This window comes from Silene latifolia, chromosome 6 (assembly GCF_048544455.1).
Source record: "Silene latifolia isolate original U9 population chromosome 6, ASM4854445v1, whole genome shotgun sequence".
In the NCBI taxonomy this organism is placed as follows: Eukaryota; Viridiplantae; Streptophyta; class Magnoliopsida; order Caryophyllales; family Caryophyllaceae; genus Silene; species Silene latifolia.
The window spans coordinates 31,384,416-31,528,594 of NC_133531.1; the positions used below are offsets into that span (position 1 = coordinate 31,384,416).

A 144,179-nucleotide genomic window follows, 5' to 3' on the forward strand; every position below is an offset into this window, starting at 1 on the left:
CGGAACATGCCATAGCACCTTTATAGGTAGTGGGTTCATTACTCTCTAGGAGTAAAACGTCATTCTCCTCGACCATACCAATGTATCTGTCAGGAGGATGAGAGACTCTACCCGACCTCCTAGGTTCCTCAGGAATATTAACCGTGTCATCAGTTGGAGGAACAACTTCCTCCATCCGTTCCTCGGTTGTTGGTTCTGGAATCTCCGACAGCTCGAAGGTTCTATTACTTGTCTTGTTCTCGAGAAATTCTTTCTCTAAGAACGTCGTACTAGCCGCAACAAAAACTCCATGTTCGGTAGGTGAATAGAAGTAATGACCAAATGTTCCTTTTGGATAACCTATAAAGTATGTCTTGACCGATCGCGGGCCGAGCTTATCCTCGTGTCTCCACTTGACATAAGCCTTGCAGCCCCAAACCCGAATAAAGGACAAGTAAGGGACCGTTCCCTTCCACATTTCATATGGAGTCTTGTCGACAGCTTTAGTCGGACTTCGGTTAAGTATAAGAGCAGCTGACAAAAGAGCAAAACCCCATAATGAATCAGGCACTACCGTGTGACTCATCATGGATCGAACCATATCAAGTAAGGTTCGATTTCTCCGTTCGAACACACCATTTAATTGAGGTGTTCCAGGTGGAGTTAACTGCAAAACGATTCCACAGTCTTTAAGGTGTTGATCAAACTCATTTGAAAGATATTCGCCACCCCAATCTGAACGGAGTGCTTTAACCTTTCTACCCAGTTGGTTCTCAACCCTATTCTGGTATTCCTTGAATTTCTCAAAGGACTCACTTTTATGCTTCATCAAGTAGACATATCCGTATCTACTCAAATCGTCCGTGAACGTGATAAAATATCTATAGCCATCTCTAGCGGTAATTGACATAGGTCCACAAACATCAGTATGTATGAGTCCTAATAGGTCACTAGCGCGCATTCCAACACCTTTGAAGGAAATTTGAGTCGTTTTGCCAATGAGACATGATTCACACGTGCCATATGTAGAAAAATCGAATGCGGGAATAGTCCCATTATCGACGAGTTTCTTTACACGTTTCTCATTTATGTGTCCCATTCGACAATGCCATAGATAGATTTGATCTTTGTCACCAACCTTTAATTTCTTATTATTCACGTGTAACACTTCTGTGGTTTGATCTAAGATGTAAATTCCATTCATGGAAACTGCTTTGCCATAAATCATTTCATTTAAAGAGAAAATACAACTATTATCCTTTATTAAAAATGAAAAACCGTCCTTATCAAGTACGGAAACTGAAATAATGTTCTTAGACAAACTGGGTACATAGTAACAGTTATTTAAAAATAACTCAAAACCACTAAGGAGTTGGATTACATATGTTCCCTTCGAGACTGCAGCAACTCTAGCTCCATTCCCGACTCGCAGGTCCACATCACCCTTTCCGAGAGGTGTGATGTTTCTTAGGCCCTGCAAATTATTACACAGATGAGAACCACAACCAGTATCAAGTACCCAAGTTCCGAAACTTGCATGGTTAATCTCAATCATATGAATATAAGATGACATACCAACAGGAACTACGCGGCCTGCTTTAATGTCCTCACGGTACACGGGACAGTTCCTCCTCCAATGTCCAGTCTTGTGACAATGGTGGCACTCAATGTCACCGCCCGTACTCTTTGCCTTTCCCTGTGAGCCACTAGTCTCACCAGGCCCACTCTTATCGTTTCCTGGCTTCTTGAATTTTGGCTTACCTACAGTTAGGTTGCCTGGAGCTTTGCCCTTACCTTTACCCTTGTTGGAAATCGTGAGAATATCCTGCTTCATGCTCCCACTCAATTTCATATCCTTCTCGGTCTGTACGAGAAGTGAGTGTAGCTCATGAGGACTTTTCTTTAAGTTATTCATGTAGTAGTTCGCCCTGAAAAGGGCAAAACCATCATGAAGAGAATGAAGCATTCGGTCAATGACAATGCTCTCACTGATTTTGCAATCAAGTGCCTCCAATTTCTCGACATTCTCAATCATGTTAAGAATGTGTGGGCTAACCGGTTGGCCCTTTTGGAGTTTCGCATCAAAGAAGCGACAAGTATGCTCATAAGTAACGATTCTAGGTGCTTTTGAGAACTCGTTAGTGAGCGTGGTGAAAATCTTGTTTGCACCCTGGGCAATGAAGCGTCTCTGCAAATTGGTTTTCATTGCAAAGATGAGTACGTTCTTTATCGCACCCGTTTCCATAACGAAATCACTATAAGCAAGTGACTCGTTAACTCCCGCATTGGGGCCTGGGTTTACCGGTATTGGCTCAGTTAAATACTTGAGCTTACACAAGAATGGCAAAGATTCCGTAGTCTTTGCCTCCGAGTCCGCAAAGTTGGACCCATCATTCTTCAGTCGCGTGTACTGATTCATGTTGTCCATAAAAACTTTCAGCCAGGACTCGCGTCCAAGTGTGGCACTTGGCATTGGGATTTCGTTATTTCCAACCATTTGTTGTAACAGTAATATAAACGTGTTCTACACTGCGAAAAAAAGAATAAATAATAAGCATGTGCATCGATTTTAATTTAAGTCTAATGCAATACCGTTATAACGCCGAAGACTCATGCATTTATACAATTGACCTTCCTCAAGAATTATATAAATGATCCCAAGACTCAATTATCTGTAAATTGATAAGCCAACCTTTTGGCTAATTCTACTGTTAGAATTCTTGGTCGATAAATTTCTGTAAATTCTATCTTTAGTCCATCATAATCACGAGAAACTCTTCGGACTATAATGTTGAGATAAACTAAGTCAACACAAACTACTTACCCAACGTAGAAGGGGTCATATTATGCCTACCGACGAAGAAGGGATTCATAGTTGTTTGCCCTTGTAAAGACTAGTCTCAATTTCCGTTTTAGAGGAAGATCCCATCAACTTTATTTTAATTCATTTTAAGTGAACTAATATCTAGCATGCGTGAATGAATAAACTAAGGTTATGGCTTAAACTGTGTGACATCTGTATGTCTATGAAAACTAACATACAATCTTATATGAGTCAATTTTCATGCATATTAGTAGGTGGTTTGGTTTTAGGCGGAAAATGATGCATTAACTAACATGTGAATGAAAAGCAATAAGAACGGTAAAACGTAAAACAAAATAAAGTCCTAGTGTGGCCTATCCTATCAAAATGAACATAAAATACAATTTTGGAATCCATCCTTGGACCCGAGAAGCTTGTCTTGATGTTCCATCTTGATCCATGTAGCAGGAGTGAGCTCCAATCTCCATCTTTAGTCTTCTTTGAAAATTACAATAAATAAATTTACATAATAAACCTATTTATTAAATTCTAATTTCAAAACCCAAAAACTAAAGAAAAATAAAGGAGATTCGAGATCTCAAATTACATAAAAATTATGTTTCCTTCATTACGAAAACATAATTGACTAAGGCCACACTAGGTATTAAAATTTACAACCGATTGCAAACATACGTAAATAAAACTATTCAACGATTCATTCAACTAAAATAAAATGCATCAACTAAAAAAAATAAAAATAAACATGCAAGACATAATTCTTTAATTATGTAGATTAATTTTATCCAAACCACCTATTTAATTTATCAAATTAAGTGATAATTCCTCAATTAATCACATTAATTCCAATCTTAATTCATATTAAACTTGTAATATGAGTTTAATCCATCAATATTTTAAATTGTTTTAAAATAATTAGGTATCCAAAAATTGTGAACTTCTTCACAACAATTAATCATACATTTTCAATTTAATGTATAATCAATATTGGCCAAAAACAAAACAAACAAAACAAAAATGCCTTTTTTTTATTTATATGTTCTTGGCAAATAAAAAAAACAAGAATTTTTTTTTTTATTCTCCACCTCTCGGCATAGCTGCAAAAAAAAAACGAAATTTTTTTTCTTTTTGTTGCTTACGGCTGAACAGCCCAAAACCAAAAAAAAAAACAGAAAACCTTTTTTTTTCTTGGTCACGGCAAACCCTAAAAAAAACGGAAAATCCCTTTTTTTTTTCTTTTCGGCTGGAACAAAAAACAGTAGCAGCCCCCCCCCCCCTTTTTTTCTTTCACGGCATTTAAGAAAAAAACGAAACCAATTTTTTTTTTCTTAATGCATTCGGCTAAAAAGAAAACAGCCCTAAAATAAAAAACTTGAGATGGACAAAAATCGTTTATAGTTGCTATTAGAACAAGATTAGCATATGAATTAATGAAACATGATTAACCGTATATGCCAAAAAACTATATAGCAAAAACAAATTTTATATCATCAACATGACGATTTCCATTTACATTATAATTTAATCTTCATTAAATCAAACATCTACCAATCCTTCATAAAATCATTTTAACTGATTAAAACAACAATATGAAAAATCAAAATGGAAATTTAACATCAAAACAAGAAGAAAAAAAACCCGGCTAAAAAAAATCAATTCGGCAAAAAAATTTCCAGCCGTGAGTTTTAAATTTTTTTTTTTCTTTCGATTCAACAATTTTGTTCAAATTCAATTTATGAAAATCATCAAAATAAAATTCGTGGCCTTGGCTCTGATACCACTTGTGGGATTTATCTGTATGCATCCCTTTAACTTTAAGGATTATAACGAATTATAATGACGAATGCGAGTCATAAATGAATTACATAAACAAAAGGTAGAGAATTAAGGAATAACCTTCGGTCCTAGCTAATAAGGCCTATGAACAATATCGCAATGATATTCTCCTATCAGTTGCACCCAAGATGATATGAGATATGCCCTTGTTCTTTTGCTAGAATCGATCCCCCAAATTAACTGATTAACTTTAGGTTTTGTGTGTGTTTTTCTTTGATGAGAGGAGGCTAGGTCAAAAGAGAATTAGGTTTAGAAATGACTCCTTTCTCCCCTTATAAAACCCGAAAATAAGAGAAGAGAAAAGGGGAATATTTCTTTCCCTCTTACTCGGTTTGACCGAGTAGTACCAACCTCAAATAAGGAGAAAAATCTCCTTATTTTAAGTTGTTATCTAAAATGTATATTAATGTGTATTATTATAAATTGCCATTTATTTTGTTCCGTATTAATAAGTCTACATACAACAGCTTGCAGTCGATATATTAATGTCGGTCTGTAATAATTTATAATGACAATATTGTATAATATATTTATTAACTATAAATATCGCATATTTATAATTTGCTTATTAAATATAACCGTTTATGTTTAATTACGAATTAACATCTTAATTCGTTTAAGCTAACATTATATACAATAATTAAATATAACATATTATATTCAATTTACGAATTGACAGTTAATTCGTCTCAGCTAATATCATTTAATCGGCATTAAATAATCGTCTCATCAACACATTGACTAACTGTTTAGTCATATAAGGCATCAATGTGATTACATTTCCATAACCACATCTCTCAAACATATCCTTTAGGTGTGACTTTTAGGGACCAGTTGATCACCTCCATCAGTATGATAATAACGTCAAACTTTCTAGCAAGCCAACCGTTATTAGGTAATCGTTAATCAACTGATAAAATACGAAGTATACCCTTGTGAACCTGTAAGAGATTTACAAATGTTATCACACTAATTTGTGGAGGACACAAGCTCCAACATCGCCTAGATGACTACCATAGTTGGCTCCCCACGGTCCCGCGAGGTAGCCAAACTCGGTCTCTTCCACTGGTCTCCAAAAGCTGGGATCAACTCCGTAACTATGGAAGACCCCAGTGTCATTCCCGGGTCCTGTCCACCAAACCTCTATGCCAACCCTGTCCCTATACCCTGGTTGTAGGCCATCTCATGCATGTTTCGAAGCACCAAGGTAGTGGACAACCGCTCAGTTAGGTCACTCACCTGCATCCTAAGGTCGTGGACGGTGGGGTAGGGCGAGTACTGTGGTGGGTAAAAGCTCGGGGTAGAAAAAGAAGGCTCAGTCTCGGCCTCGGCCACCCTAGATGCTCTCCCTCTACGGCGCTCACGAGGCGGGGGAGCGATCGATTACTTCTCCGTAACGGAGATAGGCTCAGGTAGGTCTAGGAGGATGGTGGGGTCGATCAATTAAAACTGAGGCTCAGGTATAAGCTCACCACTCCCCTGGTCATACTCTGACAGATGGACAACTACGGGAAGATGCTCGGGATCGGGGAGCACCATCCACATAGACCCCTTCACCCGCCAAGCAAAAGATCCATCATCCAACTTCCTAAGCCACCAGTTATAACACCAGTACTTCTCATCCATCGTGGGGACAGACTCAAATAACCCAGTACCCGACGCAGGTGGAGCCTCAAAGTCAGTAAACCTCTGAGCCAAGCGGATCACTATAGCCCAACAAGAAAGGTGACGGTTCGGAGACCGTGCCATAAGGTCCAAGCTAGAGCATACGACCCAGGGAGCACTATATTAAAACGACTTCCCTCGACGAAGGTTAAGATAAGACATCAATAACATGACCTCATGGGTGTTCAACTTGCTAACATCCTCCCTCCCATACAGTAGACAAGTTATCATTCTAAGGAACATACGGAGTGACACGTGTTGGACATCATTAATCAACATGGCACTCGTACTCAGAATGGGTCTCTCGGTCAGGTAAGGTAGGTAGTGGGGTGCCCCACTATTCTTGACCACGTCACTCAAGTACCCCTTTTTCTCAGTCTCTAGCCCAAGATGGTTAGCAAACTCATCGAGTGTCAAGCTATGATCATCATTCATGAGGCGGAAAGAAATGTTTTTTCCCTCTATATCATACTTAAAGGAGCTCATAAACTCCAAGGTCAGATATGGGTAGGATTTGTTACGAAGATGGTAGAGTCCCTCCATCCCCAAGATCTTAAAGATGTTAATGATATCCCTTTGAACCCCCAAGGTTTCAAAAATGTCAGGGTCTACACAACGAGTCGGCCTCATGATCCGACCCATTAAGACCACAAAAGTATCCCGCCGCGTGAAGTCATAAAAGATTACCGACGGGTATTCATCCACCGGAGTAACGACGGGTTCATGGCTAGATTGACCCGTTTCCAAGTGAACATTGGCGCGAGTCCGCTTCTTTGCTAGGACCTTTGTTTTCGGCATGCTGCAAAAAGATAAATTTAACAAAGAGTTTTCCGAAATTTTGCCATAGTAAGGACTGTTTTTCGAATTATACACTTTTAAGACGAAGTTTTAAGGCGGATTTTTCTCACAAAATACATGTCATACTAACCAAGAAAAGCATTACTATCAACAATTAACTCCCAAGGGACATCCTAAAGCGCACTAGGTGACCAAAATCAAAACTTGAAGCAAACCCTAGAAAATTTTGTAACAAAAGATGGATGATTTCAAGCATAAAACTGTTTGTGGGCATAAATAGGCGATGTTTAAGAACAACTATAACCAAGAGATCAAAGTAGAAACATAAAAACTTGGACTTCAAGAGTTGGATTCGAAATTTTGGGGCAAACTTTACCATAGATTGAATGAAAAGTTGAGAAAATTGATTAGATACTTTACCTTGATTGGAGATTTGGACAAGCAAGAGGAAGTCTAAGAGCAACCACAACCAAGAACCACCCAAGTATTTTGAGAGAGAAAGAAAGTTTGAAGAATTTTGAGTAGAATGAATGTTAATGAGGCGGAAATAAGATAGGGAGGGGAGTTATAGGGTTTTCAGAATTAACCGAGCTGGACCGCGATAAAAGGGTACTCGGTCTAGTATTGGGTTTACTCGGCCGAGTATGGCTTACTCGATCGAGTATTTGGTCTACTCGGTCGAGTATTCAGAGATCAGTAGCATGTGTAATCTGCTATTCTGAATACTCGGTCGAGTGCCTCTTTACTCGGCCGAGTATAAACTCTACTCGGCCGAGTTCAACAGAACAGGGATGGAATTTTAAGATACCAAGAGTTTTTCCCTGCAAAACAACAAACCTCGTTCGGAGTTCCACTCAATTGGGCTCGTCATCGTTAGACCCTAATTCTATCACAACAAGGCACATCATAAGTCATAAAATTCATTACGATATTTTTAAGCGACACATGTTATTATGCTCATAACCGGTAGTAAAACAATTCATGCCACACCACGTATTCACAATTATCTTAACCATATAGCAGGTAAGATTCGACATATATTTCTAAGTCTATTTACGAGCATATGTCCCCACCATCGTTACAAGTACACATACACATATCGTTAATCACCCATTTACATCCTCATCCTTCCCATCATGTTACAACACTACATCATTCGTTACCTCTTCTGGCATATACCACCATGCATAAGGCTTTAGACTCATCAGTCAATTCATCATACGACACGTACACCTAACCTTACTAACACTTAATTGAGAACACCGCTTACGTGCATGCAAAACTTCACATATTCTATACCCATCACATTACCACATAGACTACTATAAGTATACAGACTTGACACACACATTGGCACAAAGACACCTAAACATCTACCCTTCCACGGTGGCTGGCTTAAGCATGATTGGGGTCGGGATTCTGAGATGAGGGCGTCTTCTCACCAAAAACCGACATAAGGGGCTCCCAACACGCATACACCAGGTTCATTTTAACTTGACACCCTATATTCATTTGGTTCATTGGTTCACGTTCCAAAATCGTCGCTTTGATACCACTTTGTAACACCCCCATACACCAAGGTGCCTTACCAAGAACCACCCCAATGTATGAAGGTGCTACCTTCTCGGTTTCCCGAGGTAAGTAGATCAAATAAACAATGGTATAACATTTATTAAATAGCTTAATACTTTACAACGTGGAATAGCGTGACAAAAGTACAACGTGAACAACTACAAAGACTACTAGCGTGAGTGACATCGACATCTATTTCGGTAGTGTGATAACTCGATTCCCTTCCATGTCCCACAAGCATCACAACTAGTTGTACCTGCTAAACCAACTGCACACCATCCCCCGAATGGATCACCACAGTTTTGAAAACACAACACGGGGTCAGTTCACTGAACAATCAAGATAAGATAAAGTACAATATCCAAACAGCTGTTCACAATCCACCGTCAACTCCCAATCACATCTCGTAACTGGCTACACACTAAAGTGTGTAGTCCTGCAAGTGGAGGACCGCAGTCTTGCCCACCTAAGCCCCCGTTCATCAACGAGCGATAACCCTGTTCATTAATGTGCACATCTCCTCCTATGGCGGGTTCCACAGAGTGTGAATCTAGGGCGTGAAGCCACTCCCGCAAGTGACTCCACTCAGCCGAGGACGCACCTCGCGAACATCATCAACACCAACATCATACTACAATCCACCAACAACAATCAATCACAATATCAATCTTCCAAACAATTACAACACATATCTTAAATCAATTAAACAGTAAACCGAGTAGGGAAATCCTACCTTATCACTAATCCATGAAAGTGCATCCAACAACTAGCCAGGCAAGACTCCGAGGCGAATCCGATAAGTAGTAACCACATCCTATTACTAGACTACCCCAAAAACCTACTGAAAGACAACAACGAAACAACGACTTACCTTGAGACGCGGACCGAAGTCGGCAACGATGATATCCCGACCCGACGACTCCAAGCATGAACCATTTCCCCTTCTTGGTTTAGTGTCTAGGCTAAGTGAAAGAGTAGGAATGTGGGTGATAGGTAGGAGAAAGAGAGATTAAGGTTAGAAAGATAAGGGAACATCGAAAAATAAAATAAGGTTTACGATCTCGCGTTTTATAATAACGCGCTGATAAAAGCAATACTCGGTCGAGTATCTTCATACTCGGCCGAGTAAGCCATACTCGGTCGAGTGTTACCACTACTCGACCGAGTAACCCCTACTAGGTTGAGTAAACAAACACGTAGGTTTCCTATCCTCTCTCATACCCATTGTTACGGGTCTCCTTTGGTCAAAAGGTCAGTCAACGGGTCCTCAAACAGGGCGGGTATTACACTAGGTTAATTAAGGAGGTGGATATAGTATTTGTGAGCACAATCTTATGAGAGTCTATTTGGGAGCTTCCATCCGGGAGGAAGCTTCAGTTTGTTTCGAGCTCAAGTAGATTGGCGTTCGTTTGAATTTGGAGATCGAAGGAGTCTGTTCGGATCTTGGTGGCCACAAGATCGTTTGTCCTTCATCTCGTTTGGGTAGTCTCTTTTGTCCCTTTGAGATTACTATTTTGTTGGTAGAATACGGTATACTTTTGGATCTTAGTAGCGCGTGCGTACCGATCTACTGTTGTACTATTATCTCCACAATGGTAAAATTGCTCTCCTTCAGGGTGGACGTAGCCAGTTATTTGACTGATGAACCATGTATATCTGTGTGTCACTTTATTTGTTATTCGCTATTATTTGTTCTTATCATCCTAATCAACTAAATATTGGGTAACGGGACGCCTCCGTAACAATAATTGGTATTAGAGCTCAGGTTCTGGTTTGGGATCTGCTTCCGCTGTAATTGTCTTTTAGGCGTTAATTTGGGTTTGTTGACATATGGGTGGAAAGATTTTGGGAGCGAATATTTTGAAAGTTGACATACTTTTGAGTTTGGTGAGTTTGTGTAAGGATGGTAGTGTTGGCGGTAAGGTGGAGTTTGCTATTATACAGGTCAAGCTAATGGATCCTTCAAGACAAACTTACAGCCGTTTTTTGCGTCTCAGTGAGGCAATTTGAGTTCCAGATGGAGCTATTTGGGTTCTTGAAAAAGAACTGTTTGCATCTCGTAAGGGGTCATCTGAAACTTCGACGAGAGTTTGTTCTGTGGAGCTTTTGTGTTGGACGTGTTAGTCTAAAAATTTGCATCTTTGATGGAGGTGATTTGTGCTCGCATAGAATGCTGTTTTGGTTTCGACTTGGGTATATGTTGCCTTGGTGTAGGCATGTTGGTAGTGTTCGCGACACTCTCTTTTGTACCAGGTGAGACATCTGTTTTGTTCATGGCGTTTGTGTCCTTTTATGGGGCAATTTGGTTTGACGGTACATTTGGCCATGAAGTTTGGAGGAGATTTTGTTTTGGAATCTAGTGTGTGTTTATTTCTGGTACACCGTTCCGTCATTAGTGACGATTGTTATCTCATATATTTGTGTTGGCGTTTGGTGGCTTTTGTTCTCTTCGGAGTTTTGCTACATTTGGCCTTCCTGTTGGTATGACGATATATTGTAGTACGTTTGGTAGTCGCAGCTTGTTACAGTTGGTACTTTGTACATTCTGGTCATGTTTGTGCACACTTGGTTCATTTGTCCATTTTGTGAGTTGTGTTTAAAGTCAAAGTGGAGGCTATCGGGACAGGTAGTGACTTGATGATCGACTCAATTGAAACTGATTTGGGTTTAGTTCATGTTTGGATAATTCAAGTCAATGTGGAGATTGTTAGAATTTATGCCTTGAATTTGTGTCGAAGAAGGACTAAGACTAGAAGAAGCATCGAAGATAGCAAAAGTATACACGAGTTGTGAGTATGCGAATAACACGCATCCCTGAAGACCTAAAGTCAACGCGGGAAATTCACTAATGTGCAAAGCTACCTGGATTTACATGATTGACAATGATTGTCTGCAAGTGGGTTCCTTGTGTGTGTTTAGTCTTTTGTTTATTTAGGAAATTATTAATAATTTTCTAATTGCCTTAGATTCGGAAACTTGGTAAGTTTTAAAATTGTATCTTTGGTTTTCCTAATTAGTTTAGATCTTTTATTAAGAGTGGAATAAATCTATATAAAAGACCCTTGTATTAGTCTAGGTTAATTAAGGAAGTGGAGATAGTATTTGTGAGCACAATCTTATGAGAGTCGATTTGTGAGGTTCCCTCCGGGAGGAAGCTTCAGTTTGTTCCGGGCTCAAGTAGATTGGCGTTCGTCTGAAATTGGAGATCGAAGGAGTCTGTTTGGATCTTGGTGGCCACAAGATCGTTTGTCCTTCATCTCGTTTGGGTAGTCTCTTTTGTCCCTTTGAGATTACTATTTTGTTGGTAGAATAGGGTATAATTTTGGCTCTTAGTAGCGCGTGCGTACCGATCTACTGTTGTACTATTATCTCCACAATAGTAAAATTGCTTTCCTTCAGGGTGGACGTAGGCAGTTATTTGACTGGTGAACTACGTATATCTGTGTGTCACTTTTTTTGTTATTCGCTATTATTTGTTTTTATCATCCTAATCAACTAACTATTGGGTAACGGGACGCCTCCGTTACAACAGTTTGATCTCTCAATAAAAGTTGCGTATAATAATAATAATAATAATAATAATAATAATAATAATAATAATAATAATAATAATAATAATAATAAATAAATAATAATAATAATAGTAATAATAATAAATAATAGTAATAATAATAATAATAAATATAATTATAAAAATTAAAAATATAAAATATAAAATATAATAATAGTAATAATAGTAATAATCTAATCTAATATAATAATAATAGTAATAATATTAATATTAATAACTAATAATAATATTAATACCAATCCACTATCAACTAAAAGAATAGATGGATCTAAAATTTTTCCCTCCAAAAAGCATCTTCTTAAATAAGAAAGATAATTACAATTAAGTCTATTTACTAAATAAGAAAACTAATCATTAAATTTTATTTCATTAAATTATATTTTCGTTAATATTAATCTTTTCATCAAATTATATTATTTTCACTAAATTCTAAACTATATTCTCTTAATTAAAATATAAATAAAATTAATATAAAACTTTAAATTGCTATATATTTTATTGATGCCATTATTTGAGAATTCTTGACCCATATTGTGTATAAAACAGACTGTAAATCGCTATTTGTACTTTTGTGACAAAAAAAAATTAATTAAGAGAATTTTAAAATTAAAATCATTAGTTTTGTGGTATAAAAAATACTCCATTTTGTTTAAAATACATTTCAGCACATTACTCAACGCTCTTGATTAATTGTCAGTTACAATATTTTTCTCTCAAAGCAAAATACAATGACGAGAAATATGAACAATTAATGAAATAACACTATTATATAAGTAATTTATTAAAAATTTTAAAAAAAAACTCTATATACCTTGACGAGAAATATGAATAAGTAATGAGATACCACTATTATATAAGTAATTTACTAAAAATAAAAAAAAAACTCTAAATACTGTGCATTTATTGCACGGGGTCTTAACTAATAATTATACTAATTTAAGTGATTAGCTAGGTAGTGAAGGAAATGTAGATCTTTATACATAAACATATATGATTTAATTTAATTTGTCATAAAATTAAATATGGATTTTATGCATGCAAACAATAATGAAATTAGAGAAGAAATCGTATTCTCACCATTTAAATTTCGGTTCAAATGGGCACAAGAGAGACCACCTTTCTCTCTTGTTCTTGAGCTTATAATGATGGATGATATTCCAAGATCCCAAGTATAGAAATCCTCCTTAGATTGCACCCAAGACATACCCTTAAACTAGTATACTAATTAACTAGATTAATATACAAGTATCCTTAAAATGATTCTAATATTGTTATTACTACTACACTAGTAATGATATTTTGATATTAGAAATGATGAACAATAACATTTGTATCTCCAAAACTTGTTGGAGAATAGTAGAGAGAAGGAGGAGCAAAAGCTCTTGCATGTTCTAATAGAATGAATAACCAAGTAAAATAAGAGACCAAAAACTCTATATCTAGAGTTGGGAAAACGGATGGAAGAGCCAAGGGGAACCAAAACAAAACATTTGGAATCTCCTTTTTTACTTTTGCTCTTATCAAAACTTGGGTGTATGTGTTCAAGAAAGGTAGGTACAAATTTTCATATAAATGTTATCACATAACATAAAATAATTACCATCCATTAGCACACACACATTTCGGTCCATACATAATAAAAATGGACTATCATTTTATTTTGTCAATTTGTCATTTGTCACACAATATGTCACATGTAGTATTTTACATGTTATTAATTAATTTAATGCATATTTATCCCATAAATATCATTTTACGAATTAATTAAATTACATACAATAAATTGACTAGTGATACTTGATCACATAAATAAAATGGGTCATAAAATTATAATTCACAACATCTTATAATTAAAATTAACCATTCATTCTTATCTCGATTGTTTCTCAAACAATATGCTATTTTAGTAATAAAGCATTTTATTGCTAAAATGAATCTTATTTAATCCCATTATAATAAGATATTAATTTTCTCTCTCACAAGTAAATTGTTCACTTTTAAGGAATTGATTACCTCGTATCGTCATACAATTAATCAATTTATCCATTAAGGGAATTGTCCTTTAGGTGTGACCTTAAGGGATCAATCGACCACCACCACCGTCACACGACAGTAATGTCAAACTCTAGTCAGCCAATCATTACCGATTAATTACGGTCAGTCGACTTTATAAATAATCATCCCTCACGTATTCTTAGTATGAGATTTAATTATGATATTAAATCATGTGATCGCACTATTGTTGAGGACACATTTCCCAACAATCTCCCACTTGTCCTCGACAAGTGTGCGTCACCAATTCTCTTGTCCTATTACTATCTCCCACTCAATGCAAGGTGTCTTTCGGTCGTACTTGCAAGTGATCATATCGAGAGTGGTTTCCTCGATCTGGAGAATAACTGATTGACCGGATTTATCTACAATGGATACATTCCGAGCGTGGCCACGCATTTCCAGTTCATTACTCCTCGAGTGGCCCTGAGATATTGTTTTAACCCTGACAAGGGGGTGGACAATTCCTATCGCACTTATTCCCTTCGACTAGCCACAGCCATCATAACCCAAAATATGCCCATTTGACCCCATTTACGAAGGTTGTAGTAACACAAATCAAAGTTAATCTGAAACTATGCCATCTTAGGCGAATAGTCTTTAGTCAAAAGAATCGAGTCATAAGAATACTATAGTAGCTCTTGCCACGACCAGGCTTTATGAATTACCAGAACTCTATAAGCGGTCATCGCCGACATTGTCCCATACAGTCTGCCTATGTGATCGACTAGTCATCCCATATGACTCTATGGCACTTGAACTTGCCATCAATCGCATCACACTCTAGTCACTTCGAGACGTCACCTCATACAAGTAGACTATGGGCGAATACAATGCTAATCCGTGTTCACTTTAACGGGGTTCAATGTTGTCTCTACAACCCGTTTGGATGTAACAAAGTATAATAAAAGAGTTTTTAAAATAAAACTCGAACGACAAATGCGATTATCACATATGAATAGTCAATGCCTGATTACTATTCCATGTTCTATAATCTAATTTGATCTTTTATGTAGTTGTTCATTTCAATTCAATTGAGATGACATGACTCATCATGTTTAGCCTTTGAGAAGGGTTTGGTTAGTAGGTTTTATCAACTTCTTGTACCTTACTCAACCTTACTACATACTCGTTTTCCTTTGCAATGTACACATTTGCATTACAAAACTTTCTGAGTACGTGTCGAGATCCAATCTAGACATAGGCCCTCTAGCCTAAGAATAGCTCCCACTTGTTTTCACAAAGTGTGGGACTCATCCTTCTTGCACATCTCATGATTGCAAGTGTACTCAATTTCCGTTATAAAAATTTCTCATTGTTCTTTATTGCCTAGAACGATTCTAGAAAATCTACTTCTTAATTAACATAGCCACAATGGTATCTTAACCATACTTATGTGTTTTGATTATGGTTTTGTCGGAAACCATGCGCAATCTCAATTGTCAATTGTCACTTGTGTAACACCCTTACACAAAATTGCATCATAAACACTTTGCTTTACTTCCTTAATGCTTCTGCAAGCACTTAAGGGTAATCTTTATGGCTTACTTGATAAAGATTACTTAAATTCGATTTTGAAAACAATTCATCATACTCAAAGTATATGAAGTGTTATACATTATTTCCTATTTAATTGATCCGGCAAATAAAAGCAAATGAAACCAATCAAATATGTTCAATTTAATTGAACTGGTCATGAATCTTATCAACATAAGACTTCTTATTGACGCTAATATCACGTGGATTTATCTTCATAAATCCGTATATTAAAGATGTATTATAATACTCCAAAAGTCTTAAATCATTCGCAATGATCAATATGTCATCCACATAACGGACTAATTAAAATTTCCGTAACTCCCACTAAACTTCATGTATAAACACAACTTCTCGACTTATCGAGAAATGTTTTGCCACATGATCAAAATGTTGATTCTAACTCATTGATGTCCTACTTAAGATCCTCTCTTAAGTTTTACATTATCTTAGGATTGCAAGAATCTATAAAACTCATGACATGTATTGAATACATTCCTTCTATTGAAGAAGTGGGTTTTAGATTCACTTGTTGTATGCATATCCTCATAATGAAACACAATCCCTAAGAATATCCAAATAGACTTAATTATTTCAATTAGTGCAAAACTCTTTGCAACCAATATTGCTTTGAAATATCTCTTTATTAGTGCAAAACCCTTTGTCACTAATCAAGCCCTTTTGTTTCGGATTTTCTTGGCTCTAAGCCTTGTATTGAGTTGTGACTTAAACACTCTTATGTAAATCATATGTTCATTACTTTCTAGAAGTAATCAACTTGAATCAAACAATTTCTTTTGTAAGTTATAAGCTCTTTACTTTCTTAAAAGTAGCATGAATTCATCATTTTTAACAAGTGACGAATTTAACCTCCTAGGTTTTGAAGAAATAATGTCTTACACAAAACATCTCATGTAGCCAAGAAAGACCAGTTTCTTGCGACATAACATTCTCTGTGGCTCTTGAATAATTTCTCCCACTCTGTCTTCTAGAAATAAACTTGTATTTTAGAAAGACAGCTTCATGAGCCGCAAACCCGTCGTGCTCGTGATAATTGCAAGGGAAAAATGAGCATTTGTTTCTTGTGAAAACTTACAACCATGGTACCCTTACCATTTCATATCTCATATGATTCGATTTAGTGGAAAAATAATTTAGACAAAAATGATAAAATCCCCAAAAGGATCAAGTAACTCAAAGTAACTTGATTGAAATCCAAACCATATCGAATAGCGTTTGATTTCTTATCTAATCACACATTATTCCATAATGCGTGCTAAGAGAGATTAACTTGTGATACTATATCACATTTCCTTTGGCTTATATCAAAGTCTTCACTTTGATAATCCCATCACGACTAAATCGTGATTCCTTGAACTCTTTGAAATTCTTCAAAGATTTCTCCTTTTACCTTATTAAGTGAACATATTAGCGTCAACTTATATCGTTGGTAAAAGAAAATGATCAACCTATTTTGGATCGATGATATACAACCTCGATCTCCTTTTCAACCAAAAGGCACGAGACATCTTGCTTTGAATACAAGATACGCATATACCATTAACAATCTAATGGTTTCAAGAGTACTCGATAACTCTTTGCGTTCATCATTCCAAAATTTAAGGTTTAATCTTGGGTTACCAATTTGAGTCTTACATCATCTACATGATATATATTATACTAGTTTGGTTTAGAATATAATCACCTTGATAATGGGCTAGCCATACATCAAATCGTGGTGTATAGGGTCACAAAAGTGAAAACCTCTTTTTGTATCTTAACAAGTTTATATCCTTATTTAGAGTTTATGCACTTAATAGTCATAATTAAGTACAACTTTAAATCCAAAAACTAGATTGAGTACATAATTACTCTATCTCTCGACATTATTGTTGCTAGTCGTCATATTCTTATCATCCCATGTATCAAACATAATGATGAAAACCACCACCGGTTTCTAATATTGACGAAGTAGTACTAGCAAAATTTATGTCAATCATATAAACATTTATAGAAGAAGATCCCATTAGATGTCCCACAACTAACTTGTTGATTCTTCAATATTTTGGGGTAGTTTCCTTTCTCGTGTCCAACATTTAAGACAATGGAAACTTTATCGGTCGGGATTGATAGGTTTAGTATCGTCATTCTCAACAACTTTACCTTTAACATAACCTTGTATCAATTCCATACTAATTTTACTTCTTTAACCTCGTCCTCATCTTAACGGTTTAAGAGAATGCTCCCACTCATTTCAATGAGTCTTTACTTAGAGAAGCAAAGGTGAATCTTATAAAGATTACTCTTCAATTCAATCGTTTTAGTCTAAAAACTTTCATTGAAGTGGTTGCGTTATTTTGGTCAATTACGAATTCTGACAAAACTAATTACCAAAACAATTTATCGCTTCAAGGTACTTAATTCAATTAAGTATATGAATAACAATCCATTGTAAGTAGATGTGTTAGTCAAGAATCAAAAACCTGTTTGATAATGAATAACTTTAATCTATACTCTTTACAAGAGATCCTTAGCAATGGTTCATATGAGGTTTTAGAAGCAAATTCATATTTGTCTTTAGTTACGATGTTTTAATGGAGTTTTGAATCAAAAACGAAATGATATCGTATATGAATTGTGGTAAAGAAATAGAACAATATAACAACGGAATAGTGGGAAAAACTTAACATTTATCGTTTTATTAATACTTGTAAACAACAAGTAAAGCATTTACATAGTGACCTCTACCTAACTATGATAAATGATTCCAAGACCCAAATTCATATCGACTTAGGCACGGTATGGCCGATGAAACCCTTATCAATATAACTCGGTGGATTAACGCTTTAATCGATTCTACTTTTAGAACTCTTGGTCGATAAAATTACTCTAATATTTATCTATAGCCCAGAACACATGCAACTACGGTCACGAATACTTCCGTTGAGCTCAATCCAAATTTCGAATAAATGTGTCCATGATCCAAATCCACATCAACTTGGGCACGGTATGGCCGATGAAACCCTCATCAACATGAATTCGGTGGATTTGACATTTATCACCCACTTCCCCTACGTAACAAGGTTTGTACCCCGGTAGGGCCGAGTGCACTCCCTCACGAAATAGGTTTTCATGGTTTCTACTATTTGGTAAGGCTATGTCTCAATTAATTGTTTTAGCGAGAGGTCATGTCAATTTATTATCTATCACGTTTAAGTGAACTAAAGCGGTGAACTACGACAATTCGAATTGACACGGTCGATAAACTCGATAAAATGACAATGCATGTTTTAGTTATGGCGATTTAGCGATGCATGTGACATATAAATAAAATGCAAAGCATAAAATAAATAAATCCTAGTATGGCCTTTCCTAAAATAGAAAAAACTATTTAACTATTACATATTCGGAAACCAACTCCATTGGTCCCTTGAACTTCGGTTGTGGCACGCATCTCGAGGTAACACCGTCTTTATGTATCGCCGTTCCTGAAGAAATCCGTCTTTGGGAACTCCGAGATAAATAAAATTACATAATAAATTACATAATTTCCTATTATACATTTGTAACTAAAATAAAATAAATCTATTAAATTACAAAACGGTGATACGAGATCACAATAAAATTACAACCGAATCGATATTCCCATACATTTCGGGAAATACCAATTAAAATCTAAGGCCATACTAAGTAAAATTACATAATTCAAAATTACATAAATTAAAATTATGACAATCATAAAGGAAAAATGCAGCATTATAATATTTATGAACATGCTCAATTTTATGCTAAATCGCCTTTAATTAGCCAATATCGTATATTACTCGGTTTTTACGGATTTGCGTGATTTCAACATTTTACAATCACAAAAATTACAAAAATTCTTATTTATGCATAAGTTAATTACCCTAACCTCTTAGGACTCAAAATTTAGTCTTCACTAATAATTTGACCATAATTAACCCATATTTTATAAAATTGTTCATAAATGGACCAAAAATTACAAAAATAAGCTATAAACTTCAAATAAATCACAAAATTTCAAATAAATTCAAAATTTGAAATTTAAACTTATGAACATTCTGGAAAAATACCATGACACTCATAATGTTCAAAAACTTAGGTTAAAAATTTCGAAATTTTTCCGGAAAAACAATGTTGCGGTTTATCGATTTTAACTAAAAAAATCATAAAAACATGGGAAAATTATATTCATTAACTTTTCAATTTTAGATCTGAAAAAGATAATAAAAGGCAACATTAGACGTTTTTCCTAAGTCATAGATTATGTTTTATTAATTTTTCACTAATAATGTCACTATTTATGCTATTTTTCTTCAAAAATCCATAAATCATGCAAAAGACTTCTTTATAGCCAATTATTTTACACACATCTTGTAAAATTGCATGTGACAACATATTAATTTTCTATAACCAGATTCAAAATTTAACTCATATTAACCCATTTTTCACCTAAATCCGAATTTAATAATGAAAAATCCATTTTTCGAGCATAACAAGTCCAAAAATTATGAAAATTTACAGGTTATCTCAAAATAATATATGTGACAACATAACCAAAAATCACTGGAAAATTCGAAGTATAGCTAATTTTAGACCGAAAATGACATTTTTACTCATAAAATCATATTTAAATGCCATTAATGTATAATATGAACAATAAAAATCCGTAAAATTAACCAAAATATCCTAAAACATTTTAGGACCATAAATATTAACATGCATAGATTAATTTCGTGATATATCATAATAGCACAAATTTTACAAGTTTTATATGTTATTCTTATAACTCGGAAAAACTTTTAACCGATTTGCATGCAAACAACCATGGCTCATGATACCGATTGAAGGAAATGTAGATCTTTATACATAAACATATATGATTTAATTTAATTTGTCATAAAATTAAATATGGATTTTATGCATGCAAACAATAATGAAATTAGAGAAGAAATCGTATTCTCACCATTTAAATTTCGGTTCAAATGGGCACAAGAGAGATCACCTTTCTCTCTTGTTCTTGAGCTTATAATGATGGATGATATTCCAAGATCCCAAGTATAGAAATCCTCCTTAGATTGCACCCAAGACATACCCTTAAACTAGTATACTAATTAACTAGATTAATATACAAGTATCCTTAAAATGATTCTAATATTGTTATTACTACTACACTAGTAATGATATTTTGATATTAGAAATGATGAACAATAACATTTGTATCTCCAAAACTTGTTGGAGAATAGTAGAGAGAAGGAGGAGCAAAAGCTCTTGCATGTTCTAATAGAATGAATAACCAAGTAAAATAAGAGACCAAAAACTCTATATCTAGAGTTGGGAAAACGGATGGAAGAGCCAAGGGGAACCAAAACAAAACATTTGGAATCTCCTTTTTTACTTTTGCTCTTATCAAAACTTGGGTGTATGTGTTCAAGAAAGGTAGGTACAAATTTTCATATAAATGTTATCACATAACATAAAATAATTACCATCCATTAGCACACACACATTTCGGTCCATACATAATAAAAATGGACTATCATTTTATTTTGTCAATTTGTCATTTGTCACACAATATGTCACATGTAGTATTTTACATGTTATTAATTAATTTAATGCATATTTATCCCATAAATATCATTTTACGAATTAATTAAATTACATACAATAAATTGACTAGTGATACTTGATCACATAAATAAAATGGGTCATAAAATTATAATTCACAACATCTTATAATTACAATTAACCATTCATTCTTATCTCGATTGTTTCTCAAACAATATGCTATTTTAGTAATAAAGCATTTTATTACTAAAATGAATCTTATTTAATCCCATTATAATAAGATATTAATTTTCTCTCTCACAAGTAAATTGTTCACTTTTAAGGAATTGATTACCTCGTATCGTCATACAATTAATCAATTTATCCATTAAGGGAATTGTCCTTTAGGTGTGACCTTAAGGGATCAACTGACCACCACCGTCACACGACAGTAATGTCAAACTCTAGTCAGCCAATCATTACCGATTAATTACGGTCAGTCGACTTTATAAATAATCATCCCTCACGTATTCTTAGTATGAGATGTAATTATGATATTAAATCATGTGATCGCACTATTGTTGAGGACACATTTCCCAACAGGTAGCCACCGCGAACTACAAATCATCATCAATCCTAATTACATGCAGCCTAACTCGTGTATCATCCTAATGTAAGTGATTACGTCACCACGAACCACCATCAATCTTGATTTAATTAATTAAATAAATAAAAATCAATAAACCCTAATTTCATCTATCTTTAACAAACAAATAAAATTTGATTGATCATTAAAATCAACAAATAATATTAATAGTTGATAAACAAGTAATTTACTTTATAAATTGGTAAATTAGATCCCATATTTTAAGTCATTTGAGCAATTAAATTAAGTTTTAGGAGCAATGTTGATTTAAGAGTTCATTTGGTTCGGTTTTGGGTGAAAAGGGTACAAAATGGAACTGATGGGGCATATTCTGCACCCGCTGACCGAGTCAACATATTGAGCAAGGTCAAAGATATCCAAAGCAAGTCAACACCTTGGAGCAGTTATTTGTTACCACTCGTGGCTTGTAGAATGACGTCTTTGATTGAATCCTCCTTTCGGTCTCCTGAAACAATGAACAAACTGAGGGCTCGACTTTGTACCGAGCGAACTCACTCCGACGCTCAAGTCAGTAAACTTAAAGGGATTAAGTTGTGTGTTACTTGGCGAAGTATATATTGTAGAGAGATAAGGAAGATATTACCAGATTATGAGGTGTTTAGGTTATATTTCGGATCCTTTCCTCAATGAGGGTTGAGGAGTATTTATAGACTTTCAGTTACCTCGGCCACGGTCAGTGCCGTGATCATCAGAGAAGAAGACAAACAGCAACACCCAATCTACTTTGTCAGCCATACGTTGTTGCCCGCCGAAAGAAATTACCCACTGATTGAAAAGCGACCTTTCTTTGTCGTCGTTGCCGCAAGGAAACTGAAACCTTACTTCGACGCACATCCCGTGACGGTCTTAACCGACCAACCATTGGAAAAAGCATTGGAAATATTTGAGCAATCCGGCAGGCTCATCAAATGGGGAGTAGAGCTATCCGGCTTTGGCATTCAATACAAGCCGAGACCCTCGATAAAGGGACGGGCACTTGCAGACTTCCTGGCCGAGTGCGCATATCAAGAAGAGCCAAACCCCGGAGTATGGGAAGTATACACCGACGGGTCCTCCACGGCGAACAGCTCAGGAGCCGGCATACTTATCATCAGCCCAAACGGGGACGAGTTTGAGTACGCCTTGAAATTTACCTTCTCGGCCTCAAACAACGAATCCGAATACGAGGCGGTGGTAACTGGAGTCGAGCTAGCTAGGGCTGCCGGGGCGGAACACATCATTTTGAAAACAGATTCACTTTTAGTGGCTAATCAAATCAGAGGAGAGTACGAGACTCGAGATGACGGGATGGTAAGATACCTGGAAAGAGTAGAAGCTGACACTTCAAATTGAAATCTTTTGAGATACAATGCATCCCCAGGTCTGAGAACAACCGGGCCGACGCTCTCTCAAAGCTCGCCAGTTCAACCATCAAGAATGTCAGCCGAACCGTGCTAGTGGATATCAGGAATGCTAAAAGCATCACTGACACACTCTGCATGGTGGGCGACATAGAGGCCGAGACGACGTGGATGACTCCGATAATGAAGTATAAACTGACAAGTGAGTTACTGGGAGGATCGCATCTCTCGCAGAAGATAAAGAGGATCGCAGCAAGGTACTTGGTGTTTGAAGGGGAATTGTACCGGAGGTCCGTGATAAGGCCACTCTTGAAATGTGTCGGCCCGGTACGACGCGAGCTATCTTGTGAAAATTCACGAAGGCATCTGCGGTCATCACATGGGGGCAAGAACACTAGCCCACAAAGCTCTCCGAGCCGGCTACTTTTGGCCCACCATGCTTGAGGATTCCGAGCCAAAACCAAAAAGTGCAACAAACTGTCAAATGCATGCTCCGTGATACATGCACCTTCCCGAGACTGCGGCCGGTACTTAGTCCCCTTCCTTTTGCACAGTGGGGGATGGATCTACTAGGGCCATTTCCAACGGCATCCGGAGGAAGAAAGTACTTGATTGTCGCCATTGACTACTTCACCAAATGGATTGAAGGCGTAGCGGTACTGCGAAGACGTCGGCGGCGTAAGAAAAAGGTAATCTGGGAAAATGTCATAACTCGTTTTGGGTTACCCCAAGTCATGGTATTTGACCACGGCCGAGAGTTTTGGAGTGACAGAATAATGAACTGGTTGGAAGAACTTGGTATCAAATTTGCATACTCCTCCGTCAAATGCCACCCACAGAGCAACGGACAAAGGAGGCGACCAATAAAACAATCCTCAACGGTTTGAAGAAGAAAGTTGAAGACCTAAAGGGAAGATGGGCCGATGAACTACCCGGCGTCCTGTGGTCCCCTTCGAACCACGGAGAAAGAAGCAACGGGTGATCCATTTCACTTAGTCTACGGGTCTGAAGCAGTCCTGCCAATTGAAGCAGCGGTGCCGACATTCAGAACGGCCACCTTTAACCCGGTTGAAAATGAGGAAGGTCTGAGAACCTCCCTAGACCTGGTCGAAGAAAGCCGAGATACAGAACGCCTCAACTTGGCAGTATATCAAAACTGAATGAGAAGAGCCTACAACCGAAGAGTCCACAAAAGGGACTTAAAAGTAGGAGATCTAGTCCTAAGAAAGTCGGCCGCCACCAACAAAGGAAACATTCATGGTAAATTGACGGCCAACTGGGAGGGTCCCTACAAAGTGGTTGAAGAAATGAGGCCGGGTACATACCGGCTGACAGACATGGAGGGTGTGCCTTTGATGAGCCATTGGAACACTGACAATCTCAGGAAATACTTTGTATAGCGGCGGAGGTGTCCATAATAGTTGTTGGCACCCCAACGCGTGTTTATATCTAATGAAAAATCATCCAAGTTTTCCATCAAAGTGTTTATCCCCTCCGTAGTCATATCGAGGTAGACGCCACGGCCCAAGCCGGGCAGTCACCCCAAGAAGTAGACGCCGCGGCAGTCACTACCAGCGCAGTTGATACTCGCAAAAGCGACCAACATGCCTTAGGAACGTATAAGTACAGTTGAGACGCAATTCTAGCCGCCTCGGCCAACCGAAGGCCTGGCAGAGGAAGCGATCAATATGTCTACAGATACGAACGCTGTCGCGCTGTAACCCCTAGCCGCCTCGGCCAACCGAAGGCCCGGCAGGGGACACAACGGTCGATACGCTAACATGTTCACAGCGGCGGTTGGGAAGCGCAAATAGGACGCCTCGGCCAGACTGAGAGTGAAAGAGGAAGCGACCAACATGCCAACATGTTTAAAAAAAAAACGTTAAACACAGTTGAGATACGCATTCTAACTGCCTCGGCCAGGCCGAAGGTAAAAACGAAAAAAGCGCTCAATTAATAACGTAAGAAGACAAGTGAAGGATTATGATCAAAGCCCCGGCCAAGCCGAGGACCAATAAACAAGCTTTATTGAAAATGATTACAAAGTAAGGAGAATACAGACGACGCCCGTCCCCATAGGGATAAGCCAAAACACAACCTACCAAAGTTTTACAAAAAACAAGGAAAAGAAGAACAAAAGGTTACAGACATATCATTTGAAGCGCCAAAAGATGGCAGGGAGGAAAGGCTTAATAATTGGCCCCCGAACAGCTGAAACTATCCGAGATGCCGAGTGAACCTGGTGACGACCGCCCGTCTCCCTATGCCTGTTGCTGCTCGCCATCGTCGACGTCAGCAGCATCATCTTTGGTAGGCGACCCGAAACGTCGGGTAGCCCGGCCTCAGCGACCTCGGCCGCCCTCGCCCTCTCAGCTTCCTCCTTGGCCGCCTTCGCCTTCTCAGCAAGGGCCGCCTTCTCCGCGGCCTCCTCTTCCTCCTTCTTCACCCTTGCCTCCTCCGCAGCCTTCTCCTCTGCGGCCTTCTCCTTAGCTTCGAGCTCATTATCCAACAGCTCGTCAAATTTTTGCCACGGAAAGGAGCCATCAAGAAAGAGCTCCCCTATCACTTCCCTGGCAGCTTCTTCGGCCAGGTCCCGGTATTGGGCGCACATGTTAGGAAGAATGACGCTTTGGAGCTTCTCAATGTCCAGCTCCCTCTGGGCGATGATAGCCTTCATATTCCGAAGCACCTTCCCCTGGGCCTGGAACATGGATTTCCATTCGTCCCTCTTCCCAGCAGTGAAGTCGACGACAGCCTGAAGCTTCTCACGCTCCTCCAGCAGCTTAGCAGCTTCAGCCCCCGCAGCCTCAACCTTGGCTCTCTCGGCAAGGACCGCCTTTTCAGCGTCCTCCCCTAAGTTTTCGCTCAGCAAGGACCGCTTTTTCAGCCTCAGCCTTGGCCCTCTCGGCTTCCTTCTTCGCAGCAGCGACCTCAAGCCTGAGCCGCTCAAGCTGTGGGGCAACTTCAGCCATGACCTTTTCCTGCTCCATAATATGAGCACCGGCCACATCAGCCCACTTCGCCAGCATCCTGGCCAAACTTATGCCCTCCGACCTAATCTGGGCGGGGGTAGGCTTCGGGAAGAAAGAGACGGCGGTAGCATCTTTACCACCCGTCTGCGCAGGTCGCTTCTCAGCACGCCGTTCAGTAGGACCGGTAGACGGCGACGGTTGATCTACAAAAAATTCAATCAAGGCATCTGTGTCAACATTCATGGACATACCAGAGAGCCTGACATCAGGAACGCCTAATGAACCGGCTAAGTCTGAGCCACAGGATAGATCTGTACCAGGCTTGGCCTTCTTGGCCGGAGGACCCATTTCTTTGCCGGCCTCGGTAAGAGTAGCAGCAGCAGCAGTCTCTTCTCTCTTGCGTAAGAGAGGAGATTCCACTGCCACGGTGATTTCCTCCTCAGCGGTAATATCGACGATCTCCACAGTCTCCTTTTGGACTGCGGGGATTGGAGGTGGAATTGAAGTTGACGCCGCCGCCACCGAAGACATTGCTTTTAAGCTTCGGCGCGAATGTTACCGCAACCTTCGCACAGGCCGCCGTCGTATCAAGCCCTTCAGCCGATCCATGAGATCATTTGGCGCCGGTCTGCGATCACGGGCCTGGGCCTTAGGATGCAAATTAACAACTGTCTTGTCCTTGGCAAGCCCCATTCTCTCGAGGATATCCTCAGACAGGTCCGGGCCAAAAAGGTCTGCAAAGGAAACGAAGCAAGAGTTAAGTGAAAGAAATAAATCAAAGTTCAAGAAACAGAAACATTAAAAGCAGAGATGGGCCCCACACCGACCCCACTCACCCCGTTCGAGGGCCGGTATAAGGCCGACGTGGCGAGCGACTCATCCTCGAAGAATGATCTCGTCGGGGCATCAATCCCTTCGGCATCCCATTCTTCTCGACCTCAAATAGCCTCATCGCCCGCTTCTCATCCGCATTAAGAGGGACCTGCCGCGTCCATCTTAAGCTTACTCCGAGAGACCCATTTGTCATGCTCCCCTTACTCTCGCATCGCAAATTGACGCATCTTTGGAAGGACCGGGGCAGTGGATAATCCTTCGGAACCTCAACGTACACCCACCGCGCCTTCCAGTCCTTGCAGGAAGAAAGCTTATCAACGGAGACGTACCCCGGCTCCGTCTGCATGCTGTACCACCCAACGCGACCAGGGGCTGACGGCCGAAGGTGATGAAGCCGGCGGAATAAGTTAACCGTTGGGACCTCCCCTTGAAAAGGCAGAGCCACACAAAGCCGACTATAGTCCTAATGGCCAACGGGTGCAGTTGGGCCACGGCGACGTTCATGGCTTTAATTATGGCCATAACGTATTCATTCAGAGGAAACCGGAGCCCATACTCCAGGTGTCTGATGTATACGCCGATGCGACCCTTGGGAGGGCAACAGCATCCCGACCTTCCCTCAGAATAACAATCCTATACTCCCTGCCGAAGGAGAAGTGATGTTCGAAAAAGTCAGGACCAGAACAACTGGCGAACTTATTGGTCCAAGCACGATCAGGGCCAATCTTACAGGCGTCGCCGTGGTCCAAGAGATACGGCCTCTCCTCATTAGGATGAGTCCCTTCAACATCATCACCGTCATCATCAACATCATCATCCTCATCCTCCCATTCCTCCAAAACTTTTGGATCAACCTCAGGAGAAGGAGACCTAGGACCCCCGGACCTTAGCGGGATGGTGGCTAGTGCCTCCTCTTCATCAAGACGCGACGGGGAACCTCCCGGCGCAGGGTTACTAGGTCCGGCATCAGCAGAAGACATGTTCACAACAAAAACTTAACAATTAAAAGATTGAAGAATTTGTTTGATTACCTTGGAAAAGTGTTACGCCGAGTAACGCTTTGAAGACTAGAGAGAAGTTTCGTCAAAGAGGGCTAGAAAGAAGAAATTTTTTGAGAGAATAAGATTTTGGTGGCCAAAATCCCAGGCTAACTGCTCTATTTATAGAGCAAAGCCCACGAAACGGACCAATCAGGGCAAAGCCCATGAAGCGTCAATCAATCAACGCTGAGCCACGTGTCAAGCATGCAGCCATGGAATGTCAATCGACAAACAGTTACAAAACTTCTTCAACACGCTCCTTGACAGAATACCAATCGACGTATCTTCTTCAACACGCCCCTTGGTATCTACTTGCCAAACGACCCGCTGATTCAACCAAGCTTGGCAGCACCAACTGGGGGCAATCAAAAGCACACGGCGCTCACAACCCCGGTCCCGGCCAGCGCCACTTACTTTTCCACATCCATGTCCTTTACACATCCATGTGGAGGGGGGATACGGTACGGCCTAAGCAGAACCAAGCCGAGGTAGAAGAAGCCGAGGCAGAAATTTGAACTTGCGCAGAATACGCTCAACACTCATCGAAGGTCCATACCACGGCATAGACTACGCTGGGGGCAAATTGATGGGGCATATTCTGCACCCGCTGACCGAGTCAACATATTGAGCAAGGTCAAAGATATCCAAAGCAAGTCAACACCTTGGACAGCCTAGCCGACGCAGCCTGTCGGCCTGTCACTTGGGTCTCGGCTGGGACAACTAGCCAACCGGGGCACATATCCGCGTACTCATATCCAAGACCCCTCGGCATGGAGTCAACAGGGCCCGCCGGCCTGCCATGGGTCCCTCGGCCGAGAGTAGATCAGTCTTTCCACCTGCTAGCCACTTGGCCACTTGGCCACTACGTGACAAAAGGTGAAAGTCTATAAATACTCCTCAACCCTCATTGAGAAAAGGATCCGAAATATAACCTAAACACCTCATAATCTGGTAATATCTTCCTTATCTCTCTACAATATATACTTCGCCAAGTAACACACAACTTAATCCCTTTAAGTTTACTGACTTGAGCGTCGGAGTGAGTTCGCTCGGTACAAAGCCGAGCCCTCAGTTTGTTCATTGTTTCAGGAGACCGAAAGGAGGATTCAATCAAAGACGTCATTCTACAAGCCACGAGTGGTAACAAATAACTGCTTCGGAATTACACCCGGAACAGGAACATTTATGAAAAAAAATGTATGTTAAAGAGTAAAGTTCGTATATGAAAAAATAATTAAGTACTAATAATAAAATAATAATATTAACAATAGTAATATTATTCACAATAGTAATATAAAAATATTTAAATTAATAGTAACAATAGTATTAACAATAATAATATTATTAATTAACTTTAATATTAATATAATATAATAGTAGTATTAATATTAATATTAATAATAGTATTAATTATATTAATATCAATGTTACTGATTTTAATAATCATAATATTCATTTTAATAACAATAATGAGGATGATTAATTATTAATAATTCAAATATTAATAATATTAATATAATAATAATAATAAATAAATATATAAATAAATAAATACATAAATAATATTAATAAAACTATTAAGTTTAAGATGAGTAGAACTCAAGTGGGCTGAACTTAGAGGTGATAATCATTGACACGACCCAAAAACCCGATACGAACCCGACACGAAGTTAGCGGGTTAGGGTTAAGACTTTGTGACCCATTTAAGTAATTGGGTTGACACGGACACGACACGAAACTTAAATATGTCGGGTTAGGGTTGAGCTCTTTTGACACGAACCCGACACGAATAACCCATTTATTTAAAATCATCATAATATATTTGGATTTAATCAATAATCCAACCAAACAATTCAAAAAAAAACATTTTCATTTACCATTTTTGGGATATTAGGCTATATATTTTATTAGTTTATTAGGTTAAATGAGTTAAAAATGACTTTCTAAAAGATAAATGGGTTAAACAGGTCGGGTTGGGTTATAGAAAAATTAAATGGGTTGGGTTAGGGTTGAGACAAATGACCCGTTTATGTAATTGGGTCGGGATAGGGTTGGGGTAGTGATGACCCGTTTAAAGTTGACATGGACACGAACACGACACGACCTGATCTGTTTGCCAGGTCTAGCTGAACTGAATTGAATGAGGCTAAGCTAAACTCAACTGAATAGTGCTGAGTTGAACTGAAATGAGCTGAAAATTAGCCCAAAAAAAACAGAGACTTAGTCATAAAATAAAAAGAGATAATGGGTCATTTTGTCACCCAGTTAGAGCTAAAAGTAGCTCCCATTTGAAACCACATCAACCGTGATCACACACACAATTCATATCACAAAATCAAGAGCATTTTAAATCCATGTCTAATTAGACAACAGACATACATACTTTCACAAGAAGGAATTGACAATGCCGAATAATATAAGTGCAAGAAAACCTCCACATATCCCAAAGTAATCGAACCCAAAACCGCCTTCTTTGTTGCTCTAGTTGGAGGACCCTTTTCACCAAGCCATCAATTCCGAAATTAAAAGAAGAATTGTTTAATAATGTTTATCATGGTGAATTATACGAGTAATTGTGATATACATAGACACGAAAAATATGGATTAGTAAGAGAGGAAACTTGTTCATAAAACTAGAACACAAATGCAAAACACAAATGCGAAAGGTATAACAAAAAAAATAAGGAGCACATTGTTCAAAACAATTGACTAGTGTATTAGGTAGATAGTAACCGATTTAAATATTAGAACTTGAACATAATATTTATAGGTATAGTAATGACTCCCGTGAAATGATTAAACACAAACAATTCAGAACCCTTACCTTGAGCACTATTACATCTAGATATTAACCCATCAACCTTACGACACTGCCTAAATTTAACAATATCAATCACCGAAGTTGTAACTTTATTATCCTAGACACATAGTGGTTCATCATGAAAAAGGTTTGGGCTTAGAAAGCTTAACGGGGAAGGTATGCAATTACTTCTCAATACACATCTATACTTACATTGATACATGTTTGCCAATAAAAAACGCAAATTATACTATGAAACTATCGTCTGATACGACCACATAAAAAGCGGAGTAACCAATTACAAATAGTAAGAGGAAGAAGACCTCAACACACCGAGAGTCAATATATTGTGGATCGTCCTCATGTTTCTTTTGAGAAGGGGAGACATTTATGTTTAACTTATTGCACTGAAATCGTCAAATTGAGTGCCTCCGTCAATGGCATGTATTTGGGTGCAGAAAAATAAAGTACAATACATACGTAATATGCTAATACATAGTAGAAATTATACTCGGTTAATAAACATTAATGTTTACTGTATAGCCACTATACCTCGTCTGAAGTATTAAAGGCTAGCCATTATACCTCGTCTGAAGTATTAAAGGCAGAATCATGTTCAAGTTGGTCTTCCTTTATTTTCATAGAGGTATCCTTCCATCGAGCAATTATATTCTGATCATCGGTCATGTTGACTACTGTGTAAGAGGTACTATTGCTGTCGAGGTTCCATTTCGTGATACCTCCAACTTGAAAACAAAATACCGGCCCATGAAGACTCTAAGCTCTTAAGGTACGTCGTCACCCTAAAGGTTTAAAATACACAAATCAAATTAAAAGTTAAGTGGAATAGATTGATTTCCTAGATTTTACATCGGATGCGAAACTTGGAGAGTTAATAAAACGCGATCTTGTCGATCGAGTATCTCACCAACAACCATCTTAATCTCCTTAGAGATATGAATTTCAAACATTGTGACTTTAGCAAAAGAACCAATGAAGTCTGTTATTATGAACTTGGTTTGAAACCTACAATTATCAACAAAATACATGTGTATGCAAAAATTAATGATATTGTGAAGTTAGCTATGATCCGACATTCATAAATATACCCGGGTATGATTTTGGTAGTCTTATTTCCCAAGCATTTCTCTTTACATTGTTGCTCATCTTTGCCCTTCATAACTCCCTTAAAACAATTCTTGCACGAAAGATAATACCAATTTTCCTCTAGGTCGAGCTTTGTTATGGTAGCCAATGTCACACAATATCCAGCCTGAAAATTCCAAAAATGGCGGATGAGTGGATAATATTGAATTGATACTAAATGTCATAGTTTCAATATAGCATTAAACTTTCAATTAAAAATGATTACATGAAGGTTGTTTAATACCTTGATAGATTTAACTATTTCTGAAATAGTCTTGATCAGATTTGGCCTTATTAAATCAAAAGACTCATTTGATAGCTCGGTTATTCTTGAGTCAGATGAAACTGGCAAATCACGGTTCCTGATAAAATTATATTAAAATATAAAGGTATAGTCAAAAGCTAATAGTCTTTAGAAATCATTAGAGTAATTACCAATATAATAGTCGAAGCTTCGGCAAGATTTTTAGCATATAGTATGGACAGTGACCTTGCGCGCTATTCTTCAACTTAAAATCTCTCTTTAAAAATCGTGTTGCATATCCAGTACTAGTTATTCTAACCTCACCTGCCATTTTAACTTTAATTTACTTTTGTTTCAATTTTAATATGTAAACCACATTATGTAAGTTGTACGCTGAACATTTTACATGATGCATATCATTGGCTCGGAGCAGTTCCTATCTTCGACAAATGAAAATTCATCAGTATAGTATACTCCCCAGACATAGCATTTCAACACAGTTTTGTTATATAAAAGATAAATATTATTAGATAATAATAATAATATAACATGCATTATTAAAGTTATCATACAGGGAGATCTATGTAGTTACTTGAGATTAGTTAATTCAACTATCATCAGCTTTTCATCTTTGTTTTTGGGACAAATTGACCTTTGTATACCCGGTTAGCCGTCCACTCACGCGTGTCATATTTCAGCTAAATGTAAGTTGGTTAAAAGTACTCGATAAATGAGAATTAATTGATATAAATATTAATGAGTAGATGATTATAGTAAATACCTAGGTAGTGTCGATCAGATAGTTTTTTTGTCCAAGATATCTTAGAAGTTCCTAAATAAAAAATCATGATCTAATATGATCACAGTATGCTGTTTGTCAAATACGTGTTGTAAAGCTGAAGTATAAACGATGTTTGTGGTATACAGACACCCTCCAAAACCTCCAAATTGGTGAAATATTATTCACCCCCTTCTTCAATGGATTTCTAAAACCTTCCGATAGATGAGGTTATTTTGAGAAGATCAATAATAATTTCGGAAATGCCTTGAAGGTTTCGGAAATCCATTGAAGAAGGCAGTGAATACAATTTCACCAATATGGAGGTTTTGGAGGGTGTTTGTATACTGCAAACATCTTTTATACTTCAGCTTCACAACACGTGTTGACAAACCGCGTATTGCAACCATATTAGATCATAGTTTTCGATTTAGGAACTTCCAAGACATCTTGGACAAAAATGTACCCGATCGACACTAATTTGGTATTTACTACGTACATCTACTCATTCATATTAATATTAATTAATTCTCATTTATCGCGTACTTCTAACCAACTTATATTTAACTGAAATATGACAGATTTAATTGGAGAGCTAACCGGGTATAAAAAGGTCAACGTGTCCAAAAACAAAGGTGAAAAGCTGAGGATAGTTGAATTAACTGATATCAAGTAAGTACATAGACCTCCCTTATGATAACTTTAATTATGCATATTATATTATTGTTATATCTAATAACATTTCATCGTTTGTACAACAAAACCGTGTTGAAATGCTCCGTGTGGGTATAGGAGACTATACTGATGAATTTTCATTTGTCGAAGAGTGGAACTGCTCTGAACCAATGATATGCATCATGCAAAATGTTCAGCGGAAAACTTATAATGGTACCAGTTTACATATTGAAATTGAAACAAAATTAAATTAAAATTAAAATGGTTGGTGCGGTTAGAATAACTACTACTAGATACACAACACGTATCAGTTTTAACATAGAGACTCCAGAAGAAAATACCGCGCAAGGTCAGTGTCTATACTATGTGCTAAAAAGCTTGCCGAATCTTGGACTATTATATTGGTTACTCAAATGATTTCTAAAGACTCTAAAGACTATTATTTTTCGACTACACCTTTATATTTGAATTCTATCAACCGCGATTTGTCCGTTTCATTAGACTCAAGAATAATCTAGCTGTCACATAAGTCTTTCATTTAATAAGGCCATATCTGATAAAACTATTTCAGAAATAGTTAAATCTAGCAAGGTATTAAACAAACTTCATGTAATGGTTTTCAATTGAAAGTAGATGGTGAAAGTTTAATGCTACATTGAAACTATGACATTTAGTAGCAATTCAATATTATCCACTCATCCGTTGTTTTGGAATTTTCGGGCTGATATTGTGTGACATTGACTACCATAACAAACTTCGACCAAGAGGGAAATTTGTATTATCTTTCGTGCAAAAATTGTTTAAGGGAGCCATGAAGGGCGAAGATGGTAAGCAACAATGTAAGGAGAAATGCTCGGAAAATAAGCCGAACAAAATCAGACCCAGGTATATTTAAGAATGGCGGATCATAGCTAACTTCACAATATCATTCATTTTTTTGCTTACACATGTATTTTGCTGATAATTATAGGTTTCAAACCAAGTTAATGGTGACAGATCGGCTTCAGTGGTTTTTTTCCTAGTCACAATGTTTGAAAGTCATATCTCTAAAGAGATTATGATGACTCCCAGTGAAATACTACATCGACAAGATTGAGTAGCATTAACACTCCAAATTTCGCATCCCATATAAAATCTAGGAAATCAATTTTTGCCACTTAACTTTTAATTTGGTTTGTGTTTTTTAGATCTTTAGAGTGACGATGTACCTGAAGAGCTCGAAGTCTTCATTGGCCGGGAGTTGGTTTTCAAGTTGGAGGTATCACGTAAATGGAACCTCGCCGGCAACAGTACTTTCTACATAGTAGTCAACATGACCAATGATCAGAATATAATTTCTCAATGGAAGGATATCTATACGAAAATGAAGGAAGACCAACTTGAACATGTTGGGTGTTATATTACCATAATAAAAAATAAAAAGGCAATGCTCAAAATAAATGCATTTGTTAGAAAAACGTTGAGTAAAATAGATAATGATCTATCACTTATTTTATATTTATTTATTTCTTCTTCATTTGCTCATTACTCATTGTTGACTTCATGTCTCCCTCGGGAGTCAGGACTCGTCTTGTATTTTAGATGAAATAAATACTCCATCCCATCCACTCCAAAGGTAACATGGACCCGCTTTTTGTGAGGAGAAAAGTGGGTCCATGTTACCTTTGGAGTGGATGGGAGAGAGTATAAAATATGACTCCCGATCTCCCGCTCCCTATTATGTTTTTGTTATTAAAAAAAGATATGTCTACTGAAATCAAATTTTATATTGGCTGGTTTGAAGTAAAGTGGTTCAAAGCCAAAAAAAAAAAAAAAAAAAAAAAAAAAAGAACCTAAAACTACCATTTTTTAAAACAATTTTAGAAAAAGTCTTTTAAAAACTGAAAATTAATCCAGCTAAATTTAACCCATTTTAAGTGGGAACCCAATATCCCAAACTCCCAATGCAAGAGGTACTTGAAATTTCAATAACGGTAATATGGTAACAACTAAGTAATTAGCTGTACATTGACTGGATTAACTCTAATTTTGTTTCCTAAATCTATCAAATTTTGGAAAGTTTATGTAGAAAAAACACCGTTACTAATAAAATACACCGTAGCCACCAAGGCAAATTAGCAAACCGCCTCTTTGTTGTATTTAAACACTAACACAAACCAACAATCTCACATAAACAAAATTATTATTATTATTATTATTATTATTATTATTATTATTATTATTATTATTATTATTATTATTATTATTATTATTATTATTATTCCCATAAATAAAACTCTACAAATTATACAAAGCCATTCTAATTAACTTGTGAATTTGTTACAATCCTTAATGATGGCTTGCAGTTCGTTTTTTGAGTTTGTTCAAGAAGATGTGTTTGATAATTTTAATATATTGGATCATGGTTTTGATGATGATAGTTGCTTAAGAAGTTTCGAAGTCGAAAAAGAGCATAATCACGGTTGCTCTAGTGTTTTTACTGATGGGGTTCAGATAGAGGAGATTAATTACATTCATGACCATGAGGAGGAATTTGAGGAAGGTGGAAGTGATGGTAGGTCGTCTGATTATACGAATGAGTTTAGTTCTTCTGGGTTTTTCGTTGGTCAAATTCGTAAGAGGCGTAGATTCGAACAAGTTTACACTGAGTCTAATTCAGATGAGTATACCAACGAGTTTAGTCCTTATGGGTTCTTTATTGGTCAAATTCGTAAGAGGCGTAGATTTGAACAAGCTAAGAACGTTTCATCTGTCGGGTTTTATGGTCATGATGATGATGATGATGCCTCTGATTTTAATGAAGTACAAAGTAATTATAAGGTTGTTGAGTATGATAGAGATACAAACAGTGTTTAATTAGTTGGGTTTTATGATGATGATAGCTATGTTGCAGTAACAGATGGAAAATTTCAGGAAAATCGTCATCATACTGTCACGTGATGGTTTTCACTCTGAATGTACATCAAAACAGAAATCGGTGTCGAAGCGTAAAAGGAAGGGTGTGAAGGAAGTTAATGAAAGTTGCGAAGGGGATGCTGAAAGTGAAAAAAGACAGGTAGTTTCAGCTTTGATGGCGCCTCGAACTTGCCCTTGGAGAGACAGTAAAGGAAAGCTGAAGAAGAGATGTGTATTCAAGCAGTAGTTTTGTTAATATCTTCATTCATTCTGATATTCATTCATATCTATATCTATATATATTTATAAAAGAGGCTTTTTTCGATCGATTCTAAGTTGTCCACATCATCAAAAATCAATTTAGGAAAGTTTCATAAATAATAATTTTTGATGTAAAGAATAAAGTGGATAACCTTTTAATTATTATAATATAGTATATAGTATATAGTATATAGTATATAGTATATAGTATATAGTATATAGTATATAGTATATAGTATATAGTATATATATTTCCTAATTTATATTCAAGTCATGTTTCTATTTTTTACATGAAAACTCTTACATTTCATTTGACAAAAAACCATTATTAATAAAATTATGAAAATAATATAATTAGATTCGTAGTAAAAAAAATGCTATCATTAGAGTATAAATTCCATATAATTTGCAAATGTTAAGTGTATTTCATAGTATGTTATATGTCCCACATTGAAAAATAATGTTGGTGAGGTAAATATACTACGTATAAATAATAGAATTGTCCCACATCGAAAGATTACCATAAAGTGGGGTGATCTTATGATTATAAATAGGAGCCATCCTCGGAACATAGGTATTAACCCAAAATCTTTTAAGTCTCTTAAGTATTGTCTTAGAGAGATCTTAAAAGTTTGTATCATCATATCCAAAATATGATATATATTTTCTATATTATATTTAAGTGAAGTTTATAATTTTTATATAAAAACTCATACCATTGACAGAAAAACATCGTAAAAAAAAGGTATGAAAATTATATAATTAAATTCGTGGTAAAAGAAATGTTATCATTAGAGTATTGGTTTCATATCATTTGCACACATTTTAATTATGATAAAAAAAAATAGAAAAAAAAACGTACGAATATTAGTAGATAGTATACTATTTGCTTATTATTAAATCGGGTTAGATGTCAAAGTAGGTTCGAAAAATATGGTTATTTCTAAGTATATTATTTGTTCCACATTGAAAAATAATAGAAGTGTTATGAATATACTACATAAAAATAGTTGAATTGTCCTACATTAGAAAATTATCATAAGGTGAGGTGATCTTATGATTATAAATAGGATTCATCATTTAAACTTACTTATCAACCCAAAATATTTTGGGTCTCTCAAGTGTTATTTTAGAGAGCTCTTATATATTTTAAGTCTCTCAAGTATTGTCTTAGATATCTCTTATAAGAGTTTGTATTAACGACATGCCTCAGTTACAATAATAACATACAAATATTAATCACGTAAACAATTATAAAGACGATTACATATTAGTGATATTATAATATGATTATTTTAAGACAATTGATAGTATAAATAACTTCATTTATTTCAAAATCATAACTTAAAATAAAATGGTGCTAAATATACGTAAATTGGTTAATTATTAATTTGTCATTAATAATGATAATCTCTACACTAAGATAGAAAATTTATAAAATACTCCGTATAATAAAATCAGGTGTTATATAAAAAGATCGTGAGTACACAAACAAATCAATAATTAGCTTTTTACTTTGATAAATAGTAGAACAAAATCTTTTTAACTCTCAAATATAGGTAATTATTATGCCTCATAACATTTGAGTAAGAATAAAACACAACGTTATTTTTAACCAATTTTCGAAATCGCACCAGAAAAAAAAAACATTTTACATTTATTTATACATTTTATTGATTCTTCCATTTCATATTAAAATTCGTGTTAGGAAAAAAAATTAAAAATATGTGATTTAAACAATTAGATTAGTGAAAATACTTATTCTATATTCCCAAAGATCAATAATTGTATAAGCTAGGTGGGTGATCCTATGATATAGTTAAAAAAAATTATGAAAATAATATAATTAAATTTATGGTAAAAAAATGTTATCATTAAAGTATAGGTTTCGTATTATTTGCACATATTATTTCAATACATTATACTTCGTATGTAGTGTTAAGTTTAACAACGGGCCTGGGCCGCACCCAAACGGAGGAGAAAGAGTCCACAACGTAGGCCCAAGAGGGTTCCACTCTAAAACCAATTGGCTATAGAGGGAGTAGCCCCTTGCCTTATAAAGAGGTAATTCTTCTCCTCTTTTATCAATGTGGGACAGCCCTCACATGTGGAACTTTGGGTTTCTTCACACTCCCCCGCACATGTGAGGCCCACTTTTCACACAGACTGGACAAATTCATTCAACTGAGCAACTTTGCTCGTCCAGGTGCAAACATGGCTCAGTATTAACTCAGACCGGACAAATTCAACTGAGCAATTTTGCTCGTCCGACTGCAAACTTTGGCCCATGAAAACCCAGGTCTTTAGCCATGGGCTCTGATACCATGATAAATTATTGAAGAAGGCAGTGAATTGATTGTGAAACCTTTGAACTGCCGTATTATTGAATGCCTCAACTCGATGTACAGGGGACTCTATTTATACAAACTAATTAGCACTAATTCTATCAACCCTAGTCAACATAACAATCCTACAAGTAAGGAAACTAAATAACCACCTAAGATATTAGAATTAGTATAATATTTACACACTAATATTATGGGAAATATATATTATGGAATATATATTTCCATACTCCCCCTTAAGTTGGAGCGGTCGGAAGACGAATGCCCAACTTACGTTGAAGGTAATCGAATGCTTCATTACCAAGAGCCTTAGTGAAAAGATCCGCTATTTGTTCTTTGCTCCGGACATGGCTTGCAACGATGTTCTTTGACACCAAGTGTTGACGAACGAAATGGCAATCGATTTCAATGTGTTTCGTTCTGTCATGAAAAACTGTATTCTTCGCGATATGGAGTGCAGCTTGATTATCGCATAGGACACGCATGGGCTGCTCATGTTTTATACCAAGCGAATTGAGCAGCGACTTAAGCCAAATTAACTCACGCGTGACAGCAGCTAGAGCTCGGTATTGTGCCTCGGCAGTGGACAAGGCCACTGTGTGTTGCTTCTTTACTTTCCATGAGAGAGGAGTGTGGCCCAAAGATACGAAATAACCCGTCAATGATCTCCTAGTCAGCGGACATCGAGCATGATCAGAATCGCAATATCCATAGAGCTGAATTGGGGCGTTTCGACTCATCACTATCCCCTTTCAGGGCTTCCCTTCAAATATCGTATCACTCTAAGTGCAGCATCCCAATGCCCCTTGCGAGGCTCGTTGACAAATTGAGAGAGCGTGTGCACAACATAGGTGAGGTCTGGCCGTGTTATAGTCAGGTACACTAGTCGGCCGACGAGAAGACGATACATCATAGGGTCTTTTAAAACGTAACCAGAAGCAAGGGCGAGTTGATGATTTTGCATAATGGGGGTACCAATCGGTTTAGCTCCTTCCATTTTTGCTTCTTTAATTATTTCCATGGCGTATTTTCTTTGACATAAAAATAATCCTTGTTCGCCATGGGCAATTTCAATACCCAAGAAATATTTGAGCTTTCCGAGATCCTTGATGCCAAATTTGGAGTTGAGGAAATATTTTAATATTTTACAGGCTTCGCTATTATCACTGACAATAATCATGTCATCGACGTAAACTAAGACGCCAATAAAAAAATCACTCGTTTGCATAGTGAATAAAGAGTAGTCGGCCATGGATTGAGTGAAACCGTACCCTTGCAATGCTTCAGTGAGTTTAGCAAACCATTGTCTCGACGCTTGTTTTAAGCCGTACAAGGATTTTAATAATCGACATACCTTATTTCCTCCGTTTGCTTCAAAGCCTTGTGGTAACCGCATGTACACTTCCTCACTCAAATCTCCATGAAGAAATGAATTATTCACATCTAATTGAGCAATAATCCAATTCTTTGAAACGGCAACTGCTAGCAAAGTTCTTACACTCGTCATCTTTGCAACGGGCGCGAAAGTTTCGTGGTAATCTACCCCTTCAATTTGTATAAAATCTTGAGCCACTAGCCTTGCTTTGTATCGCTCAATTGTGCCATCGGCTTTGAGTTTAATTTTGTAAATCCATTTACACCCAATTGGTTTTTTGCCTTTGGGTAGGTCAACAATCTCCCATGTACGATTATTTTCAAGTGCGTCAATTTCTTTCCTCATTGCTACCTTCCATTCATCGTGCTTAATGGCTTCACGATAATTCTTTGGCTCTTTGATGGCATCTATGGCCGCAATGAAATTCCTGTGACAAACTGAAAAACAATTGTTTGTGATATAATTGACTATTGGATAACGAGTACCTTTCGATGAGGACGGAGTGGACTGAGCTTGGGGCGGCTGCACCTTGCTTATGACATGAGTGGATTTGCAAATATAATCCTTTCTCCAGGCAGGTTCGAATTTCTGCCTTTCACCTTTTCCCTTTCGAACTTCCTCTGTATTTACTCCGTTCTCCCCCTCAACGCTGGCCACATTCTCACCATTCTCCCCCTCAATACCAGCCACTTCATCAGTTGCATTAATCTCCACTGTACCGTGCAAATCAGTCTCAATGGTATCTGTATTTACCTCGGTGTTGGGATCGATAGCTGCTGTTTCTGTAGGAGCCGAATGGTCCAGGTATAGATCATCATTCGCACCAAAATTGCATTCATTATTGTCACTGGTTTGGGTAGTAACGGGTTGGTTTGTGTCGGCATAGGGAAAAACGTGTTCATAAAAAATGACATCCCGTGATACAATAAATTTCCGGGTTTTTAAATCGAATAATATCCAGCCTTTTTGGCTTTTCGGGTAACCCATGAAAACGCACCTCGTCCCTCTCTCCTTGAATTTATCTTTTGGCCTTTGTTTATTGTGTGCATATGCTAAACATCCAAGCACTCTTAAATTTTCGAGACTCGGAGGGCGACCGTGAACAAGTTCATAAGGTGTACGCCCTTGTAACAATTGGGTTGGGGTTCAATTAATCAAGTATGCCGATGCCAATATACATTCCCCCCAAAATTCAATGGGTAAATTGGCTTGAAAAAGTAATGCCCGTGCCTTTTCTAAAATGTGTCGGTGTTTGCGCTCAGCCCTTCCATTTTGTTGTGGGGTGTCGATGGTACTTGTTTGGTAAATTATGCCACTGTCATTGTAAAATTGTTTTAACGATCCCGAAAGAAATTCGGTGCCGTTATCGCTTTGGATGATTTTTACTTGTTGGCCAAATTGTACGTGTACCATTTTGACAAAATTTTTAATCAAATCCCCAACTTCTCCCTTATCTTTCATTAAGGTAACCCAAACACTACGACTATGATCATCAACGACGGTAAGAAAATAATGAGCACCGGACAAATTTGTGGCCTGATATGGACCCCAGATATCACAATGTATCAAACCAAAAAGACTAGCATGACGCTTATTATTAATCTTAAAAACTGACCGCGTTTGTTTGGCATGACAACACGGGTCACAAACAATAGAATTGTCACAAGATAAAATTGTTCCAATTAAATTACTCAAATGAGGTAAAATATTCTTAGACGGGTGTCCGAGTCGACGATGCCATACCCGTTCTTTATTCACCATGGTTGCTCCCACCGTGGCTGTCACTCGTGTCATATAATAAACTCCATCTTTAAGCACACCCCGTCCAATCTCCGTCTTCGTAGATTGGTCCTGTATTATACAATAATCGGGATTAAAAATCACAATACAATTATTTTCACGAATGAGTTGCTGTATCGATATAAGGTGACAAGTCAATGTTGGGACAAATAATACGTCATTGAGAACAAAGGATTTATTTAACACAATTTTTCCATGTTCCTTGGCAGTGATGGTCGAACCATCTGGAAGTCCCACAACGGATGGATCATCTTCCCAAGTATCAGTGAGCAACTCTTTACAACCTGTCATGTGGTGCGAGCAACCACTATCGAGCATCCATTCATGTAATTTAAGATGATGCGTACCTTTCAATTTTTCGTTACCTTCGGTTTTGTTTACAAGCAGAGACCGAAGTTGTTCTATTTCATCAACAGTCAGATATTTCTTTGTTGTCTCAGTCTCGGTGGTGGTGGCATTAACAGTGTGTGCGGAAGCGGGAGCGTTAGGCTGTCTTCCACCACGATTTCCACCGCGACCCCCTCTCCGTCCTCTGCCGCGTCCACGTCCAGTAATGCCCAATTTCTCTCAGCAGTTCTCTTCAAGGTGGTACCATTTTCTACAATGATTGCAGCGCGGCGGTTCGTACTCCTTTTGGTCATCAGTGGCAGAGGTAGCGTGTCCACGCCCTCCACCAGTCCTCAGTGGTGTCCTCCTTGCTCCGAGTAACTGCCTTGTGTCTTTCTTCTCTGAGAACTAAGGAATAAGCACGGCTGAGTGACGTTAGGGTATCCTCCATCAATAGATTTTGATCGAACATGATCATAAAGCGATGTATTAAGTCCCATGATGAACTGGTGAACTTTTTCATCCTCTTTTTCTTTGAGTAAAGCAGCTGCGGCGCCACAGGTACATTCGGGAAGAGTACTGTAATTCGCCAATTCGTCCCAAAGCGATTTAAGATGGGTGTAATAATCCACCACGGATCGCGTACCTTGCTTGCAATCGGCTAACTCACTTTTGAGTTGATGAATACGTCCTGCCGAGTACCGCTCCTTAAGTTCTTTCCAGATTTCATGAACTGTTCCTGAAAAAGAAATACTTGGAAGCAGTTTTTCATCGATCACACTGCGTAACCAAGCCTTGACCATAGCATTGCATTGACGCCTTGCTACAACTTCGGCTGAATCGTCCGTACCGGTGGGTTTTGTAACAGTACCATCAATAAAGCCAATCTTGTTTTTGGCGTCTAGTCCGTTACGCACCGCATCGGCCCATAGGTCGTAATTTTCACCATTAACATTTGTGTGAGTCAATTTTAGACTCGGATTTTCAGAAGGATGGAGAAACAATGGTGACGATGATGTGATTATCATTTCTTTTTTGTTATCACTCTCGCCTTTTTGGTTGAAAAGTTGAGTCTCCAATTTTTATTAAAAGGAAAAAAAAATTGTAAACAGAAACGAGGATCAAAACCCGCTCTGAGCAATTTTGCTCGTCCGACTGCAAACTTTGGCCCATGAAAACCCAGGTCTTTAGCCATGTTAAGTTTAACAACGGGCCTGGGTCGCACCCAACGGAGGAGAAAGAGTCCACAACATAGGCCCAAGAGAGTTCCACTCTAAAACCAATTGGCTATAGAGGGAGTAGCCCCTTGCCTTATAAAGTGGTAATTCTTCTCCTCTTTTATCAATGTGGGACAGCCTTCACATGTGGAACTTTGGGTTTCTTCACATGTAGGAGTGTACTCCGTATCAATCATTTCTATTACTGAATCATTTATTTAGATTGATGTGTGAATAAAGTTTTATCAGTCTACTGAATCTACTCTACAAGTCTACATCTCATTTTTATAACTGATTAGACCACTCCCAAGCAAGGTCATGACCTAGGTCATGAAGGGAGTGAGTCATGCTAATCAAAAATTAAGCAAGGGATTAAGATGACCCAAGGTGTGCAGAGGTCATCCCATGACCTCTTTTGAGCTTCCTTGACCCATTTGGTGACCTAGTACGTGGCACTATCTAATTGGTGGTTGGAGGGAAATATGATGAAAAAAAAGGACGAAGACTGAGACTTGAAAGCCTGCAATCTTGCACATCACCATGCCACTTTCTACTTTTCTACCAAAAAAATAAGATAATTTAAATAAGAAGTAAATCTATAGTTATTTACCCGATCGAGATTAAATAAAATCTGAGTATTTTTTTTTTGAGTCAGTTTTTAAATTATCTATAAAATGAACTCCATTTTGACATATTTTGAATCTTTTTTTTTTTATATATATATATAAATAAATATATTTGACAAAAAAAAAACCGTAAATTATACTAGTAACTAGATTCAAACATGAATGCTACGATTAAAAATTAATTTACCCGAGTTCATAGTGTAAGGTAGACATAAGAGATGAAGGTTGGGGTAGATGGAAGGGGATAAATGACAATAGTTCATCATTTAACTACGGTGAAGGGGATGAAAGGGGAAGATCTGGGTAAATAGATGGGAGGGGATGGATTAATTTAATTTGGGAAAAATTATTTGGGTTGAAGATTGATCTGGGTAAAAGGATAGAATGGGAAATTGCTTTGGGGTAATGTTTTGGAAAGAGATGGGAAGGTAATCTAGGGAAATTAGATAGATATGGTGAGATTTACTTTTTTTTTATTAGTTTTTGTTATGAATTTTTTTCCTTTTTCTAATTTCCGCCCCATTATTCTTAACATTATTCGTATCATCTAATTATTATTTTGCAATGAGCATACTTAATTAATTTATAAAATAAAAGTTTAAAATAAGAGTATATAAATTGTTGATAATTGAAAGAGTAGGAGAGAGAGTTTTGGTGGGGTAGAAAATGTGAAAAATGATTGAAAAATTGAAAAGTAGAAAATGATTGGGTTGATGACCTAGGTCGTGACTCGGGTCGTGACTTTCTGCTTGGGAGGGTGAAAGTGGGTCGAGATTAATAAGGTGAGATTAAGAGTAAAAATGAGTCGCGACCTAATTAGCGAGACTCTTGCTTGGGGATGGTCTTACTGATTCAGGCAGTTTAGTGTTCAGGAGTTTGACTAATGTTTTTCTTACGGATAATTCACGTGGTACCCATGAACTTTGTCAATTTGCACATGGTATCCAATATTTTAAGTTTATGTACATAATATCCTTTATGTTTTATTTTCATGCTTAACATACCCTTTTTGTCGCTATAAAAAAATTCAATTGAGCATAACTCATTGACCGGAATTCAGAATCAACCAATTTTTTTTTCTAAAATGATTAACTCGTCATACTCTATCAATTGAGGGGGGAAAAAAATTTGACTAACGTTTTGTCGGTTTTTTTTTGTACGAAAACCTCAAATGAACCATAACTTCGATCTTAAATTTATGAATAACCATTTTCGTTTTGTCAAATTATAGATCTCGAAAAGTTAATCAATTTGAAAAAAAAGAACTACCAAAATTCGATTTCTGGTCTATGATTTATGCTCAATTGAAAATTTTAAGAACAATAAAAAGGGCATGTCATGCTTGAAAATCAAACCTCAAGAGTATTTTATGCACAAACTTAAAAAGTTGGGTACCACGTACAAAATGACATAGTTCATGGGTACCACGTGAATTTTCCGTTTTTCATATCCTAGGAACTGTGATATAAATAGAACGCTTTACAGTTAAATCTTCCGGGTTCTTTAATTCGTGTGCAGGCTGTATTAACAGTTGAATGATCAAGTTTTCGTCACTGCCATCATAGTCGTGACATCCTGACTGGATTTTGAGATGTAATCCAAATTAATAGCAAATTTTCTTAGTCCTCCGGTCTATTTATTGAGGCACTATTAGCAATTTTCCGGTTTCACCTACAATTGCCTTCTTGGCCGTCCTAGTCGAATCTTGGGAGGGAAGGAAATATTGCTTCCAAATGCAGCTAAATTTTCGAAACCTTTACAATATGTTTGTGTCCAAAGTCAGAATTTTCTATGCATTTTTTTGTTATTCTATGGTATCGACTTTTATTTATTCCTCCATTTTATATTATACTCATATATGTGTGTTTAAATCTCATTTTAATTTATCAGTTAGTTTTTCTCAAGACCGTCTTTCATAGCGAGTCTTTTTTAAGACCGTCTTTCTTAATGAGTTTGTATATTATTTATTGTATACACCAATCACTTACCAAGTTACCAGACATCATACTCATCACTATAAAAGCCCCTCCATCTTATCTCATTCATAACAGAAACATAAATTCCAAACAAACAATAATAACTGAAAATAACTAACTTCCAAGAAACCTTCAAACGAACTCCTCCCATGGCTTCCACCACTACCACCACCTTCCTTACCTTCTCTCTCCTCTTCCTCTTCACCACCACCACTGCTGCCATCGCACCAACACCGATAGCCCCACACCACCACACCCAAGAAAACACCATAATCGACGCCATAATTGGCGCAACTGACTTCAGCAACTGGGCTAACCTCCTAGCCTCCGGCGACACCTCCGCCACCACCGTCCCTCTCTCCGCCACCCTCTTCCTCCCCGACAACCTCAACAACAACAACCTTCCTCTGGCGAGCCACGTCATCCCTCGCCGTCTCACCTTCTCTGATCTCCAGCTCTTCCCCACCGGGGCCCACCTCCCTACTCTCATCCCTGGGACCACCCTCCGTATCACCAACAACTCTGCTGTTAACTTCACCATTAACGCTTCTAAGCTTACCAAACCCGACATTTACCAAAACGCTGTCGTTTCTGTCCATGGTGTCGACGGGTTTCTTGACGGGTCAAGTCGTGGTGGCGGGCTTAATGTTTCTGGTGTTCGGTCAAGGAGGCGTCCGAGGCAGTCAAGATTGCCTAGACCCCCGACCGTCGAGATGAGGCCTCTGCCGCCAGCAGCAGTGTCGGCCGCGGTGAAGGGGACGAGTTCGTGTTCGTGGGGACACGTGGCGGTGCTTGTGTTGTTGGTTCTTAATGTTCTTGGAGTTCTAAGTTTGCAGATTGAATGTGGTTTTGGTCATCGTCCTCCTCGGCATTCGGAAGGATTTTCCGAGTATTTTGCCAGGTGTACTTGGAGTTTCTTGACGTAAAGAGTGATTTCATTAATGGCGTTATGCATTTCTTTGTTAGTATAATGTTGGTAGTTAGTGATTAATCTAGGATTCGTTACAAGGTATATTCGGTATTTTACTATGGAGTAATCATGTGTGTTTCTTTGATAGAATAATGTTTAATTTTTTTTTTTTTTTTGAGGAACCCAAATCGGGTTTAATTCATTATCGATAAGTCACATTCGGCTAAAGCCATAATGTAATCAGGAACATCAGCCATCCACGCACGCCTACCCAATAGCCAAGGGTTATGATGCGCGAGCGCATGAGCTACACTATTAAGTTTATGACTAACAAAAACAAACAAACAAGAATCGAAAAAATTACAAATAGAAAAAATATCGCTATAAACCAAATAAATATTGTTTCGTCCCTGCTTCCGTGCCTTCAACTCTTCAACCACGTTCAAGCAATCGCTCTCAATAATAACCTCCTTCACACCCATTCGTCTCGCCTCCTGAACTCCATGGTAAACAGCTAACGCCTCCGCCATCTTAGGATCGAGGTCTCCTTCTTCTTGAATTGTGGCTGCCCAGTCGATGGTCCCGGAACTTCCTCGACATACCACACCCCACCCCACACTCCTCCCTGCGATCAAACCCGCATCAACGTTCACCTTACAAGCTCCTACCCTCGGTCTAGCCCACCTCGCCCCATCTCCCTCTGCTGACCTGCTCGTGTCCCTACTCTGCCGCGCTCCTCTTCTAAATGTCCCCCCCATTCTTCCCCTGTGCATCCCCCATCTCACCCACACTCCGCATCTCCATTAATATATCCTTCACACGCCTAATAACCCAGTCCGCTCTCCACTCCCCATCGTCAAACACCGCTTTGTTCCGTCTTTCCCATATAGCCCAGCAACCCACCATAAATTCCATCTTCTTAACCACATCAATCTCCTTGAACATAGCTTCTACCCACTCTTTCACCCCTCCACCTCCCTCCTCCGTCCTTACCTCAATCTCCAACCCGTCCCACACCCCCCAACCCATCCACAATTCCGGATTGAGTGAAGGTTCGTCTCCACACAATCACGGCACCGCGGGCAAAAGATGTCCGTCAATTCCGATCGGGCTGCGATATTCTTTTTGTTCACTAGGGAGTCGTTACATAGCTGCCAAAAGAATATTTTAATTCGAGGTAACACAGGTACATTCCAAACGAAATTCCACAAAGCTTTGTCCCGCTCCCATGACGACTGTCCCACCTCGTTCAACTCCTCACCCGCCATAATATGGTATGCGGACTTGACCGAATCATCGCCCTCTTTATCTGGGTCCCAACACCATTCATCCCTCGGTCTCGAGTCACTAATACGGATTTGCAAAATTCTATCCGCTTCGAAAGGGAGAAAAAGAGAGCGCACTTTGTTATGGTCCCAGCCACGCCCATTTCCATCAAACAAATTAGCTACCTACAAGTTTTCATCCTCTCGGCCCCTAGGCGACACAACCCGTCTTGTCTGCGTGTTCGGAATCCACCTATCCTTCCATACATTCGTGGACAGCCCATCACCAATTCGCCTTCTAATCCCCTTCTCTAGCACACTCCTAGCCTCCCAAATACCCCTTCATGTATAGCTAGGGCAGCTCCCAAGCTCAGCTTCCATAAACGATGTCCCCAGAAAATACCTTCCTTTTAACATTCGAACCATCAAGCATTTCGTATTAGTGTCCATCCTCCAAGCTTGCTTACCTAACAAGGCACTGTTGAACTTATTAAAGTCTCTAAAACCCAACCCCCCACGACACTTAGGGCGACACATTTTGGCCCAAGCCACCCAAGGAATTTTCCTCTTACCATTCTCACCACCCCACCAAAATCGAGAGACAAGCGATCGCAGTTCGTCATAAAAATTAGCTGGTAGTCTAAAGACGCTCATGACATAGGTAGGAATAGATTGGCCAACTGCCTTTATTAACACTTCCTTACCTCCTTTAGAGAGTGTGGACAAGGCCCTCGGGAACTGCGTCCGAGGGATCCACACCCGGCATAATCGACTCGAGGTTCTTTCGAATCGAATTAAGACCAATTAGAGTCGCCACCAAGTTTTTTGGGAACTTGGAACCGTTCAAGTCAACTTTACACCTTTCATCGAAAAGCATAAAGCCAATCGACTACGAGTGATTAAAGATAAAGACTTGTACCCTATATCACTCGATTTGAATGACTCTCGTAATCCAATGGTATTTAGACGGATCCACAAACCATAGATCTTGAGTAAGGGGTGAGGGTACGTGTTGGGAAGCCCATAAGGACACCCAACCCCGCCCGTCAATAACGGCCTCTACTAAGTCAAGTGTCGGAGTTCAAACAAGGTCATAGCTACGTACGATGTATGATATGCAAACGTTGTTTTAACCCTATCATGTGACAACAATTTCTATGTCGTTTTAGATGCAACTAAACTAACTTTGTCAAAGTTGTAATTTAGCATGTGGGTTGATTGAGCTAACAACATGTAAAGCAAACAAACAAGGCTTAAGGGGGAATGGGGGAGCCGTTGGGATCTACCTATTACAAACCAGGCATTTCATGCCGACACAACGATAAATAAATTACAACTCGATCTAATTACAATTGCTACATACAACTCAAAACACGACACAAAACACACGGCCATTGGGCCTTGAAGACCGTGCACATGAGGGTGGCCCACGGCTCACATGACCCACGGTCCTTGGGTCACTCCTCGTAATGCGTGCTCGCGCTTAATCTCATCGAATTAGACATAGGGCTACGCACCAAAGCATGCATTAGCATAAACCGGGCCATGTTGCTTTAGACAACATGCGGTTTACTACGCTTCTACAAACATTGGGGAACAACCGTCTAACCAAACAAGACTAAGGTTTTTAGAAATCATTTGACTCGATAAAAGAAAACAAACTTGAAAGATTACAACTCGATAAACCAACGATAAATTACAAGCTACAAAATAAACAAAGAACGAAAGACAAACAAGGAAAGAGAAACGAAATAGGAAAGACAAAACACACGGCCAACTCACGGCCCAAACCCACGGCAACCTCACGGCCAAGACAAGGCCAACCTAGTTCCTAAGTTAGATTCATTGATTAGATCGAGTGATTGCGAAAAGGGATAAGAAACAAGTTAGAAAACGAGTAAAAAAACGATGTTGATTGATTGTCGCACGAGGGTGCATTCACACGGCCTAAAGGATCTAATTAGGTCAAATTCGCTAATTAATTTAACTCATCGAGTGTCAATAAGAAGGTGCTAATCACGCACTCTTATACTAGCGAGAAATTAGGTGAAAGAGAGAGATGCATTCAATTATTTACAGAATCGTCGATTGATTTTATAACTCACGTCGAAGCCACCTATCGTGTCTAATCAGGTTATTAAATTAAATTAAAGTCATCTAAATACGTCATAGGTTAACAATCAGAGGTTAAACTAACATGCAACGGGTCCTAGGGTCTATCGATTTGGCCGAAACAAAAGGGGGTCGAAAACGAAGAACAAAGTTAGATGATTGTTTTATTCATGCCCTACTTTGAACACGAGGATATGTAAATGAGACGGGGGTGTACGACCGACAGATGTAGCGGTTTCTTTTCCCATCTCAAGTCAACGCGGGTGTTCATAGTGGTATTTTAACTCATACTTGGACTAACTAGTTTCATAGTTAATTTAAAACAATCGATAAACAAGCGAAAAAACAAACAAAAAAAGACAATAAAAAAGGCATAAAAAAAACGAAATAAAAAGAGAAAAGAGAAGGGGATTTGATGCACCCTCAACCTACATGTATCGTTGACACCGTCTTGGGTCGTAATCGATGGTAGATTTTATCTCGAGAGGCCGTCGTCGACGAAGAACAAAGCAAACACGGGTTTTGGAAAGTTTCTGGACAGCGATTTTAAAACAGTGATATCTCCCTCGTTTCACGACGAAAATTCGATCCGAAAGATGTTTTGGAAACTAGAAAGAGAGGAGAACAAGGATCTTAAAGCAACCCCTGCTCGTTTTGGGTTATTGGGCACGAAAAACGAGCACAAACAGAACTGGACAGACAAGAGTAAACCGCGAAAACAGAGTGTTATTTCACTCTGTTTTTCGAGGGATCTCGTGTACTCTCAAGGGCAATTTGGCTCGTAAATCTTTGTCTAATGTGTAGATGGATGTTATGTGGTTAATTAGGAATAAGAAACTCGAATTTTTATGGAGTTTTGATGGAGGAACGAATGGGTTTTCGAAGAGGACACACAAACAGTTTCAGTTTGTGTGTCGGTTTTGTTTAGGGTTTTTGGAGGATGTTTAGGGTTTGTTTCTGAGGTTTAAAGCTTGTATGTGATGCTTGGATGTATGTAGGACTTAGAGGAATGAATGTATGGAGGAGGGGTGGTATTTATAGGGAGTTAAAGTAGGTTAAAAGAGAGGAGGAGGCAGTCGGGCTCAATCCCGTATGGCTGCTGTCCATCGGTTTTTGTGAGGGTTTGAGGGGGGTTTTCTTGGTGATTAAGCTAGGATAATATGGGTAGGATACTAGGGTATGGGTTAGGGTTAATGGGTACGGGTCTTGGTAGTGTTTGGAGCGGGTTTGGGCTCGCGAATTGACACGCAAAAACAGGGGACTGCATTGGTGTTTTGCGGGCTGCTTGTGGCCTGTTTGGGATGAGAATTTGGGCCGCTTGTGAGGGGGTTCGAACATGGGTTGATGGGTATTGGTATAGGTTGGTTAGTGTACTCGAGATTCGTGCCAATTCGCAAAGGAAACGGGCTTAAAAACCGAGCTAAAAACGAGCTCAAAACACACGGTTAAAAAACGAGTTCTTCGCTTTTAAAATCGATTTTTCAAATCAATTAATAAATTAAAATAAATGACTTTTCAAATCAAATATACTCATAAAATGATTTTTCAAATCAATTATTTATTTTATTTTCAATAAAATAAACTTGGGAAAATAAATTCAAAATAAAATAAAATAAATTGAATTTACCTAAAAAACCATAATTTAAATATCATTCAAATTAACAAAATGAACTCACTAAAAAACATTAAATTAAATATCATTTAAAATAATAAAATGAATTCCCTTTAAAAAAACATTAATTTAAATATCATTTAAATTAATAAAATACTTCATCGACGACGCCCATTCTACCTCGTAAAACGAGCTCCAAATAATGACAATGACAACTAAAGAATACATGTGTCCTATCATCATCGGGTGTTTGTCGGGTTCTCTATAAATTCCAATATCGACGGATACGGGTATCTACAGAGCCCCCACTTTGACTGAGGCTTGGACAAGGCGAAAGTCAAAGTATACCCCAGGTCCCTTTCGACCTGAGGATTCTGCGGGTCGTTTATAGTCCATTAGACTTGCGTATATAAGCTCGCCAGCCATAAGAAGAGATCATACCTGAAACTTCGTCAGGGATTAACTCTTCCTTCTATTGCGTCGAATTATCTTCGTTGGTCATCGACCCATAAGTTGCATAAATGGTGGATTGAGCCTTATCCTTAGGCGCCTACGTATCCGTTTCTCGACGGAATCAAACCCGCGTCGTAGTTCGGAACTGCCGACATATGCCCAAAGTTTATCATCTGCGGCATTTGTCCAAAATTCATCATCTTCGACATTTGCCCAAAATTTATCGTCACTGGGCGCTTGTCTAAATGGGACGGACTTTCCAAGGAGGTTGCCGCCGCTTTCATCATTTGCTTTCAGCTAAGGAATTCTTCCATTTCATACTCTTGTATTGAATTGAATTCGAGTGGATGTCATCCATTTCATCTTGATAATGGTCTCTCGAAGCCAACGGCCAGAGCCCCGATTTGCGATGGCTCTAAAGTCGAAGACTTTAGAGCCCCCAGTTGAAGCATATCCTGCTATATATGGAACATAGAAAATGTACGAGCAATAATCATCACTTAAGCACATTTGGATCATCGATCTTGAAATTGGATCATTTGAAATACCGGGTCATCGACCCGAGAATTGAATTTGAAAATTTTGAATAATTGGGCCATCGACCCGAATTTTGAATTTGTCATCGCTTAGAAAATTGGGCCATCGGCCCGAGGCTTGAAGTTGAAGTGTTGGAATGCTGGGTCGTCGACCTAAAATTAAATTTGAATGACTGGGTCATCGACCCGAAATTTGAACAAGTTGAAAATTTTGAATAATTGGGCCATCGACCCGAATTTTGAATTTGACATCACTTTGATATGTTGGGCCATCGACCCGAAGTTTGAATTTGAAAGACTGGGTCATCGACCCGAAATTTGAATTTGAAAATTTTGAATAATTGGGCCATCGACCCGAATTTTGAATTTGTCATCGCTTAGAAAATTGGGCCATCGGCCCGAGGCTTGAAGTTGAAGTGTTGGAATGCTGGGTTGTCGACCTAAAATTAAATTTGAATGATCAATCATCGACCCGAAAATTTGAACAAGTTGAAAATTTTGAATAATTGGGCCATCGACCCGAATTTTGAATTTGACATCACTTTGATATGTTGGGCCATCGACCCGAAGTTTGAATTTGAAAGACTGGGTCATCGACCCGAAATTTGAATTTGAAAATTTTGAATAATTGGGCCATCGACCCGAATTTTGAATTTGTCATCGCTTAGAAAATTGGGCCATCGGCCCGAGGCTTGAAGTTGAAGTGTTGGAATGCTGGGTCGTCGACCTAAAATTAAATTTGAATGATCAATCATCGACCAAATTTGAACAAGTTGAAAATTTTGAATAATTGGGCCATCGACCCGAATTTTGAATTTGACATCACTTTGATATGTTGGGCCATCGACCCGAAGTTTGAATTTGAAAGACTGGGTCATCGACCCGAAATTTGAACATGTTGAAAATTTCGAATAATTGGGCTATCGACCCAAATTTTGAATTTGAAATGAATCACTTGGATGTTGGGTCGTCGACCCAAAATTTGATGCAAAAAGTTTTTGAAATTTCGGAATTCTGAAATCTTTGGCATTTTGGAATCGAACCTTGACGGGTGAGCAGGAAATACGACTCAGACACTCTGCATGACCCGTAAACAACGTGGGCGTAGCCCGCTACCGTAAAACAAAAAAAGAAAATAAAACCGTAAGTGTGCACGGGTTTTAATTCAATTATTGACTCGCTGGGGGTAGACATGTAAATTGGCCATTCTGGCGCCAAAAGATGGCAAATGGGAATCACAAGGTCGTCGAACTTGGGACGGAGATATCGTATGGCATGGGCGTGCTCCCGAGGGCACATGGGAATCAAGATCACTTGGCATCGACAAGGTGGATTAAACTCACAGAGGAACAACGTTGGCTTCGCCCAGACACTAAACACAGGTTAATTTTATGAGAACACTTAGGCATCACATATCACTCTTGTTGGGAACATTCTGTCACTCTTCTCCTCGCCTCCTTTCTTTTCAGCGAGTATTCATCATTTCTTGCCACCGCCTTCTTTCTTTTCAGCGGGCTTTTACTATTTTTCTTCCACGCCTTCTTTCTTTTCAGCGGGTTTTTACTATTTTTCTTCCACGCCTTCTTTCTTTTCAAATGGGGTTTTTCATATTTTATGTTCCCAACACAAACCTACATCTATATGACTCGGCATCTTTGCCTAAACCGTTAGATAAAGCTCATTCCGAGACTTGACACTACTCATCTGAACCTATATCCTCGTCCTAGCCTACGTCGAGTGCTAAGACCGAGAAGACTCCTAAGACCGACTCACAAAGGGCGACAGTGTGTGGAAACGGTTGGGTTCAAAGGCACACTCGGGCTCAGCCTTAGAAGGGAGGCTTGGTCCTCGCTTGAGTGTAAAAGATAGGCTGGGCCCTCGGGAGGAAATGACGATCCCTCCTAAGAAGCGCGCTAGACAGAACACAACTACCCCTCCTCCACAGGAGCCTCGGTCATGTGACCCAAAAGGCAAAGGGAAAAAGAAGATGCGGGAGCCTTCGACTCCAATCTATTATTTAATACTACTACTTATTATTTGTTGCTAGTTGTTTTCTTCTTTTTTTTTTTTTTTGAAGGATGTAATGGGCATCGCCCGATCTTTAATAAGACTTACTATCTATTAAAAATTCCAGTTTCTGCATAAAATTTCATTTTATTCATAGAAGGGTCGGTTGTACTCTTTTAAAGAGCTGCCTACGTATCTGTTATCAACAGAATCAAACCGAGCTCGTAGTTCCACAAAACAATTGCGTTACAACTATCAGTTTATAACGCACAAAAAAAAGCAGCGAAGCAAAAGTGCCGCGGCCTAGACTCGCTCACGAGCACTGCAATTCAAAATTTTATTTTGTGACATTGAGAGTGAGTTCTAAGGATAGTATTTCTTCAGTTGATCCAAATTCGTCGGATTCGCAAAGTCATTTCCATCTAGATCTCGATCCGATCGCCTCCGATAATATCTTCTTTACTGTAAGGACCGCCCATTCGGCTTGAATTTTCCCCTCGGGTCAATTGGTAGTAAAGCGCGGACGGACTTTAGGACTAAATCCCCATCTTTTATTCCTCGAGGTTTCACCTTCTTGTTAAATGCCCTTTGTATCCTTTTCTGATAGAGTTGAACATGATGTAGTGCATTTAACCGTCGCTCGTCGAGCATGACCAAAGAATCATACCGGCTTGCAGCCCGATCGGCTTCAGGACCGACTTTCTAACAGAATCCTTAAAGAAGGTACCTCTAATTCGATAGGCCGGACTCGCTTCCATCCCATATGTTAAATAGAACGGAGTTGCTCCAAAGTGGCATGTGCGAATAGACGTTCTGTATCCCCACAGTGCGAACGGTATCTTTTCCGGCCATTCGCGATAATTGTCGGTCATCTTTCTGAGAATCACAGTGATTGTCTTGTTAGTAGCTTCCACTGCACCATTTGTTTGAGGGCGATACGGTGACGACTTGTGGTGTTTGATTTTATACTTTTCAAGTATTACGGCAGTTTCAGCCTGGAAGTGAGTGCCGTGATCGCTAATGAGCTCATGCGGCACCCCATATCTGCAAATGATTTCATTCTGAATGAACTTTGCTACCTGCTTTGCTTGTAGAACCTTGTACGATTTCACTTCTACCCACTTCGTGAAGTAATCGATGGCGACTAACATGAAGCAATGCCCACCTGTTCCAGATGGGTTGACCTTTCCAATAATGTCAATTCCCCATGTTGAGAAAGGCCATGGTGATGTCAAAGTATATAACAGTGATGGCGGCACATGCTGTATGTTTGCGAAGATTTGGCAATTATGGCAGTGTTTGACATATTGGCGACAATCTGTCTCCATCGTGGTCCAATAATACCCTAATCTCATGATTTTACGAACCAAAGATATGGGCATTCATGTGTGGGCCACACTCTCCGTCATGGACTTCTTCCATGACTCTTTTCGCAGATTGGTGAGTCTATGCATCGCAAAAGGATATTTTGCGATCTTCTTGTACAATTGTCCGTCATTGGTTCTAACGAACTGAGCGGCTAGCATTCGAATAGCGCGCTTTCCGCGGTTATCCATGTCGGGTGGATACTCTCCTGATTCTTTAAATTTCAGAATAGCATGATACCAAGGTTCGGCCTCGGTTTCTTCCGTGTCTCCGATTACATTAACATAAGCAGGTGATGATCTTCGTTCGACACATATCGGCATAGTATCCATATGATCGGTATGTTGATCGAGCAGACTAGCTTTGATAGTGCATCAGCAAACTGGTTTTCATCTCTGGGGAGGTGCACATACTTGACCTCGGTGAACAACTTTTCTAGTTCTTCGATTTTTGCTTGGTACGGAGCCAAGCTATCACTTCGGGTTTTTCACGTCCCGGCCACTTGATTGATCACTAGTGACGAGTCCCCATGTACTACAAGCTTTTTGATGCCTAACTCGAGAGCACTGTGCAAACCGAGTAGGCATGCTTCATATTCAGCCGCGTTATTAGTGACGTTAAAGTCCAACTTGATCGAAATAGGAACATGTTCACCTTCCGGTGAAATGAGTAGAACTCCTATCCCGTATCCCCTATAGTTCGATGCTCCATCGAAATAGAGGTCCCACGTGTCATTGTCTATGTGAACGATATCTTCGTCGGGAAACGACCATGTATCCACAACCTCCGTTTCTTCTATCGGATTATCTGCCAGGAAGTCTGCAACCGCCCTTCCCTTTATCACTTTCAGCGGTACATATTTCAGGTCGAACTCGGAAAGCATTAAAGTCCATCTTGACACTCTGCCGTTCAGAACTGGCTTTTCAAACAAGTATTTGATAGGGTCCATCTTCGAGTGGATGCAGACACTATGACTGAGCATGTAGTGCCGTAACTTCTTTGTCGCCCATACTAAAGCCAAACATGTCTTTTCGAGTTGAGTATACTTGATTTCATACTCCAAGAACTTTTTACTAATGTAGTAAATCGCTCTTTCCTCTTTATCGATCGTTTGCGCCAAAGATTGCCCCCATTGCGGATCCGTGATCGTAAGATACAACAAAAGTGGTAACCCACCGTTGGTGGGCTAAGCACGGGGGGGAAGACAAATATTTCTTTGATCTTATCGAACGCAGCTTGACAGTGATCATCCCATACGACGTGTTCCCCGACCTTTAATTTCTTGAAAATTGGCTCGCATATCATCGTTAGCCTTGCCACGAACCGACTTATATATTGGATTCTTCCCAGGAAACCTCGAATTTCTTTCTCGGTTTTCGGGTGAGGCATTTCCATTATGGCCTTTATTTTCGATGGGTCCACCTCGATGCCACGGTGGCTGACGATGTGGCCCAACAATTTGCCGGATGTGACTCCGAATGTGCATTTTTGTGGATTCAACCTCATGTTATACTTGCGCAATCGTTCGAAGAATTTGCGTAGTGTACCAAGGTGGCCATCACGCCTTTGACTTGACAATCATGTCGTCGACATAAACCTCGACCTCCTTGTGCATTAAATCATGTAACAATGTTGTCGCGGTCCTCTGGTATGTAGCCCCTGCGTTTATCAACCCAAAAGGCATTACTGTGTAGCAATAGGTTCCCCATTGCGTTCTGAACGCAGTCTTATGCATATCTTCCTTCGCCATCTTAATCTGATTATAACCGGCGTATCCATCCATAAAGGATAGTAACGCGTGTTTTGCCGTGTTGTCCACCAGGATGTCGATGTGAGGTAATGGGAAATCGTCCTTCGGACTTGCCTTGTTTAAATCCCGGAAGTCAACACAAACCCGAACTTTACCATCTTTCTTGGGCACTGGAACGACGTTAGCCACCCAGTCCGAGTATTCTGACACCTTGATAAAACCAGCTTTGAGTTGCTTGTCGATTTCTTCCTTGACTTTCAAAGACCAATCTGTGTGCATTTTGCGTAGCTTCGCTGATCGGCTTATACCCCGGCTTGATTGGGATCCCGTGCTCCGCAATTTCCCTATCAATGCCTGGCATGTCTTTGTAGGACCATGCGAAAACATCTTTGAACTCATGCAACAAATCAATGAACCCCTGTCTTTCGGTGGGACTTAAAGTAGTTCCTATTTTAAGCTCCTGTGGTTCTAAGGTTGTACCTACATTGATGGTTTCGGTATCTTCGATGACCGAGGTTTTCTGTTCGTACTCTTCCAACCCTTTTATCAACTGTAGAGGTGGTTCCATTTCTTCTTCTTCTTCTTCTTCGACCAACTGTTCATCCTCGACCTCAGTCTCAATGTCATTATTAAAACAATCATCTTCAAAAATTGAATTGCAATGTAAGTAAGACAAGTCGTAAGCAAACTGGTTCATCTTATTATTGATTTGAAATTGCGCGAAATGCGCTAACATTTGAGCCAACTGGTCAGAGCTCAGTGGCGAGATAGGGGTATTCGGGACAGGCCCCGGAATACCACCATTAGGAAAAGGTGCATAGGAAGGGAAAGCTAGGGGAGGGGTATTTTCAACACCTGACTCCTTAGACTCGATCTTAGGACCTATCTCGGACTCGGACTCACTCGGACTCGGACTCGGAATCGGTAACATCATTTGGCTTGAACATCTCTCCTTCTCCCGTTGTCAACTTGAAAAGAAGTCCTTTGTTGTCAGTCCACTTGATTGTTTTCCGCCATCCCGTGTTGGTCCTAAGAGGATCCACATCGGTGATGAGGGTAGATGGGTCGAACCGTTCGCTTCTCAGGATCATGCTTACCAAATCTTCGTTTGGTGTTGGTGATTTCTTTTCTTCACCGAAAAGGAGACCCAAGGCTTTCTCGTCATTCATTGGATCCAGCTTGGTTTCTACCGGCATCACGGTCGAGAATGTCTTCGAGGATGTAGTAGCGCCTTGGAATACTTCGATTCCCGGGACCATAAGGTTCTTCTTTGGGTCAAAGATAGGTTCGGGGAAGTCCATGCAAGGGAGTTCTTCCCCAGCTCTCACGAAGTGACCGTTTAGAGTTAGGTGATACGGTCCCATTTAATACCTCGATCTTCGATCGTTCTTCCCCTCTTTTCCCGTAGATCTTTCTCAGTGGGCTCATATCCAAGCCCGAAAGTTACTCCTTTGGCTACGGGTGGTTTCAACTTGAAAACCTCCTCCTTTCTAGGATATAAAGAGAAACCGAAATACTTCCCAGTTTTGAGAATCACTTCGCAGACATGACTTCCCGTATATAGATCCATATTTTCGGAGTTCAGCTCGATCATGTTGACAATCTCGAAACCACATGCGTCATTAGTAGCTTCGACCCTTACTTCAGAAGTAATGTCTCCTCCCGCTACAGTAATTGGCGTGGCGTCAATGGTGACGGTTTTGCCATTGAGTGGGACCTTGATTTTTCGATGCAGCGTTGATGTTACGGCCTTCGCCGCATGGATCCAGGGCCTTCCCAACAATAAGTTGAAGGACGAGCATATGTCAATCACTTGGCAACTTATTTTCTTTTCCACTTGCTCAGTCTGTACTACCAGGTCGACAAGTCCACTCACTCGACGCACAGTGCCGTCGAATGCCCGAACCGTCTGCGTCGTGGGGATGAAGTCATTCTTCTCCAAGCCCAGAATGTGCGCCGTTTTCAGAGGGAGTACGTTGACGGCCGATCCGTCGTCAACCAAAGTCATAGGGATATGCTTGTTGAGACACACGGTAGCAATATAGAGGGCCAGGTTATGTCGAGGCCCGAACGGTGGCAGATCTTCGTCGGAGAATGTCACACCGTTGGTAATCTGAGGCCGATTCTGGGCGATGTGGGTGACCATATCCGCAGGAGTAGTATTTGACGACACGGTCATGTTCATCAAAGCTTGCAACAAAGCTTGACGATGCTCGAAAGAGCTCAAGATAAGTTGCCAGATAGATACGTCGGCCTTAGTCTTTTGGAGTTGCTTGATGAGGGAAGCCTCGGAGGTCGACCCTTCACCAAGAACTTCGACCACTGCCGGCTCCTTTTGAGGTGCCTTACTCGGGGTATCCTTAGCTTTCTCCACACGATATGGGCGTCCGGATCTAGTCAAATGGTTTGACTCTAGGGCATCTTGCCTCACCTTTAAGATTTCTTCTTGGGTGTGAGGAATTGTCGCACCTTTGACGAGGTAAACATCATCCTCGTCATCGGCCCAAACGCCATTGATTTCATTGCCGCTTCGGAGTATGTAGGGAGTACAATCGACAACAAAATCCCCGAATGTAATCTCGTTTCTCGAGCTTGGTAGGAATTCGGAGCAATCTACGAATATTCTTCCGACGAAAACCCCTTTTAGACGACATGGGCGAATCAGGTGAGAGTAATCGACACTATCTTCGATAGAGACAAAGTTAGTGTGGTCGCCAAACGGATTGGTGACGTTGTTGGGCTTTATGGCCGGGATTGGGAGCGTTCCGTTCTCAATCATATCTTGAATTTCGTGCTTTAGTCTAAAGCACCTTTCGAAGATCGTGTCCTTTCCCTTGATGAAAGGCACGAGGCATTCGGTTTGTACCATTTGCCTTGTTGATCGCCAGGAGGGTCCTGGAGTTGGACCAATGGGCTTCAACTTTCCTTGGGCCATGAGCCTTTGGAGAGCATAGGCGTAAGTGCATCCGATATCAGTGAATACCCTCGGAGCTTGGCGCGGAGGCCTTTTTGACTGTCCATCTAAGAGATTGACGGTGTCAACAAAATGGGCCGCTGCGGGTGCTTTTGCTTTAGATGACGAAGCCCCTTGGTATCCCTTTGGCTTCTCAGCTTCAGCAATTCGGACATCGTCCTCTACCTTTATCCCGATCCTTATCAATTCTTTGAAAGAACCAAAATTTTGGTATTTCAGAGCATTACGGTAAAATTCGTAAATTCTTCACGAACTTATCTACCATTTCAACTTCATCCGACTTCTTAGCTAGCTTCACGCTTTCGCGCCATCTTGCGAGGAATTCAAGAAAACCCTCTTTCTCCTTTTGTGTCATAACCTCCAAAGTTCTTATGTTGGTTTGAATCTCAACATTGTCGGCATAGTGCTTACGAACTCCACCGTAATATCTTCGAAAGTGGGGAAGTTCTTAAGGTCAAGATTGTAGAACCACGCCTTCGGGTGTTCTCCCGCAGATTGGGCGAAAATTTCAGAGAGCATATCAAAGGTACTCCCTTCGATGCTAAGTACCCTTTATAGGCCTTAACATGGTGGATGGATCTTGATGCCCTTGAACTTTGGGATGTCGGTGAGTACCATGTTCGTGGGCAACTTGTCCCGAATCGCATAGGCCCTAGCATTCTCATAGTGGATATTCTTCCCTTGGGAGAGCTTCAAACGGTCCTCGATGAACTTGAACCGTTTCTCCAAATCAGTTAGAGGTGGAGTAGATGAAGAGGAATCTTCAACCAACTTAGACTCGATCACATCCATTCGGGTCATCATGAGGTTCACGGCCTCCGTGAGCTTTTTGATAGCATCTTCCGTTGCTTGACGTCGAGTTTTGGGCGGCCTTTCTACAAGAAAACCCCGTACTGAGTCAATATTTAAAGTAAGAGCCCCTGCACACTTAAGGACACGACCCTAACTTGACCCAAACAAAGACTTGACTTGAGATTGATTAACCAAAGGTTCGACTCACGGTTTGATTTAGTCATCGGTTCATTTTAGACTCGACAAAACGACATGACTCAAACTGTCATAACTCGATTCTAAACTGGACTTGGTGTGACTAAACCCGTGATTGGGCTAACATAGCCCATGGGTTCGTGTGAAACGTCCATAAGGCCTAGCTTGGACGTTTTTTTTTTTTTTTTATGGACTATTCTAGACCAAAAGGTCGACCAACATGACTCAAAGCCCAAGAGGTGAGTTTGGGTGACCCAACAAGGTCGTGTTCTAGACTCTTGGAACAAACCCGGCCTAACACGGCCATGACCCGGACACGACTTGACGCATTTCATGCTTGGTTGAGGTTCGAGAAACATTTTGGATTTATTTTGAAAAACGAATGATCGATTTGAAAAATGAGATTTGAAATGGGCAGCATGCCGGCTATAAAAGCTTGTTTTGGGCCGAAATTCTAGTCCTATTTGGGCAGCATTCCGCGCTTTGAAAATCATGCTAGGTTTGAAAGTAAGTTGTTCAAAAGTTCGGTTTTGAAAAGGACTTGGAATTTTCGAAAAAAAAGGACTCGGGAAAACACATTGCACGTTGTCATTCTCATGTTATAAGGATGTATGCTCCTAGACATCTCTAGGTCTCGGCAAGTCTTCTATAAGAAGGTCTATGCCCTCCATCCTTTTGCGGTCTAATAGAGCGAGGTGTCTTAAGGTAAAGTACCTAGAAGATCGTCCCCACCCTCAAGAACCACGCGAGGCGAAGTGGAAGCGAGCAATGTGCAGCTTCCTGGCATAGTGGGACGTCGCCCCCCACGCATCACGAAGAAACGCTGGGACGGCCCGGGAAAGTCCTTAAGGGTTTATGCATGAATCGTAGTACTATGAGTAATGTTTTACTTTCCAACACTTTCTTTTCAAGTTTCACCTCGGAGGAAAAGACCCTAGAAACACAGTGTGACTAGTCCTCTTTTCCCCAGCGGAGTCGCCAAACTGTGGACAAGGCCCTCGGGAACTGCGTCCGAGGGATCCACACCCGGCATAATCGACTCGAGGTTCTTTCGAATCGAATTAAGACCAATTAGAGTCGCCACCAAGTTTTTTGGGAACTTGGAACCGTTCAAGTCAACTTTACACCTTTCATCGAAAAGCATAAAGCCAATCGACTACGAGTGATTAAAGATAAAGACTTGTACCCTATATCACTCGATTTGAATGACTCTCGTAATCCAATGGTATTTAGACGGATCCACAAACCATAGATCTTGAGTAAGGGGTGAGGGTACGTGTTGGGAAGCCCATAAGGACACCCAACCCCGCCCGTCAATAACGGCCTCTACTAAGTCAAGTGTCGGAGTTCAAACAAGGTCATAGCTACGTACGATGTATGATATGCAAACGTTGTTTTAACCCTATCATGTGACAACAATTTCTATGTCGTTTTAGATGCAACTAAACTAACTTTGTCAAAGTTGTAATTTAGCATGTGGGTTGATTGAGCTAACAACATGTAAAGCAAACAAACAAGGCTTAAGGGGGAATGGGGGAGCCGTTGGGATCTACCTATTACAAACCAGGCATTTCATGCCGACACAACGATAAATAAATTACAACTCGATCTAATTACAATTGCTACATACAACTCAAAACACGACACAAAACACACGGCCATTGGGCCTTGAAGACCGTGCACATGAGGGTGGCCCACGGCTCACATGACCCACGGTCCTTGGGTCACTCCTCGTAATGCGTGCTCGCGCTTAATCTCATCGAATTAGACATAGGGCTACGCACCAAAGCATGCATTAGCATAAACCGGGCCATGTTGCTTTAGACAACATGCGGTTTACTACGCTTCTACAAACATTGGGGAACAACCGTCTAACCAAACAAGACTAAGGTTTTTAGAAATAATTTGACTCGATAAAAGAAAACAAACTTGAAAGATTACAACTCGATAAACCAACGATAAATTACAAGCTACAAAATAAACAAAGAACGAAAGACAAACAAGGAAAGAGAAACGAAATAGGAAAGACAAAACACACGGCCAACTCACGGCCCAAACCCACGGCAACCTCACGGCCAAGACAAGGCCAACCTAGTTCCTAAGTTAGATTCATTGATTAGATCGAGTGATTGCGAAAAGGGATAAGAAACAAGTTAGAAAACGAGTAAAAAAACGATGTTGATTGATTGTCGCACGAGGGTGCATTCACACGGCCTAAAGGATCTAATTAGGTCAAATTCGCTAATTAATTTAACTCATCGAGTGTCAATAAGAAGGTGCTAATCACGCACTCTTATACTAGCGAGAAATTAGGTGAAAGAGAGAGATGCATTCAATTATTTACAGAATCGTCGATTGATTTTATAACTCACGTCGAAGCCACCTATCGTGTCTAATCAGGTTATTAAATTAAATTAAAGTCATCTAAATACGTCATAGGTTAACAATCAGAGGTTAAACTAACATGCAACGGGTCCTAGGGTCTATCGATTTGGCCGAAACAAAAGGGGGTCGAAAACGAAGAACAAAGTTAGATGATTGTTTTATTCATGCCCTACTTTGAACACGAGGATATGTAAATGAGACGGGGGTGTACGACCGACAGATGTAGCGGTTTCTTTTCCCATCTCAAGTCAACGCGGGTGTTCATAGTGGTATTTTAACTCATACTTGGACTAACTAGTTTCATAGTTAATTTAAAACAATCGATAAACAAGCGAAAAAACAAACAAAAAAAGACAATAAAAAAGGCATAAAAAAACGAAATAAAAAGAGAAAAGAGAAGGGGATTTGATGCACCCTCAACCTACATGTATCGTTGACACCGTCTTGGGTCGTAATCGATGGTAGATTTTATCTCGAGAGGCCGTCGTCGACGAAGAACAAAGCAAACACGGGTTTTGGAAAGTTTCTGGACAGCGATTTTAAAACAGTGATATCTCCCTCGTTTCACGACGAAAATTCGATCCGAAAGATGTTTTGGAAACTAGAAAGAGAGGAGAACAAGGATCTTAAAGCAACCCCTGCTCGTTTTGGGTTATTAGGCACGAAAAACGAGCACAAACAGAACTGGACAGACAAGAGTAAACCGCGAAAACAGAGTGTTATTTCACTCTGTTTTTCGAGGGATCTCGTGTACTCTCAAGGGCAATTTGGCTCGTAAATCTTTGTCTAATGTGTAGATGGATGTTATGTGGTTAATTAGGAACAAGAAACTCGAATTTTTATGGAGTTTTGATGGAGGAACGAATGGGTTTTCGAAGAGGACACACAAACAGTTTCAGTTTGTGTGTCGGTTTTGTTTAGGGTTTTTGGAGGATGTTTAGGGTTTGTTTCTGAGGTTTAAAGCTTGTATGTGATGCTTGGATGTATGGAGGACTTAGAGGAATGAATGTATGGAGAAGGGGTGGTATTTATAGGGAGTTAAAGTAGGTTAAAAGAGAGGAGGAGGCAGTCGGGCTCAATCCCGTATGGCTGCTGTCCATCGGTTTTTGTGAGGGTTTGAGGGGGGTTTTCTTGGTGATTAAGCTAGGATAATATGGGTAGGATACTAGGGTATGGGTTAGGGTTAATGGGTACGGGTCTTGGTAGTGTTTGGAGCGGGTTTGGGCTCGCGAATTGACACGCAAAAACAGGGGACTGCATTGGTGTTTTGCGGGCTGCTTGTGGCCTGTTTGGGATGAGAATTTGGGCCGCTTGTGAGGGGGTTCGAACATGGGTTGATGGGTATTGGTATAGGTTGGTTAGTGTACTCGAGATTCGTGCCAATTCGCAAAGGAAACGGGCTTAAAAACCGAGCTAAAAACGAGCTCAAAACACACGGTTAAAAAACGAGTTCTTCGCTTTTAAAATCGATTTTTCAAATCAATTAATAAATTAAAATAAATGACTTTTCAAATCAAATATACTCATAAAATGATTTTTCAAATCAATTATTTATTTTATTTTCAATAAAATAAACTTGGGAAAATAAATTCAAAATAAAATAAAATAAATTGAATTTACCTAAAAAACCATAATTTAAATATCATTCAAATTAACAAAATGAACTCACTAAAAAACATTAAATTAAATATCATTTAAAATAATAAAATGAATTCCCTTTAAAAAAACATTAATTTAAATATCATTTAAATTAATAAAATATTTCATCGACGACGCCCATTCTACCTCGTAAAACGAGCTCCAAATAATGACAATGACAACTAAAGAATACATGTGTCCTATCATCATCGAGTGTTTGTCAGGTTCTCTATAAATTCCAATATCGACGGATACGGGTATCTACAGAGAGCAACATACCCCGCCATCCCTGTAACTTCTTGCTGAGTTTATCCCGTACAATTTTAGTAACCGCCTGCTTGGACCGTCCCACAACTGTAGGCAGACCCAAGTACTTCTCCTGCTCCTCTACCATCCGCACTCCCAAGACCCCGTTCCTTCTCGCCATAGTCGTGCCTTTGCTAAAGGATACTGTCGTTTTCTCCAAACTCACCACCTGCCCTGACGCCATTTCATATTGACGAAGAATCCCCTTAACACATCTCGCCTCCGATTCCTTAACCCGAACCAAACTAATACTGTCATCATCAAAGAACAAGTGTGAGACAGTTGGAGCCGTCGCAGCCACTCGAATACCGTGTAAGGATTGGTTCTCCACAGCTCTGCGTATCATGCTAGAAAAAATCTCGGCACATAATATAAAGAGATAAGGGGAAAGCGGGTCTCCCTGGCCCCTCTCCGACACTAAAGTGTCCGATAACCGCCCATTAACCTTAACAACATAAGAGACCGTCTCAACACAGTCCATCACTCGAGCTACCCACGCATGATCAAACCCCATTCCATACAATACCGCTCTCAAAAATCCTCATTCGACTCGGTCATAAGCTTTCGACATATCCAATTTTAGCGCCATATGACCCCCACCCCCACGCGAGTTCTTCATATAGTGAAACATCTCAAAAGCGACTAACACATTGTCAGTAATCAGTCTTCCTGGGGTGAAGGAACTTTGATTCTCCGAGACAATGTCCCCCAAAAAAACTTTCAGACGGTTGGCTAGCACTTTCGACACTAACTTATAAAGCACATTGCATAAACTAATGGGTCGGAATTCCGTCATCTTATCCCGAGCTTTCTTTTTCGAAATTAAAACAATAGTTATTCTATTTAGCTCAGGCGGTATCGGGTCACCATTTAAAATTCCCAAAACTGTCCTAGTGGCCGCCCTCCCCACAATATGCCAATATGTTTGGTATAAAAGAGCATTCATACCGTCAACTCCCGGTGCCTTAAGAGGGTGCATTTGGTCCAAAGCATTACGAACATCTTCAGCCGTGTATGGCTCACGCAGGCCATCATTCATCGCACTCGTAACCCGACCTGTTACGCCCACTAGCAGCTCATTGAATCCCGTCGGCTTAGAGGATGTAAACAAATTCTGAAAATAACGAACAGCACAGCTAGCCATAGACTCCTCCGTTTGAAATTCCCGCCCCTCATCGTCCACTAGTTTTGTGATCATATTCTTCATTTTCCTTTCCCCTGCCTTTCGATGGAAGTACTTAGTATTCCTATCCCCTTCTCTAAGCCACAGAATCCGAGACCGTTGCCTCCAAAACAGCTCCTCCTGTCTAATGAGCCGTGCAATATCATGTATAAGCTGCCTTCGCTCTCGAACATTTCCCTCGCTTCGACCCCCTACATTGAGCCTACGTAATCTATCCCCTTTCTTCTTCAATTCCCTCACAATATTCCCCACACTCACACCCTTCCACGCCTGCAGTTCAGCCGCACACCTGCCTATCGTATCCAACACATTCCCCTCATCACCCAACCAAGCCCGCTCTATAACTTCCTCACACCCCGCCTCTCCTATCCACACTTCCTCGAATCTGAACTGCCGACCTCGACCATTAACCTCCTCCATATCCCGCGCATTCAACATTACCTTAATATGGGCGTGGTCAGACCACTCTCTATTGAGGTGCAAGAGCTTCGCATACGGGAAGATATCACCCCACGAACCGATAACCATGGCCCTATCCAAACGACATTGCCTATTCGCATCACCAAATTGCCCGTTATCATAAGTGAACTCGTACCCCTCATAAGATAGGTTCCGAAGACCACATTCATCCACCGCGTCAAGGAAATTATTCATTTGCCATTGTTGTCGCGAGCCTCCCTTCATTTCGGTTGAGAACAGAATCTCGTTGAAATCTCTCATACATAGCCACGGCCCATTCGATTCCTCTGCCAATTGACGGAGCTGCTGCCAAGATAGGTGACGATCTTGGACAACTGGCCACCCATAGAACCCAGTAAATCTCCACCTCTTCCCCTCGTGCTCCACATCTAAATCAATGTAATGCACCATCGCAGAGCGTAAAGTACAACTCACCTCTCCCCTCCACAAAACAGCTAGGCCCCCGGAGCGACCCACACTGTCCACTTCTAACCCGTCATAACCCACTAAACTACTACGAACCTTCCTCATATCACGACTATTCAATTTAGTTTCGCATAAAAACATAATAGCCGGAGCCTCCCATCGGATAAGATTCCGAAATCCGCCTACTGCATCGAGGTTGCCCAGCCCCCTGCAGTTAAGGCTCAAAAGATTCATTGGGCCGGGCGGGGTTGAGCTTCCTCAACCTCCGCCTCAGGTGAAAGTACACCCATTGAAGTTCGTGCCTTTTTTCCCGTCTTCTCGCCTACAATTTCCATCCCCTCCCTGCTACGTTTCTCACATGTGTATGAGCTGCCCACACCCACATTTCCCCCTCCCATCCTCTCAATTCTCGTCCAGTGGCCCCTAACATCTCTTCCACTACCCAAACTCGCCATTCCTATTGCTTCCTGGTGCATATGACCTCATTCCCCTGCATCTTGTCCCGTCCTACCACCCTGTTCTTCTCCTCCCATAGCCACAACAACCTCTCCCTCGCTCCCAAGCTTGCCACGCGAAACACCTTCCACCTCCTGATGCCCTTCTTCCCCTGTCCTCTGATTTGCTACCTCTGCAGCTCACCCCTTCGTTTTCAATGCCAGAGCTTGGAGCTTAGAAACCATGCTCGTGACTGCGTCCTCCTCCGACTTTTTAGCTTCCTCCTAAAAAACACTAGCTAAAGATCGCGAACTCAAAGCCTTTGGCCCAGCTTGAGTCTTAACTACCTTCCATGGTGAAGCCCTAAGCCTCTCGCTGAACCTAAGCTCCCCTTCGTTATATGGTCCGTCATCGCAATCCTTTTCCCCATGCCCTAAAACTCCACATCCATAGCAAAATGTGAGAATGCGTTCGTAACGAACCTCGAATGTCACCACTGAGCCTTGCCTCATCTTAATTTCGACAGCATCCTTTAAAGGTCGTCGTACATCATGCACAAACAATAATTTAGGGCCCAATCCAACATTGTAATGTTTAATTTTGGATATGAGAATTAAGCATTGTAATAAAATCCGTTTAAGAATACTTGTCTGTTGTTTTCTTTAATAGATTGTTGAATGAAATTAGTAAATTTCGATAGTACAGAATTTGCAGGGCCGGCCCTGTGGGTGTGCAACCTGGGCAGCCGCACAGGGCCCCCAAAAATTTAGGGCCCAATCCAACATGTTCTGCTATTATAAAATAAAAAAATTCGGGAATATCCGTTGAGCGGGGAAATAGGAGTGTAAAACAAGTCAATTGATAACGTCAACCAGTCTAATCATTACCCAAAATCTTTCCTATTCTCAAAATCTCAATTTACTCACCTTTTCAAATACACCTCCCAAAAAAACCCCTTTTACTTCCCCAAATATAATCCTTCCTAATTAAAATAAAATTCAATAAAAAAATCAATCAATTTAATCTCAAGATGACAGTAAACTTAGAGACTGGTTTTCGGGGAAATATAGCAAATCACCCCCATAAGTTTTATACTATGTGCAATCAAACCCCTTAACTTATAAATGCAGCAAATCAACCCCATAAGTTTCTCTTAATGTGCAATTAACTACATATCTTATTTTTAAAAATAAAATTTATTAATTAAATATTTTACTATTATTGAAAATCAAAATTATTGAATAGATTTTAATCCTAAAATTATTGTTTATTAAAAAACATGTTCAAATATTTCTTTTATTTATTTTGGCAAAAAAAATTCCTAATATGAGAATTATCAATGATGTTACAATGAAAAGTTACATGACTGAATTTTTGTTTATACTGAAATTGGTTCGCATTTTTCGTTGAATATGTAAATATTATATTTAATTATTTAAGAAATATATTTATAATAGTTTTTATAGGTTTTAGTTAAAAAAATGGTAAAAAACTTGATTTGTGCTTAATTGCACATTTTTGGAAAGTTGTGGGGCTAATTTGCTACAAGTGAAACTTATGAGGCTTATTTACACGTAGTTTATAAGTTATGGGGGTAATTTGCTACATCCCCGTTTATTTTCGCTTATGAGGTAATTTTGTCGTTTTTTTTAAATTTTAATCTCTAAAATTGTTTTATTGTTGAATTATTGCATTATATGAGTACAATTTTGTGTGTAATTTAATTTGTTTTGATCAAAATCATCGTTTTCTAGTACTTGATCAAGATTATGTTTTTCTTTGTTTGTACAGGAAAGATTGAAAGTGCTTGGAGAGTTGGAGTCTTGACGATTAATTGGGAATAAGCTTGAATGCTTTGTGACAAGTTAAAATAATTAGGTGTTTTCTTACCATCTCATTAATCTAATTAATTGATTTGTTATTAAAATGTCTTCCAAAACTAGAAAATACGACTCCGGTTATGAAAAACGTAAGAAAAAGAAAAAAATTGAAGAGTTAACTAGATCTTAAAAGGGTGCGCGCACTTGATAAATTTATAATAAAAGATGTTAATGCTGATAATGGTGGGAATTTGAATGAAAATGATGATAATGTCCCTAGTAATGTACCACTTGATAAGCCAATTGATAAAAATGCCAGTAACTTCAACCATGATACAAATTTTGATATTAATGTGGATGACATTGATCAATATTGTACATGATGAGAGTATAGAAAATGATGATATTGCCATTAATCATGCTGCTAATGTTAAGAATGTTGGTTTTGATACTTCTAAATGTGATATGTATGATCCTAGAAATTGGGATAAATTAGATGCTAAAACAATAGACGATTTAGCAGTTAAGGGTCCAAAGAGGGATTTGAGTATTGAGAATGGGCCTAATGATAAATTAAATAGGCACTTCTCATCAAAATTTTATACAAGAATTCTACCAAATGGCGAAAAATGTGATAGAGAATGGCTTGTTTACTCTAAAGATCTTGATAAAGTGTTCTGTTTTTCTTGCAAGTTATTTAGAAAATGGCAAGGAAGAGGTGAATTAGTAAGTGGAGGATTTAATAATTGGGGTCCTCTTGGTGAAAGACTTAAACAACATGAAACGAGTGCAGAACATGTTAATAGTATGACGAGTTGGTATGAATTACGTTCTAGACTAGGTAATAATAAAGCAATTGATTGAGCAGCTCAAAAACATTCACAAAAAGAGAAAGAATACTGGAAGAATGTTCTAATAAGAGTTATTTCAATTGTGAAATTCCTTGGAAAACGTAATCTAGCTAATGATATGAATATTGATCCTTGCTTTCCTAAAAGACGTGAAATCCGAAGGAAAAACAGTTTGATGAGAGCTCAGATGATTCATCGCGAATATCCGAGGAAGAATCGTTTAGGATTAATTATTTTGTGTATCTTATTGATCAAGCAATATCTTCACTCAAAAAAAGGTTTGAACAATACAAATTGATGGGGCATATTCTGCACCGCTGACCAAGTCAACATATTGAGCAAGGTCAAAGATATCCACAGCAAGTCAACGACTTATGCAGCCTAGCCGATGCAGCCCATCGACCTGTCAGCCTGGGTCTCGGCATGGCAACCTGCCAGCCGGGATACATACCCGCGTACTCACATCCAAGACCCCTCGGCGGTGAGTCAACAGGGCCCGCCGGCCTGCCATAGGTCCCTCGGCCGAGGGGTAGATCAGTCTTTCCACCTGCTAGCCACTTGGCCACTACGTGACAAAAGGTGAAAGTTTATAAATACTCCTCAACCTTCATTGAGGAAAGGATACACAACTTAACCTAAGAAACACTATTCATCTGGTATAATCTTCCCTCTCTCTCTACAATATACATTTAGCCAAAGAACAACTTATCCCCTAAGTTACTGACTTGAGCGTCGGAGTGAGTACGCTTGGCACAAAGCCAAGCCCTCAGTTCGTTCATTGTTGCAGGAGAGGCCGAGAGGAACGATAAAGACAAGAAGGATTCAACCAAAGACATCATTCTACAAGCAACGGGTGGTAACGAATATCTGCTCTGGAATTACACCGGAACAATTGGCGCCTGTCGTGGGGAAGCGCTACTAGAAGCTAGTCACATTCCCAAACAAAAAAAAAAACAACAAAAACCCACCCAAAAAGCTAAGAAGATGTCGAAACAACAAGACGCAGTCGTGACCGACGAAACCCCATTCTACCAGGATGATACCTTCAACAATTACGAGTCGTGCGGCCCTCCACCGGCGGAGTAATCCAACCGGAGTTCGGGATGCCAATAATACCGGACACGCCGCCCGCCCAACCAGGTCACCATCATGGGACATGTGGTTGACATAGCAAAACTGAAAATGGTCCTGGACCTAATTAGTAATACGCCTGCTCACACTGTCACGCCGACAAGAGCGGCGGAAACCGTCCAGGAGACCAGGGCCCAAAATGTGACTCCGAGAAATTTGAACGGAGCACTAGGAGAAGCTGACCCAGTCAAGTCGCCGGGGGAGCCCAAAGTGGGCGTGGTAGACCTAAGTCCTTCCCGCGCTCATGGGAGGACGGCGTCCCCGCGCGGCACGAACGAGGCTTACCCCAAAGGAGCCGGAGGAGTCCGACCCGAGAGTTAGAGAAGAAGTCCTAGTCGAAGAAGGAGTCCTTCCCGCTACGAGGAGAGGAGCCGGATTAGGAATGCGAGGAGCCGATCGCCGCGTGTCGTTCGACACGTGGTCGACAGACCCCTCAACGCCTACGTCCTAGAAGTCCAGGTGCCAACTAAGCTCAAGTTGCCACCCCTATCATACAAAGGAGATAGTGATCCAGCCGACCACGCTGAGGCTTTCGAGTCTTACATGTCGGTATGGGAGCAGCCCGATGAGGTCTGGTGCCGAGTTTTCCCAACAACTTTGCATGGGATGGCTCAAAGTTGCTACAAAGGGCTTCCCGACGGCTCGGTATACTATTACGCCGACCTAAGAGACGCCTTTCTAGCCCAGTACTCTTGCAATAAGAGAAGGGCCGTGGAGACATCGGACCTCCTAACTATCAAACAGGAGGGGGGCGAGTCTCTACGAAGCTATGTGAAGAGGTTCGATGGAAAGGTCCAGCAGATTCGAGAAATTAATCCCGAACCGGCGGCCTTGCGGCGATGAAGGGGGCCTCCCAAGGGGAGACTTAAAAAATGAGCTCATCAAGTGCGGAGGCCTGAGCTTGGATGCCGCCAGGAGGATGGCCGACCAGGCCATCAAGGTAGAAGACTATCACAAGACATGGGTAGGCCCCAGCGAGGCCGAGCCCTCCGAAAAGAAGAGCCACCGGGAGGACAACCCGGACGAAAGACGCCGTGACAACAACGGGTCACGGTCCGATGAAAGACGCCGTGAGAATAATAGGTCACGGTCGGACAAGTCTGCTAGGAAACAGGACTCGACAGGCGCCGGGTGGAGTTCGGGAACGTACTACCAGAGGCGGTATAGTGATAAAACCCCTCTCGTCGTATCAGCCGCCGAGGTCTTCGCCCTGAGCAAAAACGAGGGCCAGAAGTGGGAGAGACCCCCCAAGCCAAAAAGTGACGGTGACACGAGCCATCTTGTGAGTACCACGGCCACACCGCCATTTAACCAACGACGCTGTAGGCATCGAAGAATGCCATTGAAGAGCTGATCCGGAAGGGGAGCCTCGGCAAGTACGTTGCCAAAGGCCAAAAGACCGACGCCGACGCGTTCGGGTAAGAAATCCGTCTTCGAACGGATAGGAGTGATCCATGTTGTCATCGGGGGCAACGAGAACGGAGGGTCCGCTCATGGGCACAAACGGCACCTGAACGAGCTATATCAGGCCATCAACTTTGTGCCCAACACAGCGATCCCCGCTTCCAACATCCCCGATATAACCATTGGAAGGAAGGACTACAAAGGAGTCATCGCTCCTCACAGCGACCCACTTGTAGTCAATTTGGACATATCCAACCACCTAGTCAAGAGGTGCCTGATTGACACAGGCGCGTACACGAACATCATGTTCAGGGAGTGCTTCCTCAGCCTCGGCCTGAAAGTCAAGGACTTGAACCCCTGCACCAACCCACTATACAGCTTCTCTGGGGCCGGCCTGGTACCACTGGGATCAATCAGACTCCCGGTGACATTCGGCGAAAAGAATGCGGCTAAAAATGTCCTAGCTGAGTTCGTGGTCATCGACGGCTCGTCCGCCTACAACGTTCTCATAGGCCGAGTCACCCTGAGTGAGGCTGACGCAGTGATGTCCATCCGGGCCCTAACACTGATGTATGTCTCGGACCGGGGGGAAGCGCATAAGCTCGTCTCCAAAGACGAGAATGACGAGGTGGTCAACGTCCAGATAGCCGCCAGAGGATGCAACATGCAATCCCTCAAAGTGGCAAAGAAATCAGAGAAAGGGAAAAGTCTATCCTTACAACAGGAGGGCGACCTCATGGATGTAACTAGCGGCTGACTAGGACGGTGTGCCTTTGATAGGCCATTAGGACGCTGGTAATCTCGGGAATACTCTATGTAGCGCGGAGGTGTCCAAAATTGTGTGGGCGCCCGACGCATGTTTTTACCTAATGAAAAATCGTCCAAGTCTTCCATCAAAATGTTCATTTTCCCCTAGTCACTAGGAAGCAAAGCGTGAGACGCCACTCACACTGTCATACCGACAAGAGCGGTAGTCTTTATCAGTAAGCAGATGTCGGCTCACACTGTCATACCGATAAGAGCGGCAGTCTCCATCAAGAAGTGGGCGCCGTCGCAGTCACCCCAAGTAGTAGACGCCACGGTAGTCACCCCAAGAGGTTTGACGCCGTCGCAGTCACTCCAAGTGGTAGACGCCACGGCAGTCTCCATGAAGAAATAGGCGCCGTCGCAGTCACCCCAAGTAGTAGACGCCACGGCAGTCACCCCAAGAGGTTTGACGCCGTCGCAGTCACTCCAAGTGGTAGACGCCACGGCAGTCTCCATGAAGAAATAGGCGCCGTCGCAGTCACCCCAAGTAGTAGACGCCACGGCAGTCACCCCAAGAGGTTTGACGCCGTCGCAGTCACTCCAAGTGGTAGACGCCACGGCGCCTCCATGAAGAAATAGGCGTCGTCGCAGTCACCCCAAGTAGTAGACGCCACGGCGATCACCCAAAGAGGTTTGACGCCGTCGCAGTCACTCCAAGTGGTAGACGCCACGGCGCTCCATGAAGAAATAGGCGCCGTCGCAGTCACCCCAAGTAGTAGACGCCACGGCAGTCACCCCAAGAGGTTTGACGCCGTCGCAGTCACTCCAAGTGGTAGACGTCACGGTAGTCAATAACAAGAAGCTGATGCTGGCTCACACGGTCACACACCGACAAGAGCGGCAATCACCACCAGGAAGCAGACACCTCGATGGCAACGACCAGCGCAGGTGGTACTCGCAAAGCGTTCAAAATGCCTCAGAAGCGTTAACACAATTGAGATACGCACTCTAGACCGCCTCGGCCAAGCCGAGGCGGAAACAAAAGAGACTCCCAGTTAATAACGTAAGGAGACAACCCAGACGAAGACATAGACGCTAAAGTACAATTGAGACGCTCAAATACTAGCGCAAGAAAAAGAAGTGAGGTGAAAACCTCGGCCAGGCCGGAGGCAGAAGAAACGAACTCTTATTAAAAATGTTCAACGAATTACAAGAAATTACAAGGATAAGCCAAAAGACAAAAGGTTACAGATGTCATCTCCCTATGTCTGTTGTTGCTCGCCATCAGCAGCGGTAGCAGAACCTTCTTCGATGAGTAACCCGGCAGTTCCCTTAGCAGCCTCAGCTTCAGCAGCCCCAGCCTTAGCCTCGGTAGCCTCAACTGCCCTTGCCCAATCGGCTTCCTCCTTGGCCGCTTTAGCCTTCTCAGCGAGAGCTGCTGCCTCCTCGGCCGCCTCTTGCTCTATCTTCACTCTCACCGCCTCCTTGACCTTCTCCTCCACAGCCTTCTCCTTAGCTTCGAGCTTGTCGTCAAACAGCTCGTCGAATTTGCTCCACGGAAAGGAACCTTCAAGAGGGAAAAGCTCCTCAATTGTTTCCCTGGCAGCTGCTTCGGTCAGATCCCGGAATTCGGAGCACATGTCAGGGAGCATTTTGGTTTGGAGCATCTCAATGTCGTCCTCCTTTTGCCTGATGATGGCCTCCTTGCTCCGAATCACCTTCCCCTGGATCTGAAACCGTCCCCTGAATTCATTCCTCTGCTGGAAATAGAGGTCGGCGTGCCTCTGAACGAGGTTACACTTCGCCAGCAGCTTTTCAATTTCGGCCGCAGCAGTCTCGGCCTTGGCTCTCTCAGCAAGGACCTCCTTTTCAGTGTCCTCCCTGAGTTTTCTCTCAGCCAAGAGCGCCTCCTCGGCCTCCCCCCTAAGCCTCTGTTCATTGAAAAGATCCAGCTTCGCCTTCGCGGCCGCCTTCCTAGTGGCATTAAGCTCAAAAGCGGATTGAGCCACCGCCTTCTCCTGCTCCATGATACGGGCACCGGTCAGCTCGTTCCACCTCGCCAGTCTCTTGATCAACCTCGCGCTCTCCGCTACAAGGGCGAGAGGGGAAGCCTTCTGATGAAGAGCCGGTGGCGACGTTTCGATCAACGACTGCGGTCGGGAAAGGGAAACCTTCGGGATGAAGAGTCAATGACGACGTTCGATCACCCGACTGCGCGGGTTCTCCTCCACCGGTCGCTCAACAAGAGCGGCGGCCGACAGCGGCTGATCTACAAAATTTAAAGTAAGCGTCAGTATCAACATACATAGACATGCCGGAGAGCCTGTCACCGGCAGCGCCTAATGAACCGGCTAAGTCTGAGCCACAGGATAGATCAATACCGTGCTTGGCCTTCTTGGCCGAAGGGAGCATTTCCTCGTCGGCGGCGAAGCAACGCGGCGAAAAAAGGCTGTCGCTTTCTTTTTACGGACAAGGGAGACCCCTCCTCCTCATCGGAGTCATCCCCATTGGAGATGTAAACGATCTCCACCGTCTCCTTACGAACGGGGGGGGATGGAAGGCGGAGCCGATGTCGACGCCATCACCGCCGAAGGTTTTGTTTTTCGCGTATGGCGCGGCATGTTACTAACAACCTTCGCACAGGCCTCCACCGCATTCAAGCTTTTCAGCCGCTGGTCCATAAGATCATTCGGCGACGTCCTACGGTCATGGGTCAGAGCCTTGGGATGCAAGTTAGCAACAGTTTTGTCTTTGTGCAGCCCCATTCTCCGGAGGATATCCTCAGACAAATCCGGTCCAAAGTAGTCTGCGAAAGAAATAAAAGCAAGAATTAAGTAGAAGAAATAAATCGAAGTGCGAAAAACAGGAACATTAAGAGCGGTGATGGGCCTCATACCGACCCCACTCACTCTGTGCTAGGGCCGGTATGAGGCCGACATGGCAGAGCGGCTCATCCTGAAGAATGATCTGCGTTGGGGGAATCCATTTTTTCGGCACCCCACCCTTGTCCGCCTCAAAAAGCCTCATCGCCAGCTTCTTATCCTCTTTAAGAAGGACCTTGCTGGCATCCATCTTGAGCTTCTTCCGGCTGACCCATCTGTCATGCTCCGCCTTAGTCTCACACCGCAAATTCACTTGGTCTTTGAAAGGAGAGGGCGGCGGATAGTCATCCCAAGCACTTTAACATACACCCACCGATCCCTCCGGTCTTTGCAAGAAGTAAGTTTGTCAACGAGACATAACCTTTCTCCGTGTGCACACTTGTACCAACCGACGCGGCCGAGAGATTGACGGTGGAGATAATGAAGCCGGCGGAATAAATTCACCGTCGGAGCCTCCCCCTTGAAGAGACAAAGCCACACAAAGCCGACTATCGTCCTCATGGCCAACGGATGCGGTTGGGCCACAAACGACGTTCATAGCTTTAATGATGGCCATGACGTACTCATTCAGCGGAAACCGGAGCCCGTACTCCAAGTGTCGCATGTATACGCCGGTATGGCCCGGCGGAGGGCAACAGACGGCCTGGCCCTCCTCAGGGATAACAATCTTGTATCCCCTGCCAAAGAAGAAATGGCCCTCGAAAAATTTCTCACCAGAACAACTGGCCAACTTATGGGTCCAAGCTCGGTCAACGCGTACCTTGCAAACGTCACCGTGATCCATAACGTACTGCCTCACCTCTTTGGGACGAGCCTCTTCAGCATCATCACCAAAATCGTCTGCGTCATCATCGACATCAGAGTCATCCTCCCATTCCTCCAAAATTCGAGGATCGACTTCAGGAGAAGGAGACCTAGGGCCCCCAGGCCTTATCAGGAGGGCGTCCAACTTCTCCTCCTCATCAAGGCGCGACGGGGAACCCCCCCGCGTCGGTTTGCTAGGCCCGGCATCAGCAGAAGACATGTTTACAATAATAACTTACAGAGTTAAGAAATTGGAAAGTTTGTTTGTTTACCTTGAAGAAAAACACCCGCCGGAGTAACAACTCTGAAAATTAGAAGACAATGAAACCCTTGAAAGTTTAGAGAGGAAAATTTTGGAGAATGAAATTGGTGGCCAATTTCACGGGATAACTGCCCTATTTATAGGGAAAAGCCCATGAAGAAGGACCAATCGAGAACACGACCCATGAAGCATCAACCAATCGGCGTGCGGACACGTGTCGGACATGCAACCACGGGATGTCAATCGTTGCAACAGTCGAACGTCAATCAATGCAACAGTGACCAAGCGTCTTCAACACGCCCATTCGTATCTCTCCGCCTATTCACCTTCCTCAACAAATTCCCAAGCATCTGTTCTCCGCCGGCCACATGATCAACCAAGCTAAGTAGCGCCGGCCGGGGGCAATCAAAAACAACCGGCTCTCTCAACCCTGGTCTCGGCCAGCGTCACTTTCTTTTCCACATCGGATGCCCTTTACGCATCCATGCGGAGGGGGGATATGGTACGGCCTAAGAAAAGACCAGGCCGAGGTAAAAGAAGCCGCCGCGAAAGAAGCCGATCGAAAATTTTTACAAAATACTTGCGCAGAATATACGCTCAAACGTACATCGGAGCCCATACCACGGCATAGACTACGCTGGGGGCAAATTGATGGGGCATATTCTGCACCGCTGACCAAGTCAACATATTGAGAGGTCAAAAAGATATCCACAGCAAGTCAACGACTTATGCAGCCTAGCCGATGCGACCCCCATCGGCTGTCGGCTGGGTCTCGGCATGGCAACCTGCCAGCCGGGACACATACCCGCGTACTCACATCCAAGACCCCTCGGCGGTGAGTCAACAGGGCCCGCCGGCCTGCCATAGGTCCCTCGGCCGAGGGGTAGATCAGTCTTTCCACCTGCTAGCCACTTGGCCACTTGGCCACTACGTGACAAAAGGTGAAAGTCTATAAATACTCCTCAACCTTCATTGAGGAAAGGATACACAACTTAACCTAAGAAACACTATTCATCTGGTATAATCTTCCCCCTCTCTCTACAATATACATTTAGCCAAAGAACAACTTATCCCCTAAGTTACTGACTTGAGCGTCGGAGTGAGTACGCTTGGCACAAAGCCAAGCCCTCAGTTCGTTCATTGTTGCAGGAGAGGCCGAGAGGAACGATAAAGACAAGAAGGATTCAACCAAAAACATCATTCTACAAGCAACGGGTGGTAACGAATATCTGCTCTGGAATTACACCCGGAACACAAAGAATATGAAAATATATTCGGGTTTATGTTCTCCACTGACAAGTTGTGCTCTGTCGATGATTCAATGTTAGAGTCTTGTTGTATTAACCTTGAGAATGCACTTAAAAGTAAAGATGTGTCTGATGTTGATGGTCATTCATTGTATTTGGATCTGAAATTTTTTAAAGAGTTCATTCCTAAGGAAAAGATGGGTCCTCTTGAGATAATTAAATTGATGAAAAAAGTTGGTGACTGTTTTCCTAATGCAATGACAGCTTACAGGATTTTGGTGACGATTCCGGTCACCGTTACATCTGCTGAACGAAGCTTTTCAAAGCTCAAGTTGCTGAAATCGTATTTGCGCTCTACAATGTCTCAAGATCGACTCAATGGATTAGCTATGATAACTATCGATAATAATCTATTGGAAGAATTTAGTTACGAAGAACTAATTGATGACTTTGCTTCATCGAGTACAAAAAGAGCCTTAATTTTTAAGTGAAGTTTTGTAATGGTGAATTGACTTTATTTATTAATATATTTTGTATGAACTATTGGAAACATTTTTTTTGAAGTGAACTTCTATAATGGTGAACCACTGGAAACAATTTTTGTATGTAACATGTTATATTTGGGGCCCCAAGTTGGAAGCTCGCACAGGGCCCTCCGATAGCTCCGGGATGGCCCTGAGAATTTGGTGTCGAAATAGAAAAGGAAGGCTGTGTATTGTTACGTCCTGACTCGAAGATAAATGAACCGTGACAAACAGTGTTATAGGAAACCAGAATTTGGTGTCGAAACGGAAAAGCTGGCTTCTGCGACTCTAAAGGAAGTTAATCAATTATTTGCAAGTCATTAGCTCAATTTTGTTGGTCTGAATTTCAATTGCTTAGCCAGCTTTCTCTTCCTTTTACCAGTCTTCTATAAAAGTAAACAAATGACCGTGACGGAATAACATATCTCAATTTTGTTGCTGAAATCTGAATTTCTATTGCTTTGCTTTCTCTTCAGTTCAGTCTTTCTAGTTTCTGATAGATGAACCATCTCAACCAAAACCCTAAGGTGATGGTTGAGGCCCAACTATTATAAATATTCCTATTAGTTTCGATTATGTGATCAATTTCATTCCTCTAAATTTTACTAGTTGCTTGCTTTCACTTCATTTACGAACTAAATCAAAATGAATAAAATACGATGAACCACGACTTTTTGGTTCTGTATTAAAATAAGTCAATGGCTATTATAAAATACACATTATCTGGTTTTCCGACGGTACTGTAACATGCATGTATGGTTCATAATCATTCTAGTTGCACTGTTGCAGTTTTGGTTAAAAAAAAGGTCAACCCATTTCGAATCAACCTTAAACTTCAAAAGGGACCTAGACCACCACAATTCTGATAGTCTAATGTTCCTCTGTAGATGCTACGAGAATCGGCAAGAGCAAGCTCAAGGTCATAGTTATTTGTAGCTCTTTTGATGTCGCTGACTACTTGATTGACATAATTTTAAGCTGCTGATCCGCTTTCTAGGCCATGGCTTAGAGGAAGCTGCTTTACAAATAAAACACCACCATTTCTGATGAAATAGTCCACTGACTCAAGCTTATGACTGTTATTTCTGGCTCTTGTACTCCGTCAAAGACCCATTTGATAGGGACCAAATACCTATGAAATGATAGGGCCATTTATCTTTCGTCTTTTTTCCCTTTCTTCATAATCATTGTATTCCTTTTTTTCATCTACATCCTCATGAAGATTGGTAGTCTTTTTTAGTCCCTTTGATTGAAAATTTCCAGTTTTTTTTTCTTGATTTTCTTCTTCTTAATGACTAGACTTTGATTTACTCTCCAATTTAGCCTGGGAGAGTTTATCATAGTTATATATCTTGGCTAAAGAAGGATTAAATCAAGAATTTAAAAGCAATATTCTAATTGTTGATGATAGAAATGCGGTTGGAGATTTTAATTTTTTTGGATTTCTACTGAGATCTGGAAATCTTTTCTTCTAAATTTGAAGTTTCTTCATAATAGTTTCGGGTTTCTTTATATCTCCTTTAGAATTATTTGCACTTATATAAGCACAACACCTTGTTCCCTCTTTCATGTCGAAACTAGTCCCCTTCTTCACCTTGGAAACCTTTTTTTTTCTTGTGCTGTAAACTCTTCTTTCCGACTTTGTTTCGGTGAGTTTGTGGTCTGTGAGGTTGCGGGGCCAATGTCTATTATGTTCTCACGTCTTTTGCATTGTGGTGCGGCACATTCCGTGTTATTGCAAGCCTGTATCACCAGTTTTAGGGAGAAATCGTTACTATTTCTTCGGTTTATTTATTATATCATTCTTTTTTTCTTTGTTGGGGTATTGAAGTAACTCTCTTCTAGATTAAGAGCTTCCTCTTTACTGTCTTTTTTTTTATGTTTGTTTGTGGTGTTTGGAAAATCTTTGATTTTCTTGCACCTTTCTCACCCGAGAGGGTTATAGGTAGATTTCGATCAATCTAGTTTCCTTAATATCAGAAGATACTCAAATCATAGTTTATTCCAATTAACAAAAATAAAATACGGAATACGTTTTTATCAATTAACAGAAAAAAGAAATACGCAGCACAATTTAGAATTATTGAATGTTTTACATTGAGTAACACCCGGTGTCGCCAACTCATTTTCCAATGCGGATAGGATACATGTCTTTTGCACAAATTTGGAGTAAATTATCAATAACTCCCTTTTAAAATATACTTTTTAAAATTTACTCCCTTTTAAAAAAAAGTTTAAAAATTACACCCATAATATTGCAAAATTTTAGAAATTGCTCCCAAACCCCTACTTTTACATTTTTATGACAAAAATGCCCCTTATTTTATTTCTTATATGACGAGTACGGTGGTGAAATTTGGCGGAGGATTGTGGTGGTTAGCCGTGGAGTCCTTGGGTGGTTGAAGTGTGGGCATAGTTGTAATGGAGTTGGGTAGTAATATGAAAAATTTTAAAAAATAAGGGGTATTTTTGTCGTAAAAATGCAAATATAAGGGTTTGGTAGCAATTTTTAAATTTTTGTAATATTTTGGGTGTAATTTTTAAATAATTTTTTAAAAGGGAGTAAGTTTTAAAAAGTGTATTTTAAAAGGGAGTTATTGATAATTTACTCAAAAATTTGTTTGCATATCTATTCTGGTGCCTTAGCTAGCTTGAGTAATTGTTTTGCATTTTCGACGTGTTTTATTGAATCCAAGAGCCAAGGATCTACCCTGAAGCAAAGACTCAAGAGGAAAACAAAAGAAACCTGAAACCACGATTAATTCTATTCCGGAAATTGCAGAACTTATTATACTCTTACATGTTTAGACCAACGTTGGAAAACGCTTTCGTTAGAATTTACTGTATATTCTACGAAACACCTGGTTCAATTTGTTTCATACTTTCATTGGATATACGCCATGTTCAAGTGTTCAACCTGATCAAATTTTCCAGATTTATGGAAATTATTTTGGGAAAGACGAAAAAAAGTGTGATACTTATATATCAACTCAAAATTTACAGAAACATCAAGGTCGAAGTAAAAGCAACAAGAATAGAACCACAAGTAACATGTTTCCTTAATGAAATGGCGTCATTTGATGGAGCGTGAGTATGACCATGGTTTGGAGGGGAATCCGCGGCAAAACCTGTAGCCACGCCGGTAGGGTTGACGGCCGTGACAGGACTAGTAGCATTTGGGGTGGCAATTGTTGGCGTTGTAGTGGTTGATGGAGCCAACCCAAATGGAGATGATGTTGGAGTTACTGCGCTTGTGGTTGGCGAAGCTGCAACATTCGTGGGAGCCTGAGCAGCGGAGGAAGATCCAGAGAGTCCGACATCATAAGTCATGGTAAGATCAGGTTTAAACAGACCAAATGACCTCTCGGAAGTAGGACCCGGCTTCAAGTCCTCATCATACAAAGCAAACAGATATGTATCCACTGATTTCCCGGGCATCAATGGTGTTCCTACCATAGACTTTAGGTGCTTTACTAAATTTCCATTATAAGCCTTTGCATTCTCCAAACTCGGTCCCACCTCGTTGTCGTCTCCTTTGTAAGGCCACCCTGTTTCTGCAACCACGATTTCTACCCCCTTGAATCCCGCTTTATCCAGTGCTGAATGAACTGCGTCAACCTGAATTAATGTATACCTTAGTTTAACAAGTCTTTGAGTGGTCGTACTCGACTACTCGTGACCTTAAAAAAAGACGGTATAAGAAGAATACTAACCTGGGCATCAAACATGTTCATGTAGTTGATCTTAGTCCCAGAATCAACCCTCCCAGCATTAGGCTGAAACAAGCAGAAAGCCAACGTGTCCGGCCTAGGGTCACTCTGGTATGCAAAATATGGGTACGGGTTGATCATAAATGGTGAACCCGTAGACTTCAGAAATGCAAGCAGAGTCGTCATCACGTCCCCATAACTTGGGTTAAAACTCCCAGCAGACGGAGGATCCGACTGTGCTAAAACCGCCATAGCATGGACAGTCGAGACCTTGATCTTGTCTGCACCAGCCTCTCCAAGGGCACTTTGAAGATTTTTCATGGCTGGCAAGAGGGAGGTCATCAAATTCTCATCACCCGATAACATGACCTCATTGCCTACTGCAATAATGATAATGTTGCTTGCAGGGTAGTAAGGTGAAACATTGGAGTTGATCCATCCTTTAGCAGTGCTTGGATCGGATGCTATACCGGGTATGTCACCATTTGCGACTCCAATGACAATGCCAATGTTGGTGTTGGCAAGGGCTTTTATTATTGTCGGGTCAGCTCCGTAGAGTCGGACCTTTTGAATGGAAGTAGATTGCAGGAGCTTTGCACTAGCTGATGGTGGTGGCAGGTTGTCTGCTACTATGCCGTAGTTTATTCCTATGTATGGTTGGGATCCTGTACATAGTTTTATGTCCCAATTGTTAATTCTCCACTTTTAACTGACTTATAAGCTAGAGGATATTACCATGGACTTTTTCATTTTCTAAGATTACCCTCTTTTTTTGTCTCTTGGCAACAAGTTCAGGATACAATAAACTTTTTTTTCAAATTGATCGTTTTAAGAGGTCTTCAGCTTTATAAAGAATTCATTGACGGCTCAACTCGGAGTCGGGAATTATGGTTGGTCAAAGTTTATTCGTTAAAAAATCTTTGACCAGCCATAACTACCAGCTACAAGTTCAAATAGCGGTGATTTTTTTTTAAAAAAAAATTCAAGACCTTGACGAGATAATTGGTTTGAAAAAAAAATTACTATTTTCTTAACTCGTAACAGATAATTCTTGTCGGTCAAAGGTTTTTTTTTTGAAAAATGATGGATACACCTTAGAAAACGAAAAAGTTTAGGGGTATACGAGAGAATATCCCAAATAGAAAACGAAAAAGTTTAGGGGTATACGAGAGAATATCCCCAATTTATAATCTCAAAGTATTACTCTATTTATCTGGATCATTTCCTACCTTTTTATGTTATTGTGAGAGGTATTTTAATCAAAGGTAAACAAATGATTGGACGGAGGAAGTAGTATGCAAAGTTTTAGCATTAAAGAATCTTCAACTATTTTCTGCAACAGAGGTATATTCAGGGGCATATCTCTCATAGAGTCCCGGCTACCTTAAGACTAACCCGAAAACTCTTGCATAGAATCGTCTTCTATTACTTTTACTCGTATGATGAATTTAAAGCTCCCGGCTACCTTAATCCTAACCCGAAAATAGGAAGTTTGTATAAGGTGTATAGTAATGTCCCAACCTTGGACCTTAAATCAATACGAATAATTCTGAAAGTTTCTAAATGAACTGTTGAACAATGGAATTACAAGAAAACAAAGAAGTTAAACAACCTTGTTTCTTTTTTTTTTGGCAAATAAAGACGCGAATGCAACGTTTACGTTCTGAGGGGAGTCCAGCTCCTACTAAATCAAGATTTATACAAAACAGATAAAGACGCGACTGCAACGTTCTAAACTACGAGGAAAAACAAGTATTTAGATGAAATAGTTGCTCAAAATGGGTGATTTCAAATTAAGTGTTATACAACGAAGTGAGTAGAAATAAAACTTACTGGAGAGATGAAAAGCTTGTAAAAGAAAGAGGAGGGCGAAGGACAATGTTATGGCATGGTTTGCCATAGTTTTCTAATGAAGGAAATGCTGTTATTTTGTGGTGTGTATTGTTGGGTACCGAAGGTGAGCAGAAAGAGTGAGGAAAGAGCAAGTATTTTAAGGATGTTGCCTTAGTTGCCAAGGTTTTCTTGTTCTTATACCAATCCTACCTCTCTCATTCTTGCTTCACTTTTTAAATCAAAATCTAGACATTGTAAACTGAAAAGTTAAAATTTGGTAAATATTTGCTACTACTCCTTTCGTTCCATTGAATTCTTTACATTTGCTTTTTCTTTCCATTAAATTCTTTACGTTTATTTTCTGAACGCTATTTATAAGTAAGAAAAATTTTCAATACAATACATCCGACTTTAGAGTAGAATTTTTCTATGACAAGAGTATAAGAAAAGGGGAAAGCAGGGAGCATGAAGGTAGGACAAGTAAATTAATCATTTGTCCAGAATACCAAAGTCGATTACAAGTTTACAACGTAACGGTAAAGACCAGGGAATCTAGTAACTTAATTCAAATTTTAATTTCAGGATGGAGTTGTCGGTCCGGAAGTATCTCAACCATGTAGTGTAATAAATTTAGCTATCTTTAGTTTATCAAATACATGTCCCATTTTCAATCTCAACTTATGTCCTCGTACTCGTTCCGTCTCAGTTATTTTTTAACGTTTATATTTATTATAAGGTGTATTTTAATCAAAGATAAACAAACGATTTGAACAGGTAATACAGTTTATATTTTGTGAGGGTTTAGGTTTGATCGGATAACTCCACTACAATGAGTGGCTTGCAAATTTGTTATCAGCTTATTGACAAACGTAGAACACTTCAATCATACGAGTATAATTAAACCAATTTAAATAAATATATGCTTCTTTTGAGTTGAGAATAAACTAAAATCCCCAAATCTAATTAAAATCCGAGTGACGAGAAGATATTCTCTATTTCATTCACATATTTATGTGAATGGTTTACATAAGTTATTGTAAAATACTAAAATGCATGTTAATAACTCGAATAATGTACCAAGGTTCTGTTTGGCACGACACTTCAGGTAGCTTATTTGACCAAAGTACCTTATTTAACAAATCATTTCAGCTACCTGATTTTTTTGCAAATGTTTGACAAGTAGCTTATTTGGTCAAATAAGGTACCTAAAATAAAATGCTACCTAAGATAGCATTTGAGAAATCAGGTACCTGAAATGACTTATTTTCCATTTTTTACCCCTTTATTCTATAATATTAAATAATTTTCATATCCTATCATTTTACCAAAATTAGCTACCTTTTCATCTAGTTTGCCAAACACATTTTTATATAATCAGTTACCTTATCAACTCCTAATTTTCAGCTACCCTATAATTACCTTTTTCAGGTTTCAGTTACCACCTTTCCAGGTTTCAGCTACATTTTCAGGTAGTTTTCAGGTAGTTTTGTCAAACATAGCCCAATTCTTGTATGATATCATTTTCATAATAAGTTTATTGTGTGATCTTTCATATAAAATGTAGTTATCCTTCTTATTTACTCCGTATGTTTTTCATTTTCCTTTTTCAATTTCTAGTTTATTATGGGTTAAGTCTCACATTAAACTTATGTGAAACACTGAGACCGTCTCTCACTTATTCCGCTTAGTAACACCTGCTAGTATTTTCCATACGTAATTCCACATACCATTAATGTAAAATTAGCTTGTTTGGATATTACCATCGATCTAGAATTCTCTCCCAAGAGAAACCATGCAAACATGTACTTTTAATTGTTGGGTTTGGCATATGCTAGATTCCGTTCTTGTAAACTTAATTTCAATTTATTAGACTCGAATTTTGGTGCATTTTTAGCAGTTCAAAACAAATGGATTGCAAAAGTAGAGTTGGTATCGTGGTAAGCAAAAGAAACTTGGTAGGATTCAAAGGGCCCTCCTCCTCTAGTCCTCTACCTTGAGTCTCAACTTAAAACAAACTTTATAATACTGCCTTTTTCTTTACCATTTCCTTCCTTGCTAAGAATAACTTTAACTTTTCAACATATTCAAATGTTATAGTGTGATTGATATGTAAAGCATCAACATAATACAACAATACATAATCACCTACCTAAAGGGAAAGAGACTCAACATGTCTCACTTGTCTAAGGCCTAATAGTAGTAGATACATGAATGCATGATACACTCTGCAATAAGAAATTCGACGCCATTCAACTTTTTTGTTTTTTTCCAGTAAACTACTCAGTTCTGATTTTGACCCTTAAAGTTGTGTCCAGCAATCGAGCGAGTCCATGTGCGTCATCTCGAACTCCCCTTGGTTCACTTGAATTCCCCTATATTTTGAAAATGTATGGAATTCAAGTGAATGGAGGAAGATATAGTCTATATTCGACTATTCACATTAGTACACACGTTTAAAGAACCGAGAGAATGAGAGAGGGCGTATTCATTACCTGCTTTGAGACATTCCCATGCTTGATTGCAGAGTAGTTAATTGCGAGGTAAAATTCAAACAATTACTGCCATTATTATGAAAATGATGAAATATGCAGTATAGTCAACAGTAAAAGTTTACAAGAGAAAACCTTAACAATATCATACCATGAAAAGGGTATTTACAAGTCGCACATTCAGCAACAATGGGCAAATTCCAAGTTCAGTAGCACAAACACAAACAATTTTACAAATCTATGTATATATATTCTCTATATCATACCGTTTTGTTTTGTTTCACGATGAATTATAGACAAACGCGAACTGGCAGCAGAAACTTGGAATATAAAACAAGGAACTACAGGGAAGAAAAACAAGTACTAGCTGCCAAACAAAACCCAGAAAAGATATTAACTAATTCTGAAGCAGTGAAGCAAGGTGGAGAAGTGAGTGCTAGAAAAGCCGTCTCCTAAACCCTCGGGTGGTGGCCTGATAAGTTCGAACCAGTAAACCAACACCGACACCAACCCCAACACAAACACCAAGGCCGATCCCCACTCCAACTCTGACACCCGCATTAAACCACGAAAGTTCACCATCTTCACCTTCCATATATTCAGGCATCCTCCAGTAAGGGTTGCTGAGATCATTTTCTGGTTTATAGCCTCTGTATTCCACCACCTGCATGAAATGCAAATATCTTCCTTGTTCAAGCAACATCAATGAAACATTTGGTCAACTATCTTATTGCTACTTTGACTACTTATAACAGACCAAATAACATGTAGTACCAGATCTAGTGTCGGATAATTGCTACATGGATGCACAAACTCAGAAGATGTCCGGTCTAACAACTAATGCTCGGAAATGTACAAGCATCTTCAACAGACCAGTAAGAAGTATTGTCAACAAGCGAACTACCTATATATAAGTGACTAATTAAGACGATGGAGAATACTCGGTCTAAAAATCAGCCTCTGAAGTATAAGTTTCGTCCTTGCCAACAGACCAATAAGTAGTATTGTCTATAAGTACCTAATTCTACATTCACCACCATTAGCTCATGTTCAAAATCCCCACCCCTACAATATTTTTTGCCCACATTCCGCTTTTGAATGTGCACTTTGTCTCCAACAAATCAGACTGAACAAATATTGAGAGCTTGTAGGAGATGTGCTGCCAACCAGGTTCCTCAATACATTGTATTTAAGGGGAATAAAGCATGAATAAATAAGCAGATTGACGTAAGGGAAGTGCCAAAAGCTAAATTTGCAAAGCACCTATGTATCTCATCGACTGCATATAAGTTTACTACTCCCACTTTACCCCAGAGCGCAACAACTAAATCACCATTTAAGTTATTTCCCCTAGTTTTTCTTAGAAATGAAAACTAATGAGCGCTGTAAGTCTATATAAATGGGGGGGAGATTTTAAATCTTGCAGCAGATTGAACATAGTCTTATGATAACAATTTATGAAGGCAGCAACTACAACGACGATGAAAACATCTTAGAATCTAACCCCTCCTACGATCATAACTCTGTAGACTGTAGTTCTGTACGATTTGAAACACAATTCTTTCCGCAAATTTAACCACTTGAGTACATAAGCAAAACGACAAACTAAGGGTGTAATTCAAGACTAACCAAAGAGATGCATAAAAACACTACATAAGGATAGAATTTTTGTGTATGGTAACAACTCACAGATACAAACAAATAAGCCGTTGCAAATGAAACTACAACATAGAAATTTCCATGCAGTTACACAAGATGCATGTAATCATACACCCTTGCTTAATGAAAGTACAGAAAATGAATGAGCAAGCCCAGTAAAGTACCTGCATGCCCATTTTTGATTTTATATCTGCCTGCTTTTCGAAATCATTCTGGCTTGAATTTGTTTCATGCTCAGGGATTGCATCCAATGTAAGAAACTTGTTATTTTTCTTGCGAGAAGTAAGCTGTAGTGTTTTCGTTAAGATAACTGGTGCCCCCGAAAACCGACCCGTAACATAGACCTCAATAATAGGCTTTGCATATTCAGATCTTCCATTACGCTTCAATTTCAAGAAGCCTGTATCGGTGGGCATTTCCAAATCACAACTCAGGTTCCAGCTTCTGACTTCATCTTCAGACTCCTCCGTAAAATCATTACTGCTCGGCATCTCTAGACACCCAGTTAAGAAAAGTTCCTGTTTGTCAAATACTTCAAATTTCACACTCCCTGTAAACCTTACGCTGTCTGTGCTAACATATGTTGCCTCTTCAGTCATTTTATCAACCCGATCACGTCGTAAAATGGAAGAAAGTCCATCAGAATTGATACTACATCTGGCACCGTTTACTTCTAGGAGCGTATCAGGATTCAAAGGTATATGATTGACTGTAAGAGATTCTGGTGTTGAATCATCGGCTGCGTAATTGCTAATTCTAACATAAAATACTCTCAATTCAAACCACGATGCTGACAATTTACTTGAAGGCTGGAATGAGAGATGCCTACTAGAGTGGAGACCACTATGGCCTGTGTCATAGGTGTCCGGTGTTTCACAAGATCCCATCACCCAAAAAACTTAGGGTTTCCGAAACCTTGGGAGATATTGCTCACTGTAAGGTACTCCGTAGCTAACTGCTAATGTACGGAAACGAATACTTGGAACATATCATACGAGCAAGGAAAACCTAAAACACGAAGGAAAAATATAAACCATTCATATATGATGATTTAAATTTTCATATACAAGTGAACAGTCATCGAGTAATCAAACATTGAAGCTTAAATTATCATAGAGCAAAAATGTAAACATTAAATAACTCATCAATGTGCCAATTATACCAGCAAAAACAAGTTCTGGAAATCGGAGATGATGTCAGCAAACTTTCCAAAGTTTTCGATCAAGATATAAACAGGTCGAGAGTTTGTGCCATTTTATACCAACAAAAACAAGTTATCTTATCCCAGTCCTACATACCCCTTATGTCCCGGTCATTTGTTGTCCTATTCCATTTTGGGGTGTCTCGGTCAATTGTTATCCTTTCTATTTTAGGATTGCATTTCATGAGCAATTGGATCCTTCACACCCAATTTGATCCACTTGTCATTTAGTAATTGGATCCCTCCTCTTTCCTTGGTCTTTGTGCCAAAACCAAAGGACAACAATTAAACCGGGATGGAGGGAGTATAATATACGGTGTTTTTCAAAATCCGGACTATTTGTGCTAATCTGTAACTTTGTAATACATCGAAATTCAGTCATCGTGTGATCAAATATACACATGATAGTTGTACATATCCTACAGTACACACTATTGAGCAATTTAACCTGTATGATACCCCTCCGTCCCAATCATTCATTTACCTTTGATTAAAATACTCCGCAAAAAGAATAAAAAAAGTAAACAAATGAACGGAAAGTAGGGAGTACCTTTTATTTTCACAACAGAAACCGAGACCTAACTTATTCAATCAATCAATCAATCAAACAAACAACTTCGGAGCAAAAGAATCCGAAACAAAGTGGAATAATATGCACAATTATTCAAAACTACTTAATTAACCACACAATCAATTTTACGACGAACAATTGAACTTAGAATTCGGAATTCGGAATTGACCTAATTAATATGATAAAATCATAAGTTATCCAACAAATTACTAAATTGAATATATTAAAACCAGCAACAATCAAAAAAATACGACGAATTTGAATTTTAAAAAATGAACACACCGGAAGCAGTAGGGATGTAGAGATAAATCGTCAGCAATTTCCGACGCTTTCTTCATATCTTGAACAAAAATATCAAACAATATTAATATAATAATCATGAATAAAAAAGGAAAAAGTCAACAAAACTGAGCTTAGCAATTCACACATAAATTAATTAATATAAATAATAATTAAATTAAGATAAAATACTGACCAGAAAAATTAAAATTATATGAAGAAAGAGAGGGGCTGAAAAAGGTGAAGGAATTTGATTTGGCTTGTTTATGGAAGATATATGAGGCCCAAATATTAGAAAGAAGATATTTGGGGATCTAGTGTATTATCCGATGTGGAGGATTATTAGAGGATCCTTAATTGTATATATGTAGTCTTTGTTGGAAAACAATTGGTCTCCCTTGTGACGGGTTACCATTTGTGACGGATATTTTGTGAGATAAAATGGTAACAAAATGGGTTAGTGGAGAAAGGGGACCACATGAATAGTGTTGCAGAGAGAGAAAAAGTGGGTACATTGTGAGGTAAAATGGTATCCGTCTTCAGCTTATGACGGATATGTCATGTCTTCAATGAGAATTTGTGGTTGGAAAATTGGTTTATGGGAGATTGAGGATGTGAGGTGAGGGAGAAGGGAGTCAAGGGAGGCCGGGAGGGTTTGTTAATGTCAAAGGGTATTATCAGCAATTCTCCCTTGTGACGGTCACAAATAAGAGACGATTAAATATGACCACTTTTTAATAAAATGTAACCACTCATAAACTGTTCATAAAATGTTACCTATGAAAAAATAGTCACATTTTCTCATAAAATGGTCACATTTGACCCGTCTCTTATTTAAGACGAACAGTACCCGTCGCAAATAAGAATTTGCGGGGTATTATATGAAATATAATTAGCCACCTCACTTCAAATACAAGGAAAGTGTGGGGTAGTTAGCGGAGTTATCCACACACCATTTTACAAGGTGCATGTTTTTAGCTTATGGAATACAAATTTTTGTTTAAAAGGGGTATATGCGTATTAAGTTTAGTACGGGTTAAATAAAAGCAGAATGCATATGAAAATATAACAGATTTGTCTTGTATTTATAAGTAAATGATATTTAACCTGTTTTAATGTTAAGAAAGATTCGTTTTAATGTTAAGACGGATGTAACTTATGAAAATAACTTGGGAGGTCGTCGATAGGTGGTCGTAAGATGATGAATGGAGAAAGTTTGGTCGTTAGGGTGGAGGTCGAGTGGAAAAGGGAGAGGTTTTGCTCTAACTAAACTGACACGAATTGCACAACCGATACATAGCCAAATGCTTAAACTGAACCGACCTAAAGTAAACTCGGTTTAGGTTTTGCTAAAACTGAAATTGGGACAGCAAAACCCAAAAATCAAAACCACTTGATCCATAATTAACCAAAATGAAAATCATTTATTAAGAACGAAAATAATCAGAAATGATCCCAATTCAAATATAACACAAGGTCATGAACCAGAACCACGAATGTTACACGACACGACACGACACGACATGTACCAAACTTGCTCCGAGTCGGGTTTTCATCCGGATTCCTTGCCTCCTTGCCCTTCGGCCTTCCCCAAGACCCCCAACCGGTTCATTCCTCTTAAAATCCTCCGCCGAAACCAAAATATAGTGAGTGAGTAGTGGCATACTCAATTCAACAAAAGAAAGGATGAATGCGGCAGTGAAGGGCAAGTACGAGTATGACTCTGATAAAATGGCGACATCCGCCATTTCAACAATCGCCATACCTGCAGGAGACTTTAAGCTCAAAGCTTCCATGTCCGACGCTACTTTTACCAAATCCCCTTCATTCTCTGGCCTTTCCCTCTCCCTTGAAAAACCCGGTTCCTTTATCTTTCACTATGATGTCCCTAACCAGGTTCTTTCTTCTAAAAATTCAATCTTTTCTTTCTTTTAACTTTAATTTCTTACTGTTTTTGCGTTGAATTACTGTTTTATATGTTCCGATAAATTCTAAATTGAAATTGAAATAATTGACCAAAGATTGTTTTACCAAGGTATAGTTTCTGGGTAATTCGTTTCATTTCCGTAGCGTTTGAATAAAATACTCCTCATGTATATTGACCAAAGATATGGAAATGAAATGAATGGCGGAAGTATTAACTTTATGCTCAAAATGAAATTTAATTCGGAATTGTTACCTTTTTTAAAATCTTTTTGTTACCGTTATTGAATTCGAAGGTGGGAAATTCATCTGAGCTCATGCAATAGTAAATTTCGGAGCTATAAACTCAGTGTACTCTAATTATTGATTTTTTGCTCGGGTTTCCGGAATTCATTGAGAATAAAGAAAAGTCGTTGTTGAAATGAGAATTTGTGGTAAGGTAATAGGTCGAGTATGTTACTTTATGACTTATAAACTCATTGCTTACTAGAATGAGCTTTCTCTCGGCCGAATGCTCCACTTCTTATCTTGATTTTATGCATTACTATGTTTTATTTCTAGAGCAGAATTGTTGGCTTTGCGGACAATTTGTTACACCTTCGTTTTTTTGACTAGTTTTAGGATTTAGACTGGTAGGTATGATTTGCTGGAATTTTGAGCAGTGGTTGTATCTTCAATTTGTGTAGGATTTTAGGTTTCAGTTCATGAATTCAATTAGGGTTCTAGAGAAACAGTTGAACCTTACTTACATTCACAACCGAGCTGATAACCGAACTGTATTGGATGGAACTTTGGTATTGGATTCGTGCAACAAGGTTTCTGCAAATCACATGATGGGTTCAAACAATGGAAAATTCAAGTATACCTATGTGCACCAAGGGCACACTACTTTTGAACCGTCTTATGATCTGAGTAAGAATTCGTGGGATTTTGCATTATCTAGGAGGGTTTATGGTGATCTGCTCAAGGCTTCGTATCAGACAAGCAACCATAAGCTTGGGCTGGAGTGGTCGAAGAACTCAAAGAGAATTGGATGTCTTAAGGTATGTAATGCGACTTTAGCCTATACTTGCTTGCTGTAGTGACTAAATTTGCTTCTACATACTTTTGCCCATTTTTTTTGCTTTCGTATACGCTAAACTTATTTGCTATTTGAGAAACTTTTTGTTTCGAGGCATACTTGAAGTTTGAAATTTTGATGTCAAGTATTTTTATGTTTCTAGGACTCATAAATTTGATAGCACATTTGTGCAACTTCAAGTGATTATCCCATGTTTACTGCTGTTCTAATATTTTGGATTAAATTTTATCCATTTAGCTGCAGTGATTTGGATTTTTCACGAAAATTTTCAAGTTAATGGATCCCGCATCCTAGATCTTTGCATATTATGTTATTATTGGTTATCTACTAGGTGACTTAGCTTCAGTTAGTATTTTATCATACCACTTGTAGCCTGATGACGCGCAGCCACCCGCAGGTGATGAGTGTGGGGCCTTTATGCTGATTTACAATTGCATAACTTGCTAGGAGCAGCCGTTGGAATCGTCTAAAAATAGAACTACTTTGCTTTGTTTTATGCTTACTTTCCTTTTTGGGATCTCCTTTGATTTATGTACTATTCTATTTTTAGCAAACAAATGTGTGTGCTGACATGGGCATTTTGTGCCGTTTACTTAAGAGGGGATACAATTAACCGTGTTTGGACAATAGGTAAAAAAGACTTGGAAGGCCCGTTCCCTCTCTTCCCTTTCCCTCCCTCTAGTTATATCCAAAGTCCACACAAAGGTTTAGTGTATTGACTTGAAACTCTCAAATGCATCAAGACTGTTTGTGACCTTCTGCAAATTGCATTAGCCCCGTTTTGAAGTTGCAGGATAAATGATTGTAAACCATTTTTAGCGTCCAAGCTACAGTGAATACCCGTATATTTGAAAGGTTGAATACTTGAATGTTTTCTACCTATCTCGAGGTGGAAAGTTGTGGCATCAAAATGATGAGTCGGGGACTGTTTTGGAAACAATTTTTAGTACTATTATCATCTTTCATTTTCCTTGCTTCATATTTGGAGATTTAGTCTCGCATTTGAATAGCAGTGGATTGTGTTTTTCTGCAGATCTCTGCACTCTTCAATCTGGCCGAGGAAGTAAAGATGCCAAAATTGATGGCTGAGACTACATGGAATATTGACCTATGATTTAGCGTTAACGCCCTTTGTATCCTATCAAATTTTTCCGACTGCTCAACCATTATCGGTTTGTAGTTTTTTTTTCTTTAGACATGTATCACTTTATTTGTATGTGTTACTACAGTTACTGAACTGCAAAAAATGCCTCTCACAGCAGGTTAAATTTGTGTTGGATGCTACATAACAGTTGTCCTAGAGTCGCTTCATGTGTTGTTTCTTGCACAAATCTATTGTTACTCCCAGAATGCGGCCACTTCCCTGCTTGCCAGGCTTCATAATGTTGTGGAGTTATCATCTTGGATCAAGAAATTTTTTACTTGCCTTGTTATTCTATCTGAACGTTTCAGGACACGTGTCTGCTTTCGAGTTGGTTTGAAAGTCCTTAATTTTCGCTCTGCACCTCGCCCATCCTACTCTTTGTGATCTGCCTGGTTTCTTTTCCTTAAAAGAGTGCAAGGTATAAGATAGCAACGTTTGGATAGTGCCAAAATATGAAAGTGGTTTGATGCAAACCATACTCGATTTGAACGGATACATTGGCTCAAGATTACTCGACACAAAACTAACCACCTGTATCTCAAGCTGTAGAATTACTCTAGAACTCGGGCTTATGTTCTGTCGATTACGTTGTGGATTAATGCTAAGAAACAATTTCAGCCTTGATACCAAATTGTGAACAAATAACTTCACCTCTTGATTTATGAAGAATGGAAAGTAGTAGTTATTTATGGAGGAGTTATATTTGAGTTTTTCTATTTCCTTGCTTAAATGCTTAAATTAGGAACATGACAATTAATTTGAGATAAATTAAGAGGAAAAAAATAACAAAGTAACCACAGTCCCCCTTCCCCCTACTACTAAGAGAATAAAAATTCTCTTAGTTTTCCCTCCAAAAAACATCTAGCTAAATAATGTAATAAATAAAGTTTCATTCCATTATTATCTTTTCAATGAATATATTATTATAAATAAACTCTAATTTTTTAAATAAATTCATAATTACGATTTTTTCATTAAAATAAAACAAAATTGATTATAAAGTATAAGTTGCTAAATTTTTCCGTAATTCAATAATTATTACTGTAGAGAATAACTTGACACATGTTTACTATTAGCTTCGTGACAAAAAAACATTCACTAAAAAAAATTCACAAGTTAAATAAAATTTTTTATTAGTTTTCCATTTTATTTTTTTTTGTTTCATATCAAAATACAATGGAGTGAACTGATAAATATTAATGAGGCGAAAATTATAAAAGTATAAATCCTCCTATATACTAAAAGAATACAACTTCTCTAAAGTTATCCCTCCAAAGTGCTCAAACTTATATACGGAAACAAATTAGATTTTCATTTATTAAACTAATTTTCTATTTAAAATAATCTATACATAAAAACTGTATCTCCTATTATTAAATTCGTAAATAAAAAAGATTTTTTTAAAAAAATTATTGTAGTTAAAATATTTTCATAAAAAACACAATTCATGGAATTATTCAATTCTTTTGATTAATTTTAATATTAGTTATTTTTTATAAAAATTCGCGAGATATAAATCTAAAATCTATAACTAATAGACTAAAAAATAAAAGGCCTATATTTACCGCGCATTTGTGCGGGATCTACACTAGTTTACTACTAAGCTCTTAGTTTTCCCTCCAAATGCCTCTATCTAAATAAAGAACAACTAAAACTTTCTTTCTTTAAACTACTATTATCTTTCATTAAAATATAATCTTATAATTAAACTTTATCCTTGTAATTAAATTCAAAATTATGATTTTTTCATCAAAATATAAAATTGATGTTAAAACTATAAACTATAAGTTGGTAAATTTTTCATTAAATGCAATAATTATAACTTTAGAGAATAATTTAAACACATACTTACCTTTAACTTTGTAACAAAAAAAATCATTAAAATAATTGGAGAAAATTTATAAAACAAAATCCTTAATTTTATGGTAAAAAAATATATAGATTTCATAAAAATACACCTTCATAACATTAGTTTTCCATTATAAATACGTTTTTTACTCAATACAGTACTTTTTGCACCAAACTTTCCATTTGTTTGCCCTTCACTAAAAAAAACAGTAAACCTAATTCTCTCTCCCTTCTCTCTAATATTGAAACCTTAATTAACCATCTTCAACCACATTAATATTCTTCAATTATGAACGATTATTCAAGTGACGAACAGGTAATTAATTTGTTAATTCTATATTACTTATAATTTGAATATTTTTTATGATTTAGTTTCTTTTTGTATTAGGCAGATTAATTGGAAATTTAATCATGTACTATATCCCTTTAATCGTGTACTATGGCAGATTAATTGGAAATTTAATTAGTTAATGGGATTATATTGAACTTAAATGGAAAAACCCATTAAACAAAGATGGGATAGAGACTATGGTGATTGAATTTCCGTAATTTTTTGTAGTGCACACACGGTTACGGTAAGGGTGCACAGTGTAGTGCACACACGGTTACGGTAAGGGTTCATAGTCGGGAAGGCTGAGACGACGACGACGGTGAGGATGGGACGGCAACAAGGTTGGGTCGCCGACGAGGGAGGATCTCCGGCAAGGTTAGGTCGCCGTTGAGGGTGCACAGACAGTCATTGTTTTGTTTATTATTTTTTCCCTTTTTTTCTCATCGTAGTAGTATGATATTGCTTTTTTTTTTCGTCATTGCTCTTTCAAGTACAGATTTTACTCTTTCACGAATTCTTTTTCATAATTGTTCCATCCCCTACCCTTCCTCTAAAAACAAAGAAAAAAAATCCTCTCTTTCCCGTCCACCAAAAAATTAAACAAATTCTAGCAAATTTATCAATTTTGCATTGTGATAGTTATCTTAGTCAACTAATAATTCTAATTTCAATCTTTAAACATTAATTTAGTGTTTAGTGTAACAATTTAATAACGTACAATCTAAATTAGGGGTATTTACAATTAGGGTTTATGAGGATTTTGATTAAATAACATACAATCTGCTGGTTGCGGAAGCAGTAGGCGGGGGACTGGTGGTCGAGAGAGGGCAGTAGGCAGAAGGTTGCGCGCAAGGGTAGTGGTGGTGGTGGTGGCACAGGCGATAAGGTGGCGCGCAAGGGTAGTGGTAGTGATGGTGGCACAGGCGATGGGAGAAAGTTTAATCACTTTAATGTGGGTGATGCAAATAGGTGGCAGGGGCGGTGGGAGGGGGCCGATGAGAGGGGATTGATGGTGGCGGTTGGCTGGTGGCAGCATGGGTTGTGGAGGGGAGAAGTGAAAGAAAAATTTTTTGAAAGGGGTAAATTGTTGAAAATAAGGTTAAATAAAAAGGGTATAATGGTAAATTATGTACATGATTGAGTAAATCATGTACATGAAAGAGCAATACCCTTTAGTTCAATGTTGTACGTAAAATTGCAAGGCTGGGCTCCAAACACCAATGATATGAATTGCACGGTTGCACCGTTGTCGATGAGAGGAATATCATTTATCTTTGTACTCCATTGATATGAATTGATATGAATTGACATTTTAATTTGGAGAGAAATCGTTAGAGAGAGAGGTTAGATAGGGAGAATGGAAAGGGAAATGGGAGGGGCAAAATTGTCAATAGTATACTGCGTCGAGTAAAATGTGTACTACGAAAATCAAATAATATCTTAAAAAATAAATATTCTATATATACCACACATTGCGCGGGATCTATACTAGTTCTTTATCAAAGAGAAAACTGTTTCCAAATAACCAAAGATGAAAATTGCATCGAAAACTACAGCGAATAGAACCCGTTTGATAAGGTCTCCCAACAGTCTTCAATGATGGGGTTAGTGATCGATGATCGAAAGAAAATTTAGATTTGGACAAAATGTTGGTGTGTACAATGTAGAGAAATCTCGACGCACTCAGTTTGCCAAGATAATATATATAGCTAAGCTATTCATAGATACAAACTTTATATCGCCATCACCCAGCCGCATATACATTTGAGAATCTAAGGTCACTCTATCACGAAAGAAGCTATAATATGGATTGAACTTCAATTTCATGGCAATTTGTTAGCTCAACAAATGTACAGGTTGATGTCCCATCGTACTTACACTAGCAGAGAGTATGAGCTTCACAAGGCAAGGATGTCGAACTCATGAGGCATGAATTCTTCACTTGGTCTGTAGTATTTATCCGGAGAATATAAGCTCAAATTGGACACCTGACTTGTGTAAAGGCACGCAAATCTCTCAACCTGCAGACACAAAATCAGTCTCTTCACTCAATATTAATGCTAAGAGGGTGTACTGCTCAAAATTAATCAGCGGTGTAAAAGAGAATCACAGAACAGTAAACAAAGCCTCATGTACAGTAAATGCGTACATACCCTAAATGCGTACATACCGCTTTTAAGTTATAAAATTACTTTAGTATTTGGTGGGAGTATTGAAACTTTAGAAGTTATAGGCTTTAAGTCTTATACTTCATGACAGTGACAATGATACTTCTGCTAGGTAGAGAACGCCAAGAAGTTTAAAACTTTAAACAACTTAAAGGTCTATCACTCAACTAGACCTTAATTATTGTATTTAGAGGATCGCCACAAGAAGGATATACTCTTCTTAGCCTTCTGGATCATGACTGGGGAAACATAGAAGCTAAGCGGTTACCACTCGGTCGAGCACAGCAATGATAAACTCGGGGAGGACTTCTATGTTGGACCAACTTTAATTACTGATAGAGGGATAAATGAAGGATACTTAACAAGGTATTCTGATCTCACTGGGGGGCCTTAGGTTTGTGGACTGTATGACCGATTCTGTCTAAAACACGCAAGTGACCCTCAAAGTGTATGATATTTATCTTGTTCTTTCCCTTCATTTTGCTAATCCACAAACAGTTCCAAAAGCAAACTAAAACACATTTTAAGTTCAAGACAACAGTGCCCTGATGAACGGTACTACCGATTGATTCAGAAAAGAAAAGGAAGTAACATCCCAGAAAGAGGCAGATGAATCAATCTATTCAAAACAATTTATGGCTCACCTGATGTGCAAATCGAGAATTTTGGTAGCCAGTTTTCATAAGCTGCCCCCAGACTTTGTGAAACTGAAATTGAGGATAGGAGAAATGTCAAAATGGAGGAGACAGAAATACGAAACTTTAGCAACCCTGAAATTATCACACACCGGTAACTTCTCCAGAGAGGTAATATTATCAGCTGAAACAATTGATACAAACAGCATGGACTCAAAGCAGAACTCCAGCCAACAAAAGTATGGTACCCCACGGCCCACACCCCATTACTATTAGTAATAGTTTCATAGTAAATTCACATTGAATGCATCACAAAAAAACAATGCTAGAAAAAGAAGACTTGCTGTCAGTCTGTTACTATGTGAACACTTTGAACAGTATTAAGCAATCTCACCTTCTGATGGCAGTTATAAAGGATCTGTTGATGATCAAGTCGAACCTGCTCTCTTTGCCCCTACAAATAAACCAACAAAAATCATAAGAGAACTGGAAAGGATTATGCTAGGGCAAATACTGATTTTACGCTATTCTCTTTAAAATTTACAATTTAGCTTAAATGATACGGCAAGAAAATGAGTACTAAAAATACCAAATTACTGAGTACAAAAAAAAAGTCCACCTCCAACACATCAACCTCTGAGGATAGTTGTCCCTTTTCGTCAGTTTTGAGGGTATCGAACCTGGAAATTCAGTGATACATGTACTGTTAGAAATACACAATTCAGTTATTACACCATCTGAATGAAGATGATGGGGGGCGAAAAATTGTGAAATTACACAAGAATGTTCGCTCTCAGACTGGCAACCTTGATCACATCAATACTATCAGAAATGAAAAAAACTTAATGGCAGCTAACAAATGAGATGAAGAGAAATGAAACACAAGTAGTCTGATGGCAACCAAACTCTCCTACCCCACGAAAGCAGACTGCATAAGTTCCACACAGTTTTCTGGGATCAAAACTGCTTTCTTTTCTGTGAGATGCTCTCAAAGTACCAGATTGCTCCAGCATAACCAGAGTTGGCATATAAATAGCAAGAAATTTGGACATTCAACGAAATGGCCTCCATGAAATCCGTAAGGAACGAAATTGAAAGATGCTTCAAAAACGTTATTTCAAGGAGTAGGCCTCCCTTAAGACGGTCTTATCTTAAGACCAAAAATTGTCAACATTTTTAAATAGAAAGTAACCATTTAATAATTAAATGTTATAACTAAAGTTGTCACTTTTTTTAACGAAAAAACTGATGGTAACATTTTATCAGGAAATATTTACATTTTATCGTAAATGGTGACATTTGGTCCGTCTTAATTTCAGATGAAAATAGTCCGTCTGAAACAAGTATATTTGGAAGAGAAGAATAAAAAGGTTAGGTCGCCAAAGTCTGGAAGACGGTTCCTTTGGCTGTTTGGAGGTGCGCTTGGATTCAATGAAACCCTCGTATTTTTCATGATGTTGCCTCTTCGTATCTAGAGTTTTTCATTTTTTTAAGCTAATACATATTTGGAGCCATACGCTTCACCCAAATTGAAAATTGTCCTATCTTATTTTTGTACGGTGACAGTATTAGAGCATAATTAATCGTCTCTCATTCTGAATACTAGCGTCAAAATTAGGGTGTCGTTTTGTACATAGGCATCAACCTATTGTGTCTTTTTGTAAATGGGCATCACCTCGATTATCTTTTTGCACATGGGCATCACCTCTATGATATCTTTTTTTGTAAATGGGTGTCACCTCCTTGCCGTCCCTTAAATTAATATTAATCTTGTAAAAAAAATGAAGCTCTTAAATTTTTCCATCATATGTAATCCATCGCAACAAATTCTATTTGGTACTCTGACGGGTGTCTAGCGGAAAACCAAAAATCTGAGTGCTGATGGTTACACTGGCTGAAACCACTTGCCACTTCTCAAGGTTAGCATCATATAGCCACAAAAGACCCAATCAACACTAGCAATTTTGCAATCATCCCATGTCTTCTAACCGTGGATAGTGAAACTAATTCTATCGTAAAGTATATAACTTGTATAAAGCACTTACGAGGTTTTCCTTATAAGAAACAAGTCATCATGACTAGATATCTAGGTGAAGCGCGTCAGCCATACTTCTATTCTTATAAACAAGAGTGCAAAATCTTGAAACATCCAATAACTATGGGCAAAATGGCTATTTTTATGGATTCAGTGTATAGGAAGAACGAAATCCACCGAGCAAGGCTCCTCATCAAGTATACTTAACAGCTTAGATTGAACGGCCTAGAGCAAGGCATTAAGTAAGTCTGGCAACACACAAACTTTTCTGTTATCTGTAATTCATTGGGCAAATTCTGCTTAATACTCTGGCAATCGTTGGTGGTAAATTCAATTGAAACCCATTTCCCAACCCAAGTGGTGCATGAAATTATTCCATGGATATAACCAACTATTCATAGCAAGACATTGGGTGGAAATACTTCACCGAGGATTTGCTAGATTATATCCATAGAATCTCCTCTTTCTTATGATTCCAAAGGTGAAGTGGGGCAGCTGTATTGTTAATTCTGCGAATTGTGTAAAATCTTGAAGCATTTTATGAATAAAGCACTATATGGCTATTCTATAGTTTATGTTCTAAGAACGAACAAGAAATTCAACTAAGACTTCTCATCAAATCTAGTTGGAGTTAAATAACCTCTTTAATGTCTATCTGATCAGCGGATAGGAAGATTTTGGGGCTTCCTTAAGGATCTCATTGGCTCTCAATAGCTCAATCCTACAGCCTCTACTTCAGAAAACAAGTTTTGCACATAAATATCAATCTCTGCATTTTTGTACCAATTCATTTTGTCACTACTAGTGCTTGACCATACTAAAATTCTAGCAATATGTTTCAGCCACAAAAGATCTAGAAATTCTTAAAATCCCGATCAACAACAAGCAGGTTTTCATTGGCTCTCAAGTCTCAACAGCACAATCCTACAGCCTCACTTAGGGGGTGTTTGGATTGAAGGATTTGGAGGGAAAAGAAAGGGAGGGAGAGTAGGGGATTTTAAATCCTTTGTTTGGATAGCAAATGAGAGTGGAGGGAAACGGAGGGGGAGAGATTTGGAGGGATCCATTTTTCCTCCTTCAAGCCTAATCAAAATCTCTCCACAATAGGCAAGATTTGGAAGGAAATTGTATCCAAACACCCACAACCCATTCCCCCTCCCCTTCCCTTCTCTCCTTTTCCCTTCCCTCCTTCCCCTTCCCTTCCCTTTCCCTCCACTTTGGCTATCCAAACACACCCTTAAGAAAAATGGTTTTGCATGTATGCATATCAATCTCGGGTATTAGCTCACTAATTTTGTCACCACTAGTGCTTGCCATCCTAAATGCCTAACAATATGTTTCAACCACAAACAATCTAGAAGTTCTTATAAAGGTCTCAACAAAAATCATGAAAAGCAAGGTAAAGACTCAATACGAGAAAGGGGAGATAACTACCACAGAAGCTTTTTACGGTAAATTAATATAAGTACTCACTTCAGAGACCACTTCATATGATGGAGTTTATCTTCTATCCGGTCACGCTCACACCTCAACTCTTGAAGTCGCTGCATGTCATCAATAAAAAGTGGGATTTCACAGAAATGAGTTGAAGAAACAAATAGTTTAAGAAACTCTGCAAGCAAGAACAACCTTCTGCTGAAAGAAAAGCTAACGATTTACATTTTAGCAACACATTGTTCATATAGTTGACACTGCAAAACATATTATGGCCCCTAACATAGCAGAAGACTACAACTGCTAGTTACAATTCACAAGTAAATAACAGTACATCAACTGCTATCAATGGAAGTTTCTGATTTCTATCAAGAAACAGACATATTGAAGAGGGCCCATAAATGCGTCATGTATAAATCTTACTTTTAAGGAGGATAAGTTTGATCTTACTAATTGCCTTCGGTCAATTTTGATATCCTTTTATAGATGGCACATAATTTATATTTGATGAAATTGATCTTTACGTAAAGTATTGTTTTCCACAAGTAAACCTTCTAGTTTCTGATACAACTGGCTCCATTAACTCTTTTCTAATTCATTCTATAATTGTAAAAAGGGTAGCCCGGTGCACGATGGCGCCCCCGCTAGGCGAGGGTCCGGGGAAGGGTCCCATCACAAGGGTGTAATTGGGGCAAGCCTTCCCTTGCCATTTTGGCAAGAGGCCGCTCCAAGGACTTGAACCCGTGACCTCACGGTCACAAAGCAACACCTTAACCGGTGCGCCAAGGCTCCCCTTCTAATTCATTCTATAATTGTTTTCAGAAAAATTATGCCATTGTTAAAATTGGAAGATATATATGAATAGGAGCCTCGGAGGGAGTAGTTAAGCACGTAAGCAAGTGATGAAATATTACATAATTTGCCAAAGAAGACGCAAATGCGTGTTATATGAGGATCCTAAATTTTATTTCCAGACATTTTGCTAATAGTCGCAAATAATAACAATGGTACAGTTGCATCTTACAACCAATAAGTGGGGAATCTTGCTCATTCATTAATGCAAATACAGAACAGAAACTAGAAGTAATTAACAGCCTAAGGTAGAAGTCCAGGATGTAAATTTAACAACTTGAATGAGTGATACTTTAATTAAATTCTTCCATATTAACGCTCATCAAAGTAAAGCAGCAGCCTAAAGATATATAATTGTGATACTAATCAAATTCAGTGTTAGAAATCCAGCATACCTTACGGGTATCCTTTAGTTCCAAGAGTAAGTCAGCTTCCCTCTCAAGTTCTGGAACAACAAGCATAGTTCTCCAGCCTAATCAAGAAATGTCACAGTTCAGCTATGGAACATGATTTCTCTAATAGGTAATTTACATAACACAGCACATATTTTAAGACCCTAAAAGGTGGAGACGTGGAGAGACCAGCCAACGAGAACAAAAAAAAAGCAAATAGACAAGGGTTTGGATACAATCTAAGCACACATGACACAAAGGAGGAAAAAAAACTTAAATATTGCCCTCAATGAATTCTATGAATCTGTCCCTATTTTTCCTCTCTGACGCATTCATAAAAGTAAAATGGTGAAAGAAATTAAGTGCATACCAAGAACCTTTTTGCTGCGTAAAATATCTCCATAGATGTGGTCACCAACATAGAGAACCTACTAAGAGTACAAGAAAATACATAAGAAATTAAGAACTAACTAGATAAGAAATTAAGAACGAAACAAATGAAATGAATGACATAGATGTTGAGTTCAAACAATTGAAGGCTTGAAGCATAAGCCTTATCTTAGCACAATGGAAAGTAAATTGACAAGAGAAACTTTAACACACTACTGGAAATATTATATAGGTTTGAAAAATCCTACAAAGAAGGCATCAATAAACCATAGACGAAGAACTAGTCCTAGATAGCAATTTGCGGTGGAGGGGGTAGACATCTACGACAGATGGCTCAAAACCTTGGGAATCACATATGGCATACAAAGATCTCACATATTTGTCACGCTTTTAGCAAAGACCAAGGAATTGAGAGATGAATGCTTTAAAAAATAGAAAAGGTAAAAAAGTACATGCGCATGGAAAAGAAAGGAAACAAATGTTACGCACTTTTAAAATGAAAACGTAAAGAAATGAATGAGACGCCCAAATAAGGAATTTCGGATACCACCTAAGAACGCAAGAATTTTATCCCTAAAATGCACTAAGAAAAATAGATGAATGTGTACCATCTACTAAGAGAAAATATCCTGGTAGTCGAAAGATGATATTCCTATAGAAGTATATTGTATACTCAATACACTAACAATGTTCCCAGAATACTATCTGAAAAGCTACGTTGCCACGTCACATCAACTAAATTGTGGAAACTTCACCTGAGCACTTGACTCGATATTGAGCAGCTTATGGAGATGACCAACACTACCACCCTGAAATAGAAGCACAGACTCATCATTAGGGTAATCAGTATACAAACTCTTGCACACAAATCAGCCTACTACACTGGACCTAAATGAGACCATCTAGGCCAACAGAATTCTGGAGAGAAACTGGAAATACATATCAAAAGGACAAAAGAGCTCTCTAAAAAAATAAAGGAAAATTTCTCTACCACCTCACACCAATAAAACTGATACAAAAACATGCAATTACTTGACGATAACATAGCGTGAAATACCAAAACAGGGTACCTGGAAAACCCGACAGGCATTGTTTAGCCCCTTTGATGGTACATGAATATCATAACTTCCAACCTGTTTTATGGAAGTTATTAGGCCAGGATTTTTAGGGGAGACCAAAAGTCAGCAAAAGTGAAAATTTTGATACACTCACTTGAGGCATAGGTGTTCCGTTGTCTGTATTTAGAAGCATCCCAGAATCAGGTACAACCTCAAAAAGGTTAGCACGATTATCTTCATGGAAAAATCCTGGTTTTGCACTTTTTTAAGATCAATGAAGCAATGAAACAATTGTCAGTGTCCCCTTCAAGATGTCATGTTAGTTAATCACCTGATTCTACTTGGAGCACAGGAACAGAAAATGAATGGTTTGTGTTTCTTACTATCTCCTTCCTAGTTTATACGGTGTAATTGTTTTTGGTTCATAAAGATCATAGAAGGGGATAAGGGTTGAATAATGACTATCATCATAAATGGCTTGAAATTAATGGGGCGACCACGTCTATGATAAAGGTTCAAAGATGCAATTGTGTCACGTATAACAGAATATACAGGAGAGAAGCTGCTACAACTTCCACAAATAGTGAAGTGTAAATGTTATTGTGATGCAAAAGTCAAAACAATACAAAGAAGTACAGAGTACCAAAGGAACACGCTAATTTGATGAAATTTGAAAGCAAATAAGGCCTAAAAAAATCCCAATTTAATTGGAATCAGCTTTTTATTGAGCTAAACAGTCATGAGTTAAACACTTTGAAGATTAAAGCAACTCTCGGATAATACAATTACATAGTCCTCCTAGCATTTTCTGATAAAAAAAAGTATAAACAGTTCTAGTAGATTCACCTAATCACATCAATAAGAGCGGTTGCTAACTTGCTATGCTGCTTCAAGATAATATCAAATTAAATGAAGCTTGGAGTTCGGCATTCCTAAAAGCCCCAACATAACTACCACGTAAATAGACTTTCACTGACCCACCAAGCAATGCTGCCACGGCCCCGGCGCCTCGCCAGACTCTGCAGGACCAGGTCCTCCAAGTAGGAAAAGCCAACCACTACAAAGCTTGAAACAGCCCTATGTGGGATAACTTTATCCTCCAAATTACATTATATACCCCTCTTAAAAGCTAAAGGTACTAATTGTTGGTTGGCGCAGTGGTAGCATGGGGCTGCGCTTGGTAGGGAGGTCTGCGGATCGATCCCCCACAACTGCGATTGGGAGGGGTTTAAATACCGTAATCCTTGGACACGCCCCGAAATCCGGATTAGTCGGCCCAATGTGGTTCGGATTACCGGATGGTTTAGACCAAAAAAAAAAAAAGCTAAAGGTACTATTTGTGTTAAGAAGAATATAACGAGTACTACGCTATTTTAGATGCAGGCTCTATAAAAAGACTTTTAACTTAAAGGACACAATCTAAAAACACTGTCAATGTTCTTCATTTCTGCTGCTCAAACATAATAAGACATCTCTCGTGCCCTATCTCCATAATAGGAACGTTGATGGGTCAGGTTAAGTTGAGAAAGTACATAATGAAAAGACCAAGCAAGGCAACAGCGAGAAAAGACTATAGTTAAATTCGTAATCACCCCTACAAAAGGCGGGATCGGGGCACTTGAATTAGAATCGGAGCGTACACATTACTTACACAAAGAAAGAGATCAAAAGAGAACATATATCTAACCTGCCTGTGATGACAAGATCAAAATACTTCAGCCATTCAAAATTAAGACTGGTGCTGCCATTTCCAGCTCTTTCTCGGCAGAGGAAATTCATCACAACATTTGTATAATCCCATAAACTGCAATAAATAATAAGGATTTGACATACTAAACTAAATATACTACTTTTAAACCAAATGGAGAGGATTCAAAATGGTTTTGCATTCTGCGAGAGAGGGGGAATTGCAGGTAAAACTTGCTGGAGCACAAGTGTACACATTTTGCTTATTTTGCCCCATTACAAAGAAGAAAGCAATATTGACTACTTCATGATCACTCTACATTCGTGCGATGAACAATATCTCCTTTCCCAAGGTAGCAATAAAAGGGGCGATAAACGCTATCTCTTTGTATGAACAACATTAAAATATAAATTGAAAAAACAATTAAAATAATATTTGTCCGACGAAGGAAAAACTTGAAAGATTAAACCTAAGAACAAAGCCCTCATAATTCACAAAGCATAAGATAACCATTCAATTTTCAGTTTAGAGTTCACAAAGATAAGATTGATCCAGATAACAAGAGATATCCAAATAATAAGGTTTTACCTATTTGTCACCAAGAACGTTGAACGGCCAGAGTCTCTAAGCATTTCCAACATTGGAACGATTAAGGCATCATCGTTAATGTACCTGATAAACAAGATGCAACGATAATAAAGAGAAAAAATATATATACAAAAATAGCACGCTAAAGAAGGAACTATAAACAATCAACTTGAAAATGGGCAGAACAAAGGTCGAACCTACTTGAACAAATCAACAATTAAGGACATAAGTGATAGGTCAACTGACATGACTATCTAATAAACACGGTAATTAAAAATAATAAAACTTCCATCACCTTTTAGGATCCTTCGCAACCATCTGCTTTAAAGTCCCATCACGATGGCATAAATCTACAGCCGCTCTGACATCCTTATACATACGAGCGTAACTGCAGCCAATATTAAAAGATCTTTTCACAAAATTGGCTTTCAGAAAATACCAGATTACCAGTTAATGTATCTATAATTTTGACATTAGTTGTAGGTCCTGATAACGAGAGTAAGCTTTCCCCCAAAAATATAATTTTCAATATTTTACTTACTCTGCTCCTGCTGGAACTTTGCCAAGATTTTTGTCACTGAAATCCACAAGCTGAGCAAATAGGTAGGCCTCCGCCAAGGAGAAAAGGGTATCAATCAGGGCATAATCAGGCTCATCAAAAGAATCTCTGGTCAACGTATTCCCATAAGTTTCACCTTTTTCTTCTTTAGACATCTCTCTAAATCCATGATAAGCGACTTTGACGTATTTATGGCGATCCATCTGCAGTGAAGTAACTAAGTACCACTTCAAAGTAAAAAAAACTAGTTATAAGCACCACTCTAATTAAACTAACCTTCAAAATGTTGCCCCTCTTTTTATCAAGAACTAAACCCCTAACCATGTACTTCGAGTCAAAAGACCAGTCAAGCAACTGCAGGAAATGAGATTTGTATGTCAAATGTTAATGTTCACATTCATAACTGTAAAGCGAAGACAAAACTAGTGAAAGATGCGCGTTACTGGACAGTATGATGCATAAATAACTAAGCATGGTTTAAAACATACAAGTATCATGTCATCCTTGGCAAAAATCAAGAGAAAAGAGCATTACAGACCTCTGGAGGATACCCAAGATCATAGACAAGCTTCTTTATAGTCCCCACATATGCAAGTGATTCAAACGTCTCTGGCTTGTATTGAGCTAATGTATAGTCCATATCAAAACCAACAGCAACAATACCCTTCATGTTCAAGGATCTATTGCAAAATATTCTTTTCCCCATTGGAAAGTAATCTCCACCAGAAGGAGATGACCAAATACATGGGATTCGGCTACCATCATTCTGAGGTTGTGACACTCGGTGGTCTTCAGTAGTCCCATCCATCGAAATACCACTGTGTAACTTGCAAGATCCTGACGATAATCAAAAAGATACATTGGCAATCAGGCAACAAGACCTGATCAGTAGATATCCATGAATAGCCCAAACAAGAGATAATGAAAAAAACGATTTGTCCTGCTAGTACAATAGCAACAAATCTTAATCCCAGAATTGATAGGAACCGTTGCTAGACGAAGATGAGAAACATAATAATAAAAGATAGAGACAAAAGGAAGGAGAATACACGCATAAAGGGAGAGAAAGTGAGTCACAACTAAAGGAGAAAAGGTGTGATAAAGGATTAACAAAGACCCACAAAGAAATAAACTCCATCCACAAGATGTTTCAATCCACACCATCGTCTTTACGGTAACAATCTCAAGGTCTCAATAAAAGCATTCTACAAGTGACTATTGTATAAACAATGTTCTTGATTAGAATGAGAAAAACAATTTAAGACATACAAAAGTGATGAAACTGAGGACTCAAGCAGTCCTTCTATCTAATAATGACATCTCCTTAGTCATTAAGAAAGACCAATTCTTGAGATTACGTTGTGAATCTTGTGATTTATGCTTAGGCCAAATAAAAAGAAAGTTGCAATGTCAATCTGCTCCCTTCTTTTCTTTAACCCAAACCATGATTATGCTCTCTGCATCACAATATTTCAGTAGCATTTGACTTTTTTGGTCAAACTTCTGTTTCTATGTCCATGTTTTCAAGCTACTTCATGTTAAGGTCGAATGCTTCACCTGAACTTAATAAATTCCAAGAAGATGTTTCTAAGAAACCTTAATCTTATACGGAGTATTTCTAAGTACTACAGAAATCCGAACTTTCCTATACAAATTTGAACTCTCTGAACTTATCTGAACTATACAAGCTGAAGAGAATGGACTCTTACCCCTAACTACATTCAACATACTTCAATGAGAAAAAAAATTACTCCACATCTCTATTCATTCTCCCTCCGACATCTCATTCGAGATGCTTTTGATCTCCTTCTTGCCATTTTGCCTCTGCTGAGCGGGAAAAGAAAAGAGACCAAGAAACTATTCGAATTTGGATCTTGAAAGCTCGTTTCCTTATAATTAAGTAAGATCTCATTCCCATACTCTAAAGAAGAGCCGCAAACTAACACAGTTCAACGTCTACGACCAGGACCAGTAGAAGGCTTCAGCCTATTAATTTACCTACAAAGTTCATTAGCCAAACTCTACTCACAATTCACAAAGAAACCTACTGCAACTTCTCAATCACCTACAATGTTCATTAGCCAATTCTACTCATAAACGAAATTACCGCAACTTCGAAATCATCTACAAAGCTCATTAGCCAAATTCTACTCACCAAAAAAATAAAAATCAATAAATAATAACAGGATTTCAAGTTAAACACTGTAATCTGCTCAAAAATGCGCCAATTTATGATCAAAAAGAGATTACACTAAAACAAAATGACGAACAACAAAATCACTGAACAACAAGTCAACAACTATCATCAACTAACATTAATCTAAAAACAGAGTTGTAAAATCATAATTAAACATGATTAAACAACACAATAAGCTAATTAATCACAACAAAATGATAAGTAAGAATGATTAAAACCTGAATAAAAAGGATTCCGCTTCGTCAAATTACGCTGATGCGAAGACGAAAACAACCGAGACGAACCGAACCGAGAACTCAAACTAATCAACCGCAACGAGGAAACAGCGAAAGAAGACACAAACAATTCCGACGGAAAACCTAATGAAGAACAACAAAGAGTAACACTTCTCCTCAACATTCGCATTTTCCAACCTTTATACACTCGTACTCGACATTATAATCACCATTATTCCAGAAATCCACCAAAATTATTCCTTCGAAATTCGTAATGCCCGGAGAATATTATTATTATAATAATTAATGCGAAAATGGGGGGAAGAATCAGGTGCAAGAAGAGGATAAAGATGGAATCTAAGAGGTGGAAAATGCGGAGGAAATTGTATGATAGGATGAAGAGGAATATTATTGATGATATTATAAAGTTTAATTTATATCCACATATGGTATGGAGTATTATTGATTTGATTGAAGTTGGAAATTAGAAGGGATTTATGCTAATGTGCTATATTTCATGTTTTTGGGTTTGTTTTAGAAACGCAACATAAATGTGAGGATTATGTTTTTTACCAGGTGGAATGCTGAGCAAGATGCCAAGATGGGGGGACCTTACTTAGGACAAAGAATAACGACAAAGGATTGGAATAACGATTTTTTTTTTTTTTTTTTTTTTTTTTTTTTTTTTTTTTTTTTAACGAAGTGTGCACTTTAAGCCATATTTTTTTTTTTTTTGGAGAAAAGATCATTATCATTAATAAAAAATCATACGATAACTACAACATATGTCAAGCTCAATCGGATACAAATCGATTAGAACCATAGAAAATAAATTCTTGTTCAAATAATGAACCACTATGAACAGCAATTAAGTGGACTATACAACCAAATAGTTGTATATGTTGACGCAGTGTAAAGCCGAGCTTTGTGATAAAGTATACAAGCTTTATGTTAAAGACTATGAGCTTTATTAGAAAGTATTGAGCTCATCCATTTACACATTAAAAACATGAATTTTGAATTAGCTCAGAAAAAATACATATAAGCTCGAATTCTTATACCTTGGTTGTACAATGCTTATGGTACAACTGGATGTATAATCCTATTTGTGGCAACAGAGTCTCTATCATCGATTCGCCGCAAAAGGCTTTCATCCATAAGAGGGTCTCCGGATCTTCCTTGACGAGTATCCATTTCTTCTGACGTGATTGATTGTAGCCATGAATCGGACAAAATATGTAAAACCATATAACGATCTATAACAACGCTGATCTTCTGCTGACTTATTAGAAAACTGCAAAAGAACCAGAAAACGAAAGCTCTCAAACGGATAGACGGACACCACCGATAGACGGGGACAGAGCCCTCAGAAAGAGAGACGAAACAATAACAAAAGCGGAAAATAAACAAAAACATAAAGGAAACAAAGCAGAACACAGGAAAAAAAGACAGAAACCATCGCCTCCCTACCAACCCACAACACCGCCAGATCCAAGCACCACCCTGCCACACCACCTCAACAAACTCTTCCGATAAGACCCGAACAGCCCACATACACCACGCAGACCGAGAGGAATGGGCATATCCGTACGATCCAGAACCGGGTGTGGGTAAGAAAGAAGAGGAGGGTTAATCGGAAGAGAGGAGACGGGTCGCCGGAGAAAGGTCTTGAGAGACCCCATCCCCGGCGACGTGGTAGGGGGTTGATGGGTGGCGGTGGGAGGAAGGAGGAGAACGGCGGCGGCAAAGGGGAGGATTTAGGGTTTTGTTTTTTAGAGAGAAAGGGGAGAGAAAACTAGAGAGAGAGAAGTAGTTTTAGTTAATTAAGCCCTGTTTTTTTTACTGAAGCTGAATTGAACTAAACCGAAAGAGAACTGAACTGAAATGAGCTGAAATTAAATCCAAAAGAACATGGCCTTAATATAGCTATATAAGGGAGGGGGGATTTTTAAACCTCGAAGGCTCAAACCTATTGTCCACGATACATCTGTTTTAACCACTAGAATAAGACATCTTCGATAGATTGGATTAGTGGATTGAGCATGTAAATTTTCGGATATTTTTTTTTTCAAATTCGTTGCCTACGAAACGTAATTGCTCTTTTTTGTACGTGTTTTACCCAATTATATACTTTTTTCCATAATTTTTTATAAGTACCACATCCTCATCTCAAAATTAATCAATTACTCCGTATTTACTAGATCCATTGTTCATTATTTATGCAACTTAGTCACCTCAAACAATGACTCTCGATTTCAACTTTCACCAAGTCCTTTCTCCTCACTTCGAACAACCCTACAGGATAGCTTCGTGCTTCAATGATGATGGATCTCTCTCTTCACGTTCTTGCATCGTAACTCCACACGGCACCTTTCCCTCTTCATCCCTACAAACCACATTCAACCTCATCCCCTCTCGCTTCATTCGTCCAAATAGTAGACATTAATTTTAAGTCGGCGGTCGTGGCTTCGTTCATCCCTTAACCTCTGCATCCTCCCTTCTCATTCATCCCGACTCCATTCCCCTCATCTCGTATACAAGCTCCCTCACCCTCTTTAACACATCTCCACACACCACCTTCCTCCCTCAAAAATAACTTTGTTACGTGCCTTTCACATAGCCCAACATCCCGTCAACATGTTAGACTCCCTTACAGCCTCCACTCACTCCCTCACCCACTCAAACCAGATCCTTCATCACCTCTAACTCTCAACCCTTCCCAAATCCTCCACCCAACCGCAATCTCGTATACAACATGGAGATAATTCTCCACATTGCACAAACAAATGGGACAACCACTACCTACTCCACAAAACCTTTTAGCTATATGACACTTCGTAACAACGAAGTTGTTGCAAAATTGCCAAAAGAAGACTTTTAAGTGAGAAAAACCGGGACCTTGCAAATCTTGTTCCACAGCCATTTTTCACAGGTGTAATACGATTGTTACCCGCGCACTTCCCTCCTCCCCTGGCACCCAATAGGTCATTCTAACTTGTAGCTAAATTAGTAGTAATGGTAGTGCGTGGGGGCTTGATTTAGTTGTGGGAGGATGGTGGTATCATTGTGAGGTGATTCAGCGATGTGGTAATTATGGCATGGTGGTGGGTTGGGTTGAAGGTGGTGGAGTGGTTGGTGACAAGAGGGGCGGGGGCGGGGGTGTCCACCCCCTAAATCTAGAAATAAATTGTTAATGCTCTTCAATTGGAAGCATGGAATTAAATGTTTTTGTTGATGGTTAGGTTTAGGGATGGCAGTGGATCCCAGATCCTGTCCAAATCTTGGGATCCAGGTCCGGATTGTAATATTTCAGATTTAGAGTCTAAGGATATGGATCAGATCCCAATCCTACCCTTAGATCCCCTATCTACTAAAAGAATAGACAATTTCTATTATTTTCCCGCCATAAAAAGCAATATTCTCAAAAAAGGAAATTAATTATAATTATGTTTATTCACTAAATAAGAAAACTAATAATTACAACTTAATTCATCTATTATATTTTCATTAAAATTAATCTTTTCATCAAATTATATTATTTTCACTTAACTCTATACAATAATATTTTAATTAAAATAAAATAAAATTGATATAAAACTTTAAATTGCTAAATCTTTTATTGATCCTAATTAGATGATGAGTTGACCCATATTCTGTATAAAACCAAAACTAGAAATCGTTGTTATTACTTTCGTGACAGGCATAAACAACCAATTATTGTGCTCCTCAGTGCATATCCTGCCACTTCGAATAATTCTTCCATTAACCTTATCAGTTGTTATTTCAGTGCCTAGCAGATTACCATAAAACTCCAGGAAAGCTTCCTGAACTCTAACGGGATCAGTGTGTTCAACTCCATGCATATCTTTGATAGCTAGCACTTAATTTCTTATAAACTTGCTTTTGATGACTCCATGAAAATACTTAGTGTTCTGGTCACCATCTTTTAGCCATGTTGTCTTAGCTTTTTGACTAAGAAATAGATTACAAGCTTGTTGCAATTCAGAATATTCCTTGGCAGCAGGCTTCTCCTTAGTAAGCCAATCCATATCTGTAGGATCAAGGGCAATTTTGGATTGGATATACTCTAAATTTTTCAAAGCAATTGCTGCACATTGCTCAATATTATCAAAATGGTCTTTGTTAAATTGCTTGAGATGTTGTTTGAGTTTCTTGAGCTTCTTAACCAGGATATACATTTTAGTCCCAGAATAATTACTAGTCCACCATTCAGTCATCCTAGGAGGAAAATAAGGGGATTTACCCCACATCTGAAAGTACTTGAATGGTCTCTTGGTGTTAAGAAGCTGACCTGATTTTTAAGGACACAAGGAGTGTGATCAAAATTTCCTTCGAGGAAAGAAGTGAGCATACATATCGGCATTGTATGGCTCCTCTCACGATGGCAATGGGCCGTCTTGGGCGGCCCACCGTCTTTGGGCCGGCCCACCGTGTTGTCCCCAAAAAATGGCCCGGTCCAGGCACGAGTATTGGACCTAGTAGGCCGTGCCGTGATTGGCCCGATGTAATACTACGGTTTTCATAGGCTGGTAATCAACCGAGTATAGTCTACTCGGTCGAGTAAAGTGTGTCGTGTTCCCTGTTTGGCTACTGCCCAGGAACACTCGGCCGAGTATGTTGAATACTCGACCGAGTAGAGGTTACTCGACCGAGTAGACTCCATACTCGACCGAGTATCCGATCCGTCGAGTGTTATTTCCGCGGTTTGATTTAGAGACGATTAAGGCGATATAAAATATGTTAAGCAGTTTCGAATTACATTTCACAAAACTTAAACACTTCTACGACGCTTTAATCCTCTCTAAATCTCTCCCTAAAGTGTGTGATCTTTAGCAAGTACATTCATCCCTTTGTTTCCTCATCGGTAAGTCCTTATCTTCATATTCTTTGGTTCATATTGTTAGGGTTGTTGGCTTTAATTATGGATTGGGGGAAATGGGGTTTTGCACATAGTAATTGTTGTTATGTGATTGTTGATTAGGCGGAGACTTCGTAGAGGAGCCGTTATAGATCGCTTGCTTGTATTCCTTGCAGTTGTGCTAAGGTAGGGTTTCCTACTCAGTTCCTGTTTAATTGATTTGAGATGTTTTGTTGTATTGTGTATGATTGTTGTCTGCTGATCATCGTTGGAGTGTTGGTGCGGTTGTGGTGTGGTGGTTGTGATGGTGTTGTGATGATTGTGGTGGAGTCACTTGTGGGAGTGGCTTCACACCCTAGTTCGCCCTCCGTGGAACCCGCCACGGGAGGGGATGTGCACATTAAGGGACAGGGTTATCGCTCGTTGATGAGCGGGATTTTGGTGGGGATTGGTTGTGGTCCCCCGCTGGCGGCGTGGGCTACCTGTTGCGATGGGTAGTCTGGCAGGGGTACACACCTCGGTGTGTAGTCGGTTACTGTGTGAGATCGGGTGATCGGGGACGGAGGATGATCAGCTGGTTACTTTATGCACTTGTCTTATTTTAATTATTCAGTAACTGACCCCGTTGTTGTTTTATAAAATCTGTGGTGATCCATTCGGGGATGGCGAGCAGATTGTGACGAGTGATGCGATCGTTTTGCATTGGGGCGATCGATCATGGGAGTCACCACACAATCTTAGCTTCCGCTGTCAAGAGCTTTTGTTATCTTTTGTAGTTGTTGGTTTTATGACAATACTTTGTTGTCGGATTTTGAGATTATGTAAACTTTAATCTTTCGTACTTTAATAAATGTGTTTGGGATTGTTGCTTTTGATATACTAACCTTGGGCAACCGAGATGGTAACAGCCTTTCATGCTAGGGTAGTCCTTGGTAAGGTACCTTAGTATGAGGGGTGTTACAAAGTGGTATCGAGCCGACGATTACGCACCTAAAATTAATGAACCCAATGAACTTAGGGAGTCTAAATAAAATGAACCCGGGGAGAGTTGTTTGGAGCTACCGCAAAGACTTGGGAGACGTCCCGAAGTCGCATTGACGCCCTTACGATCTCTAACCGGTCACATGGGGGAGTCTTGGAAACTGTTGTATGTCGAGTCATGTGTGTGTAGTACTTGTGGCATGAGTGTTGTGCATGGTTGAATGAAATGACGAAGGAAGTGGAATATGATAGTTGTTGAAAGATGTATCGAAAATTTGTTGATGTTAAACTTTGAGCATGAAATATGATTGGCATGCTAAGTGTTTATCATGTGGCTTTCAAAAGGGTAATGGTACATGTGTATATGATCATGATGATGTTGATGTTTGGTTTGTTGGTAGTAGCATGTGATTAAGGTCATGCGTCTATATATATGAATGTCGCGTTTAATTTTCATGTGAGTATGATAAAGGTTTATCTATGTACTGGTTTCTTGAAGTATTGGGTCGTTATTGTTTGTTTTATTCATGTTTAAGTTGTTTTGTTAAGAAAATTGATTTGTATGGAAACCGATTTTAGAAGGGTTGTCTTAAAACTATCATAAGTCGAGTTATAGAAATGATATTGATGTTATTCCAATTGGAGGTGATAGCTTGTCTTCTTACGATTCTAACGATAGGTCACACGCCCAAAATGACCAAGTAACGAGTGAGATATGACTATTTTACGAAAACTGGACGGTGCTGAGAACTGTGCCGATACTCGACCGAGTAGGCCCTACTTGACCGAGTATCTTTCATAATCGTCCGAGTATTTAATATTCGGCCGAGTAATCTGTCTGTGATAAGTCTGTTTAGCTTCTGGAGTCGTGAACTCGGCCGAGTAGTCTCATTACTCGACCGAGTACCCTGTACTCGACCTAGTATGTCATGTACTAGACCGAGTACCTCTTTGGGTGGTCATATTGAGTTGGTGGCTATGTTCTTACATTTGTTTTAGTCGTAGGGTATGTACACATGTATATTTTGGGTCTTAAAGCGTTCTTTTATATATGTGATGGTCTTGATACGTAAGTTACCAAATGCTATAATAGGGAGAATGCCGGCTTATGAGGGATAAGTGTTGGATAAGAAGGACATGAGTTATATGTGGTTGTGGGGGATAGTGGAAAAAGAAAAGGGCAGATTGATGAGCTAATCGAGACAAGGAGCATATTTTGTGAGATATGATGAGTGATATAGTCGTGAGTTGAGTAGTATAAAAGTAAGTGTATATGGGCAAGGGTGATGTAAGTGTAAAGAAACGTGAGAATGAAAGATTGAGATGAGGGATACGAATAGTGGCATATTGGGATGTGTAAGGATTTATGGAGGAAGACGGTTAGGATTATGTTGCTTAAGGTTATATGTAATGAAAGGTTGTTGTAGAGGGATGGAGAAGAGGGGTATGTAGTGAAATTAGATGGAGTTATGTCGCGACGTCGATTTGTAGATAGTGACCGAGTTTGGTAGTTTGGATTATCAAGAGGCGAGCCTAGTGTATAATTCTTTGGGCAATTAACGGTATGAGGTGAATGGCTGGTTTTTTAGGGATACGAAAGGGAGATATAACTAAATAAAGGGTAACCGTTAGTTGTGGGGACTTGATGGTGACAAGTGCGAGTGAATAGTATGATGGGAGAGGATCAGTGATAAGAAAGAAAGAGAAGATATCGATATGAGTTAATGGAATTTAAGTTGTGGAACAGCAAGAAGGTAATCGGATTATTAAGGAGATTGGGCGGAAGAAGGAAGAAGATAAATTATTAAGTGGTATTATTGGATGAAGGTAAATTGGGAGAACGTTGATCAAAGTTATGGGACATGAAAGTAAGGAATCATGAAAATGCACGATAGTATTATGAGAGGATGTGAGTTAATAGTTATATAGAAGTTCAGGACGACAGGTTAGCCATCGGTTTCGAGGTATTAAGGGAGTAAGAAGCTCGCAGAGTGTTTATACGATATGAGATTTTGGTGGAGGGTTAGGTTACAACGCAATAAAGGATAGAATTGGAAATAATGATGAGGTAGATTTTGTTGATGGAGTTGATGTTTGTTATTTGGGATGATAACCAAAGAGAGAAAACGGAATGTTACATGAAGGATGAAGGATGTTGGTGTCATAGTATTGTCACTGATGGTTGAGGATGATATCACATTAGGGAAGTTAGTTGTTCTAATGGGGTTTATTTTGTGGAGACTGATTAGTATATATGGGTGTGAGGGAGTATAAGATGTGGATATATGAGGTGTTCTCTGGAAGTTGAGTACTGATGATATGGCTACGTTCGCCAGGTGGTGATAATTGTGTGTATGAGAGGATATGTTATGAAGGGCACCTGAGTTAAGTCCGGATGAGAGGTATTCATTATCAAGTGGTAACTTACGTAATCAGGTTTGGCTAGTTACATTCGATTATGGGTCCATGATATGTGTAAATGTTTGTGTGAGGTTCTGACCTCATGAGTCATGGTATGGATAATATCCATAAGGTTGGTATCTGTGATTCCGTGTAATATGCTGCGTCGTGATCTAGTAGAGCGGTTTTAATAAAGTCTCCTGGTCAAGGAAGTTGTGCTGAGTCAGTGTTATGAGATTGTAAAAGTTGCGATGACTATCGATGTGGTTGTTGTGCACTGTGCACGGTAATTCGTGTTGTGATACGAGTATTTTTTCGTGTTGTCATAGATTGTTGTTTGATTACTGCTGTCTACTGTCAGGGTCGGTCTGGGTATATAGAGTGTTGTTTTGTTTATTAATGTTTCTTATCAGTTTCGGCTTCGGTTTGAGGGTAGAGTAGGTTATGTAAGAAAGTTGAGTATGTTTCCGTTGTTGTCATGGTATAGTGATATTCTGTTTTGAGACATAGTGGTGGCAAGAGTTTTGTGGAATAGGTGTGTACTGAGTTAGAAGCAACAAGTGGCTCGTGACCTTTATTGGGAACGGTGTGTGTAGGGTGTTGGGAACTAGTATTATGTTAAGTTATGGATGCATTTTACGGCAATAAACAGGAGACTTGGGGATCTAGTGTGAGTGTATGTAACAATTGTGGATTATGAGCTAAGATTATGGAGATGAGTGTATATGTATATAAAAGTATGTCGCTTTGTGGTAATGTGGAAGGGATGGAGTAGTGGTTATACTGAGGATTTTATGATATATGTTATGAGTACAGAATAATTGGAGGTACGAGAACTGTTAGAGAAAGAGAGCTCTGGATATATGAATGGTTGTAGATGTTGAGTTTATAGTGGGTTTTCGTTGACATGCGGTGGTAGTGAGGCTTATGGGAGGTATATCAAAGGACCTAGTATTAGTGAGTTAAGAGGATGTAACATTTATCTTAAGAGGAGTAGGAGGAGACAAGAGAGTTGATGGTCATACGGTTGCAATTGGATGTTTGAGTGTTGGTGTAGAGTAAAGGAGGGATTCGTGTTGTGGTTGACTTTATTACAGGTAATGGCAGTGCTCATAGTAGTATGATGTTTAGGAGTATGAGTAAACTTCGATAGTGTTAACGGATTGTGTGATGATGTTTATGTGTGTGCGTAAACTTCAAGGACGAAGTTCGTTTTAAGGGTGGTAGGATGTAACATTCCGTCTTGATGGTTGATCTTGTCCGGTGGATTGTCTTGGTAATTGAGGGTGCTAGTGAGCGTTATGGAAGTAAGACAGAGTTGGAAATACTTATGTTGTGGGTATCCGATAGTATTATGGAGTTAGTATTGGGAGACTATGCTATAGTTGAGACTATATCGTGAGCCATGTTGTGGAAGGAAGCGTGGTTGGTGGAGTTAGTGTTAGGTGTCCATGTTTTATAGGTTGGGTTAAAGGGGGAAGACTGTAATACTACGGTTTTCATAGGCTGGTATTGACCGAGTATGGTTTACTCGGTCGAGTAAAGTGTGTCGTGTTCCCTGTTTGGCTATTGCCCTGGAACACTCGGCCGAGTATGTTGAATACTCGATCGAGTAGAGGGTACTCGACCGAGTATCCGATCCGTCGAGTGTTATTTTCACGGTTTGATTTAGAGACGATTAGGGAGATATAAAATATGTTAAGCAGTTTCTAATTACATTTCACAAAACCTAAACACTTTTACGACGCTCTAATCCTCTCTAAATCTCTCCCTAAAGTGTGTGATCTTTAACAAGTACATTCATCCCTTCGTTTCCTCGTCGGTAAGTCCTTATCTTCATATTCTTTGGTTCATATTGTTAGGGGGGTTGGCTTTAATTATGGATTGGGGGAAATGGGGTTTTGCACATAGTAATTGTTGTTATGTGATTGTTGATTAGGCGGAAACTTCGTAGAGGAGCCGTTCTAGATCGCTTGCTTGTATTCCTTGCAGTTGTGCTAAGGTAGGGTTTCCCTACTCAGTTCCTGTTTAATTGATTTGAGATGTTTTGTTATATTGTGTATGATTGTTGTCTGCTGATCATCGTTGGAGTGTTGGTGCGGTGGTGGTGTGGTGGTTGTGATGGTGTTGTGATGATTGTGGTGGAATCACTTGCGGGAGTGGCTTCACACCCTAGTTCACCCTCCGTGGAACCCGCCACGGGAGGGGATGTGCACATTAAGGGACAGGGTTATCGCTCGTTGATGAGCGGGATTTTGGTGGGGATTGGATGCGGTCCCCCACGGCGCGTGGGCTACCTTTGCGATGGGTAGTGCGCGGGGCTACACACCTCGGTGTGTGTAGTCGGTTACTGTGTGAGATCGGGGACGGAGGATGATCAGCTGGTTACTTTATGCACTTGTCTTATTTTAATTATTCAGTAACTGACCCCGTTGTTGTTTTATAAAATCTGTGGTGATCCATTCGGGGATGGTGAGCAGATTGTGACAGGTGATGCAGTCGTTTAGCGTTGGGGCAGTCATGAGGAGTCACCACACAATCTTAGCTTCCGCTGTCAAGAGCTTTTGTTATCTTTTGTAGTTGTTGGTTTTATAACAATACTTTGTTGTCGGATTTTGAGATTATGTAAGCTTTAATCTTTCGTACTTTAATAAATGTGTTTGGGATTGTTGCTTTTGATATACTAACCTCGGGCAACCGAGATGGTAACAGCCTTTCATGTTAGGGTAGTCCTTGGTAAGGTACCTTGGTATGAGGGGGTGTTACACCCGAATTCCATATCTTGCATCGCGGCCCGTCCATGGCACGACCATTTTCGTGCTCGGGCCGTGCCTGGCCCATAGGCCCAATCGTGCCAAGTTTCGGGCCGGTCCATCGTGCCAAGTAGGATTTTTTTTCCTAAAATTGTTTTATAATTGTTATAGTTTTAGTATTTTTTGTTCAATGATGAATAATAACAACGATTTAAATATATATTTTATTAAATATTAATGTACTTGCTTACTTGTATTTTTAATTTACTCGATTTAATTAAATAATTAAGAAACGATGACTCAAGAATTTTTATAAACTATTAAGAAACGATGTTAAAAAAAATACCTCAATCTTTTATTATAAAAGGATGAAACAATGTAACTACGAGTACAAGTTTATCTAATTAAAATACGATAAAACGATATTAATCTAAAGCAACTATTAATTTAACTCGATGCTTGTTTCATCGGAATCATTTTCGGTTTCATGATCAACCTCGTTTTGTTGTCGATGTAATACCCGTCCTTTTAGGGACCCGTTGTCCATCGTTGACTGACCTTAGACACTTGTCTAGACCTTTGGAAACCTTACGAGTTCACCTTGTAACATAGTAAGCCTTCAAGTTCTGGTAACTCGATCTAGCGGAGGCTACTCGATCGAGTATCTTAGTCACTCGATCGAGTATCTTAGTCACTCGATCGAGTAAGTTGCATACTCGATCGAGTAACGGGAGTTCAGCGGGGAAATATAAGTCGTGATATCGTGAAACCCAAATCATTTCTTTTCCTTCTCTTCTAAACCTAGATGTTGTCATATCCTTATTCCTTCACCTTGAGTCACCCTTTTGGAGCATTTGAGAGTAGAGACACCATGGGGATGGGAAGCATAAGTCGGGTAGTGGTCTTGACGCCGGATTGCTATGTATAGGTATGTTGTCATCATCATCATCGTCTTCCTTGGTTTCGTTTGTGCTTATGACAGTAGTAATAGATGGTCATACTGTTTGTTATAGGTGGTTATGGTGGTTGCTTGTCGTCTTACGGTCGTGTGCGGAATCGCTGCGGTTTGCTAGAGGTAGATTTTTCTTACTCAGTACTGTTGGTTGTATAGTATATTGTTTATAGAATCTGGTTGTGTTTGGTGTTATGATTGGTAGTGTGGATTGGTTATAGTTGGTTATTATTTGTTTGTCTCTGGTTTGCGAGACACGTCCTCGCCTGAGTGGAGTCGCTTGCGGGAGTGGCTTCACGCCCTTGATTCGCCCTCTATAGAACCCACCACAAGAGGAGATGTGCACATTAAGGAACATGGGTTATCGCTCGGAATAGATGAGCGGGGATTTGGTGGGTACGACTGTGGTCCCCCACTGGCGATGTGGATTAATGGTTGCGATTGGTAATCTGGCAGGACTGAACCTTCGAGCAGTTAGAGGTGTGTGGGTGACTAGAGAAGGGGGCGTGTGCATGTTTGTTGTGTCTGCTTTTGTGTGTTCCTTCAGTTACTGACCTTGTGTGATGTTGTTGTGTTTTCTTCTTGTGTTGTGTCTGCCGTGATCCACTATAGTGAGCAGTCGGTCTTAGCAGGTTGATATCTGGATCATAGCTGGGTGCTTGGAGGGACGAGTCTACGACGAGTCATGGCAGAGATAGTATCACATAGTTGGTAGTTGTCACAAGTTGTATCTTTCCTTTTGGTTAATCACATGTAAATAAACATAATTATTCTTTTATCGACATTTGATTATTACTGTTCCTCGGGCAACCGAGATGGTAACGCCCTTATCTGCTGGGGAAGGTCTTGTTAAGGCTCTTTGGTAGATGAGGGTGTTACAAAGTGGTATCAGAGCGACGATTTTGTAACATGTAACTAATAAGCCTAATGAACGTAGTGAGTCTAATAAAATGAACCTGGTATATGTATGTTGGGAGCCCCGACAATTGCTTGATTTTGGGTGACAAGGCGCCCTTATTTCAAAATCCTAGCCCCAATATGCTTAAGCCAGCCACTTCGTATAGTATATTGAGTCAGGAATTGTGTGTATATAGATGTAGTATATAGAATGGATATAGTTGTGTTTGAGTCTGTGGTAATGTCTGGTGCGTGTGAATAGTAGTGATGGATCGTGTAAGTATTGTGAATCACTTGGAGTATGTGTATATAACAGGAATGGTGAATGAGTTGAGATTTGCATACGAACATCTGATAATGTGATGGTGATAATGGGTTGTGAATCTTCATATGTGCTTTAGTTAATATTAATTGACATGTAATGTAGTGGAATCTAATGGATGAATGTTGTTGCATGCCCTTGTGAATAGGCATAGTTATGTGAGATATCTTGTGGTTGTCGGATTGTTGTAATATGTTAAAACCTTGAGCAAACATGAGTAGTAAGTGGTAACTATATTGCCAAATGGAATGCTTAATACAGTGCAATCACATGTTGACCGATTGAATTTGAATATGCGTAGGTGGAAGTAGAGTAATGTGTTGCCATATATATATATAGAGAAGGGTTCTTATAAGGCCTTTATACCATATAAGGCCCTAAGTCCTTATAAGAACCCTTGGATGAAGGGATTGAATGGATGAGATAAGGAGAGAGGGGGCCTTTTTTAGAGCAAAAAAAAAAAGGAAATGCTTGTTGTTTGACAAAAGGGTCCACTGTCACTGTTTGTGTACTTCCTCCAGTACAAATTCCGCGGACAAAACCATTAAACAATCACAAATATATCATTTTGCATGCTTTCCCTCTTCATTCACCATTCAAAACCTCTCAACAAGCAAAACCCATAGAAATCACCATACAAATGATCCTAAATCCTGTAAAATCCAATATAAATCAACAAAAAAATAAGAGAAATTTCATCCCAACTGTAAAACTACTTCATTGATCATCAGATAAATAAATTGTTATCCGAAAAACTACTTCCTTGTTCATCCGTGAAAATTCATTAGCTTTGTTGAAGATAAATACATTGTCATTGTTCATCAGAGAAAGAAGCGGAAAATGACAGTCAGTGTTTGTGAAATGGATCATATGCAGATTGAAGTTGCCGTCGATGGTGAGTTATTTGCTTTCTTATTTGTGTCTAGGTTCTTGTTGTAGCTTGATGTTCAAGAATAAAGTGCTATATGTAATTTTGGATTGATGTTCATTATTGTAGCTTGTAGTTATTTCATTTGTATTCATTATTCTTAATGGTGTTGTACTTTCATGGTGTTCATCAGATTTGTTCTTTCATTTTGGTAGCTTGTAGTTCATGGTGAAATTTAAAAGCTTGATAATGAATGAATTATAACTTCAGTGGGTTTAAGTGAAACTCTGACCTGTATATGTATAACTTCAATAATACATGTACTCATGCAGTTCTTATATTCATCGTGTTATAACTCCACTGGTTTTTTGTAAAACTCTTTGACAATTTCCTGCAGCTTCAGGTAACAGAGTAATTCTAACCCTAAATTTTGCATAAAAACTCTTACTAAGCTACGAATTTTGATATAGTTATTCATATTATAGCTTAAGTTATACATTCATTAAGTGAAGTTATAGGATATGGAGGGTTGTACATTATATGCCTAGAGTTATACATTGTATGCATAGAGTTATACATTATATATATAGAGTTATACATTATATGCCTTGAGTTATACATTTTATGACTAGGGTTATACAAATTTTGTACAGGAGTTATACAACACATGACTGCAGTTATGAAAAAAGGCAAAAATTATTAGGCAGCTAGGAATTATACAAAAAATATAAAGAGTTATACACTCTGTGAAATACAGTTATCCATATATGGGTAAGAGTTATACATTGTATGACTAGAGTTATACATATCGAACCTAAAGTAATACAGTCTACAATGTATAACTCTAGATATATAATGTATAACTCTTAGCATATACAGACTGTGTCTAGAGTTATACATTATATGGTAAGAGTTATACATTATATGTCTAGAGTTATACATTGTATGACTAGAGTTATACAGTCTGTGCCTAGAGTTATACAATGTATGACAAGAGTTATACAGACTGTGACTAGAGTTATACAGTCCGTGCCTAGAGTTATACATTGTATGACTAGAGTTAGACAAACTGTACAGGAGTTATACAGTCCGTGCCTAGAGTTATACATTGTATGACTAGAGTTATACAAACTGTGACTAGAGTTATACGATGCATGCCTAGAGTTATACATTGTAAAACTAGAGTTATACAGACTGTGACCAGAGTTATACATTGGATGCTAGAGTTATACAGTATCTGCCTAGAGTTATACATTGTATGCTAGAGTTATACAGTATCTGCCTAGAGTTATACATTGTATGCTAGAGTTATACAGTCTTTGCCTAGAGTTATACATTGTAGTACTAGAGTTATACAGACTGTGACTATAGTTATACATTATATGGTAAGCGTTATACATTATATGCCTACGATTATACGATGCGTGGTCGAGTTATACTGTACGTGCCCCGAGTTATACGATCAGTGCCTACATTATACATCTTAATCATTTCATGGATGTTTGATTACTTTCGGTGGTCGTAAGGAAGCGGAAACTGAGTATTGTAAGCATTTGGCAGCGGAGTTTACACCTTGTGTAGGGCAACAATTTTTTGAAATCGACGAGGCAGTGACATTCTATAAAATTTATGCATTGGCGTCCGGGTTTGATGTTCGAAAGTACTCGACGAAAAAATGGCGCGACGGTGAAATCAAGTCGAAGTTGCTGGTTTGCAACAGAGAGGGGTTCACATATGTCCCAAAAGGAGAGGCAATAATTAAAAAAAATGAGACCGGGATTAGGGAAGAAGAAATGCAATGGGAATAAGAATCTGAAAATAGAGGAAATATACAGTCAAGAGGGTAGGGTGTAAAGCACATGTCAGGCTATTTACGAAGAATGGAGTATTAGTAATTGACCGATTCCACATGGGGCATAATCACGAGCTTGTATCCAGTGAGGATCGTCAGTTTCAAAAGATGTCGCGGAACATAGAAGATTTTCACAAGTACTTGATAATGTACAACTCAAGGGTTAGTTTACTATTAATCAAACCTCCACTAATTGAATGACAAATTCTAAAGTTATACACCGAGATTTTAGAGTTATGAAAACCTCTAGTAATTGATTGTGAAACTTCAAAATATTTTCACAAGAGTTATACATTCTATGACTATAATTGTACAGTTTGTGTCTAGAGTTATACATTATATGTTTTAGGCATATAAAGTATAACTCTAGGCATATATTGTATAACTCTAGACAAAAACTGTATAACTCCAGGCATATAATGTACAACTCTAAGCAAAATGCCCAGAGTTATACATTATCGGCTTAGAGTTGTACATTCTATGCCTATACTGTATAACTCTAGACACAGACTGTCTAACTCTGGGCACAGAATGTATAACTCTATGCATATATTGTATAACTCTAGGCACAGAATGTATAACTCTAAGCAGAGTTATACATTCTGTGTCTAGAGTTATACAGTCCGTGTCTAGAGTTATACAGTCTGTGTCAATCAATGGAGTTATACATATGTTTCATGAAGTTATATGACAAGGTGTAAGAGTTATAGTTGAGGTAGCACTGATCAGGATATGTTGTCAACTGCAGTTGAGGATAGGAGCAACTAGGACGTACAACATGTGCAAGGAACTCGTAAACGGGTTCGACAACATTGGTGCATCCGTAACTGATTTTAAGAACTTCCACCGAGATGTGAAGTGCGTCATCCATAAACGAGACGGTCAATTGTTCATAGATCGGTTCAAGAATATGGCGCAAAATAGGCAGGGGTTTTATTTTGATTATGAAGTTGACAAGGATAACGGCCTTCGAAGGGCAATATGGGCTGACAGAACCGCTAGAAGGAACTACTCCGTTTTTGGAGATGCAGTGTCATACGACCCAACGTACTCAACAAACAAGTACGATATGATTTTCACGCCATTCACTGGCATAGATCACCATAAGCGATCAGTGACATTTTGTGGGGCATTGATTGCCCATGAAGACCATGAATCCTTCCAGTGGGTTTTCAACAGGTTTTTGAATGCTACGGGTAGAAAGGAACCCAACTACATTATCACAGATCAGGATGCGGGCATTATTAAGGCCGTACCCCTTGCCTTCAAGACTGCCCGCCACCGATTTTGCATGTGGCATATAATGAACAAGGTGCCATCGAAGTTCGGGGTGACAAGGGAGGATTATAAGGAGTTCCTTGAGAAATTGAACAACATTATATGGGACGACAACCTAGAAGCAGACGACTTTGACTGTAGGTGGGCAGAGATAATGGAAGCGCATGGTCTTGTGAACGAAGAGTGGTTTACAGAAGCGTACGATAAAAGGAGCCAATGGGTGATGGCGCATTGCGGGGACTTGAACATGGGTGGTGTAATGAGGACAACCCAGGAGATCGAGAGCATTAATAGTTTTTTTAAGAAGTTCGAGCGAAGTCGTGTACGTTAGTGGAGTTTTGGATGCGTTTTGAAAGCGCTATGGACCATCAACGGCATACGCAGAAGAGACTTGACCATGAAAACCGACACTCAACACCAGCAACGGGGACGCATTTACCCATATAGGAAAATGCATCACATGTTTATATCCGTGAGGTTTTTAAGGAATTCCAACTAGAGGTCATTTGCTCAATCGATACATGTAAGACCGGGGGCTATGCTGAAGTCGATGGACTTGAAGTGACTGTCGTTAAGGATTCAATCAGAGAAAAAAGATTCAGCGTAGAGTACAACCCAGGTAACAACATTTTGGCATAAACTTTATGTGGTAGTTGACTGAAGTTGCTAGATATAGTGCCACGCAGTTACATTGTCTCGAACATAGAAGTTATACGATTGTTCACCGAATCAGATTATCTCATTGTATAAATCTGACAACATTTTGAATAACTTAAGTTTTCTGAATGTATAACTCTTCTTATTATATGTATAACTCTACTTGAAGAATGTATAACTCTTGTTGCCATATGTATAACTCTACTTTCAGAATAACATTAGAAATTCAATTTTTCACTGAACTGCAGTTATTTGTAGTATAACTCTAATTACATTTTAAATAACTTTAGCCTTCAGAATGTATAACTCTTGTTGCCATATGTATAACTCTACTTTTAGAATAACATTAGAAGTTATTCAATTTTTCACCGAATCTAGATTATTTGTAGTATAGCTCTGATTATATTTTGAATAACTTTAGCTTTCAGAATGTATGACTCTTGTTGCCATATGTATAACTCTACCTTGATAATGTTTAACTCTTATTATTATATGTATAAGACTAATAACGGCATAATTTAATTTGATTACAGGGACACCGCTGCAGTGCAAAATGTATGATGTTTGAAAGAATGAGATTTCTGTGCCGACATATAGTATGGATTTTGTCGGCTAACGGCAAGAAGACAATTCCAGATGATTACGTTTATACAAGATGGAGAAAAGATGCATTGCAATACAGATTATCAAAATGTGATGGTGAACAAACGGATTCAAATAGCAGCGCTGATGGAAAAGAAGTTGCGATGGTGAAGTTGTGGTCAGAAGTTCATGCAACAATTGGTTTACTTCGTGGCACGAGTGTGACTGAAGTTGTGAACTTAAGCTCCTTAATTAGAGAGTTCAAGGATAAACTTTTACCGTACAAGAAAGATTTAACTAAGCAGCAGGAATTCGAGCAAATCCTTGGTTGCCCCACCAGTGACGAGGTAACAATACTTCTACCAAAACAATCCAAAAACAAAGGCAGCGGTAAAAGAATGGTGTCAGGTAAGGTTAAAGCCATTGCCTTGGCTTGTAAGCCAAAGCGCATGTGTAATAACTGTAAACAAATGGCACACCACGATAAGCGGAACTGCCCTAACCCATTCTCTGAGCATCCACCGTCTTCACCGGAATCTGAAGGAGTAGAAGAAGAAGAAGAAGAAGAAGAAGAAGAAGAAGAAGAAGAAGAAGAAGAAGAAGAAGAAGAAGAATAAAGAAACTTAACATGCTGTAGTAGTAGGAAGTAGAAAAATACCTCCGTCTCAACAAATTATTTACAATCTTTTTTTCTTTAAAAGGTAAAAAATCTGGTGAGACGGAAGGGGTATTCAGAAGCTAGCTTTTGTCTATTTTGAATGGGGAATGCACCTTCCAGATTGTATAACTTCAGTACTATGAGTGTGAAATTTCAAACTAATGTTGTATAACTCTTTACACAATTTTGATGACTTCTGTTCATGGCAAAAAATCCAATATTTAAAAGTTGGATAAAGAACGAATTATAACTTTAGTGGGTTTAAGTAAAACTCTTACCCATATATGGATAACTGTACTTCACAGAGTGTATAACTCTTGTACACAATTTGTATAACTCTTGTTATTTTTTGCAAAACTCATAACTGTCTAATAAATTTTGCCTTTTTCATAACTACAGTCATGTGTTGTATAACTCTTTTACACAATTTGTATAACTCTTGATATTTTTTGTATAACTCATAGCTGTCTCAGGATTTTTTCCTTTTTTTCATAACTGCAGTCATGAGTTGTATAACTCCTGTACATAATTTGTATAACTTTACTTCACAGTGTATAACTCTAATTCTTATCTCAAAACTTGGATTTTAATTATGACTGACCAAGATGATATAATAACAATCTATTCCAAAAAGTTGTCTAAGTTTTTAAGTTGTTTCTTGACAACATACTAGAGTTGCAAAAACAGAGAATACAAAATCAAAGGAAATACATTCTATTTTTTCAGTTTTTTCTCTGCTCTCCGCGCCGCTTTTAAATCGCTTCTACTTGCTTTAGGATCTGGTCTTTCTCGCCAATGAAACCGTTGACCTTGGTCAGAACTCCTTGCCCAATGATGTTCATGTCAGCTAGGACAAGCGCCGCTGCCAGCTGGATTACCAAATACCGACGGTTCACCTTCCTCTCAAGATCAACGTGACCAAAACTATCACCTTCGTACATTAACATGTGCATCATGGTGAACAAGCCAGACTCGGTGTCGTTGATTGTTTGCTTATGCCAAGCAAACTGGATCTGGCGAAACTGGAACTCCGGTAGGATTTTCCCTCTCTCCTTGTCCTCGTCCCTAGACTCCAGATAGTCGCTCATGAGGCTCGCCTGGCACAAAGTCAGAAACGTCATAAAGTTAAATTTTAAAGCGGGGACTACAATTTGAGTTGAACGTAATTACAATTTAATTCCACTTACAATTAAGTGACACGCTTTGCATATCTCCGACTGGCCCGGACTTGAGTAGTACTTATTGTCAAGAAGATCAATCGTCCTAGAATTAAAGTTTATACACGCACATGCATAATGGGCTTCAATCTTAATGGGTACGAAGATTAAATCAGCCTTCAAGCTGAAATCTTTGCCACTGTCGATTCTGAAGACGTCCCACATATTGTACAACCTTTCGGTGTCCGGTGTTTGTTGGACCGGGTTTCACACAAGGCTCAAGATTATTTCCTGTTCAAGTAGAAGTATATGTGTGAGGATACCAGAGGAGTTATAGGGCTTGTCCATTGGAGTTGCACAGTAACTCTTATAGCATATTGAAGTATGCCTAAGTTCATAGTGGCTGTTAATAACTTCTCAAAACAAAATGTATAAGTCCATAGAGGGTATGTATAACTTTAGTCTTATTTTCCTCTGTGAAAGTTTTAAATATCATACCCTCAAAGTATAACTCTAAAAGAGGGTATGTGAAACTCTTAAAGCATATTAAAGGATTGATTACGACCATACCATATGACGGATACCGAAGAAAGACGAACGGAAAATCGCGCACTCCTCTGCCTCCAAACGATTAAGCAATAAGGACCAACACTCAATCACTGAATCATCCATTGGCGTCTCAGGGAGCATGGACAACATTTGCAAACTATTAATTGTTGCGTGCGAATAGTTCACAAGTGGTTCACTGTGGTTCAGACAGTGTTAGTCAGGCTATAACGTCTACTAAATGGGAAGATAACTTCAATTAATATGACTGCATAACTTCGGTGATGAAAGTCACAACTGCAGATTAGGACAGTGTAACTCCATTAACGATATGTATAACTTCAGTGATGAAACATATAACTCCAGGTATTACTCTAGGTATAACTCCAGGCCTCTAATGTATAACTCCAGGCCTCTAATGTATAACCCCAAAGTATATATTGTACAACTCTAAGCATATACTGCAAAACTCTAGGTAAATAATGTACAATTCCAGTATGGAAATGTCTCTATATTGATAAAACTTAATATGATAAAACATTAGGATTTTAGACAGCTTACCCATTTGGAAATTTGTAGTCATCAAGGAAAACGTAATCAGCCACTTGTTTGCGATACACCGGGATATCCCTAATTAATGCCTTGTTCAACTTCAAAGATCTTGGCGACAAATCGTAAGGTCGGCGTCTGGTTCCCCGCAATATGTGGTGCAACCAAGGCCATCGCCCTTACCCCGGAGCGGCTATTATTAACACCGAGAGGGCCCGACTAGACGGCGTCCGCCCAGGGCTACTTTAGAAGGTGGGGTCGATAGGTTGAACGACTTTAGAGCGTTTAGCAAAGACTGCTTCTCTCCGACAATTCCAACACCTCTCTTCCTTCCACTTGTGTTGCCGGCTAACCTCTGTGCCTCACGCGGCTCCTCCATTTCCTGGTCTTTAAGCTCCTTAAAAGCTGTTACCCTAGATAACACAGCTTCCCTATCCACGTTAATGTCACTGAGGACAAGGGTGGCAGCAACTTCCGCTCGCATGAGGTCATTGCTGTCCTTTGTCCCTATGGTACACTTGAATGGCTCTCCACGGTACAGCAACATATGAACCATGACGTAAAGACCACAATCATTGTCAGTATACCCTGATCCTCGCCGCTGAATTTAATGTTTACAAAAAGGAAACCCTTCAACTTTCTTCCCTTTGTCGAGCCCTTTGTAGGCCATATACTTTCCCATTGCATCACCGGCGGAAGTTAGGCAAGGCGTTTCAAAGGGGAAGACCAATTAACAAAATAATGGAGCTGAAAATTAATCTAGTCACCAGTTTTATAAGACTTACAGTAATACGCGCAATCCCTCCATATGGTAATTTCAGAAGATCGTCCTCGTAAGAACGATTATCAAGGTACTCAATCTGCTCAGAGAGGAAATTTATGCAAATGCAAGAGTAATGATCTTGATCGCCAAATTTACCGGACAAAAACCTACAAACATGCACCAAAAGTCTAAGAGTTATAAAACATAATTAGCAGATTAGAGGCATACATATTGTGCATTATTGGAATTATACATTCTATGGTTAGAGTTATACATTATATGTCAAGAGTTGTGCATTCAATTTCTAGAGTTATACAGTATATTCTTGCAGTTGTACATTATGTGCATAGAGTTATACATTATATGGTTAAAGTTATACATTCTATGACTAGAGTTATGGAGTGAAGTTAGCCACTCATCAAAACTCTAAGCATATACTGTATAACTCTAGGCAAATAATGTATAACTTCAGCCCATAGAATGTATAACTCTAGCCATAAAATGTATAACTGTAAGCATTGTGTAACTCCAGGTATTACTCTAGGTATAACTCCAGGCCTCTAATGTATAACTCCATGTGCATATATATTGTACAACTCTAAACATATACTGTACAACTCTAAGCATATACTGTAAAACTCTAGGCAAATAATGTATAATTCCAGTATGGAAATGTCTCTATATTGATATCTGAGCTCACCAAATCAGAGTCCAGTTGGAATGGACTAGAACACGACTCTTGCCACATGTCCCACGAGGCACAAAAGCCTTCAGAATGATCAACAACCAAGTTTTATTTCCTGCCTTGCCAAATTGCAACTGCTAGGTCCTATAAAAATGATACACAGGGGTTGACAGCTTATATCACAAGTTACGTACATTTTGTCACAAAATAACTTGCAGAGTTCAAGCACACTTACAGTGTGACCTAGGCCAAAGAAACAGCGCGAACTTGCAACAGCTGCGGTGTTCGCGTGCGTAAGATGATTGAGTAGTACAGAATAGCAGACGATGACATTGGCTATAATCTGAGACCCGGGCATCAACGTCTGGAGATCAATACGCGTTATGCAGTTTGGACAGGCATATGTGACCAATTGTTCCCTACAAAGGATTAGCAAAATCAGACACGCAGCAAGGGAAAAGATTCATGGTCTGTTTCACTGTCGTATTGAAATATAGGTAAAACTTATCTTTTACTTACTCTTTATTATGGGCGTGGAATTGGTCAAAGACATAATCCATTACATCCTTCCTAACTCTGAACACCGTCCTGAAGAGTTCCTTGTTAAATCGCAGCAACTGTGAGCATACGTGCTGGTCAGGTTCGGGTGCTCCGCAATCCTGAGAACAACCTAGGTTCTCAGGTACAATGTCCATACACGGAAGGGGGGCAGTTGAATGGAGTAAGAAAGGATGGTGGATCATGTCACATCGCGGCACATACAAAGGGGGTGGGGGGTGGTGCAACCGACTCAACCCTAGCCCCAGCGATTTCAGCTACCACACCTTCTTTGGCCGCACTGGCCGTTCGCTCATCAACCCCGGCAAATGCCTCATTCAAATCTGCCGTGCTCATGAAAGTCAAAGGGATTTGATTTCCACCCCATTCCGTTGAAGGATCCCCCGGGGTGACCTCCGCACCCTCGACAACAACTACAATTTCACCCCCGTTGTTAGAATGTTGTTCAACATTCTCAATTACATCCTTTTGAACAGTGGCCTGAATGAAAAATAATGAAAATTAAACACCATGCTTTTGTATCAAAAAAGTTACAGGTATAACTCTAAAAGTGATTCAAAGAGGTCACAGAGTTACAGACCCAATGAATTACAATTATACATAAAAGGGCAAGAGTTATACACATGTGTGAAGTATTAAAAATATGCTATAAGAGTTATACATATTTGAGTTAGAGTTATACACATATGGTTAAGAGTTGTACCAAACGGCCATTGCAGTTGCACATTTTGAAAGATAAAGTTATACAAATAGGCACTACAGTTACAAGGCCTCATCATAAATTTCAACAAAGTTATACTTTATCAACTTAGAGTTATACACGACCAATTAAAAAAAACAACGAATGTATAACAAGTATTTAGCACAAATTAACAAACTTACCTCGCCACCAGGACCACTCCGTCGCTGAAGTCCACATAAAGCTTCCTTCATTTCAAAGCAGAGAAAACATACACTCCATCAATTCTTGTTTATCCATTGGCAATGATGGGACAAAGAGATTTTTCCATCTCCTTATCTGACGGTTGTTTGTCTGACAATCTTTCAACATTTTCTTTCAATCCCTCCCCATGAACTTGCTCATGCACCTCATCACCTACCCCGGCCGAGCTTGATCCTCCTCGACCGTCCGTCGCTTGGTCTACAATGTCCGCAATCTTTCATGGTCAATGTCCGCAATCTTTCAACATTTAGAACATTTTCTTTCAATTCCTCCCCATGAACGTGCTCATGCACCTCATCACCTGCCCCGAGCCGAGTTTCAGCATCCTCTGACCGGCCATAAGCTTGCTCAATTTCCTCCTCGGTGTAATTCGCCTCCAACAACAGCTCTGACGACCCGATCTGGATGGGGTGCACGTAATTGATCCTCTAACCCCGGGCTAGCATCCGACAACACATTATCGACTCATCGTATCACCTCCCACTTCCTCCATAATCTTTGACCATGAAACTGCAACTGATTTCGTTGGCGTGTTGGCTTTGACCGACTCTCGACGCGGCTCAACACGAGGGTTACCACCCCTGCCACCCCCATCATTGGCGAGACTAGACAGAACTTCACTTATTTGACGCGTAGATGCATCGATTCCGTCATATTTTTTGGGGGGCTCACTAACTACCTCTCCAAATGCAGGAGCGTTACCAACGAAACCTTCACCTTTCCGCAACTGCCTCGCTTCAAATGACGTACTTTTGAATCTTTTCACCCTCAAATAATTCTTGAGAGGCCTGACTAGGATTTAGGCCCGTCGGATCACTAGTTATAGCTTTGATCCTTGCGGTTGCATCTGCGTACCATGAATAGAACACAATAGCGTTCCTTTGCATCTGTAGATAAAGCTCGTGAGTACGCTGCATTGAAGAAGTATAGTAAGTTAGTTATATTATAATAGATGGGTACGTTCAAATTTGAAATTAATCAATCTGCAAAAATATATAATAGTTTGAACTTACATCGACCGCCCTAGCTTTCAATTCCCGGTCATCCTCGACACCGCCGGTAGTTTGATCTGAATGAACTTCTTCTCGAGTTGAGCAGAGAGAGGGTGGAGGGCCCGATAGCAACAAAGAGTTTTGGTTCACGCGGGTCGCCGAGGCTGATACTGTCCAAACTCCTTCTATAAGAGGGATCTTGAAGGCACCTCGGATACCTGGTCTTAGACAAAGTTAAAGTACCCAATCCCCCTTGAGCCACCTCAAATTTTACCCTATCTAAAAGCGAATTTTCACCCCAATGCTTAATCAAAGGTAGATCGTGGGGGCAAGGCTTACCCTTGTAATCATATCGCTGAAAGTAGCTTATCATGAGGAAGGGGATACATACACCCAACATCGTTACTCCCTTTTTACAGTCTGTCCCCGCTTTCACCATCATTTCCAAATATAAGAGCACCAGTCAAAATGCGGAATGGCTTTAGGATCTTCTACAGCCCTTAACAGCTTCAAATCTATCCCGTTGTTTGAGGTGGGTGCGAGGAATAAAGACATAGAGAACAAAACAAATAGCCGGCAGAAATGATCGTCCGCCTCCTCGTACTCCATAAGTTGCTTGTGAACTTTCCCTAAACTTATTGAACTATTTGCTTTGCCCACCCCGTAAGATTGCCGCCATTTGTCCTTCAGCTCCTTATTTTCCGGATCGTTGGACCCCTTCTGCGAACCAGTAGGTACCAACGGGAGACGGTTGGGTCCAAAAGGTATTAAGAAACAGTCATGCATGTCATGCTTACTGATCATAAACTCCTACTTCCGAGAAGCCCTGAACACATATGACCCATCAGAGAAGGACTCCAAGAACAAAGAACGTGTGCAAGTGGGAAGCTGCTAATCTTAAGCTCCAAAAGGCCACCAAACCCAATTTTCTTAACAATGACACCGATCCTCATTAAGCTTTTCAATGAGAGAGACAAGTCTTTGAGGTCGACACGAAACCGTGATTTCATGTACCCTCTTTACCCTTGGCTTGGCCTCAACCATCTGGGGAAAAGCAAGGACAACACACAAAATTAGACATACTGTAGTTGCAATTAGAGATATTTGGAACAAAGAAATAGACATATTGTGAATTAAAGTTATACAATAGATAGTCGAGTTATACAAAATATAAAGTAAAGTTATACATTCGATAATAGAGTTAATCGAAAAAATATCAAGAGTTATACATTCTGACAGCAAAAGTTATTCAAAATGTAATCAGAGTTATACAACAAATGACAACAGTTATAAAAAAGTCAAACTTTGAACCTGGGAATCAGCTCCCTTCTCAGTACTTGGTGCATCATCCATCTCAGAGGTGACAAACAAATAGGGATTCAGATTATGTATAACCAAAATTCTGTTAAATCAAATTTCTATAAAATCCAAAATTCTTTTCACCATTCAAAAGAAGAGATAATCAGGAGAGTTATAAAGAATAACAGTAGAGTTATACATATAATAACAAAAGTTAGACAATCTAAAACTAAAGTTATATAATGTGTAACTCTAGCCATGAATGTATAACTCTATTATTAAAATGTATAACTTCAAGTATATACTGTATAACTCTAGGCATATTCTGTATAACTCTAGGCATATATTGTATAACTCCAGGAATAAAATGTACAACTCTAGGCATATATTGTATAACTCCGGGTTATACATTATGACAAAGAGGTTATTCAATATGTAATCAAAGTTGTACAACAAATGACTCATAGATTATAACAAAAAGTCAAACTTTTTAAAGTCCATATAATGTATAACTCTTAACCATTCAAAAGAAGAGATAATCAGGAAAGTTAGATATAAAGAGTAACAGTACAGTTATACATATAATAACAAAAGTTAGACATTCTGAAAACTAAAGTCATATAATGTATAACTCTAGCCATAGAATGTATAACTCGGCCATAAAATGTATAACTCGTAAGCATATACGAGATAATGTATAACTCCAGGAATAACTCCAGGTAAAACTCTAGGTATAACTCCAGGAATCTAATGTATAACTCCAAAGCATATATTGTATAACTCTAGTCATATACTGTATAACTCTAGCTATATATTGTATAAATCCAGGTATAAAATGTATAACTCTACGCATTTATTGTATAACTCTAGGCATAGAAACTAATTAGAAGTAGAGTTATACATATAACAGACATTATGAAAGAAGAGTTGGTCACAGACTCAGAAGAGCTATACATCTAGTAACCAGAGTTATACATCTAGTAACCAGATTTATACATATTGAGTACTAAAGTTATACATCTAGTAACCAGAGTTATACATCTACTAACCAGAGTTATACATATTGAGTACTAAAGCTATACATCTAGTAACCAGAGTTATACATCTACTAACCAGAGTTATACATATTGAGTACTAAAGTTATACATCTACTAACCAGAGTTATACATATTGAGTATTAAAGCTATACATCTAGTAACCAGAGTTATACATCTACTAACCAGAGTTATACATATTGAGTACTAAAGTTATACATCTAGTAACCAGAGTTATACAACTAGTAACGTAAAAATAAAAATCGAAACTTTTAACCTAGATATCAAGCCCCTTGTCAATACTTTCTACAACATCCATCTGTAGATGACAAAACAATTGGGATTAGAATTATGCATATATTTAATTGAAGTTATACATCATTCTATAAGAGTTGTACCAACAAGACGAGCTTTTTTTACCTTTGATTCAGATTTCTTGGAAGTTTTCTTGGCAAAAACTATTGTTAATTATCAAATGAACTCATATTTGATCTGCACAACCATAATTAACAATTGAACAAATCAACATGAGCAAACCCATAATTGAAAATTGAAAAATCAAATAAACTCTTTTTATGATAATTGAAAAATCAAATGAACTCTTTTTATAATCAAATTAACAAAAAATAAAGTACAAATCACTAAATAAGGAATGCAAAAAATACCTTATAGAAAAATGGAGATAGACGAGTTTGCAGGCAACTTGGAATTAATTTGTAGTGATGAAAATGGCGTCTGATGAGTTGGAATTAATTGGTAGTGATAAAAAATGGGGGCGGTTGAGCTGGGATTAATTGGTAGTGGAAGATGGAGTTTATCAGCAATGTGAAGAAAACAAAAGGAAGACGAAATGACAGGAAATAGAGGAAAAAAAAACCGCAAGTTGTTTTGAATAACGTGGAAATTGAGGAGGGAAATTATGACAGACTGATGGACATTACACTATAGCATGCATGGGTTAGTGGTTAGAGGAGAGAGGTAATTCTAAAGCATTAGTTGAGTGGGGTTTTACTGCACAATCTTGGCCATTGGTTTGCTTGATCCAACAGCCCACATTAGGCCTTATGGACTTAATATGATATAATGGCCTTAGTTGATCTCTTCTCTCTCTCTCTCTCTCTCTCTCTCTCTCTCTCTCTATATATATATATATATATATATATATATATATAGGGTCAGGATCCGGTGAGAACCACTAACATAATGAGAACCTTGAGAACCCTTACTAAATCATCATCAAATCTTGTTCCGAAAGTTTTGATGGATCATTTACCCTTAGTTTAGTTTATTCTAACACATTTTTAGTATAGCTAAACAAATTTTTTTTGATTTTATTAACAAAATATAAACTTAATGTAAAAAAATACAATTAGGTATACTAAAATGGCCATAGATGCACGAAAATCAATACTAGGTGCATGAAAATTGTTACATGCATGAAAATAATTACTAGGTGCATGAAAATATCAGGCTCTACGTGCACGAAAATGAGTTCTATGTGCGTGAAAATTGTTAGATACATGAAAAATGAGTACTAGGTGCATTAAAATTAATAAAATGTTTCTCGTCTCGATTCCGGTCAATAATTTATACTTTTTGGACCAAGAAATATGTTATCTAGTCATAAAATTCTATGCTGAATCCAAATATGTCGTCATTTTTTAGAAAAAAAATCATTAAGGTGGAGTTATATATATGTATATATATATATATGTATATATATATATATGTATATATATATATATATATATATATATATATATATATATAGAGGTGGGATCCGGTGAGAACGAACACTCGGTGAGAACGAACTAGATAGATTGAGATATATGTTAGATACCCTTTTTTTAAAACAAAATCTCAGGTACACTAAAAAATATCGTAGATACACTTTTCTTTCATAATTTTAGATACATTTTTTGACAATGTAGATACATTTTTTGATGATGTAGATACATTTTTTTTTACCAAATCTCAAATACATTTTATACTATCGTAGATACGCTTTTTTAGATGTATTCTAGATACATTTTTTCCCATGGTAGGCACATTTTTTCATGCTAGATATAAAAAATACGAATTATCTATATACACTAAATATTATTCTAGATTCACAAATACGTGAACTAGATACACGTATAGAACACAAAAAATAATCCAGAATTAAAAAACCAATAAATATTCCCAGATTACAAAACCAATAAAATACATCTAACCTTTCTTATTCATTTAGTTTCTAAATGCATCAAATACATCTAAACTCCATTAACGGTGGAGATTTAGTTTCTAACTTTCTTATTAATGCCAAACATCAGTATAATAACCAGTTGCTAGGCATGTATATAAACTTAGGAAATCATTCCCACACACCAGAATTGTTAAATGAAGAGTAATGTACCAGCTTTAACGCAAAATTTAACTGTAATTTTTTGTCCACTCCCACTCTCAGTGTGCTCCCCTCAATTATTATCTTGATCAATCTCATCAATTTTCAAACTTACCACCCACCAATCTCCATTCTCCAATTCCCTTGTCAATCTAATAATCAATGTCTTTGTATTACAGTTCCCTTTTTTCCTGTTTTCTTAAAAATGGTTCCATCCTGAAACTGATCTTGTTTCAATACATTATAACCCAATTCATCAAATTTAGGATTTATGCAATATCAAATGACGATACTCAAACCACATATAAAATGAAGTTGAATCAATGAATTCGAATTATGGTCCGTCGGAGATAGTGATATCCCGACCTTGGTCGACACTACAGCCACTTCAACCACCATCATCGGCATCGCAAATCTCGATTATTAAAATCGAACCAGAAATAAGAGTAGGAGACAGGATACGGAAGGGACATTAACCTGATTTATCCGCAAATATCGCTTCCAATGGATCGCCGGCAGTGATTATGGTGAAGATAGGGTGGTCGAGTAGGTGGTAGTCGAAATCGGAGGAAGGAGAATCGAGATCTGAGGTTCACGAAACACGAAATGTCGGGGGTTGGTGATGTTGAATGGTGTCGCCACAGTTGCGCAGGCGTATGGGATGTTCTCCGGTGGTTCTCAGACGTTGCTGGCGATTGCCGGCGGCGGCGACGGCAGA

The 144,179-nt window shown here is 39.2% G+C and overlaps 7 protein-coding genes across 7 annotated transcripts; 2 read left to right on the forward strand and 5 right to left on the reverse strand.

Annotated features, from left to right (window-relative positions):
* Positions 1 to 48,769: 48,769 nt before the first annotated feature.
* LOC141587942 (uncharacterized) lies at positions 48,770 to 67,530 on the reverse strand. Its single transcript, XM_074409405.1, has 2 exons — positions 66,990 to 67,530; positions 48,770 to 48,777 (listed from the first exon to the last, which is right to left on the reverse strand). The coding sequence occupies exons 1-2, from the start codon at positions 67,528 to 67,530 to the stop codon at positions 48,770 to 48,772; spliced, it is 549 nt and encodes a 182-aa protein (XP_074265506.1).
* Positions 67,531 to 67,557: 27 nt separating this feature from the next.
* On the reverse strand, positions 67,558 to 69,189 carry LOC141587943 (uncharacterized). The gene has a single exon (XM_074409406.1). The coding sequence runs from the start codon at positions 69,187 to 69,189 to the stop codon at positions 67,558 to 67,560; it is 1,632 nt and encodes a 543-aa protein (XP_074265507.1).
* A 2,462-nt stretch (positions 69,190 to 71,651) lies between these two features.
* LOC141587944 (uncharacterized) lies at positions 71,652 to 72,203 on the forward strand. The gene has a single exon (XM_074409407.1). It carries the CDS (start codon positions 71,652 to 71,654, stop codon positions 72,201 to 72,203), a length of 552 nt encoding a protein of 183 aa, XP_074265508.1.
* An 11,946-nt stretch (positions 72,204 to 84,149) lies between these two features.
* Positions 84,150 to 86,922, reverse strand: LOC141586659 (glucan endo-1,3-beta-glucosidase 7-like). Its single transcript, XM_074407956.1, has 3 exons — positions 86,735 to 86,922; positions 84,905 to 85,566; positions 84,150 to 84,809 (listed from the first exon to the last, which is right to left on the reverse strand). The coding sequence occupies exons 1-3, from the start codon at positions 86,799 to 86,801 to the stop codon at positions 84,189 to 84,191; spliced, it is 1,350 nt and encodes a 449-aa protein (XP_074264057.1). The 5' UTR covers positions 86,802 to 86,922; the 3' UTR covers positions 84,150 to 84,188.
* A 2,353-nt stretch (positions 86,923 to 89,275) lies between these two features.
* On the reverse strand, positions 89,276 to 93,335 carry LOC141586660 (uncharacterized protein At1g01500-like). Its single transcript, XM_074407957.1, has 4 exons — positions 93,130 to 93,335; positions 92,937 to 92,994; positions 91,047 to 91,890; positions 89,276 to 89,887 (listed from the first exon to the last, which is right to left on the reverse strand). The coding sequence occupies exons 3-4, from the start codon at positions 91,767 to 91,769 to the stop codon at positions 89,660 to 89,662; spliced, it is 951 nt and encodes a 316-aa protein (XP_074264058.1). The 5' UTR covers positions 91,770 to 91,890; positions 92,937 to 92,994; positions 93,130 to 93,335; the 3' UTR covers positions 89,276 to 89,659.
* Positions 93,336 to 94,515: 1,180 nt separating this feature from the next.
* Positions 94,516 to 97,351, forward strand: LOC141586662 (outer envelope pore protein 24B, chloroplastic-like). Its single transcript, XM_074407958.1, has 3 exons — positions 94,516 to 94,829; positions 95,543 to 95,899; positions 96,971 to 97,351. The coding sequence occupies exons 1-3, from the start codon at positions 94,620 to 94,622 to the stop codon at positions 97,049 to 97,051; spliced, it is 648 nt and encodes a 215-aa protein (XP_074264059.1). The 5' UTR covers positions 94,516 to 94,619; the 3' UTR covers positions 97,052 to 97,351.
* Positions 97,352 to 100,879: 3,528 nt separating this feature from the next.
* LOC141586663 (uncharacterized) lies at positions 100,880 to 114,006 on the reverse strand. Its single transcript, XM_074407959.1, has 17 exons — positions 113,474 to 114,006; positions 111,597 to 111,895; positions 111,335 to 111,412; positions 111,041 to 111,261; positions 110,795 to 110,887; positions 110,500 to 110,583; positions 109,912 to 110,028; positions 108,379 to 108,484; positions 108,237 to 108,299; positions 107,922 to 107,975; positions 107,147 to 107,204; positions 106,780 to 106,856; positions 105,572 to 105,642; positions 102,683 to 102,743; positions 102,458 to 102,517; positions 102,073 to 102,135; positions 100,880 to 101,281 (listed from the first exon to the last, which is right to left on the reverse strand). Exons 1-17 carry the CDS (start codon positions 113,658 to 113,660, stop codon positions 101,159 to 101,161), a joined length of 1,815 nt encoding a protein of 604 aa, XP_074264060.1. The 5' UTR covers positions 113,661 to 114,006; the 3' UTR covers positions 100,880 to 101,158.
* Positions 114,007 to 144,179: the final 30,173 nt, after the last annotated feature.

Bases quoted from the DNA above. Each gene is read 5' to 3' on its own strand.
- LOC141587942 (XM_074409405.1), bottom strand. From the start codon at position 67,530: ATGGGGTTTGATCATGCGTGGGTAGCTCGAGTGATGGACTGTGTTGAG.
- LOC141587943 (XM_074409406.1), bottom strand. From the start codon at position 69,189: ATGAGGAAGGTTCGTAGTAGTTTAGTGGGTTATGACGGGTTAGAAGTG.
- LOC141587944 (XM_074409407.1), top strand. From the start codon at position 71,652: ATGCCAGTAACTTCAACCATGATACAAATTTTGATATTAATGTGGATG.
- LOC141586659 (XM_074407956.1), bottom strand. From the start codon at position 86,801: ATGGCAAACCATGCCATAACATTGTCCTTCGCCCTCCTCTTTCTTTTA. The intron at 85,567-86,734 runs GTAAGTTTTATT...AACTATGTACAG, and splicing joins ACAAGCTTTTCATCTCTCCA to GATCCCAACCATACATAGGA. The intron at 84,810-84,904 runs GTTAGTATTCTT...ACATTAATTCAG, and splicing joins TGAACATGTTTGATGCCCAG to GTTGACGCAGTTCATTCAGC.
- LOC141586660 (XM_074407957.1), bottom strand. From the start codon at position 91,769: ATGGGATCTTGTGAAACACCGGACACCTATGACACAGGCCATAGTGGT. The intron at 89,888-91,046 runs GTACTTTACTGG...CATTTCATGCAG, and splicing joins AATCAAAAATGGGCATGCAG to GTGGTGGAATACAGAGGCTA.
- LOC141586662 (XM_074407958.1), top strand. From the start codon at position 94,620: ATGAATGCGGCAGTGAAGGGCAAGTACGAGTATGACTCTGATAAAATG. The intron at 94,830-95,542 runs GTTCTTTCTTCT...CAATTTGTGTAG, and splicing joins ACTATGATGTCCCTAACCAG to GATTTTAGGTTTCAGTTCAT. The intron at 95,900-96,970 runs GTATGTAATGCG...GTTTTTCTGCAG, and splicing joins AGAGAATTGGATGTCTTAAG to ATCTCTGCACTCTTCAATCT.
- LOC141586663 (XM_074407959.1), bottom strand. From the start codon at position 113,660: ATGCGAATGTTGAGGAGAAGTGTTACTCTTTGTTGTTCTTCATTAGGT. The intron at 102,744-105,571 runs GTGAGTACTTAT...CTGAATTTCCAG, and splicing joins CATATGAAGTGGTCTCTGAA to GTTCGATACCCTCAAAACTG. The intron at 101,282-102,072 runs GTGAGCCATAAA...TTGTGTCTGCAG, and splicing joins ATTCTCGATTTGCACATCAG to GTTGAGAGATTTGCGTGCCT.